Source organism: Eretmochelys imbricata, chromosome 2, assembly GCF_965152235.1.
Source record: "Eretmochelys imbricata isolate rEreImb1 chromosome 2, rEreImb1.hap1, whole genome shotgun sequence".
Lineage (NCBI taxonomy): Eukaryota > Metazoa > Chordata > Testudines > Cheloniidae > Eretmochelys > Eretmochelys imbricata.
The window spans coordinates 171,089,367-171,233,545 of NC_135573.1; the positions used below are offsets into that span (position 1 = coordinate 171,089,367).

The window sequence follows — 144,179 nt, forward strand, 5'->3', positions numbered from 1 at the left end:
GCACAGGAGGCATGTATGCTGGCTGTAGTCCAGTTGCGAATTCTCCCACTGTGGAATTCTCAGATGGCCACATCAGGCTGCTTTCCAGTGCCTTTGTCCCACTAGAACAATGCAAAGGGGCCAGAATGTACCACAGAATCTGATCCTGAAAGGTTCACACTGCTCTAATGAGTCCCATTCTATGTTGCCAATTCAAATTCAGACCAGTTCAATAGTGCGTGAAAGTTATTTTCTGATGAGTGTCCAGTGCCCCACTTGAAATAAATTGGGGTTCTCAATTTAGTATGTCTGGGTAGGAAGGCAACCACATCACTAAGCTCACCACTATCACTATTCGCACTTATGGACACCTTTTATTGGCAGTCTCAGAAGAGAGTCCAAGGGCTGAATAGACTTTGAATGGTCATCCATTATCTCTCACTCTTATGGTATTCCAGGTAAGGGTTGCATTGGCCAGACAGTGGAGAAGTTTCAGCCACAATAGCCATGATGTACCCATCCTTCAGAAAGTAGAGGATTTGGATCTACACGGTTGTCAGTACAGCCTTTTTAATGAGTATCACATTCACTCCTCAAATCAACACGACCACCAACAGAAACACAGAAAACTAAGAAGTCCATCCAACTGCTATATAAACATTTGTTCTGGTTCTCTGGCTCAAAATGATTCTCTTCTTCCATTTTCAGTTCTCTGCTTCTCCCAGCGGACACAGTGTGTAATTAGTTTATAACCACCTTTATTTTTTGCTTCGTAATCATCCAAGATCTTGTGTAACTTTTGGAAAAGGAAAAAGCTGCTCCTCAGCCTCTCACTTTGTCTGAGGTATAAACTCTCTTTGATGCTTCTAACAGTTTCTCATCAGCTATTGGCACAGTACTGTCATTTTTTTTTCCCACCAACCAGGACCAGATAGTTGTAAATATCCTCTCCCCTCCTTTACCTCCCAGTTGTAGTGGTATATGGTGTCATAAATATAAAGGGAAGGGTAAACCCCTTTGAAATCCCTCCTGGCCAGGGGAAAGCTCCTCTCACCTGTAAAGGGTTAAGAAGCTAAAGGTAACCTCGCTGGCACCTGACCAAAATGACCAATGAGGAGACAAGATACTTTCAAAAGCTGGGAGGAGGGAGAGAAACAAAGGGTCTGTGTCTGTCTGTAGTCGTCTTGGCCGGGGATAGACCAGGAATGGAGTCTGAGAACTTTTAGTAAGTAATCTAGCTAGGTATGTGTTAGATTATGATTTCTTTAAATGGCTGAGAAAAGAATTGTGCTGAATAGAATAACTATTTCTGTCTGTGTATCTTTTTTGTAACTTAAGGTTTTGCCTAGAGGGGTTCTCTATGTTTTTGAATCTAATTACCCTGTAAGATATCTACCATCCTGATTTTACAGGGGGGATTTCTTTATTTCTATTTACTTCTATTTTTTATTAAAAGTCTTCTTGTAAAAAACTGAATGCTTTTTCATTGTTCTCAGATCCAAGGGTTTGGGTTTGTGGTCACCTATGCAAATTGGTGAGGCTTTTTATCCAACATTTCCCAGGAAAGGGGGGGTGCAAGTGTTGGGAGCATTGTTCATTGTTCTTAAGATCCAAGGGTCTGGGTCTGTAGTCACCTAGGCAAATTGGTGAGGCTTTTTACCAAACCTTGTCCAGGAAGTGGGGTGCAGGGTTTTGGGAAGTATTTTGGGGGGAAAGACGCGTCCAAACAGCTCTTCCCCAGTAACCAGTATTAGTTTGGTGGTGGTAGCGGCCAGTCCAAGGACAACGGGTGGAATATTTTGTACCTTGGGGAAGTTTTGACCTAAGCTGGTAAAGATAAGCGTAGGAGGTTTTTCATGCAGGTCCCCACATCTGTACCCTAGAGTTCAGAGTGGGGGAGGAACCTTGACATATGGTATATTAGTACTCCCGCAGTAAGATGAGCAGAGGACACTCTTGCTTAACAAGTAATAATGCATTTAGAGTAAAATGCAGCCCTATGGAGAGGGCCAGTACCACCTATATAGTTCTTGAGCCTGGAGGATTAAAGTGTAACACTTGGCTTGTGTTAGCCATTTGCATCAGGGTAAATTTCATCCATAGGGCCATATCCTGCAAAAACTTATGCATAACTTTAGTCCCATATAAAATGTGCAGAAGGAAACATGAAATCAATAGGATTGCTCACCTAAACATTGTCATGAATGGGCATAAGTATTTTCTGGGCTGGAGCCCATAGATTGTCCTTGCCGTGCAGATCTTGCACTGTCCTCTATATAGGACATAAAGCACTTCGCATGTTTTCTGGCTCAGTAAAACAAATAAGTATAAATTATTATGAATGATTGCTAAACTGCTGGGGGAGAGCATGTCCAAGGGAAACATGTGTAGCATTTTGAAAACAATAACTTAATATCCCTTGCCACTGCCACTTCAGTTTAAGTTTTGTTTTAGTTATTTTTCTGCTGTGCTTAGATGGGAACTTTAAACATATGAATTCTTATGTTGACATCTTACTTCTCTTACTAATGGCACTTAAAAAACATAGAGAATTTTAACTGTCTAATTTGCTTTTACCATATATTCACTTTGTGTAATATTTTCATTTTATTTGGATCCTGAGGCTACAGTAGTTAGGATCAGTTTTCTTTAGAATCAGTTTCACTTTTTGCTTATTGTGCATTAGTGGTGCAGTCATATATGGGTTTTCAACCCTGCAGATACATATTTTAAACATATTTTGAGTCTTTTCCACTCATTTTAGTCTTCACTAAAGACTTGCAAAGAAAAAAGTGGGCTAATGCCCTTTTTGCTCCAATAGAATCGGTATAAAAAAGTCATGGAAGATTTTTGTCCAAAAAAGATTGTTTTGTTTCTCTGTCTTTGTTTTTTATATTAGCAATTCACTTACTGGCTACGCTTAGACTCTGTAGCAGTTGGAGAAAACTTATAAAATTAAGATATCACAAGATTCAAGGTACTGAAAGTCAAACAGTGAGATGAGGAGGTATTTATGGTGAGACTACTCAAGCCCTTTGTTTTTGTTAACATTTATTTATCTCCACTGTCTAATGAACATGTGGGGGAGTCAGGGAGGAGGGCAGGAAGAATGTCACTTAAAGATTCATGAGCTTTTCTCCTCACAACACACATCTGAATTTATAGTGTCGCTAGAACATCATTTCTCTGCCAATGCAAATTCTGTTATTGACTTCAGCCATTAAGTGCGAGTAGAGGACTTCCATCATTTCCTCTCTACATCAGAGAATGACACATTTAGCCGCAGTCATTACCATCTTTCATAAAGGTTATGTAAAGTCACTCCGAGTAGTCACTGAAAGGGCACACAATTTGAGTCAAAGTGTTCTTGCCTAGAATGACTTCAATTGATGGCAATTTTTCTTGCCAGTTCTACTGTATAAGGACAGTTAGCATATGTTGTATTCTTCCTTACATTCTTGCACCATCAATAGTGGTCTGTGGTTCTGAGAATTATTTGGTATACTAGTGAAGTTTCCAACTTTAAGGCCAGAAGGGACCACTATGATCATCTACTTTGACCTCCTGAACGTCACAGGAGTCTATTTATGATTTTAATTAGTTTTACGTGTCATCTCTGTTGGTCATTATTCAGGTAGGGCTTAGTTTATGTGCACCACGGACAAAAGCTCCTAAACTCCCTCAGAGCTCCTAAGAACTACTTCTAGGCGCTCTGAAAGTCTGAAGCTTTAACATGTGTTCTATTGAATTTATGAGTTCCAGAGGACAGATGCCTGAAGACTCCTCATCCACCAAACTAATCTATTGTTGAAAACTAGGCAGACCAGTAAATAGGAAGATTTGGAAAGTCAGGGTTCAGTAAATAAACTTGGGTTATTTGCAGAAATCAGTGTCTATTTTTTTTGCAAGATATTATGTGATAGTAATATTTCATAATTAAAAACCCAGCCAGAATCTCTGTTCTTTTCATGCTACATCTTCTAGTTTGTATATCTCTTTTGCCAACTACCTTCTAGTGTCTCTCTTTCTCCAGATGCATGTCTGTTTTGTTGTAGGTAATGTAAGGTTCTTTAAATTTTTTGGGTGGGGAAATTGTATTCATAGAAGATTTCTTAAAAAAAAAAATTTTTAAGAGACAATTCTGGGGCATAAATCTCTTGATTTGATTAACCTGTTTCTGCATATGTCTTAAGGTTACACTCTCTTCCAGGGTTACACTTTAGACATTGTTCTCTCTCTTGATATCATGATAGCCAATGTTCCCCAGGCTGCTGCATATTTTTCAGACTACCTGTACTTTAAACTTAAGTTGCCTCTACTCCTTGATTGGCTTTGGATCAGGGCTCATGTTCTGTTAACATGTCTTTGCCTATTATTGGTCATGCACTTAGTGTCTGATTCCACACCCATTGAAGTCAATGGCAAAGCTCTCATTGACTTCAATGATGAAGGAACAGGCCCTTACTTGGTATAGCTACAGACAAGAAAAAGTAACCAAAATTTGGGGTTTCTAAGCCCTTGTCTACACTAGGACTTTAGGTTGAATTTAGCAGCGTTAAATCGATGTAAACCTGCACCCGTCCACACGATGAAGCCCTTTATTTCGACTTAAAGGGCTCTTAAAATCGATTTCCTTACTCCACCCCTGACAAGTGGATTAGCGCTTAAATCAGCCTTGCTGGCTCGAATTTGGGGTACTGTGGACACAATTTGACGGTATTGGCCTCCGGGAGCTATCCCAGAGTGCTCCATTGTGACCGCTCTGGACAGCACTCTCAACTCAGATGCAGGTAGACAGGAAAAGAACCGCGAACTTTTGAATCTCATTTCCTGCTTGGCCAGCGTGGCAAGCTGCAGGTGACCATGCAGAGCTCATCAGCAGAGGTGACCATGATGGAGTCCCACAATTGCAAAAGAGCTCCAGCATGGACCAAACGGGAGGTACGGGATCTGATCGCTGTTTGGGGAGAGGAATCCGTGCTATCAGAACTCCGTTCCAGTTTTCGAAATGCCAAAACCTTTGTCAAAATCTCCCAGGGCATGAAGGACAGAGGCCATAACAGGGATACGAAGCAGTGCCGCATGAAACTTAAGGAGCTGAGGCAAGCCTACCAGAAAACCAGAGAGGCGAATGGCCGCTGGGTCAGAGCCCCAAACATGCCACTTCTATGATGAGCTGCATGCCATTTTAGGGGGTTCAGCCACCACTACCCCAGCCGTGTTGTTTGACTCCTTCAATGGAGATGGAGGCAACACGGAAGCAGGTTTTGGGGACGAAGAAGTTGATGATGAGGAGGAGGAGGTTGTAGATAGCTCACAGCAAGCAAGCGGAGAAACCGGTTTTCCCGACAGCCAGGAACTGTTTCTCACCCTGGACCTGGAGCCAGTACCCCCTGAACCTACCCAAGGCTGCTTCCTGGACCTGGCAGGCGGAGAAGGGACCTCCGGTGACCGTACCTTTTGAAATACTATACATGGTTTAAAAGCAACCATGTGAAAGGATTACTTTGCCCTGGCATTCGCGGCTCTCCTGGATGTACTCCCAAAGCCTTTGCAAAAGGTTTCTGGGGAGGGCAGCCTTATTGCGTCCTTCATGGTAGGACACTTTACCACTCCAGGCCAGTAACACGTACTCGGGAATCATTGTACAACAAAGCATTTCAGTGTATGTTTGCTGGCGTTCAAACAACATCCATTCTTTATCTCTCTGTGTCATCCTCAGGAGAGTGAGATATAATTCATGGTCACCTGGTTGAAATAGAGTGCTTTTCTTCAGGGGACACTCAGAGGAGCCCGTTCCTGCTGAGCTGTTTGCCTGTAGCTAAACAGAAATGTTCCCCGCTGTTAGCCACGGGGAGGGAGGAGTGTTGAGGGGGTAGCCACGTGGTGGGGGGAAGCAAAATGCGACCTTCTAATGAAAGCACATGTGCTATGTATGTAATGTTAACAGCAAGGTTTACCCTGAAAGAGTGTAGCCGCTGTTTTATAAAATGTGTCTTTTTAAATATCGCTGTCCCTTTTTTTTTCTCCACCAGCTGCATGTGTTTCAATGATCACAGGATCTTCTCCTTCGCAGAGACTAGTGAAGATTAGAAAGAAAAAAAAACGCACTAGAGATGAAATGTTCTCTGAGCTCATGCTGTCCTCCCACACTGACAGAACACAGACGAATGCGTGGAGGCAAATAATGTCAGAGTGCAGGAAAGCACAAAATGACCGAGAGGAGAGGTGGCAGGCTGAAGAGAGTAAGTGGAGGGCTGAAGACAGGGCTGAAGCTCAAATGTGGCGGCAGCATGATGAGAGGAGGCAGGATTCAATGCTGAGGCTGCTGGAGGACCAAACCAGTATGCTCCAGTGTATGGTTGAGCTGCAGCAAAGGCAGCTGGAGCACAGACTGCCACTACAGCCCCTGTGTAACCAACCGCCCTCCTTCCCAAGTTCCATAGCCTCCACACCCAGATGCCCAAGAACGCGGTGGGGGGGGCCATTGGCCAACCAGCCACTCCGCCACAGAGGATTGCCCAAAAAAAAGAAGGCTGGCATTCAATAAATTTTAAAGTTGTAAACTTTTAAAGTGCTGTGTGGCATTTTCCTTCCCTCCTCCACCACCCCTCCTGGGCTACCTTGGTAGTCATCCCCCTATTTGTGTGATGAATGAATAAAGAATGCATGAATGTGAAGCAACAATGACTTTATTGCCTCTGCAAGTGGTGATCGAAGGGAGGAGGGGAGGGTGGTTAGCTTACAGGGAAGTAGAGTGAACCAAGGGGTGCGGGGTTTCATCAAGGAGAAACAAACAGAACTTTCACACCGTAGCCTGGCCAGTCATGAAACTGGTTTTCAAAGCTTCTCTGATGCGTACCACGCCCTCCTGTGCTCTTCTAACTGCCCTAGTGTCTGGCTGCGAGTAACCAGCAGCCAGGCGATTTGCCTCAACCTCCCACCCCGCCATAAATATCTCCCCCTTACTCTCACAGATATTGTGGAGCACACAGCATGCAGTAATAACAGTGGGAATATTGGTTTCGCTGAGGTCTAAGCGAGTCAGTAAACTGCGCCAGCGCGCCTTTAAACATCCAAATGCACATTCTACCACCATTCTGCACTTGCTCAGCCTGTAGTTGAACAGCTCCTGACTACTGTCCAGGCTGCCTGTGTACGGCTTCATGAGCCATGGCATTAAGGGGTAGGCTGGGTCGCCAAGGATACATATAGGCATTTCAACATCCCCAACAGTTATTTTCTGGTCTGGGAATAAAGTCCCTTCCTGCAACTTTTGAAACAGACCAGAGTTCCTGAAGATGCGAGCGTCATGTATGTTTCCCGGCCATCCCACGTTGATGTTGGTGAAACGTCCCTTGTGATCCACCAGAGCTTGCAGCACTATTGAAAAGTACCCCTTGCGGTTTATGTACTCGGCGGCTTGGTGCTCCGGTGCCAAGATAGGGATATGGGTTCCGTCTATGGCCCCACCACAGTTAGGGAATCCCATTGCAGCAAAGCCATCGACTATGACCTGCACATTTCCCAGGGTCACTACCCTTGATATCAGCAGATCTTTGATTGCGTGGGCTACTTGCATCACAGCAGCCCCAACAGTAGATTTGCCCACTCCAAATTGATTCCCAACTGACCGGTAGCTGTCTGGCGTTGCAAGCTTCCAAAGGGCTATCGCCACTCACTTCTCAACTGTGAGGGCTGCTCTCATCTTGGTATTCATGTGCTTCAGGGCAGGGGAAAGCAAGTCACAAAGTTCCATGAAAGTGCCCTTACGCATGCGAAAGTTTCGCAGCCACTGGGAATCGTCCCAGACCCGCAACACTATGCAGTCCCACCAGTCTGTGCTTGTTTCCCGAGCCCAGAATCGGCATTCCACAGCATGAACCTGTCCCATTAGCACCATGATGCATGCATTGGCAGGGCTCATGCTTTGAGAGAAATCTGTGTCCATGTCCTGATCACTCACATGACCGCACTGAAGTCGCCTCCTCGCTCGGTATCGCTTTGCCAGGTTCCGGTGCTGCATATACTGCTGGATAATGCGTGTGGTGTTTAATGTGCTCCTAATTGCCAAAGTGAGCTGAGCGGCCTCCATGCTTGCCTTGGTATGGCGTCCGTACAGAAAAAAGGCGCAGAACAATTGTCTGCCATTGCTCTGACGGAGGGAGGGAGGGAACGGGGGCCTGACGATATGTACCCAGAACCACCCGCGACAATGTTTTAGCCCCATTAGGCATTGGGATCTCAACCCAGAATTCCAATGGGCCGTGGAAACTGTGGGATAGCTACCCACAGTGCAACGCTCCGGAAGTCAACTCTAGCCTCGGTACTGTGGAAGCACTCCGCCGAGTTAATGCACTTAGAGCATTTTCTGTGGGGGGACACACACTCGAATATATAAAACCGATTTCTAAAAAACCGACTTCTATAAATTCAACCTTATTCCGTAGTGTAGACATACCCTAAGAAATGTTGTTAGCATTTTTGAAGTATAACACTGATAAGGTCACAGATCAGTTTAATGTTGCTTTCTTACCTTTTATACTTACTCTTTGTGTGATGCAGTCCTATATTCTAACACAATTAAAGACACTAGAATAATTTCTGCTACAAAATGCTTTCTGACTTATTGTTATTAGTATTCATATTTGTTATTTGTTTATCATAGTACCTGGGATCCCTAGTCACAGACCAGGGCCCTGTTGTGGTAAGTGCTGTGCAAACATGTAACCCAAAGATGGTCCCTACCCCAAAGCAATTACAGTCTAAGACAAGTGACAACTGGTGGGTTCAAATAGATAGATGAGAGCACCAGGAGACAATGAGGCAGTAATATTTAGCATGATAGGCAGTGATCTCAGTGCATCAGCTGCCTAACCATTGTCAAGTTTTCTGTAGACATTCTAGATAGTGTCACTTTAGGATTGGGCCAAAGTAGGGATGATTACTGCTAGACTTCTGCCTCCCAGAGAATGCAGTTGTCATATTGACCTCCAGGCAGACTGCATATATGAGTATTGCTGAATATGGAATATTTGGAGAGTTAAGGAGAGGGTGTCATGCTTTTTCTTAGAAAAAATGAGATTACTATAATAAATTTTACTGTAAAATTTTAGAAAGTCTACAGGCAACCATAGCAACACAGTGGGTGAAAGTGAGCACCATCAGATGTAGTGAGGTATGTGATCAGTGTTAGTAATATTGTAGATGCTTTCTTGTTGGAATGTAGCTATTTTGGTTTTATGGTATATTGAGGACTGTGCTGGATTTGCAAGCCAGCACTTTACATGTGGGGAATATTCTTTATCCTATTTGAAGGCTAGGAGGCTCTGTAGAGAAGCATGTGATCTGGGAGCAGCAGTGATTTAGCAAAAGCCGGCCTAGAACAAAGTGGACTCAGCTGTGTCTCTCTGCCTTATGGAGCAGCCTGCTTTGCCTCTCTCTGTTTGGTCACTGTGTGTTATTGTTCCATATTCTAAGAATAAAAAGTGTTCTGTTGCCACCTTCCTGAAAGGGCATTTTATGTTTTTTATCTAATTTCCATGTTTGCATGCCATGAACATGAGTTTTATTTGATATTTTTCCTTGGTTCCAAATCCCCCCAGATGCAGTAAAGTAAATATTGTGCAGTGATTTTATTATACAAATAGGGAGTCAGATGAGCCCATCAAACTAATTTTTACCTGTGATCTAACCCGGGGCGGGCAAACTTTTTGTCCCGAGGGCCACATCTGCGTTGCGAAACTGTATGGAGGTAGGGAAGGCTGTGCCTCCCCAAGCAGTCTAGTCCCTGGCCCCTATCAGCCCCCTCCCACTTCCCACCCCGACTGGCCCCCTCAGAATCCTTGACCCATGCATCCCCCCCACCTTGTCCCCAACCGCCCCCTCCTGGGACCCCCGCCCCAACTGCCCCCCGGGACCCAACCCCATATCCAACCCCCCCTGCTCCCTGTCCCCTGACTGCCTCCCAGGATCCCCTGTCCCTTATCCAACACCCCACCCTGCCCCCTTACGATGCTGCTCAGAGCAGCAGGAGCTCGCAGGCCCACCATGCAGCTGGAGCCAGCCACCCATCTCAAAGGCAAAGACAGAAGTAGTAGAATCCCTTTGTTAAATGTTTGCTCTTCAAGCTCATGGGGACACTTAATTGGAGAAAATGATGTGGCTGGTGACTTCCCGAACATTTCCTATAATTGAAATACTGCACCTTTTCTTCTTCAACAGCACACTGGCTCTGCAAAATCAGGCCCTGCAAAGTACAAAATACTGTTTGTTGTATCATATGAAAACTTGTTTGTTTCAGTCCTGAAGGAAACTGCCAGAATAGATGCCTTCATGTGCTAGAATTTACAAGTGCCATTGCCAGCCTCACAATAGGTATTTGAATCTACAGTGTTCTCAGATCTCTTTTCCTATACATAAAATCCTTTGTTCACACAAAGGAGAATAAATTGATCACCCATTGTAGGTTATTATAACCTTTAATACACTGTGACACTTTGGAAGTTCGCCCAGACCAGTAAGGGGTTCTGTCACTGACTACCCTGTAACCTTGGGTACCTTTAGGCTGTTCAGTTCCCTGACACCAGAAGCATGTCCACAGCAAAAAAAGTCCAGCAAAGCTGTCATCAGCCCAATTACTCTGTACAAGATGACCCAGGCAATCCTTTCAAGTCCCGAGTCTCCCCAAAACCATCTCCCCTGCAGCGTCCAGTCCCTCTTACTAGACCCTCACAGAGGTAACACCAAGTTCACTGTCTCCGAAGGGCCAGCCACTACACACAACAGCTTGTTATCTCAGCTGTGATTATGCTCTCCACCATAATACAAAATGGGTTGTAGTAAAAGTAAGAAAGAGGGAGAGAGTTGATTTTCAGGACCAGCGTGTTACCAGTTTGTACATGATACTGCTCCCAACACCTGTTAGATACAAATTATTACAGCGTGTTGGGGCAAAGAGTGTGTCAGGCCTGATGTGGTATGTTGGGCCCTCTGCCAGTTGGCACTGAGGGCTCCCAGGGTCACATACATATGGTAGAATATATATTTGTGAGAAAGCAAAGAGTATGAGGGAATGAGGGAGCTGCCCTTCAGCAGTCTTGAAGCCTGGAGTAGGCTTCCTAGGTGAGCCAACCAGGACACCTGGCACAGGGAAGCGGTACGTACCGTAAGCAGCTGATGCTTGATATAAAGAACACGGAGCAATTCTGAGAGAAGAGGCTGACTCTGGGAAATCTACAAGGGAGCCATCTCTGGGCAGGACAGCTGTAAACTGAACCCCAGAGTGGGTCAACTCCTAGGAACCGATAGAAAGACTCTGTGACGGAACCTTTTGGTCACCCAGGGTATGAGGTAAGAGCTGCGCCTTGGAACAGATTTTTGGGAAGCTATAAATGACTGGGTGGGTATTTTTACATTTGTATGGGACACTACCCGCCTGAATCGGCTGGGTGTTGAGACAAACTTTCATTAAAAGGTTTGGTCTCTTATTAAAGAAAAATGCTTTCACCAGATCCTCCTGGGATGGGGATGGGGGAAGGAGACAGGCCACCCCTCCCACAGTATTATTCCACATCTTCCTCTTTTACAAGGGAATTTTATGAAGTGTGCTAGATTGACAACCCTAGAGACTAAAGATTCTCTGTCTTTACATAACAGGTAAAGCTGGGCCACTGACTTCTTTGCCATGTCCCATCAATCTTCAATCCTGACCTGAAAGGATCACCTCTAAGCTTAGGAGGGTAATTTGTCTTAAATGCCTCCTCCGTCCTTGACCTGCCTACTGAAACTGCCAACAAGGATGCCAGTTATTTTGTGGTGTGCAGTCATGCACAAGGAAATGGGGCAAGACCACCAAGTCAGTTCACATGAGCCACTGAATGACCATCAGATAGTTAGGACTTTCGTTATTGACATAGGCCGGAATTGAATCAGTAGCCAAGAGTGAACAGCTTCATATCTCGTTACCATCTAATTCTTCCACTCACACCCGTTATTGTCCTTTCATATGTGACTCTGAGCATCTCCTGTAAAAACATTTTTGACAGCACCCAATTTGTGCTAAGTGCTTTATATAATAAATACATGGTCACTACCCCAAAGAGTTAAACTAAACTGAGATGTGACACAACACGAGTGATGACTCGTTAGAGGGAGATGGGGGTATGGAAAGAAAAGGGATAAGGTTATAAGATGAGATACTTATTTAGTAGACAACAATTTAGCCTATCCTAAATATGCTCTTGAAATCTAATTAGATGACTAGTTTACATGGAAAAAATGCCACAGAATTATGAAACGTGACTATCAACAACATTTTTGTGGGATCAAAACAAGAAATAAATCAAATTGTCGGCTGGGATTGCCAAATTAGCATCAAAGATTTATGATTAGAAATTGAGCTGGTCAGAAAACACTTCCATCACATGAAAATTGAGATTTTTTGTAAAGTCTCAAATTTTTCAAAAAACAATTCTTAAAAATAAAATAATGGGTCAATCAAAATGTTTCACCTCAAACCAAAAATCAAAAAACTTTTCATCCTGAAAGTGTTGAAAGGGAATGTTTCAACATTTGAAAACTATCCAGTTCTTTGTTTTGTTTTGTTTTGTTTTGTTTTCAAAAGATGAAATTTCATTGAAATAGGACTTCCTGCAAAAATTTAGGTGTTGTTGACATTGCATTTTCCAAAGGCAAAATCTTTCAAAGAAAAATTTCCAACCAGGTCTAATTAAAAGCTGTTGCTAGGCAAAGCAGAACCTTCCATGTTACACTCATCAATCAAGGGAGAGCCAGGACAGAGAATTTATTTTTAAAATTTGCATTCCAGTCTTTGTTTACTGCCATCTCATTATTTTGAACTAATGGCTACTGACTGGCATTACTGTTGATGGGAACTGTGTGACTATTCCCCAGCTGATTTTAGAAATCTCAAAGAATTATGCTACTTAAGGCCATACATTTCCATCATACTGAAACAAAGCTAGCCAGGATTCTTAGTCTTATATGTAACCTCCTGCCTAGGAGGTTTCTTTATTTTGGTACAAATTTCAAGCCTCGCTGTGTAAAAATAGGCTCCTAAATTTAGCGTTAGTCACCTAAATAAAGATGGCCTTATGTTTTAGAAGTGCTGAACCACCAAAAGCTCCACTGAAATCAATGGAGAGGGAGGTGGCTTGCACTTCTTAATAAAAATAGCCTGATTTTCTGGTGCTTAAATATGGATTTAGGTGCCTAGTTTTAGGCACCCAAGTCTGAAAGTTTTCACCTCTGATTCCTGGAATATATACATGAACTCATCTATCTGGAAATCTAGGCATGTTGGGCTCTAGTTTAAAACTAACCATATTCCTTTTCACTCCTCAATTATAGCCAGCATATGAAAGAAGGATTAGGTGAAAGAAAGGGGAGAAGAGCGGAGAAAAGGGAAAGAAGGTATCACTATGAATGATATTCTTTCCCTCTCCACTGCTCTGCAAAAAGCACTAGTGGAGTTCTAAAGGGACAAATGGAGTTTGGGGGAACCTATATTTTGGAGGCCAAAGATTATGGGACAGAGAGCTGTTTAGAGAGCAGGCAGATGAAGTGCGGGAGAGCAGTGCTTCCATAATATTGGGGAGTGACATTTAGTCAGATCAGCAGAGTGAGGGTAATAGCCACACCGGATGAGGAAGGTTAAGAAAGTCTTGTGCTGAAATCCAGCATCTAGAGTCCTGCTTTCCCCTCTCAAGGGAACATAGCACCCTATAGCACCCACTGGATTCACAGGTATTTCAGCTGAATGGGTGGGGAGGGAACACAGGTTATATTTACTGCAGGGGTTGCTCTTTGCTTCTTTACACAACATACTTCACACAAAAGGAACCACATGGGCACAGTGGGTACTAAACAGGCATGGTTGTCAACTACATAGGACATGCAAGCCCTAGCTACATATACATTGCCGCTCTGGCGAGGTGATGGTGGCTTCTCAAACATAGGAGGTGGAGGGCCACTAAAGGACTCCAACCATTTAAAAGGATAATACCCTATTCCATTACTCTAGACCAGTGTTTCCCAAACTTGGGACGCCGCTTGTGCAGGAAAAGCCCCTGGCGGGCCGGGCCGGTTTGTTTACCTGCCACATCCGAAGGTTCGGCCGATCGCGGCTCCCACTGGCCGCGGTTTGCTGCTGCAGACCAATGGGGGCTGCGGGAAGCAGTGCGGGCCAGAGGACGTACCAGCCGCCGTTTCCCGCAGCTCCCATTGGCCTGGAGCGGCGAACCGCAGCCAGTGGGAGCCGCGATCAGCTGAACCTGCAGATGCGGCAGGTAAACAAACCGGCCCAGCCCACCAGGGGCTTTCCCTGAACAAGCAGCGTCCCACGTTTGGGAAACACTGCCCTAGACCATCAAAAGTCTACATTCTTCAACATGAGATTCTATAGCACAGCATTTGAGCTAGAATACAAAATAACTATCTCAGATACCATCGTTCTGCAATGGTTGGTAAATTGAGTTTGTAACGGTGACTGACACACATGGTAATTTCCTGCAATACGCTGGACAAACATTACTGGATTAATTTAATTCCATAAGGAATTACTTACAGTATTAAAAGTCCATTTTTTTAAAAATGAAAATGTTTATATATTATGGGATCGTATGTAATGTCACTGGGGGGAGACAAAACTAATGTAAACCCTAGGAAGTGTACCCTCTCCGGTTATGAAAGAACTCAGCCTGTTGAAGCTTTGCCTTTTGGGTGCTGATCATCTGTTACATGAGGACAGCATCAGAGGCCCAAACAGCATAAAGGAGTGACTCAGATGCATGGACATGGTTGTTCTGAGCACAGGCAGTTAAGAACTTGAAACCACAGAAGAACCCCTTGGTGGGGTTTGCAACACCTGCCAGAGCCCTTGTTGGAGTTGAGGTGATCGCTGGCATGCTTATTAGCATGCATGTAGGTTCTTCTATTTTAATGTTTTCTCTCTAATGCTTTCACATTAAGAATAAATGTGCTTGTTTAGAAAATGTGTGGTAATTTATAGCAATAGGCAGTTATACTGTTCACAGCCTCTTCGGAAAAGGCAAAGCAGGCCTGCTTAGCCAGTCTGACTTGCTGGAGAAATCAGTATAGGCAGTGAACCGTGGAGCCTGGAAAAACCCCAGTCAGGCAGGAGAAAGAGTTGTGCATCTCGAACCAAGAGAGGTGACTGCTAAGGAACCTGTAGTCCAGAGTGGGTGCTCTGCTCAACTAAAAAGGGGGAAATACAGGTGTAGTTGCCATGAACTGGGACAGTTCCCAGTGTTAATGAGATTTCTACTGAGGTAATGAAGCTTTCTTCAGTGAACACCTGGCTTAAATATACACTTTACTATAGAGCTCAGTGCACATATTTATCATTTCTGGCTTCTGAGAGGCCAGGGAGGTTTAGGATCTAGAAGTGGGTTATTTTATTTCCTTGCTAGGAGAGATGAGTGGGCAATACACAGGACACATTTATCCTAGGCTACGTTTAATTACAATTTATACAGATTGTTCCAGTTATGAATCTCAACAGGGATATTAGCCTGGGTAGCCAAAGCACAACACAGCTGCTCATAGCACCAGAGCTCCAGAAAATGGTTATGTATCAACATCCAGCAACCTGTTTCTTTAACTACTCTGGGAAATGGGGGACAAATTCTAGTCTGTTACACTGGTGTAAATCTGGAGTTTTTACATATTTACACTGGAGTAAGAGCAAAATTTAGACTTATGTGTTTACCCCACTGTCACATGGAGGCTAAAATTTTCAAACCTGGGGGGCTAATATTTAGACACCTAAATCTTTAGGTACATTTAGACACAGAAGTTTTAGATACAGAATCTTACTGTGGTGGAGTCAGTTTATTTCAATAATGCTCTTCTTGTGGTGCTGAGTAACAACAGATACGACATTTAATAACAATCCCTAATGGCTTTATAACTGTGGGATTAACCAGATATTTTTACATAGTTTTTTCCTCTCTGGATAAATTGGTCTAGTCTGAGCTGAGATACTACTTTAAAAAGCTTAAGTCACCAGTAAACTTTGGCTTCTTCTGATTATGGGTTGGACTGTGTCTTGGTCTACATGGTTGCACAGGTACATAATAATGCTGTCAAGTCCTCCTTATGTATTTGTATTGTGGGAGACCCTAAAGGCTAGTCATTACAACTTCTCTCCGGTAAGGTGCAACATGGAAGAAATTGTTTCCCTGCACTGCTCTTCAGTCAGGGCAGCAACATGCTACCCCATCCACAGGGATTGTAGGAAAACCATGGGCTAGTTATACGATTCCTTGGGGGGAAGCTAAATACTGGAACATATAGTTATCGTTGGGGGTAGAGAGGAAATTAAACAGAGAAGCCCATACCAGTGAGTTACTCATTTAATTAAAAGCAGGGTTTGATGAATCTCAAATTCCTTTTCAATTCATACATAAATCTGGCAGTTTGGTAGAATGATCAACAATGTAATTGGGGAATATTTTACAACTAGTTCTGGTGTCCATGGCTGTAAACTTCCAATTAACTGGTCTCATGTGATGCTGTTAGTTACTAACCCAAAGAATCAGCCGTTAGATAGTCCAGACTACCCCCAGATCCTTAAAACATCCCCATTTCCAGGTAAACAAGATGGGTGAGGTAATATCTTTTATTGGATCACCTTCCGCTGGTGAGAGAGACAAGCTTTCGAGCTTACCCAGAGCTCTTCTTCAGGTCTGTGTAAGCGCAAAAGCTCGTCACTCTCGCCAACAGAAATTGGTCCAATAAAAGTTATTACCTCACCCACCTTGTCCCAGGATATGAGAGAGACCAACGCAGCTATAACAACACTGCATACAGATTTCCAGGTGTCAGTTGCCAGCAAATAGACATTCAGTAGGATAGAATTGTAACAGAGTACATATTCATCTGTACTTTTAGTGCTTAGTGCCTTTTTCTGTTTCAATGAAGGCAAGCATGACAGGCTACTGTTTTGCAGAAGTGAGGAGCAAATATAAAAAGATTTGATGGTTCCATGTAGTTTAGATGTGCCTCTAAATGGCTACATGATTATATTACTGTAGCTTTCTCCACATTAGCCAAACATTGTTGAGAAGATAGTCAGCTGGGGTAAATCAGTGTCGCTCCATTGACTTTTATCAACAAAGGTTAGCACAAAGTCTTCCTATGGGGATGAGTAACTCATAGGAGAAATCTTTCCTACCTCATACCTCTAGGTGTGCGTTCCTTCACCTCTAACCAGCTTGTTTACACCATAAGCAGGTAGCACTGTCTCTGACACACAATTTGGATAGCATCTCTTTTGCTAAGAAGCTTATCTGCTGCATTTGCTTTACTTATCCACACCACCTTCCACTCTCTAGAGCCACATGTATATTTAAAGCAAAAATAGCCAGCCTTATTTCAGACAAGTGTACCCCATCCAGCTGGAGCAAAGCCAGGTATATCCATTGCCTTATTACAATGGCAGTTAGAAAAGATAATCAAATCAGTTATGTTTTTTGTCTTTATACCTTCTATCATTAGAAGTTGTGTCAGGAGATAGAATGTTTGCCTAGCAGATCTCTCATGGTATTTTGTTCTGTGGATCACAAAATCAGCTATCACTGAAAAATGGTATTTTAATCCAGGATGCAGCCCCTACTAACCTTCCAGGGAAAGCATTCCTTTAATCAATGACTTCCCTACCAAGATTCAAATTGGCTGGTAGAAATGATCACTGAGTTGGCTTCAGGTGTCTCATCAGTCATGAGTCTCAAATACTGGTGTTTTATGCAAAGCTGTTTAAAATAGCTGCAATGCTCTGATTAAGTCCTATATTGGCCAAACTTTGCTGGTTGACCTTTTTCTTTAAAAACAAACAAAAACTAGATGTAGAGTAAACTAGGCAGACAAAAGATTAGGATCCATCCTGGGCTGATGTGAGACTTTCATGAAAATTCATCAGAAATATTCTCCCAAAAGTTAGTGTCTCTTCCAGGAGGAAAAAAAAAAATCTCTGGGGAATTCCTCCAGGAAAAAAACCCCTAACAAAGGGAAATGATTCTGGTGGGTGCTTCTTTCTACAAAACTGCTGAAAAATACAGTATCTCTTGGGGAAAGCAGTTTCAGGTCTCTTAATTAAAGGTACTGCTAACCCTGCACTAAGTACCCTGATTTTGTATCTGTAACCCTCACTCCTGACCCTGTTATTTATTAGTTGTCCCCTGTAATTATTTGAATCCCAGGTCCAGTAGCTCCTCCACTTAGGTTAGGAGAGGGGCCTTCACACACAAGGCTGCTTGTACCAGCCCACCTACCAAATTGCAGTAGGTGCACAGCTCAAGTGAGGCCTTTATATTTGTAAGATGAGATCAAACAGCCCACAGGTGATTTTAAGCCTTCCTATTACACTGCCCCAATCAGGCCCAACAAAACCTATATAAGTGGCCCCAGCTGTTATCTCAGTTCATACAGCTCAGAGGTTGTGGTTCTGAAACAGTATCTTCCATCTCCAAGCTCTGCTTGAAAAATGATCAGCCGGTAGCCAGCAACAATGACGTCTCAAGCATCAACTAGAAAACAATGAACCAAATCCTGCCGTGGGCTGCCCAGCTGGTTGAATCAATAGATCCATACGCTGGTTCACTGGCAAAAGTGCATGTGCTCTGTTTCATCTGGTATAATTCAGAGAGAATAAGCAGAAGCCAAAAACCACCATCCATGTTTCAACAGTTCAAAGAGCTTTTTGGTGTTTTTAGCTCTCTTCTTCTTTGCCCTTCTGCTACACCTCTCTTTAGTTCCCCTCTTTATTGTTGAAATGTGTCTCTGTGCAGAGGGCCAGCATAAAATCTATACATCACTTCAGTCCCACTTGCCCTTCTGCGCCGGGGATCGACCTCACCCAAGGGTGAATGCTTAGTGTAGTAAAAAAATCTGTGCTCACTTGAGTTAAATCATCTAGTCACTTAAGCATTGCAACACTCCACATGAAGGTACCTAGAAAAATCGTAACAACAATACTGCGATCCACAAAGCCTGAGTTAGGCATGTAGGCTCTCAGTATGATGAATGGGGAGAGACAGGCATCTTACAATAAGAACATAAGAACAGCCATACTGGGTCAGATCAAAGGTCCATCTAGCCCAGTATCCTGTCTTCTGATAGTGGCCAATGCCAGGCACCCCAAAGGGAATTAACAGAATAGGTAATCATTAAGTGATCCATCCCCTATCACCCATTCCCAGCTTCTGGCAAGCAGTGGCTAGGGACACCATCCCTGCCCAACCTGGCTAATAGCAATTGATGGACCTATCCTCCATGAATTTATCTAGTTCTCTTTGAACCCTGTTATAGTCTTGGCCTTCACAACATCCTCTGGCAAGGAGTTCCACAAGTTGACTGTACATTGTGTGAAAAAATTCTTCCTTTTGTTTGTTTTAAACCTGATGCTTATTAATTTCATTTGGTGATCTCTAATTCTTGTTTTATGAGAAGGAGTAAATAACACTTCCTTAATTACATTCTCCACACCAGTCACGATTTTATAGACCTCTATTATATTCCCCCCCTTATTCGTCTCTTTTCCAAGCTGAAAAGTCCCAGTTTTATTAATCTCTCCTCATATGGCAGCCATTCCATACCCCTTTTTGTTGCCCTTTTCTGAACTTTTTCCAAGTCCAATATATCTTTTTTGAGATGGGCCAACCACATCTGCATGCAGTATTCAAGATGTGGACATACTAGAGATTTACATAGTGGCAATATGATATTTTCTGTCTCATTATCTATCCCTTTCTTAATGATTCCCAAAATTCCGTTCGTTTTTTTGACTGCTACTGCACACTGAATGGATATTTTCAGAGAACTAGCCACAATGACTCCAAGATCTCTTTCCTGAGTGGTAACAGCTACTTTAGACCCCATCATTTTATATGTTGTGACAGGATCAAGCCAGATGGCTATAGGAGAGTAATTTATTTTTTTGAAGCAAAAAAGGTTTTGTTTTTTTTTGCAGAACACACTTACAAAACAAAACAACAGCATATGCAATGTGTAACACAGCAACCAATCACAATTGTTTTCTCATTAGCTTCAGGGGAGGGAAGTGTTCAAGCTTGCCTGGGCCCAGAGCGGGGGGCTTCCTCGACTCTCGTGGTCTTCCACCCTTCCGAGTTACCTGGTGGCCCAGAGTGAGGGGGCTTCATCAACTCTCAAGGTCTGCCACCCCCTCGAGTTACCTGGCGCCATGCCCAAGTGTCACCAACAATTCCCTCCTCTGAAAGTACCCAACAAAAGGGGCAGGCTGTGGGATGGACAACCCGGGGGGGGTGGGGCACGTGCACCCATGTGTGAAAGGACCCCTCTCAGGTGGTGGTGTCCACAGCAGCAATGGCTGGGGCCCCTTACTCTCTCCCCCAATCAAAGGGTCAAAACAAAGCAAGCCGGACGGGGACACCGAGCAGAGAGCCTCAGACAGCACCCACCGCTCCTCAAAAGCATCAAGGGAGTCGGTGGACGCCATCCAGAAGAACTCCGCCCGGATACGTGAACGGACCAAGTATCGGAAAACGGCCCCACGGTCACAGGAAACTCCATCGGCCAACCTCCTCTCTCCGGTTTTATAGATGGCCGTTTTAGCCAGGGCCATGAGGAGGTTAACTAGGAGGCCACGGATAGGGAGTGCATAAATGAAAAGGTGAGGGGAAAAATGCGACCAAAAACATAATAAAAGATTTGTGAGGAGCTGGAACAGGGGCTGCAGCCTGGCGCACTCCAAATATACGTGCGCCAGGGTTTCCCTCACACAGCAAAATAGACAAGTATCTGGGATGGGGTTGAATTGCGCCAAGTACGTGCCCGTGCTCATAGCTCCGTGAAGGAGCCACCAATTGATGTCCCCGACGGGCCTCGGAACCAAGGTGGAATACAGGCTGGCCCACCGGGGCTGCTCACCCTCCAAAGGTGGCAGAAGATCTCGCCACTTTGTGTCGGGGCAGGACACTAGGGTGAGGGCATGAAGAGTGTGGAGCACGAGCGTGTATAGATGTTTCCTTGGCGTGGTTTGGAAGCATACTGGCTGCAGTTCATGCAGCCGGCTCGCCGTAAAGGGGTGAGGAGGTCGATTGGGTCTACGGGGCAGGAGTCCAATTAAAAGGTTCGGCGGGCCTGGGATAGAGGGTGGGCGGGGCGTGCCCTCGAGCAGGACCCGGTCAAGGTAAGCTCTAGCAGCAGGCGGCAAAGCGGTCTTCACGTCCTGAAGTACGCGCCGGAGGGTACGAGGTCTGGAGACTGAGCGAGCATCAGGGGATCCAGCCAGTCTCCCCGGTCGTAGTCCAGGAGGTCTCCGACTCTCGTGACTTCTGCCAGGATCAAGCTCTGGCACACCGAGCGGGACTCCGCCACCTGCACACAGAGCTGGGGGTTGTGTAGCAGGGGCTCCGCGAGGAGATCTGTCCCCTTGGTGGCCACCATGGACCTGGTCATTAAAAACAGTTTCCAAGTCCGGAGGAGGTCCTGGTAGAAGACCGGCAGCCCCGAGAGGTCTCGCGGAAGACCTCCTGGACGGAGATAAAAGAGCAGCCGGTCATATCGGAGCCCTCGGATGCGGCACAGGATGGCATGCGCCAGTATGCTCCACGCCGAACTGCCTGCACAATAAAGGAGCCTCTGTAGGGCCTGGAGGCGGAAGACGCGGACCTGAGTATGCAGACACTTCAGGCCCTGTCCTCCTTCCCTCAGGGGTAGATGAAGAACCCCTACAGGGCCCAGTGCATTCCTGACCAAAAGAACTCCAGAATTGATGTCCGGAGGTTAGTCAGGAAACCCAGGGCTGGGACCAGGGTGTTGAGCCGGTACCAGAGCATGGACAGGACTAGTTGATTAAGCACCAGCGCTCTCCCTCGGAGGGAGAGACATCGGAGTAGTCCCGTCCATTTCTGGAGCCGCTCTATCACCCCGCCCTCTAAGTTTTCCCAGTTCTCTGGCGGAGAGGGATGCATGGCAGAAAGGTAAACGCCAAGGTAGAGCAGCGGACCCACGCTCCGCCAGATGGTCTGAAGTGCGGGTGGGAGGGAGCTCGCCTGCTGCCAGTTTCCTACCACCAAGCCAGAGCTCTTGACCCAGTTGACCTGGGTGGAGGAGGCTGCCAAATAGATGGCCTGGCAAGCCTCCACCTGCGCCAAGTCGCCTGGGTCCTGGACCACGAGGAGCACGTCATCGGCGTATGCTGACAGGACCAGCCGCAGCTCCGGCTCCCGCAGCACCAACCCTGTCAACCTCCTGCAGAGGAGACAGAGGAAGGGCTCGATCTCCAGAGCGTACAGCTGGCCCGAGAGGGGGCACCCCTGCCGTACTCCTTGCCCGAAGTTGACCGGTTCAGTCAGGGTCCAGTTGAGCTTAACCAGGCACTCTGCGGAAGTGTACAGCACCCGGAGAAAACCCAAAAACTGGGGTCCGAAGCCAAACGCCCACAGAGTGCTCAAGAGGTACCCGTGGTCCACCCTATCGAAAGCCTTCTCCTGATCTAGGGACAGGAGGGCGAACAACAGACCATCTCTACGCCTGAGTTCCAAAAGGTCCCAAACCAAAAATAGGTTATCAAAGATACTGCGGTCCGGGATGGTGTAGGTCTGGTCTGGGTGGATCACGTCCACCAGCACAGACCCTAGCCGCAGCAAGATTGCTTTCGCTACAATTTTGTAGTCCGTGCTGAGGAGCAAGACTGGAGGCCATTTTCGTAAATCGTGGAGGTCCCCCTTCTTCGGCAGTGCTCACACGAAGGAGGGAGGACCCCACTCTGCAGAGACTCAACCCAGACGGTGACTAGGTCTGGGCTGAGGACGTCCCAATACACGCGGTAGAACTCCTCGGTCAGCCCGTCCATGCCTGGAGACTTATTAGTGGGCATACGACGGAGGGCTTCCGAGAACTCGGCCAGAGTGAGAGGCAACTCTAGCTGGTCTCGGTCGCTCGCGCTGACAATAGGGAGCTCCTCCCAGAGCACTCGGCAAGCGCCAGGGTCGGTCGGATCCGGGGAGAAAAGACTTGTGTAGAAGGCTCGGGCCCTCCCGCACATCTCCACCAGTTCCGTGAGGGGGGGTGCCGTCTTCTGCCAGGAGGCAGATGACATGTTTCTTGGCCCCCCTTGTTTTCTCCCAGGCATAGAAGAAGCGGGAGACGTGATCCATCTCCCGAAGGAGGTGGATGCAGGATCGAACAAAGGCGCCCCGAGCCCGATGGTCCTCGGGGCTCGGAGCTCCTCCTGCTTCTCCCGGCACACTCCGCAGAGGAGCGGGTCCTCTGGGCTGGCGGCCAGACGCCTCTCCAGCTCTAAGACCTCCCGTTCCAACTGCTCTATTGCCGCATTTCTCCGTCGGCTGGTGCCCCGGGTGCAGTCGCGGCAGAAAAGCCTGGCACGCACCTTCCCCAGGTCCCACCATTGCCGCGCCAAGGGAAAGGCACACCGCTGCCCTCGCCAGGCCAGCCAGAATTCCCGGAAGGACGTCACAAAGCCCTCATCCTCCAACAGGCTGTTGTTAAAATGCCAGTAGGCCGGCTCCAGCCCCCAGCCCCGGCCCCGGCCTCTCCGCACAGAGGAAGGCTGTCACAGTGGCTAGATGATGGTAAGAAAATGGGGCCAACTGAATGCTGGAGGAGTGGGCTCATGAGAGATGGAAGCGTGATAAATAAATGCGGTCCAACCGGAGTGGTTCGACCGATGGGCTTCCACCCGGACAAAGGTGAACGTGGAAGTGTCATCCGGGTGGTGGTCGTGCCAGATGTCCACTAGTGAATGATGTTCGACTATCTCCCAGAGAGTGTCCACGGCAGCTGGGCTCTGCTCGGTCCCCGAGCGGTCCTGTTCCTCGAGGGTGGTATTAAAGTCCCCTCCCAGGACCAGGCACTCGTGAGAATCTAAGGTGCCGAGGAAGGTGGATGCCCGCTGGTAGAATTGTAGCCGCTCCGGGCCCGATGTCGGGGCATAGATGTTAACGAGGTTAACCACGAGCCCCTCCATACGGACCCGGAGATGCAGCAGGTGACCCGGCACGGCCTCGGTGACCCCTAGCACCTCGGGCCGTAGGTCGGGGGAGAACAGGGTCGCCACTCCAGCCTGTCGAACCGTGGCATGGCTAAAGTAGACCCTGTCTCCCCACTCCAGCCGTCAACTGTCTTTGGCGGTCGGGTCCGTATGGGTTTCCTGCAGGAAAACCACAGAGTACCCTCCCTCCCGAAGGAAGGAGAGCACCCGGGACCTGCAGAGAGCCATCCTACAACCCCGGGTGTTCAACGTTGTGATGGTGAGAGGTGTCATGGGGAGGGTCGGGGGGGTCCTCACTGGCAGGGACGCTCGCACCTCCCAGCGGGCCGCACAGCAGTCCATGACCCATCCCATAGGTGAGTAATTGGTCATGGAAGACGCGGACCCGCCAGTAGGCCTCGGTATCCTGCTTCCCCGTCCCTTTACCTTCCCCCATGAGGGCCCTTGTGGCCCGGAGGATTTGAGAAAAGTCCCCCCATCGCTGGAGAGCAAGCTGTACCTTGTTGCGGGAGCCAAGGACATCCTCTAAAAATTTCCGCAGCTCTCCTCGCAGCTCATGGTGGGGGTGGGGTTACGGTTTCCCGGTTGTTCCCCGGCGGGGCCCTTAGTGCAGCCCTGTGGTCCACTAAAATGGACAAGCAGGGTGCGGACCCCCGACGGGGTGCCTGATGGGTTGGAGCTTCTAGGCCTGCCTCAAGCTCTGGGGCGATAGGAGGTGGTGGAGGGAAAATAGCAGCTCCTAGTGGGTTGGGGCAGGAGAACACAAAGGCCACTCCCTGGAGGTCATCAGTCGGGAAAGGAAAGGAGACAGCCCCGGGGGTGGCAATGACATTGCAGGAGGTAAATTGGATAGGGGCAGGGGCAGGGGCAAAGGTGAGGTTCTGGGTTTCGGGAGGCAAGCAGCTGGATGGTGGCACATCCCTATCAGGCTCAAGGGATAAGGGGGTGGGGAGGAAGCTCTCAATGACACTGGGCGCACGCTCTTGGTGGATTTAGCGGCCACAGCATCAGGAGGTGGATTATCTTCTGTAGGGCCCCCGCCCGGGAAGGAAGTCGATTGCTCTGCACCAACGGGGGGTGCCCCGGCGACTCGTGTCCCGGCTGCATGGTGCCGGCTGTCACCTGAGCAGGCTCGGTGGTCGTCAGCGGGGTGCCATCAGCATCCGGGTCGGTGGAGGAGTCCAGGGACTCCTCGGAGGTGGGAGTGGAAGCAGCAGTTAAGGGGAGGGAGCATGGGGAAAAGAGGGGTGGAGTGAGGTCGCCCAGATCGAGATTTGCTGGCAAAAGGTCATCCCCCCGGGCGACCGGGGTCAGATCTAAGGCCTCAATCTCCTCGAACATGGAGGAGAGGACACTTTCCGCCGCCCTGGGGTTCTCCCCACTGGCACCCGCCACGACGGTTGCCTCGGAGTTCCCGGGGGCTTCGGGTAGCGTCAGGACAGAAGGGGCTTCCTCGAGGGTCTCGAGGGGAGGGTCTCCCATGGAGGGGAGACACTAGCCTCCGGTGCTGCCACATCTTTCCCGGCTGACACCGGTGGATGGGACACACTTGTGGGCAAAGCGGAAGGTTCAGCATTGGTGCCCTCCTTCCTGGTCTTCCGGGAGGCCTCAGCCTCGGGTAGATGAGATTGAGCTCGAGCCTTCCACTTGCCTCGCTTCCCCTGGACTAGGGCCCAGCCCTCCATGGCATCATCTGGGGGCTGGTTAGCAGGGGTCGTGTCAGGGGGTAAAGGCGATGGCTCAGGGACTTGGTGGGGGGAACGGTGGGGCAGCATAAGGAAGGGAGGATTCTCCCTGGGGCAGGCTCTCTCCCATGCATGGTGGTATCTCTGCCACACCCTCCTCCATAGGCCCCACTAGATTGTCAGCAGCGAGGGCGGGGCTCTCCCGCTCATCTGGGCATTGTAGAGGAGGTGCCCCTTGGGCCTGAGTGGGAGTAGCGGTGGTCCGAAGAGGCGGGGGGCAGGTTTGGGTACCGGGCGGTCAGGGGCGTCAGCAATGATGGGGCTGATGTCCTGCCAGGTCTCGGGGATTCCAGGTGCCCCTCAGTGCAGAGGTAGCACCAGGCTTCCCCCGTGGAAAAGTACACCCGGTAATGGGTCCCCTGGTGGGGGACTAGGAAGGACCCTTCGAGCACCACTCCGTCACGTGCCGCCGACGGCAGTAAAAGTTGCACTTGCCGGCAGAAGAAAAAAATGTGACGGAGGGTGGAGTCCTTGCAGCCCAACGGGAGAGGGCTGATAACAGAAACAGGTTTCCCCAGGGTGGAAAGGGCGGGTAGCAGGGCAGCACTGGGGAGAAAAGGAGGGACAGAGGTCAGGACCAGGCAGACACCCAGGTCCTCTAGCGGCTCTAGGGGGACAAACACCCCCCCACCCCACCCCCACAGCCAGGCCCCCTCCACTGCTTCCTGGGCGGCAGCCTCCGATGCTAAGAAAACGACCTTCCCGTACACTTTGGAGGCCGCCACAATGGCCGAGGGCCCCACCACCCTCGCCAACGCCCGCACGTAGGTCTTCACGTGGGGCGAGGCGGGCACCAGGAGGCATCGGACACCATGCTTCCTTGTCATGGTGGGAAAGTGGCCCCAGCCGCTATTGATGGTGGCAGAGGCGGTGGGCAGGAGAGATGACAAGGCGGCAGGTGAGGGGGGGCTGCCTCCACCCGGGGATACATCCTGGGGGCTGAGGGAGAGACTCCACAGAGCTGATGGAGGGGGCAGCAGGGGAGGATGCCGTGGTCAATGGCGGGGCAGCAGCACTGAGGGTGGCCCCTGCCATGGAGAGCCTGGTGGTTTTAGCGGGGCCCTTCTTCTTCTTGCCCTGGCCTTTCCCGCCAGCTGCGGGGGCTTCCCTAGAGTCTGGGAAGGTGATGGGCATGGCAGCGGCGGAGATCACCCCGGTGCCCTCCATTGCCGATGCCCCAGCGGGGGCGGTGGCAGGTGATTAACAGGAGTTGGGGTCAGGTAGAAAGGGACAAGCTGTGGGGTGGACAATTCCGGGGTGGGGGCACATGAACCACCATACACTTGTCCAGAGAGTCCTGTTTGGTTGGCTGGTGCTTCTGGCCCACGCGGTGAAATCAGGGCGAGAAGCTGAGTCCAGAGGCAGATGTTAGACAGCCGGCAAAGATGGTGGAGTTGGGGGGAGGTAAAGATCATAGTGTGGGGGTTGGGAGGACACAGATGGATCGGGGGGCAGCTCCGTGCCACACCCCCTGTGTCCCTACAAACACAGTTAAGACACAGTCAAGGCCTCCCCCCACACGAGAGCACAGTTCGAAAGTTACTCAGTCTTAGGCCCCCTCCACGGCGATTTGTAGATTTCCCCAGGTGGTGTTCCTCTGGTGGACAGCTTTTTCTCTGTCTGTTCCAGGCTTTCTTTTTTGCATTCCAGAAATGCTGGAGCAAGTGATGAGTCCTCTTGACCGGAGACGGGTCCGCAGACAAACAGCAAGCAGCTGGGTCTGGGGGCTGGGTCCTCCCACTCCCACCCTCTGGGGAAGCGGGCCGGCAGGCCCCCCCTCTCTCTGTGGGGGGTTTCAGCTGGAGCGGCAGCAGCATCCGAGGGCGGGCAAGGGTGGGGGGGCTAACAGCCAGCTGGCAACCGGCCAGCACTCTAGCAACAGCAGAGAAAGAAAAACAAAACAACAAAAAGAAAAGAAAAGGGGGAGAGCGTCCAGCCCGGTAGCGGGGGGAGCCAAAAGCAGGGGCAAAAAGCAAGGAAAGCCCAAAGGGCAGCAGCAGGAGAGCAGGCTAAGTAGGTCCCTTTTCCCTGGGTAAGGTAACAGGGAAGGTTTTTTTTTTTTTTTTTTTTTTTTTTTTGAAACAGAAAGAAAGTTTATTGGTAACGCTTACAGAATTACCAAAAAAAACAAAACAACTATGCAACAAAACAACGCAATCAGAAGGTATAACACAGCAGCTTTCAGGAGGGAGAAGTGTTCAGGCTAGCCTGGGCCCAGAGCGGGGGGGCTTCCTCGACACTCGTGGTCTTCCACCCTCCTGAGTTACCTGGTGGCCTAGAGCGGGGGGGCTTCCTCGACACTCGTGGTCTTCCACCCCCTCGAGTTACCCAGTGCCGCGCCCAGTGTTACCGATCCTCCCTCTCCTGAGAGTGCCCGGTAAGATGGGCACGGCTGCGGGGTGGGCGGTTTAGGGGTGGGGGGGGTAGACACCCACGTATTATAGGACCCCTCCTAGATGACAGAAAGGATGGTATCCACAGCAGCAACGGCTGGGGCTGGCGTCTCTCGCTCTTCCCCTCAATCAAAGGGTCAGACGGAGGGAACCGGACGGGGTCACCGAGCAGAGAACCCCAGACAGCGCCCACCGCTCCTCGAAGGCGTCAAGGGAGTCGGTGGACGCTGCCCAGAGGAACTCCGCCCGGATACGTGAATGTACTGAGGATCGGAAAACGGCCCCACAATCGCAGGACGTTTCATGGGCCAACCTCCTCTCTCTGGTTTTATAAATGGCTGTTTTAGCCAAAGCTAGGAGGAGGTTGACCAGAAGATCCCGCGACTTTGTGGGGCCACGGATGGGAAGTGTATAGATAAAAAGGTGAGGGGAGAAATGAAGCCAAAAGCGTAACAGAAGATTTGTGAGGAGCCGGAAAAGGGGCTGCAATCTGGCACACTCTAAATACACGTGCGCCAGGGTTTCCCTCACATTACAAAAAGGACAAGTATCCGGAATTGGGGTAAACCGTGTCAAAAACACGCCCGTGCTCACAGCTCCGTGAAGGAGCCGCCAACTGATGTCCCCGACGGGCCTTGGGACCAAGGTGGAATACAGGCTGGCCCACCGAGGTTGCTCACCCTCCAAAGGTGGCAGGAGATCCCGCCACTTTGTATCGGGGCGGGACACCAGGGTGTGGGCGTGAAGGGTGTGAAGTGTAAGTGTATATAAGTATTTCCGTGGTGCAATGTGAAAGCTAACCGGCTGCAGTTCGTGCAGCCGGCTTGCAGTGAAAGGGTGAGGGGTTTGCTGGGATCTACGGGGTAGGGGCCCGATGGAAAGGTCCGGCGGGCCTGGGGTAAGGGATGGGCGGGGTGCGCCCTCGCACAAGGCTCGGCTAACGTAAGCCCGAGCAGCGGGGGTCAAGGCGGCCTTCACCTCCTGAAGTACGCGCCGGGGGGTACGGAGGCTGGAGAGCCCCATGCGCCGAGCGAGCGTCAGGGGATCCAACCAGTCTCTCCGGTCATAGTCCAGGAGGTCTCCGACCCTCGTGACTTCCGCCAGGACCAACCTCTGGCGCACCGAGCGGGACTCCGCCACCTGCACACAGAGCTGGGGGTTGTGTAGCAGGGGCTCCATGAGGAGATCTGCTCCCACGGTGGCCGCCATGGACCTGGTCGTTAGAAACAGTTTCCAGGTCCGGAGGAGGTCCTGGTAGAAGACCGGCAGCCCGGAGAGGTCTCGCGGAAAACCCCTCGGAGAAAGGTAAAAGAGCTGCCGGTCGTAGCGAAGCCCTTGAAAACGGCGCAGGAAGGCATGCGCCAGTATGCTCCACGCCGAACTACTTGCACTATAAAAGAGCCTCTGCAGGGCCTGGAGGCGGAAAACGCGGACCTGAGTGTACAGACACTTCAGGCCCTGCCCTCCTTCCTTCAGGGGTAGATGAAGAACTCCAACAGGGGCCCAGTGCATTCCTGACCAGAAGAACTCTAGAATTAATCTCCGGAGGTGGGTCAGGAAACCCGGGGCCGGGGCCAGGGTGTTGAGCCGGTACCAGAGCGTGGACAGGACTAGTTGATTAAGCACCAGCGCTCTCCCTCGGAGGGAGAGACATCGGAGTAGTCCCGTCCATTTCTGGAGCCGCTCTATCACCCCGCCCTCTAAGTTTTCCCAGTTCTCTGGCGGAGAGGGATGCATGGCAGAAAGGTAAACGCCAAGGTAGAGCAGCGGACCCACGCTCCGCCAGATGGTCTGAAGTGCGGGTGGGAGGGAGCTCGCCTGCTGCCAGTTTCCTACCACCAAGCCAGAGCTCTTGACCCAGTTGACCTGGGTGGAGGAGGCTGCCAAATAGATGGCCTGGCAAGCCTCCACCTGCGCCAAGTCGCCTGGGTCCTGGACCACGAGGAGCACGTCATCGGCGTATGCTGACAGGACCAGCCGCAGCTCCGGCTCCCGCAGCACCAACCCTGTCAACCTCCTGCAGAGGAGACAGAGGAAGGGCTCGATCTCCAGAGCGTACAGCTGGCCCGAGAGGGGGCACCCCTGCCGTACTCCTTGCCCGAAGTTGACCGGTTCAGTCAGGGTCCAGTTGAGCTTAACCAGGCACTCTGCGGAAGTGTACAGCACCCGGAGAAAACCCAAAAACTGGGGTCCGAAGCCAAACGCCCACAGAGTGCTCAAGAGGTACCCGTGGTCCACCCTATCGAAAGCCTTCTCCTGATCTAGGGACAGGAGGGCGAACAACAGACCATCTCTACGCCTGAGTTCCAAAAGGTCCCAAACCAAAAATAGGTTATCAAAGATACTGCAGTCCGGGATGGTGTAGGTCTGGTCTGGGTGGATCACGTCCACCAGCACAGACCCTAGCCGCAGCAAGATTGCTTTCGCTACAATTTTGTAGTCCGTGCTGAGGAGCAAGACTGGAGGCCATTTTCGTAAATCGTGGAGGTCCCCCTTCTTCGGCAGTGCTCACACGAAGGAGGGAGGACCCCACTCTGCAGAGACTCAACCCAGACGGTGACTAGGTCTGGGCTGAGGACGTCCCAATACACGCGGTAGAACTCCTCGGTCAGCCCGTCCATGCCTGGAGACTTATTAGTGGGCATACGACGGAGGGCTTCCGAGAACTCGGCCAGAGTGAGAGGCAACTCTAGCTGGTCTCGGTCGCTCGCGCTGACAATAGGGAGCTCCTCCCAGAGCACTCGGCAAGCGCCAGGGTCGGTCGGATCCGGGGAGAAAAGACTTGTGTAGAAGGCTCGGGCCCTCCCGCACATCTCCACCAGTTCCGTGAGGGGGGGTGCCGTCTTCTGCCAGGAGGCAGATGACATGTTTCTTGGCCCCCCTTGTTTTCTCCCAGGCATAGAAGAAGCGGGAGACGTGATCCATCTCCCGAAGGAGGTGGATGCAGGATCGAACAAAGGCGCCCCGAGCCCGATGGTCCTCGGGGCTCGGAGCTCCTCCTGCTTCTCCCGGCACACTCCGCAGAGGAGCGGGTCCTCTGGGCTGGCGGCCAGACGCCTCTCCAGCTCTAAGACCTCCCGTTCCAACTGCTCTATTGCCGCATTTCTCCGTCGGCTGGTGCCCCGGGTGCAGTCGCGGCAGAAAAGCCTGGCACGCACCTTCCCCAGGTCCCACCATTGCCGCGCCAAGGGAAAGGCACACCGCTGCCCTCGCCAGGCCAGCCAGAATTCCCGGAAGGACGTCACAAAGCCCTCATCCTCCAACAGGCTGTTGTTAAAATGCCAGTAGGCCGGCTCCAGCCCCCAGCCCCGGCCCCGGCCTCTCCGCACAGAGGAAGGCTGTCACAGTGGCTAGATGATGGTAAGAAAATGGGGCCAACTGAATGCTGGAGGAGTGGGCTCATGAGAGATGGAAGCGTGATAAATAAATGCGGTCCAACCGGAGTGGTTCGACCGATGGGCTTCCACCCAGACAAAGGTGAACGTGGAAGTGTCATCCGGGTGGTGGTCGTGCCAGATGTCCACTAGTGAATGATGTTCGACTATCTCCCAGAGAGTGTCCACGGCAGCTGGGCTCTGCTCGGTCCCCGAGCGGTCCTGTTCCTCGAGGGTGGTATTAAAGTCCCCTCCCAGGACCAGGCACTCGTGAGAATCTAAGGTGCCGAGGAAGGTGGATGCCCGCTGGTAGAATTGTAGCCGCTCCGGGCCCGATGTCGGGGCATAGATGTTAACGAGGTTAACCACGAGCCCCTCCATACGGACCCGGAGATGCAGCAGGTGACCCGGCACGGCCTCGGTGACCCCTAGCACCTCGGGCCGTAGGTCGGGGGAGAACAGGGTCGCCACTCCAGCCTGTCGAACCGTGGCATGGCTAAAGTAGACCCTGTCTCCCCACTCCAGCCGTCAACTGTCTTTGGCGGTCGGGTCCGTATGGGTTTCCTGCAGGAAAACCACAGAGTACCCTCCCTCCCGAAGGAAGGAGAGCACCCGGGACCTGCAGAGAGCCATCCTACAACCCCGGGTGTTCAACGTTGTGATGGTGAGAGGTGTCATGGGGAGGGTCGGGGGGGTCCTCACTGGCAGGGACGCTCGCACCTCCCAGCGGGCCGCACAGCAGTCCATGACCCATCCCATAGGTGAGTAATTGGTCATGGAAGACGCGGACCCGCCAGTAGGCCTCGGTATCCTGCTTCCCCGTCCCTTTACCTTCCCCCATGAGGGCCCTTGTGGCCCGGAGGATTTGAGAAAAGTCCCCCCATCGCTGGAGAGCAAGCTGTACCTTGTTGCGGGAGCCAAGGACATCCTCTAAAAATTTCCGCAGCTCTCCTCGCAGCTCATGGTGGGGGTGGGGTTACGGTTTCCCGGTTGTTCCCCGGCGGGGCCCTTAGTGCAGCCCTGTGGTCCACTAAAATGGACAAGCAGGGTGCGGACCCCCGACGGGGTGCCTGATGGGTTGGAGCTTCTAGGCCTGCCTCAAGCTCTGGGGCGATAGGAGGTGGTGGAGGGAAAATAGCAGCTCCTAGTGGGTTGGGGCAGGAGAACACAAAGGCCACTCCCTGGAGGTCATCAGTCGGGAAAGGAAAGGAGACAGCCCCGGGGGTGGCAATGACATTGCAGGAGGTAAATTGGATAGGGGCAGGGGCAGGGGCAAAGGTGAGGTTCTGGGTTTCGGGAGGCAAGCAGCTGGATGGTGGCACATCCCTATCAGGCTCAAGGGATAAGGGGGTGGGGAGGAAGCTCTCAATGACACTGGGCGCACGCTCTTGGTGGATTTAGCGGCCACAGCATCAGGAGGTGGATTATCTTCTGTAGGGCCCCCGCCCGGGAAGGAAGTCGATTGCTCTGCACCAACGGGGGGTGCCCCGGCGACTCGTGTCCCGGCTGCATGGTGCCGGCTGTCACCTGAGCAGGCTCGGTGGTCGTCAGCGGGGTGCCATCAGCATCCAGGTCGGTGGAGGAGTCCAGGGACTCCTCGGAGGTGGGAGTGGAAGCAGCAGTTAAGGGGAGGGAGCATGGGGAAAAGAGGGGTGGAGTGAGGTCGCCCAGATCGAGATTTGCTGGCAAAAGGTCATCCCCCCCGGGCGACCGGGGTCAGATCTAAGGCCTCAATCTCCTCGAACATGGAGGAGAGGACACTTTCCGCCGCCCTGGGGTTCTCCCCACTGGCACCCGCCACGACGGTTGCCTCGGAGTTCCCGGGGGCTTCGGGTAGCGTCAGGACAGAAGGGGCTTCCTCGAGGGTCTCGAGGGGAGGGTCTCCCATGGAGGGGAGACACTAGCCTCCGGTGCTGCCACATCTTTCCCGGCTGACACCGGTGGATGGGACACACTTGTGGGCAAAGCGGAAGGTTCAGCATTGGTGCCCTCCTTCCTGGTCTTCCGGGAGGCCTCAGCCTCGGGTAGATGAGATTGAGCTCGAGCCTTCCACTTGCCTCGCTTCCCCTGGACTAGGGCCCAGCCCTCCATGGCATCATCTGGGGGCTGGTTAGCAGGGGTCGTGTCAGGGGGTAAAGGCGATGGCTCAGGGACTTGGTGGGGGGAACGGTGGGGCAGCATAAGGAAGGGAGGATTCTCCCTGGGGCAGGCTCTCTCCCATGCATGGTGGTATCTCTGCCACACCCTCCTCCATAGGCTCCACTAGATTGTCAGCAGCGAGGGCGGGGCTCTCCCGCTCATCTGGGCATTGTAGAGGAGGTGCCCCTTGGGCCTGAGTGGGAGTAGCGGTGGTCCGAAGAGGCGGGGGGCAGGTTTGGGTACCGGGCGGTCAGGGGCGTCAGCAATGATGGGGCTGATGTCCTGCCAGGTCTCGGGGATTCCAGGTGCCCCTCAGTGCAGAGGTAGCACCAGGCTTCCCCCGTGGAAAAGTACACCCGGTAATGGGTCCCCTGGTGGGGGACTAGGAAGGACCCTTCGAGCACCACTCCATCACGTGCCGCCGACGGCAGTAAAAGTTGCACTTGCCGGCAGAAGAAAAAAATGTGACGGAGGGTGGAGTCCTTGCAGCCCAACGGGAGAGGGCTGATAACAGAAACAGGTTTCCCCAGGGTGGAAAGGGCGGGTAGCAGGGCAGCACTGGGGAGAAAAGGAGGGACAGAGGTCAGGACCAGGCAGACACCCAGGTCCTCTAGCGGCTCTAGGGGGACAAACACCCCCCCACCCCACCCCCACAGCCAGGCCCCCTCCACTGCTTCCTGGGCGGCAGCCTCCGATGCTAAGAAAACGACCTTCCCGTACACTTTGGAGGCCGCCACAATGGCCGAGGGCCCCACCACCCTCGCCAACGCCCGCACGTAGGTCTTCACGTGGGGCGAGGCGGGCACCAGGAGGCATCGGACACCATGCTTCCTTGTCATGGTGGGAAAGGGGCCCCAGCCGCTATTGATGGTGGCAGAGGCGGTGGGCAGGAGAGATGACAAGGCGGCAGGTGAGGGGGGGCTGCCTCCACCCGGGGATACATCCTGGGGGCTGAGGGAGAGACTCCACAGAGCTGATGGAGGGGGCAGCAGGGGAGGATGCCGTGGTCAATGGCGGGGCAGCAGCACTGAGGGTGGCCCCTGCCATGGAGAGCCTGGTGGTTTTAGCGGGGCCCTTCTTCTTCTTGCCCTGGCCTTTCCCGCCAGCTGCGGGGGCTTCCCTAGAGTCTGGGAAGGTGATGGGCATGGCAGCGGCGGAGATCACCCCGGTGCCCTCCATTGCCGATGCCCCAGCGGGGGCGGTGGCAGGTGATTAACAGGAGTTGGGGTCAGGTAGAAAGGGACAAGCTGTGGGGTGGACAATTCCGGGGGGGGGCACATGAACCACCATACACTTGTCCAGAGAGTCCTGTTTGGTTGGCTGGTGCTTCTGGCCCACGCGGTGAAATCAGGGCGAGAAGCTGAGTCCAGAGGCAGATGTTAGACAGCCGGCAAAGATGGTGGAGTTGGGGGGAGGTAAAGATCATAGTGTGGGGGTTGGGAGGACACAGATGGATCGGGGGGCAGCTCCGTGCCACACCCCCTGTGTCCCTACAAACACAGTTAAGACACAGTCAAGGCCTCCCCCCACACGAGAGCACAGTTCGAAAGTTACTCAGTCTTAGGCCCCCTCCACGGCGATTTGTAGATTTCCCCAGGTGGTGTTCCTCTGGTGGACAGCTTTTTCTCTGTCTGTTCCAGGCTTTCTTTTTTGCATTCCAGAAATGCTGGAGCAAGTGATGAGTCCTCTTGACCGGAGACGGGTCCGCAGACAAACAGCAAGCAGCTGGGTCTGGGGGCTGGGTCCTCCCACTCCCACCCTCTGGGGAAGCGGGCCGGCAGGCCCCCCCTCTCTCTGTGGGGGGTTTCAGCTGGAGCGGCAGCAGCATCCGAGGGCGGGCAAGGGTGGGGGGGCTAACAGCCAGCTGGCAACCGGCCAGCACTCTAGCAACAGCAGAGAAAGAAAAACAAAACAACAAAAAGAAAAGAAAAGGGGGAGAGCGTCTAGCCCGGTAGGGGGGGGAGCCAAAAGCAGGGGCAAAAAGCAAGGAAAGCCCAAAGGGCAGCAGCAGGAGAGCAGGCTAAGTAGGTCCCTTTTCCCTGGGTAAGGTAACAGGGAAGGTTCCAGAACAATCAGGAACCTTCTGGAGACAATTAAGACAGATAGGCTGATTGGCTGCAGGTGTTCTAATCAAGAAGCTGCTAAAATCAATTAAGGCAGGCTAATTAGGGTACCTGGGTTTAAAGAGGAGCTCACTTCAGTTTGTGGTGCGTGTGAGGAGCCGAGAGTGAGAACGCGGACTGTTGGAGGACTGAGGTGTACAAGCATTATCAGACACCAGGAGGAAGGTCCTATGGTGAGGATAAAGAAGGTGTTGGGAGGAGGCCATGGGGAAGTAGCCCAGGGAGTTGTAGCTGTCGCACAGCTGTTCCAGGAGGCACTCTAGACAGCTGCATTCCACAGGGCCCTGGGCTGGAACCCGGAGCAGAGGGCGGGCCCGGGTTCCCCCCAAATCCTCCCAACTCCTGGTTAGACACAGGAGGAGTCAACCTAGACTGAAAAATGGCCAAGCTGAGGGCTGCCGTGAAGCAATAAGGAGAGCAAATCCGCCAATAAGCGCAAGACCCACCAATGTAGAGCAGGAACTTTGTCACAATGTATAGCTGGGATTATGTTTTCCCATGTGCATTACTTTGCATTTATCAACATTGAATTTCATCTACCATTCTGTTGCCCAGTTACCCAGTTTTGCAAGATCCTCTTGTAGCTCTTCACAGTCTGCCTGGGACTTAACTATCTTTAGTAATTTTGTATCATCTGCAAATTTTGCCACCTCATAATTTACCCCTTTTTCCAGATCATTTATGAATATGTTGAATAGGAATGGTCCCAGTACACACCCCTGGAGAATATCACTATTTGATCCAGCCAGCATGCTGTGTGGGGAACCACCTAAGCTAGCCAATAGGAGATGCTGATGAGAGAGGTTTGTGCTAATCCCTGCCCCCTCACTGAGATAGGTGCCTCCCTGCAGATGTAAGGGCCTCTTTTTCAAAGTGATCCACAACCAGGAACCCATCTCCTGAAGTCAACTAGTTTAGGTGCCTAAAGTGGTTCGTGCAGGAATGATTTTGGCATCTGCCCTGTTCCACACAAGATGGCTGGAGGAGCAGGGGGTGTTCCCCCCATTTATCTCTTTCCGCACACAACAGTCAGAGGAGGTGTCCACCTTTGTGATTTTTAGCCCAGTGGTTAGAACGTTCATCTGGGATGCGGGAGACCCAGGTTCAATCACCTCCTGTCTGCCAGAGTGGAGAGGGGATTTGAACAAGCATCTCCCTCAAGCATTCTCTAAACACTGAGCTATAGGACATGCTGATGGGGGGGGGCTATTAAGTATTTATCCAAAGCGGAGCAGTTATTGGGCCAAAGAGGGAGAGAGTGACTGATTCTGTAGCCTGGTGATTAGGGCACCCACATGGGAGGTGGGAGACCCTAGGTCCTGCCCCCTGCTCTAATCTCTCTCATTTATCCACAGTGGATCAGCTTCAACAGGAGAGACCCTACCCACTCACCTAACTGTACTATATGTCAGTGGTTGGAGCTCTCAAATGAAAGGTGTGGGAAATCCTTGCTCAAATCCTCTCCCCCCATCCCTGGCAGAGATGCGGGAATTGAACGTGGGTCTCCCACATGCCAGGTTAGTGGTTTAACTACTGGGCTAAAAGTTATAAAGTGGGCTCCTGCCTTCTGGCCAGATTTTGAGTGCGACCCCATCTCCCAACAGGAGCTCCTGCACACACACCCCCACGTTCCCACCTGCACCCCTTGCACCAAATGGGAGCTGCCCAGGTATGCACTCCAAACCCAAACCTTTTGCCCCAACCCTGAGCCCCCTCCCTCATTCTAGCTCCTGGCCAGACCCTGCACCCCAACCGCCAGCCTGCTCCTTCACCCCCAGCCCTGTGCTCAGTGCACTCCCACCCTCAGCTCAGTGCAAAGAGAGAGGAAGCGAACGGGCCAGAACCAAGGAGAAGGTAGGTACCCACTCTATGCGGACAGGTCCGGGACCCCAGACCCGCAGCGGGCTGAGCGGGTCCAGCAGCCGGGACCCTGGCTGACAGGAGCCGGCAGATGGAACCCCTGAGCAGCAGCGGGCTGAGCCGCTCAGCCCACTGCCGGTCTGGGGTCCCGGCCGCCGGCCCCGCACAGCCCGCTGCCGGTCTGGGGTTCTGGCTGCCGGCCCCTTGCCAGCCGGTGTCCTGGCCGCAGGCCCCGCTCAGCCCGCTGTCGGCCTAGGTGAACGGAACCCCAGACCAGCAGCGCGCTGAGCGGGCCGGTGGCGTAAGATCAGCATTTTAATTTAATTTTAAATGAAGCTTCTGAAACATTTTGAAAACCTTGTTTATTTTACAATATGACAATAGTTTAGTTATATAATATATAGACTTTTATAGGGAGAGAACTCTTCTACAAAACATTAAAATGTATTACCAGCACGTGGAACCTTAAACTAAAGTGAATAAATGAAGACGCGGCACACCACTTCTGAAAGGTTGCCAACCCCTGCAGTAGAGCGTGATAAAACTGTATTGCTGCAAATATAAAAGGTTACTGCCAATTAATTACACTACTCTGTGTTGTGCTCAGCTATTCTTGTTAAACAACTGATGCAATAGAAAAGATGCCACCAAATGGACTCAATTCTAAAAGCTCTCCCTGCATTCAGCTGCCGTTGATTTTTTTTTAAAATTTATGTCAATCTGGCACCTATTGTACCCATGACCCTGATTGCTGCAGTATGTGAGCACCTGACAGTCTTTAATTATTTATCCTCACTTTACCCCTGTGAGGTAGGGAAATGCTATTATGGCCGTTTTGCAGAGAACTAGGATACCTACCATCTATTAAAATCATGAGGGTTGGTACCAAGCTACTTTTGAAAATCCCACTAAGGGCTAGATGCACAAAAGGATTTAGGGGCCTAATTGCCACTTTTAGAGGCCTACATCCCAGAATCAGACCCTGCCAGGATTCACAAAACCCCCCATTCAACAGCCACAGAACCCTGCAGGTGCCTAAGCTTACTCAGCACCTACATGTTTGCAGTTCCCTAAGCATCTGTGTCTGCCTCCTCGTACCAGGGTACTACTTGTCTTTTCAAAACTGCTTAGCAAGGACGCTATTCCTCCTCTGGTATTAGCGCTGTCTTCTGATTTTTCTTCTCGGTGTGTTCCCCTGTGTGAACTCTACTCCAATTCTAAACAGGATTTTTGGACTGTGAGTTTGTTTGGGTTTTGTAGTCTGTCCATTTTCCTCTGAGATTCTGTTGCAATATAAAATTAATTTGCAACTATCAAAAATAGCCTTGGACCCAGAAAAGGGTTGCTTGGCACAGGACCCAGGAAGCTCTAAACAGAAGTGGAAGAGAGATTTTTTCTTTTTTTATGACTTGCCCCAAATCACTTGTAGAGTCAGGGTGAGAACTCAGGCATCCTGACTGTTTCCTTCACTAACCATGGCCCACATTCTCCCTCCCCAGCTTAATGTAAGAGAAGTCAAAAGATTTACGTATCTCAGTTGCTTCTTATTAATATAATGGAGTTGCTAGAGGCTGGACAGCTTGCTCTCTGCTTCTCTGGGGGCTAGAAGTGCTTCAGCAGGCTCTTGGCAGTCTTGCCTTGGATGGACTGACTGCCAATGGCATTTCCCACTTGTTTCTTTAGATGCTCTCACTTCTTGTCAACAATAGTGGAAGGTCCTAATCTGTTTGCAAGAGATCTTGAGCAGGATTATATCAGGTTTCACATCCAGGGCAAACTGATATTTCTGTGTCTGCAAAATTGTCTTTTTTGAGCATTATTAGCTGTGAAGCAAAAATCCGTCTTTTTTTTTTTGATACTCTTTTCCTACCTCTCTGATAGGATGGTACCAATTCTGTTTCATTTCAAATGATATAATCTAGGGCATAATTTTCAAAAATGCCTAAGGGACTTGGTCACTTTTTTGAAAGTTTTAGCCCTAAACTATGGGGAAAATGTGAAACAAAACAAATGAAGATAATCAAATGGAATCTGGAAACCAGTTCATTTAAAGATAATTTTTGGTTTAAAAGCATAATAGTTCTCCTCTGGGGAGGCGTAATCCAAACACAACATACTTTCACCATCATGTAGTTTCCAAGGCCAGTCTAGGTTATGCACAATGACAATAACATACCAGGCTCCTTAATAGCTGTTTCTTATCTTTATGTTAAATATAATAAATGTTTAACGCATATCACTTTTCTTCTTCAAACATTTTACAAATATTAACTTCTTAGCATCAAAGAAGAGAATGAATCAGCATCTATTACAATATACATAGGAAATATCTGACCTAACCAGTCATTCCTACCAATATAAGTAATCCAATAGGAATGCAAACATATCTGCATTATGTTAAAATATTGGGAAAGAATTTGAAAACCAAGATATATAGCTATAGATACTGTAACTTTCCACATATATGCAATTTTCATATAGGGAGCACTTCTGTGTTGAGACCCAGCAACACTTTGTTCACATGGACCCGCATCCCAACCATTAGATCAAAATCTTAAAGAAGACTATCTAACTAATACATGTGGAAGACACAGCTAGCTGTACTTTATTTAAGTGTGTGAGGTATGAAAATGTATATTCATGAGCAAAAGATCTTGAACACTTGTAAAAATGAAATATTTGGCTGGGAGGACACTTCATGTGACAGACAAGAAAAGTTTACCATAGGATCTAAAGTTATTTTATTTGGAGCCTTCTGTATCTAAATATTTCATTACAGAGGAATATTATGAATATAGACTTGTTGAATGGAATCCATTTCCATTTCTCTGCCCTCTGTCAATTCCAAGCATCATTCAAACTGCCTTGCTGTTAACAACATAAGCTTCCACATTCTGTAAGTGATGAAAAATGAAGTATTCAAACACTGAAAGGCACCTCAATTAACATAGCTTCTTATCTATTTTTATTTACAAGACATCACTTGCACAAAAGATTCAGAGTGAAGTGAAAATAAGGAGCACATAGTGAATACACTCATCAACGTAAGAATAATAATTAAAAAAATAAAATGATGGGTCTGGCATATGACAGTTCCTTCACCAGCCCTTGGTAAATTCACGGTCAACCCATTTCCTCTCATTTTCCACCTCTGGGGAAAAGCCTGCATCCTTCCTGGAGTGTGTTCTCAAGTCAGCAAGCTCTAAGAAGTCATCTTTAAGGACATTTTAAAAACTACTTAACCTAGCACAGTCTCTTCTCCATAAGGATAATCCACTGGCCATATGAATTGTTTCTTACCAAGACAATACTTCCAGTCCTGGATAGTGTGTGGTTTTTATTCACCACCAAGAGTGTCCCTCAGCAACATCCATGTTAAGTTCCTTTGGTGACGAACTTCCATTCGAGTCACAAGGTTCACAAATGAAAACCTAAAGTGTCCAGCAAAAAAAATTTCAAAAGATCCCCATTGTCAATATTACAAATTAATCACTCGTTGTGTATATACACACACACATACTGGAAAACTAAGCTTATTCACAAGCTTTAACTTTGGGTAAGAAACTTTACCTCTGCTGAAGTTAGCAGATTCACTTGCCATCATAAGTCTCCCATTATCCAGAATTAAATGTGAATTCCATTACACATTAGCTGTGATTATCAGTTTTGAGGGGTTGGAAAGTGTCTTTGCATAAGCAACATTGAAAACCTGCAGTACAGAAGCACTGACTTTCGGTAGAGGCAGAACACTTTTCTGAATACAGGATAGTTTCCTCCCGTAGTACCTGACAGGTTAGAACACTGCAGATCTGATATTTCTGATTCTTCTTTTCTTTATGCAAAAAAAAGAGAGAGAGAGAGAGAGAGAGAGAGAGAGGCATGGGATGAGAAAAGCCAGGAGGCATGTCTTACACTAGAATGTCACTTCTCTTACTGCACCAAACTACTAGAGATGTCATGGCAACCATCAGCAATACTGGGATTAAGATCAGAGTTATGAGAATTTCATCCGGTGGATCTTCCCAGGGGACTTTTTCTGATGTACAGTTTGAAAAGAACTGTTTATGAATTCCAATGATGAAGCCCTGTGCGAGTCGGTTTGGCCAAAAGCATCTCGCGGCGCTGGCTTCCCGTTCTGTGCAGAGGCTGAAGTTGTCGTAATACCTAGAGAGAGAAGAAAATCGAAATAAGTCTGAATAAAAAATTATTTTGTTTCTCTTCAAAAAAAATTAGTCTGCTGTAATTTGGGGGTTTTTTTAGATATTTCAGATGGGCTGTAAATAGATCTTCTCCCTGGTTTTCTCACCAGATTAAAAAACCTTTTGGAATTCCAGGTTTTTTTGTTCTAAAACATGGTTTATCAAATAGTAATTTTGGACAACATATTGGCATTTGCAATAAAGTGTTTTTGACATTGCCTTTGTATAGGATCTTTGTCTGCCAATCTGTTCAACCTCATGGTGTTTTTCATTTGATTTATATGGGTTTTAGTAGAATTGACAACGGTTATCACGTCTAATGTATATGGTTGTACCTACAGTGTAGATATTTCTGCTGAAGGAAATAAATTGAATCTCTGGGTGTTCAGCACCTTGGAAAAGCAAGCAGTGTGAGACTTGCCAGAGATGACACAGTGAGTCAGATGCAGTAGCCACGTTGTTCCCAGGATATCAGAGAGACCACATGCACCTTGCCACAATGAGTCAGAGGCAGAGTTGAGAATACTCTATTCCTAACTCCTAGTCCTCTGGTCAGGCTTCTAAAACAGGCTGAATAAAATCCTGGCTCCACTGGAGCCAATGGCAAAGCTCCCAGTGATTTTAATGTGGCCTGTAGTTCATCCTCTCATTCTAACTGATGTAAAATTAGAATGCAGTTCCCTTGGCAGAGGCATCAACAATACCCATAAAAATCTAATGTGGCAACTGCAACAAACTGTGAGTGAATTATAAATAATTCGTGCATCGTCTGTTGTTGGGCAGGAGGCTGAGGCCAAGTGCAGTCCCAGCATGAGATCATGAACCGCTGAATAATAATTTCAGTCCTGCTGTGCATGGATGCAATAATCAGAAAATGGGCAAATAACAATTAAATAAAGCATTCTTTTTTTTTTAATCTTAACCTGTCCCGCATCAGAGTTAGACTCTAATGCCTGTCTACACCCTTAAGAGAGATCTGCTACACCCAGTAGCACAGAGCACTTAATTTCAGCACTGTAAAGCATACAAAAAGATACACATAATGTTCAATAGTAACCAAAGTTTGTATTTATGAGTCCAGGCTATGCTAAGAGCAAGGAAACACTAAATTGAATATTTGGAAAGATTGTTGTGATGGGATCGTGAGCCAACGTGATTTGAAAAGGGGTAGCGTGGCCAGAGGTAAGAGGAAATTAAGAAGTTGAATTGTGTCTGGACAGCATATAGAGAGGGGAAGGAAGGAATTATTGTCTGTTGTACTTTGCAATGTTCCCTTCAATGATGTGTGACTTAGTAGAACTATTTCAAAGGGAATGAGAGACTACCTGATGCCTTCAGGGACAGCATGCTGCACTATTGTCGGTGAGCCCCTGCCTCCACCCAGTACATGAGTACAGTAATTGCCTTTGAATGACACATTTCCTGCAATAGGAAAATAACGCCCCTGGGAACTGATGGTGACTCAGTCCCGGGTTGTGCAGTAGTGGAGGTGAACCACTCAGCATTGGGGTCAAGGATTGTACTCCATTGTATAAGGATTGACATTGCCATGTAGGGGCAGAACACTACATGGATAAGGTCTATGGCTACCTTCTTAACGTCATGTGCATAGGAGCAAACAGCAGCTTTGTAAAAAGGCACAAGGCAAAGTCCCTACCCCTTCCCCTTCCTACTGGGGCTGGCACAGTTTCTAAATCACTGCCTGTAGCTTCCTATGCAAACACCAGGTCATTTAAGGGCCAGTGTAAGACCACACCCAGATGCCATGGCACATCACCACTAGCATGAGAGTGTAGGCAGTGGTTCTCAAACTGTGGGTTGGGACACCAAAGTGGGTCACAACCCCATTTTAATGGGGTTGACAGGGCCAGAATTAGACTCGTTGCGGACCGGGGCTAGTCGAAGCCTGAGGGCTTGAGTCTGGGGCAGCAGGGCTCTGCCCCCCGCCCCTTCCCCCCCCACACACACACACACAAAGCAGCAGGGCTCGACCAGGATCATGTAGTAATTTTTGTTGTCGGAAGGGGGTCATGGTGCAATGAAGTTTGAGAACCGCTGAGTAGAGTATACAACCATTTTAAGAAGAAAAAAGGAAGCTTTTGTGATGGTTGAGAGCAGCAGGGAACTAACAGTAAAGAAGTTAAAAATAAAAGACAAATAATATCCTCTAATTATTTTAATAGTAACCTTCTTCAAACATTCCAGTAGCTTCCATCCTTTATGTCCTAGACTAAATTAGAATCTAAAGAGGATTAGCTGTATATGGAAGAGACAATCCCAAAGGACTAGAAGAATACAACAACTCAGTTGCTTCCCCTGTCTGACTACGCTTCAGTGCACCTTCTGAACAATAGAATCCCTAATGGAAAATTGTAGATAATTGAATAGGGATGAAACCAATAGGATTCTATAGAAATTTAGTATACTACAGAAATGAAATAGATATCCACGGATAGTAAGGATGCTTCTAGAGAAATTACTCCAAAATCCTGGAGATCATAATAATAATTTTGTATAGTGCTTATATCTAAAAGCACTTAAAAGAGGACAGGATCATTATCCCCATTTTACAAATGAGGAAGTTGAGGCACCGTGAGGTTAAGTGACTTGCCTGAGGCCACCCAGCAGGCCAGTAACAGAGCCAGGAATAGAAGCATGGTCTCAGGTCCTTAAAAGTACTGAGGTGATGCTCCACTCAGTGCCCCACCGCCTAGTGGAATCATCAGCCCTGAGTTAGGCCCAGGCTGTACAGACAATGCATGGGGAGAGTTAGGCACATAAGGAAGGCAGCCTTTGAAGCCAGCAAGCTGAGCTGTGAGCCACCGCAGATAGCAGGGACTGAAAGAGCAAGGAGAGGAATGGGGTGAAGAGAGGGGCTTGGGTGCCAAAGCGTATGTCCACACAGCATTTTGGAGCTCTAAGAATTGTGGTGTAGATCAAGCTCTGCAGACTGGGGACAGTGATTGGCCCTGGAGCCCGAGCTCCAGCCTGAGCTGCAACTCCAAAGTGCTGTCTACCCAGCAGTTTTTAGAGCACTAGCGTGAGCCCCGCTAACCCAAGCCCGTCACTCTGGGCTGGACGCAGCGTAGACATACCCTAAGGGGCCAGCCTAGTGTGCCAGGCTGATGAACCAGAGATAGGTGCTTCTCTCTGCTTGGGATCTTCAGCCACAAACCCTCTCATGGAGCTGGGTGCCTAAGCCAGGTCAGCTGCTTAGTTAGCCTATGTCCAAGCAGCCAAAACCATGTCTCTTGCTCTCTGACTCTGGCCCTATGTTTCCCTGTGCTCCCATGTGTATTCTGTGCAGGAGCTGTGCTCCTCATGCCCCACATATTGATGACCTGCATTCCTCCCTCCTGCCATGAAGTCTGACAGGTATCAGGCTTAGGCAGTTGTAGAGCCCACCTATGGGATCAGGTCCCGTTAGCAGGACTATTGTTCCCCCGCCTAGTCTGAGACTCCACTTTGGGGCTTCCAGGGCTTTGGCTTGAGAAAAGGCTCTGAATTGCTTGTTAGCAGCAAGGCAATCACAGCACTTAGGTGGCTTTACAAATGCCAACAAGGTTAAATTTAGGCACCTTGGGGACTTAGGCACCTATGGAATTAGGCAGCAGCTGAGAGATGGTTTTAAAAATGTCAATGGCAACTTAACGGAGGATTTAGGTTCTTAATAAGGTAGAAAGGTGGCTAAATACCTAGAAGGACCGGGGCCCCAAGCCGTATCCATTGGGCTATGCACTGCTTCCTAATAGACAATGGTACTTAATAATAATGGAGGTGTGCAGGAATGGGTATGTATAGTGAATATAAATTATTCTATAAATCTAAGTACTATATTCCTACCATCAAATTCTACAGGATGGCTTACAAATTCTATAGAAAAGTTATCATTCTTTTATAAGTTCTGTAGGACTTTTTCCACTAGTGTTGGCTGATTTCAGCAAAAATTGACCCACTGCTTTTGTATTTGAAGTCTAATACAGTCCAAAGAAATTGAACTAAACAGCTGCTAAGTTCTCCCAAATAGTAAGATAAAAATAATTAGGTTTGGTATAGTGTGTTCAAAAGACTGAATCCCTAAAAGCCAATCCACACCCACACACGTTATCGTAAGCAGAATTCTGCAGAACATTTACTTAACACCTCATGCCTTAAAATACTAATGTTTTACCTACATTATAACTGCTTTTGCAACACATAGTTGTGAGACTGAAGATAACGAAAAATCTGAACTACCTGAGAACTGTGTCTGTGAGTAATGCTCCATTAACCTAAATACTTGTGTATGCTTTCATGAGAAACTGCATATTTTGTCACATTTGAAATTATTACCAATATATGCTAGCAAACAGCTTTTCACAGCAACAAAAATCGCCAAATTCCTCCTTGGAATAAATTGCAAGTTCTCAAACAGTTGCCATATTCGCAAAACAATTATATTGTTTTCAGAGCACAAATAGCTTTTCTTTTTCTGCACTTGAGGCTTTTCGGAAAACAAAGAATAACACAGATCACAACTGCAATATGGTTAATTTTTTGAAAGACGTGAAAACATGAATTTTCAGTGATTTTTTTTGCCTGTGGTGAAATTTTAATGAATATTCATACATGCAGTCTCAGATTACTGTTTAATTTATATTCACTGGTGCAGAAATGTTCATTTGTCCTGATAAGTGTTCTCTGGAACCTCCATGCGAAGGAATAGAAGATGAGGATGTGTCATGTACAGTATTATGTGTCAAGCCACATCAGACAAATCCACAAATTTGTTTGTTGGAACTACTGAACAAACTAGCAGAGAAATCCAATAATATTCTAGCACACATGCAGCATGCATGCAGTTAGCTAACTCTGTGGAGTCTTCCCATATTTGTGACTATGTTTGACTATACACCTATGAACCTCAGACACTTTGCAAGAAGCGTAAGAAAGTGCTCTGCCTTACCTGAGTAACGTATTTTAAGAAAACTTTCACCATAACGTCACAATCTACCTTATATACAATTAGCTTCATCGTTATGTTATGCCCTAAGCTCCCTGAGAGTTCTTTAAATCAAGGCTCTGAAATTGGATAGCAAGGTACATAAACCATGAGCTTATTGATCATATTTCCACTCTGAGTATTCACACATTACAGAATGAATAAACTCCCAAAGTCCTGTCCCAGCATTCTCTGGGTTTACTCTAAGTCTTGGAATGGATTTTCTAGAGACAGTCTCTTCTTTTGTTGTTCTGAAGCCTCTCATGTAGCACTCTTAAATTAACAGAGAAATGAAATCCCTTCTTTGTATTCCTCAGAGTGGACAAGCTTCCTCATTCAGCTAACCTTCAGTTTATATATAAGTAGTACTAGTCTTGTAGAACTTTGGAGTCCTAGTCATGGGCAGGGCCAGCTCTAGGTTTTTTGCCACCCCAAGCAAAAAAATTGCCACCCAAAGCTCCGAGAGCGCAACTGCCCAAGCAAAAAAAAAGGGTGACCAGAATGCCGCCCCTGGAATTGTGCCACCCCAAGCATGTGCTTATTTTGCTGGTGCCTAGAGCCGGTCCTGGTCATGGGCCACACTAAGCATTACATCCCGAGGGCAATAGGATGAGCTATAATCACCCCAACCATGGCTACCTGCACCTCTAAAAACAGCTGCTTGAAATTCTAGTTACAGCACTGACATCTGTGTACCAATTTTCTTAATTAATCCAAACCCTTCATGCCTCTCAACTAACAGTATATGTTAATCAAATACATGAGTCTCCATCCAGAAAACACAGCTCCAACCTAGAAATGTCATCCTCACATAGTCACATAACTAAAAGTGGGTTTCAAATCAGGTAATCAGGTGACATAGTACAGATTTATCCCTGTTGCAACTCTATCTGCTTCAGTGGAATTACATCAGGAATGAATTTGGCCAACCGTGTGCCTTTTCATTTAACATGAATTCAAACTAGAAATGAATTCAAATTAGAAACACAACTATATAACAAATATCTAGCACAATGTTTTCAACTTGCCTTCAAGAAAAAACTTGTGGTTGTCAGAAGAAAAAAGTTCGCATGTTTCAAGCCATTTACCCAATAATAGGAATTGCTAAACCAGTCTGAAAAAAATAACAGCTTCCCTTCAAAACAATATTCAGATAAAAGTCTTAATTTTTATTCTTTCATTTTTGCACATCCCTGCCAGAACTAGAACCAGAAGTGCTGAAATAATAATAATTATAAATATCGTACCATGAGAAAGGCTGGTCTTATGTTATTTCCACTGTAGTGGAAGCAGGAAATACCAAAAAAACTCACAAGAAAGCTTCTTCTTGTGTGATTCCTAGCCAAATGTTGCAGAATTAAAGGGTGTGAATAGTTTAGATAAACTTTAAATTAAGGATCCAACCTTTCAGTTCATTATCTCCTTAGGTTTCCCCATCACGACACAAGGAAAGTTTAATTTTCTGTTTTACAATTCCACAGCTATATTGGACAAAGCAGACACTGTAAAGATGTGGAACGTTTCTCTACTTCTTTCATATGAACATTTAACCAAGTGAACTTCTGACTGCATCTCACCCTCCTTCACTTAAATACCATCAAAGATAAAGTGATTCCCTTTGGCCAAAAGGAGCAACCTCATACACAAATCCAGATCACCTGCTGCAGGAACTTGGGCAAGTCACTTCCCTGCCTGTGCCTCAGTTTCCCCATCTGTAAAACAAGGATAATAATACTGACCTCCTTTTAAAAGCACTTTGAGCACTAACATTAAAAAGTGCTATATAAGAAGTGAGGTATTATTATTAGACTGTACTTCCCTAATTGAATCATATCTTCCGTTATGTATCATGGACACAGAATTCAGCCAGAAGAAAATAAAACTCCACAAAGCACAGGGAAGGAAATTAACATGAAAGTGAAAAACAGGCAGGTTAATGAGACAATCATACAGTATAGTTGACTGTTACTATATTAAATTACGGATGACATTATGACAGATTTACACACTCGGATCTGAAAACCAAAAATACACTTGGTCTCCTTTCGAGATATTTACACCTGAACAGACTGCTAGAGAATGAAAAGTGGTTGACTAAACCTAACTGAGAATCTTAATATACAAAATTTAGTACCAAACTGTTGTCAGATACCTAAAGATATAGGGGAATATGTAAATATAAAGAGCAGCTCTTCATTTATGCAACATCTCTGATACCAAGTGCCCAATGTCTATTGAACAACAGAAGCGCCTGTATTCAGCAAAGGGTAGAATCATGAAAAAAAATGTTTGATACGAGTTAAGTATCATGATATAAAAGATAATTTAGCAGTAGAGAGATTGTATTAAAACATCAGCATTTACTAGCCACTGGATTTTGCATTCAAACCTGCCTGAGCTGTATCCTGGTGATTATCACTATTAAACACCACCTGTCAAGTAGGGATCACATGTTTAGATTTGGACTAGGTCAGAGGAGATTCAGAATATTTACTAGGGCCAGTGGTATGTCATGTGGTTGTGGGAGGTCACTGATTCCATGATTTATCAGGTTTTTGACCCAAAAAACCCTCCAAAAAACACATTGCAGGATCTAATTCTCACCTCCTTACACAGTGGTGAAAATCAGGAGTAAATAAACTAGAAGTAAAAGGTATTGCATCAGTGTAAACAGATGCAGGCCCCAATCCTGCAAACACTTAAGTATGTGCATAGTTATGCACAAACGGTCCCATGAGAGTTATCACCACCATCAGATGGTAATGAATGATTGGGGCTAGCAGTGTGACTTGGTAAATGATATGAAAAGAAGTGAGTAGGTCATGAAAAAGGGGAAATTACAGGTTGTATTATTTGAATCAAAACGTTCCTTTTTGCCTAATAAAAAATGTTTAAAAACCATTTAATAACCTTTCAACATTGTAGACCATTTAAAGCCCATCACAATGGCATGTCTTGTTTTGATAGATCATGCTGTACATACTTATATCACAGCATTTGATCAGTCTTTGGGCATCGCTGACATCAGTGGGATTCCTGAGGTCAATAAAGTTACACACCTCCTTCAGTGTTTTCATGTGGCAGGGCCCCAATCCTGCCAGGAAGATCAGAATCTGGCCCACAGAAGATTATTTGGCTTAAGAGCCATGTCTACAGAGCTGCTGCCTTTGCAGTTGAGGCAGAGAAGCGGTATGTATTGGACGAGCCGCCACCACTCTATCCCCAGCCGAATTGCCAAGGCTGAGTTACTTTGGGTACAAAATTGAATTCCGTGATGCCCGGAGATTGATAATACCTTGCAAATAACAATGTTTATTAAAAGAGTGTGCCAGTTTTAAGTGGTTTAAAGTTTTAGAGGCTATTAAAGTGACTGAACAGTTTATCGAAAGAAAGGCTATTTTGATTTAAATGAGACTGCTCATAAATTCACCTTCTTTTATATAAATTCATTACAATTGCCTTTTTCTCCCCTGAAGAACTCTCCCTCTCTTTTTCCTATCACTTACGCTGACAGACCACTAGCCCCAGTCATTACCATCAGATATATGGCTATTCACTGACCTGTGTGAAATGAGTTGGTTGTCTCGGGTAAGGTCCTATAGTAGTAGACACAGGGGTGCTGGAACAATTTTTATAGTATGGATGCTGAGAGCCATTCAACGAAACTGTAAACCCTGTATATAATGGAATTCACTTCAAGCTAGGGACACTTCAAGCTAGGCAGCACCCCCAGCAGTCCTCATTCCAGCACCTATGGGCACATGTCTACATCACAATTGTAACTAATTAGCACTCTGGTTGGTAGTTGTAGTAGAGAACACCAGAGGTGGAATGGAAGACTGACCTGTCCTTTCCACACAAAATATGGTTCCTGTAGGTGAGGCGCACTGCTCAGGCAGCTTGGGAGTTTACACTACAGGTATGTTTTCATTACAGCCACGACAGTGCCGCAGTTGTGCCGCTGAACCATAGACACTTCATGCATTGACAGAAGGTTTTTTCCCATTGCTGGAGCTAGTCACCTCTCTGAGAGGCTAGGCGAATGGAAGAATTTTTCCGGCCTAGCTGCATCTACAATGGGGGCTACATCAACCTAACTAGGGCACTGGGGTAAGAAATTTTTCACAGCTCGGTCAATTGAATTAAGTGTAGACCAAGGCTACCTCTGCATGTGCTACACTATAGATATACTCTTGGCCATCTGTCATTTTGGGGCCAGATTATGGCCGGACCCTTTGTGGGTGTGTAAACCCCGTCTGCACCCTTGAATTCCCCTGAATACAGGTCTGTTCCTGGCTAGCACCCTGACTGGCACTTGCCTTCCAAATTAGGGCAGGGATGAACTGGATGGCTACTGAGGAGTAAGCAAGCTGCATCAACCTAAGGAGTGATACAGGAGCAATAGTGGCCAGGACTTTCCAGTAACTTATGCCCAGGCCACCTCTCTGTGGCACTGCAGTTCCATACCACCCACCACTCAGTCCCATACTTTCATGGCACAGTGTAGCCCTTGGTGACGTAACATTATTTCTTTCCAATAAAATGTACAAAGAAAAGAACGTACAAAAATACTTGTGATGGCCTGGAATGCTAAGCATAGCTAGTCAGTCCCATCCCCTTGCCTTCCAAATCAAGGGCTTGCTTTGTTTCTTGGAGCCAAGTCAGGGGTTATAACATTGCAGTGCTACAGGTGCACTCCTCTTCCTTTCTTTATGACGAGACTGGCTGTGACGAAGTGGGGATTTTCCCTTGTTATGTTGTATGTGAGCCTATGTGAGTCTTACCGTTTGACATGAATGCTGTGTGTGCCTCCGTTTCCCTGTGTATTGCACCAATGTCTAGGTAGTGGAAATAAGCATGTGTGACCTTTGTGGGGGTTGCTCCAGCTGTCTGCATGGATGCTATAGCCACCCCTTCATAACCTGAGACCCATGAGGGGGATGCGACCAGGTGACTCTTGGCCTGGGAAGTGAGACAAAGGCCAGAGGAGGAGCAACAGGCAGGGCAGGGCCCAGGCAGCTGAAAGCAAGTCAGGCTCAGCTGGCTTGGGGTTCAGGGGCTCCCCTCCCCCGAAGATGGACTTGGCTGAAAGACACTGATTTCTGTGGTAACAAATTCTGTCCTACATTATGTTCCTGTAGACTAATAAATCTTCTGTTTTACCAGCTGGCTGAGAGTCACATCTGACTGCGGAGTTGGGAGGCAGAGTCCTCTGGCTTCCCCAGGAGCCCTGCCCAGGCGGTCTCGCTGCGGGAAGCACACAGTGTGGAAGGGGATGCTGAATGCTCTGAGGTCAGACCCAGGAAGGTCGAAGCTGTGTAAGCTTCTTGCCTTGGAAACAGTATGCTCAGAGAGAGGAGACTCCCCCAGAGACTTGACTGGCTTTGTAGGGAGTATTTCCAGAGCATCGCACGATGACTCCATGACACTGCCTCAAAAGCTTCAGAGGCAATATCTTGATCTAGTTTGAAGCTATTATTTTCTAAATTATTATGCAAACTATTTCTTTATCACAAGATACAAAGCTTTCTCATGAATTCTGCAGGGGCAAAAATAATCCAAAGCAAGGGAGTGGGTTGAGCTACTTCATAAAAAAGAATCTGGGATTAGTTTTTAGGAGAAAAAATGCATCAAGAGAGATATATATAAAAATATACTGTTTAAAGGCACACACTAGTCAATGAAAGAATTTGGAAAGCTTTATACCCTTCTCCCTAATTATGCTATAACCTGATGGGGAAAACGAAGACTTTTTTAAAAAACTATAAATTGAGATTCTGTGGCCTTGGGAAGCCAGATGATGGGGGTTTTTTCTAGTTTATTTAAATTAAAAATACTTCCTGATATTTGAAAACATTAATTTTAGGATACACAGAGGTTCACTGAACACACTATTTGTATTAGAAATGTCCATGATAAGACAAATATCTCCCTAATTTATTATATATATTACCCATGATATGACAGGCTTCTAAACTACACCTATTTCAAAATTAAAATATTGGCAATGCTATCTTTCAACAAACAAGGAGACATATATATCCTGTCTTGGAAAGTTCTAGAACAAGTAGTTGTGTCCAGTTCACCTCTATATATCCTAAAATTAATATTTTCAAAGATCAGGAAGTATTTTTAATTTAAATAAGCAGAGAAAAATCGTCTGGCTTCCCAGGGCAATTGAATCTTAATTTATAGAGGAAAAACTACTTTCATTGACTAGTGGGTGCCTTGAATCAGTATATTTTTACATATTTCTTTATAGTTACTTTATGTAACAGTGCTCCTGGTCAAGTTATCTGTGGGGACCAGAGCCATGACACCTGGATCTAAAATCAGCATCTTGAACTGCTTGAGCTAAAGGCCCAGAACCATGAGTTTAGAGACATCTGCAGATTCATAAATCTGTATACGTGGTCTTGCCACAAGAGGGAAATAAGAGCCACACTGTGTCAACATGGGTTACTCGTGTGGCTGATTAAACATTAACACTATAGATGTCTTTCACTGCTAAAACAGGGTAAATAAAAATTTCCCTGCAACAAGACATTTCAGCTTCCACATGCCCTATGCCAACATAAGGAAAAGACAGGGTTTGTCTGATGTTAGTTTTAAGTCATGACTTCTCGGGAATCAATGCTTTAAATACAGCAGAATTAAATCGTAATTTGCTTGTAGACCACCTGTGTTCACTTTCAAACCACAGCTTTTTGAAAGTTCAGCTGAAACACCATTTTTGATGACAGAGCAGCCACTAGTCAACCCTTAGTTGAGATTGCAATTAAATTTCTGTTTCAAGCCTATTTAAAGTTCTGAGGCATACTAACGCTGTTTGTTTGTTTTTAACCAAGATCATTTGTAATCATATATACTCTGGCACACAGCAGCCACCCCGCTATTTGAATTTAGAAAGAACTTAACATGTAAGACTGAAAATAGGTTTGAGGACTGCATTTGGTACTATTTAACAAAGTCTGTTCTGGTCCTTTACAGGCCACTATTACGGTAATACTAACATTTAACAGAGCACAGAAAATATGGCACTGAGAGGAGAGATGTTACTCAGCTGAATGTTGAAAGAAAGCAGAGTCATTTAAAACAGACTAAAGTTTGAGAATAGAAAAAGAGTTCAAATTCCTGAACCTTGACCAGAAAATTTCATAGAAAATGTGAGGACGGCTGAGAAGGGAAGGAGAGAGGCAGAGGGAAGGACGAGGATTAATAAGAACTAAATTAAATTAAAAATACGTTAGCCAATCAGAATGGCAGCGATTCTGTTCCTTTTTCTTGGAGCTCCCCTGCAGATGGATTGCTTGGGGGTTGTTTGTTGGGGTTGTTTGTTTAAATTGTGTACCACACAATGCTTGCATAAGCTGCATGATTGGCAACCCTAAATAATGGAGTCCCCCATTTATGTACAGAACAGCATGGGCAGTGGCCCTAGAAACTTGCCCCCCACACTGCCCACTTCTATTCCCCAACTCTAACCCTGATGTAACACTTCTAGGGATAGGGATGGTTCAAATTCCATGGCTTATTCAATTTATCCTCTCTGCTGAGGCTGCTATTGTGGCAGGGCCTCTGTGATTGTCTATTGGGAACTGAATGCAAACACCAAACTACTCTTGTACAGGCCATTTCTGTCTGTTCTAGTCACCCCTTGCCTACCCACCAAAATCTAAACCTTCCTGAATGTAGATCATTCACTCAGAGAACCAGAAGCACACTCATCTGTATTCGCCTAAGACACAGACACTTATTTTTGGACCATCTTTTATAACAAAATATATCTTACACACATACAATATCTCTCAGCCTGAAGAATCCCAAAGCCCTATGTACATATTATATATATGCACACATGCACATACATTAAGGCTTGAGCTACACTTAAACATTAAATTGACATAAATACTTTGGTGAGGGGGTATGAAAAAACACATCCTTGACCCGTATGGACACAGCTATGTCAATGGAAGAATGCTTCCATCAATGTAGCTACCATTGAGATTGCGTTTACACTATGGGGTTATGTGGGTATAGCTTCGCCAATGTAGCTAAGCCTGTGTAGTCTCCATAGTGTAGGCATACTCATAAGCCTCACAAATGTGATGGGAACATCCATGTAGTAAAGTACAAATGTGATAAACTACTGACTCTGTGACTGCGTGATACATTTATCATATACCATCTCACCAGCTCTCTGCCTATTAATTTATTTCCCTGGACAAAATTGGGATATGTAGACTCCACCACAGACTCCCTGTGTGATGTGGGTTCCCCCACAGACTTAATAGGCAAATCACTTAACGTCAGATGCTTAAATGTATTTTAGGGACTGAATATGTAGATAAGCAGATGCAAAAGCACCTAGGTGCCTAACTACCGCTGAAATTTATGAGAGACACCTACGTGCTTCAGAAAATCCCATTAGGCGCCTATCTGCATCTTTAGTCACCTAAATACCTTAGAAAATCTGGCCCCAAATCTCTTTGTGCCACAGTTCCCCTTCTGTAAAATGGGGATAATACTTCCCTACCCCTACCAAAGGGGTATAGTGAACATAAACCCATTAAAGGCTGTGTGGTACTCAAATACTGCAGTGTTGGGGGTTATATAAGTACCCAAGGCAAATAGTTGAATTTTACTTGACTGTACCTGGAAAAACTCTTTTATACTATGCTCGTCATTCATAGATTCCAAGGCCAGAAGGGACCATTGTGATTTTCTCATCTGACCTCCTTTATAGCACAGGTCATAGAATTTCCCAAAAATAATTCATAAAGCATATTCTTTAGTAAAACATTCACTTTTGATTTAAAAATTGCCACTGATGGAGACTCCACCATGACCCTTGTAAATTGTTCCAATGGTTAATTACTCACTCTTGAGGGCGTATGCCTTACTTCCAGTCTGAATTTGTCTAGCATCAACTTCCAGCCATTGGATTGTTATTCCTTTCTCTGCTAGACTGAAGAGCCCAATACTAAATATTTGTTCCCCGTGTAGGTACCTTGAGACTGCAGTCAAGTCATCGCTTAACCTTCTCTTTGTTAAACTAAATAGATAGATTTAAGGAGCTCAATCAGTATAAGGCACGTTTTCTAATCCTTTAATTGTTCTTGTGGTGGCTGTTCTCTGAACCCGCTCCAATTTATCACTGTGGGATCTGATTGCTTTACCAATGTTGTAAGTAAGCATACAACAAAGGATCTCTCTTCTCACAACTCCCCCTGCTGTGCTGCACAAGCTACAGGTAACAGGTTAAGCATGAAAACATGTAAGGCTGTCAAGTACAGAAAACAAAGAAAGCCCTATCTCCTACAACTTTTGCTATAAAAGGCATGAATTCAGATTAGTTTCTGCATTGCTTCACCAAAAATCTGTATTTAACAACCCACACATCTAAGCATCCTTGCAGTGTGGGACAGACCAGACATTACCAAAGGAAGAAGAAATAAATAAAAACTGCAGTGGGGACTCAATAGCTTTTGAAGACTCCCAGTTTCAAATGTCGTCTTAGTTAAAACAAAATCATTGCTTCCTAAACAGAGACTGGGGACATATATTATGTAAAGGCACGCGAATGGTATTTGAGATCATCACCTTTATACGCACCATTTCAATAGTTAATATTATTACTGATGTTTGGATGTTAGTAAAATAAAACATAAATAATAAAATACTAATAATATCTAGCTCTTATAGAGCACTTACTATCCATAGATCTCAAAGCAACAGGTCAGTATCATTACTCCTTTTTACAGATGGAAAAACTGAGGCAGAGAGAGGTGAAGCAATTTGCCCAAGGTCAACCAGCAGACTAGAATCCATGTTTCTTGAGTCCCAGTCTAGTGCTTTATCCACTAGGCAACACTAAGGCTAAGTAAGGGGGTGGCTTTTAAAAAAAGAGCCTAAGGGAATTAGGTGTCGAACTCCCACAAGAAATCCCAGCCTAGTTAAATATGTCAGGCTGCTTCTGCTATTGGGTCACCTCTTAAATAAGACAATAAAATGAGAATGAAAAAAATTCACCTTTATCCCAATTCTATGGCCCATTCAGAACTCTGAACGAAACAGAACATTCTTCTTCATGTGGAAGCAGATATGCACGTTGTAGTAAGGTCTCCAAAGCAGAGCACAGAGACCTCACTGACAGATACAGCTGAGCACTTTCAAAAGTATCCTTACTTAGGGTTAAATTCTACCATTGCTCTGGAGCTGGATGGGGATGTGGGAGCAGAGTGGTGGTTTTCAATGTGAGGCTTATTGAGCCATTCTGCCTATGCAGGGTCAAACAGCTCAGGCAGAAAGGAGAAGAGGCCTGGAAGCAGTACACTCAGCAGCTCTCCTTACAGTCTCTTCAAAAAGCAGAACTGTGCACTCCCCCAGTACCTGCTGCCAGAAAGCAGAATGTTTTCAGGGAACTGGGAGTTCCGAACAACCAAGCCCTATATCTTCCAGGGGAGTCAGCTGGCCATGGAACTGCTATATCTAGGTTTGGTTCTGTTTCTGCATGGATGAGCTGGAGGGCAAAGTGAAAGACTCCCTGCAAACCTGTCATCTTCCTGCCACATCTGCCGTACATACCGGGGGGAAATGTTGCCCATGGTGAGTCCATGGCAAATTAGAGAGCCTCATCTAAACTTTTCATCCAGAGGCATCAGTGAATAATCCAGGCCATAAAAGAAGTAGTAACAGATTGAAATATATCTATCCAGGTTCTTAAACACAAAAAAAAAGACAAATCATTCCCCAGGACTAGGTAGCTAAGTGATGCCCCATGTATTAAAACAGAATTAGTCACCATTAAGTATGCGGGAGTCAACCCTGGCAATGTGATCAGATGCAACAAGATGGTCAACTGAGACTCGAATCTGCACATTTGAGCAAAAGAAAACATGAACCCATTTGAACCATCGTTTGTAATGTGCTAAATTAAATCAGAATATCATGTATCGTTGTCTCATGATGCCAGTCCAGCTAAGCCAGGCTCTGGATGTCCATCCAAAGAGCATGAGTGGCAAGAGAGGACAAGCCACAAAGAGAAGCCATCCCTAGAACACAGGAAGGAAAAATAAGCTGCCCACTTCTGAGGCTGGGGCTCTCTCCTGCTACCACCTGAACCCAGACCCAGAATGAAGGCTGTACTCAGCTAGCATATTTATTATTTATGCGTTAACCCCATCAGGGTGCTTGGCATGATTCAAAACACAGAGGCAGACAGGACCCTAGTCCTAAAGAGCTTATAAACACCATCGTATTAGGTTCACACTCCACCAAACATTGTAGCTAAACCTTGAATCTGCACCTATTCAGATTCATTCTTAATTACAGCAACAGCTGAGCTCTCTCATTATGTAAGACAAATTATCTTTCAACATGAGCGGTTAAGATTTTAAAAGAGAAAGCATCTGTAAGCCCTTATCAATTGTGTGTTACATAAAAGCTGAAATCATGACTTTTCAGTATTGCCTGCTGTTTGAGATAGAGGAGGCTGTTCTGTATTTGTCTTGTGTTAAGATGAAAAGGGGGATTGGTGGATTCTGTCCAAAGAGAGTTTGTTCAAATTCATTTAGGTTTGAGAAGGTTCACACACTCAGTTGAACTAACTCAGAAACTTGAAACAAAGCTCAAATGAAACCACCAAAGATTGCCTTGTTCCTAGTCCTACCCCATGCAAATTTATCAAGTTTGATGTGTTTTTCACCCCAAACCAGAAGTCAACCTAGGCTCACACAAAACCCAGCCCAAACTCAATGAATAGGTTGAAAAACTGGAGTGAATTTTGTGTTTCATTGCAAGTTTTGCACAACTCCAGCTGGAAGACTGGTGACCTCCCAAAACTCCCCACAGCATCATGGGTTAAACATCATGTACCTATCCTATACAGTGAAAGTTGTAAATAATTATATGAAAAATAGTATCCAAGACTCTCTGCTGAAATGACTCTCTAATTTCTATGGTACCTGTTTTTTTCCATGGTCAAAAAAAATGGGAAAAGCCTACAAAAATAAATGTATATTCAATAATCCTTGGGCATTTTGATGATTTGAAATCATGATTTCTAGATCCATCAAAAAGAAGGCAGTAAAGGCAACCAGATAAAGCGAATTTAACAATTAGTGATCCTGCCACAACTATTTAGAACTCAGTTTTCACATCTAGTCTCTTTCTCCCCTCCCCCGCAGCGTCTTGTAAAAAATTTTTTATTTTGAGGTCTGGAAAAATGTATGGTCTGCAATAAAGAAATGAGCTGGGAAAGAAATAATTCAAATGAACAATACACCAGACCTCTGAATTCAGTCACACCTGAGGAAGTGTTCGTGATTCCTGTATATGTGGGGTCATTAATGTTTTTATTTAGATGGAGGCCGGTCAGTGTGCATCACCTCTTCAGAAAAATGGGAGGAAACTTTCAATTTATGCTCAGGAAACACACTCCCAGGCACACACAAAAGGAAGCTGGGGCTTGAAAACCATTACTGACGAAAGATATCTATTCTAGGGTTACTGTTATCGTGGTGAGTGGAAAGTCTAGCTTCTCACATCACATTCCTGTGACCATGGAGTGGTGTCATGAGACATTCTCTCCTTCTTTACATATGAAAGGATGAAGCCTGATGTACCAAAAAGGAATGACTCTCCTTAATAAATTGAGGGTAGGTCTTTTAGTTAATACCTAACTTGCTTGTGAGATGATACGTTCTTCCATGTTTGAAAGGAACCACATTTATCCAACTATTCACATTTTGCTGATGTGTTCGAGCATGCGATATATAACGTTTCAAATAGGTATCACTACGTTGCACTAGTCTTCCACTTCCTTTTTCTTTGTGCAGAAGCAAGTTTTGACTGTTGGGAAGACATGTTGTGCTGTGTTAGTTTTAGGTTATGCAAGATTTGTGTGGATGCAGCTTCAGTGGAGAAAGGGAGTTATGTGAGCAGCAAGAGAGGTTGCTCTCTGCCTTGGGTTCTGATTAGAGTCTATTCTTTAGGCATTGCTGTTGGGCTGAAATTCCTGGAAGAAGGGATAGCCCTGCATGCTGTTTGACCATCTCATTTCAGGACTGGTATACGTATTAATAAAGCAAATCACACTATCAGGGTGATTTGATTACAGTGTATAAATACCTTCACAGGGAATAAATACTAAGTACTGAAGGGCTTTTTAATCTAGTGGAGAAAGATATAACAAGAACCAATCGCTAGAAATTAAAACCAGAGAAATTTAAATTGAGAATGAGGCACACATTTTTAACAGTGGGGGTGGTGAACTGCTGGAACAAACTACCAAGGGAGGTGGTGGATCCTCCATCTCTTGATGTCCTCAGATCAAGGCTGGATAGCTTTGTGAAAGATATGTAATGAATATATATCAGGAGTCCACATTTATGGCCCACTGAACAGTTTTAAACTTAGTCTCTTTAATTTGATAGATACCTTTTTCAGACTGAGACGTCTGCTCCTACTGCAGTTTGAATCAGTAACACAACTACATGAGCTAGAGGAAAGTTTCCACTTGGCTGCACTACTACGATCCTAGAGGTCACTAGAAGTCACCACAACTTATTGGTAAAATATTTATGTCATTCATTCATTCCATTTTCATTCTTCTGAAGACTGAGTAAGCAGGACTGCCGCAATACCAGGACGGCTGATGCAGTGCTTTGTCAGTCTCATCCTCTTCCAAATGTATTCAAAGCAACACTACTGAAACCCTGAGGAATGCCTTAGCAGCATTTGCCCAGTATTAATATGTTGCATTGTTACAAGGACATTTGTTGTCTCATTGCTTCTTGCATACCAGCACAGCTGAAAGTAAATGAAAATTAACAACAGGAGGAAAAGGGGTCTGACATATTTGTTGACGACATCTCCTGATCAGCAGGGTCAGATATAACAAAACTGAGGGAACCTGAACAATGTGCATGAAGGCTAAATGTCGAGTTCTTATTGTTCCAATATATATGTTTTCCTTCCTGGCTAATTTGTGAATGTGCTAACTGCACAGAATGCTATCTCTAAAAGGAAAACATTCTACATAAAGATTGCAATGCAGCTGCTGACTTTGACTTCTCAGACACCCTACCCAAATATGAACTAACTCATACACTTGTCATATTTTTCCCTGTTTGCCTTGCTTTGTCCTTCTGGGCTAAATGCAAAAACAGATGGCTATGTTGCAGAAGTAACATTTCCAGTTACACATACGTAAGCAGGTATTTATATACACAAGCCTGTTTTGCAAATTGCACCCAACTATATTTTACAGGTATTATACCAATTACCTGTTATCTGTGCATATGTATTTTACACTTGCAGTCCAGTGCCCTTTTTTCCAATGTGGCTTTTTATATTTAAGAATAGTGTTAGGCAGCCATTTAGACACAGTCACTGAAGGATTATGAAGAAGTAGAGTTTTGGGGGCTGTAAAGGAGTGACAGAATCAGGTCAGCAAGGGACCTGATCATCTCAGACAATGTAAAGACGTCTTGTGGTATTACCTCTCAGAAAACAAAATTTTAATTGCTCATGATAATACAAAATAAGTGTTAAAAACAGCTACCATCTGTTGTCAAAGGACACTATAACTTAAGATGTGTGTTTGTTCACTACAAAAGCCAGGGCCATCCCTAGACCAAATGGCGCCCCAGGTGACGAGCATATTCAGTGCCGCCCCATCCATTTGTTAAACTTTTGAATACCTGCCCTACTACCCAAACCCGGTGCCCCAGGCAGTTGCCTGTGCCTAAATCCGGCTCTGGCAAAGGCCCTGACCCTGCGAGCACTCATGGGTTATAATTTATGCATGTGAGTAGTGTTATTGAAGTCAGTACTTAAGGTTAAGCATGCACTTAGGTATCCAAAGAATTCTGGCCTAAATTCCATTGTAAGTTTATTAGATGATGGCTAGTGTTTTCATACAAGAGTGTATCATGCTAATCAATATTGTCTCATTGTTTCCTTATATTCTTCCATCTGTCTCTACCTGTTGTCTCGTGTTTTATACTTTGATTGTACGCTCTTTGAGGCAGGGACCATCTTTTTTGTTCTGTGTTTGTACAGTACCTACCACATGACCTGTCCATGAGTCTTGGCTCCTCATAACTATGATAATACAAATAAATAATAACAATCTACATTTAACTTGCATGGAGTACTTGATGCGAGCTATCCCAAAACACTTTACGGAACTCAATACCAAACAGCAAAAACTGAAGTACAAATTAAGGAATGAATGTGCTCTATGGTGAATATGTTAAAAAAATAAGGGTTGAATTCTGCCTTGATTTGCTGTGTCACATCAAGATTATCAGCACATTTTGCAAAAAGGATACAGCAAGAGAGCATATCACTGAGCTGATAGCATGGAGGACACCAAGGAGTGAACTTGGGGTGCTTGCTGGTCAGTGGAGAATGAAAATACCACCTGAAGATGAGGTAAGGATTCTCAGAGAGAGGAATGTTGTCATGGAGCATAACTCATGTCACTTACATCCACATCCACAACCAGGAATGGATGACTAGGACAATCGCAGGGGTCCCTGAAGGTGTTGGATAGACAGTATAAGTACACAGTGTCAGGGTGTCTTAGAAAAGGGACAGTGTAATGTCAATATTTTCCCCTCGTGTCAGTGAAATGAATAACTGCCAGAGCTCAGGTTTGAAGCATCTGAGCATAGTCTCTGCTACTATGCTAAACTGGTGCTTAATGCCAAAGATAATTTATAAAGATTATTGGAAATAAACTGTTTTGTAAGTAAACTGATCAACAAAGGATCTTGTTTGTGAGAAAAAGAAAAATTTCTCAGGGACAATTATCGCTAAGAAACAATGTTCTAGTTCCTCTTTGGTGTCTCTGGGAAGGGCAGATGTTATCACTAACAAAATCTTTGATAAACAGTGAACAGAATTAATTTGCAGCCTGGCAGCAAGGGAATCTGCTATGATCCAATTAACACTTTTTAAATCTATCATGTGCTACAATTTTGTTATACCTGCTTTAAGGAAACAGAAGATCAGACTCCTGGAATTAGAGCTGTCAACAGCTCGAACAGAATTATCGGAAAGAGGTCCTACAAGTAGCCCTAGTAACTGCAGAAGCCTGTTCTGTCTCCTAACCTTCAAAAGTCGCCAAGCACTGAATACACTTTCATGTAGAACAGATAATGCATCATCACCAAATCTGTCAAGGTTTAACATAAAAAGCCCTGGATCAAAACCTAACACCAGTCCTCTCCCCACCTGCCAGAGAAAAGTGAATGCCAACCATCCATAGTAAAAGTGTTTTCCAATTAAATTAGCCTCTGCAGAGACAGCAGCTAGAAAGCACCGACTCTGCTTACAAGATCTATTAGCCCTTGAACGCTTTCTACTGTGGGCAGGGATAAAACACTTTGCTTCAAACAATGATTAATATCCCTGAAGAAGTTTAAAAGACAAAACAGGCCTGTTGGGGATGCAAGAGGTCTGATCAAGGTGCACTTCTGAGCTAATAAATTTTCTCAGTCTATTTCCTAGGGCTTTGGGGAAAGTTTTTTACAATCAGAGCAGCCATAGGGGTTTCCTGTTTGTCAGCTCTCTGATACCTTCTTTGGGGTGTGGGGTGGGAGCAACAAATGAGCTATCCCTCTTGGCGACAAGGGAGAGAGGCAACTGTCTCTCCTTGTTGCTTTTCATGCAGACCAGCATTAAATGACATCCCAGAGAAGACCAAAAATGCCTTATAAAGCTCTGCAGAAAAGCCACCAGTGCCAGGAGAGGCTCTGGTAGTCAGCTCACAAAGGGCTGCTGTCAGTTTCTGAAGAGCTCAATCCTCTTCAAGTCCTTCTGCTTGCAAAGCTGAGATCCTCAAGATACTGCTAGATTCAGACTGATGTGTGCCTCTGCAGAGTTCAAGTCCAAGTGCTCTGAGTGCTAACATCTGGATCCTCACAGGTTCACTTAACCCTGATTCCAAAGGTGCAACTGTCACATGGCTAGTTATCTTCTACTCTGCATGTTTCTTTTCTGGCCCCAAGAAATATTGAGCGGATGCTTCAACCTCCTTAATACTGACCTTTAACAAGAGCACCTTGGGTCTTGCAATCCAACTCCATGAAGATCCATTTCTTATACTTCCGGCACTCATCAAGTGCCTTTTCTGTCTCTATTATTTAATTCTCTCTAGCTCAGGGCTGTCAGATCTTTTGGCTTGTCTACATGAATCCAGACTCCACCCTATGAGTGTGTGATTTGTAGAGTTGCCCTACTGTGGTTCACTCTAACTTCCGCATGTAGACCCTGCTAGTGTGCACGGATACAGTCCTGTTTCAAACAAGACCATGTCAATGTGCATTAAGGAACATTTAGTGCGTGCCAGCATGGTCCACATGCAAGAGTTAGAGTGCAGCACACTGGTGTGCTCTACAGATCTCACCCCCGTAGTCCAGATTCTAGTGCAGCAATCCTGCAAAACCTCACATACAGGTGTAGAATCACTTAGTTGTGTTTCAGGTGCACTAGAGAGATATAAGTCTGGCAGACGCTTGAATGGATCCACATGAGGGAAAATGGCAGTGAAGAACACTCACCTGGCAGCTGGAAAGCAGATACCAACCTAGCAAGTCAGAGAAAAGGAAACTTTAAATAAGTCAAAGGATGAATGTCTATTGTGGCTGACAGACAGACAGACAGACAGACAGACAGAAAGCAAGCAGTGATACCCTGGCTTCTACCCTTCCCTTCCTTCAGTTTTTCATTCAGCTTGTGACAAGTGCCTACCGTGTCTTTATCCAAGAAGAGAAAGTTAGATCAAGAGTGTGCTGGGTTTCAAGAGAAATGGAGAATTTCGTATTTCTGTGTGGACGTGAATGGAAAGCCCACAGGTAGCTGTGGTAAAAGAATGCCACATTCAAAGACAAGATGAATCAAGCCGTGGTGAGAAATGCAATAAGTACACAGGAAAATTACACAAAGATAAATGCACTGAATTTAGCATAATCATTTAAATCAATCAGTGCTTATTAATACTCATCATACAAGTGATGTTGCAGTTACAGTGAGCTGTTTGACTGTCCATGAAATAGCTGTGTCATCATAACTAGTATCTGAAGGAGAATTTTTGAGAAACTGTATGCTAAAAGCTGCAAAAATCGTGTATCCAGATAAGTGGCAAGTTTTTGCAAACATCAGCCTCTCAAGAAACACAATTACTGAAAGAATCAATGATTTAGCTGAGAATTTGAACAGTCAACTCCAGGAAAAAGCAAAGTCCCTCGCTGCTTTTTTCAGCTGTTATTGATGAAAGCCCAGATGTAAGTAACATGTCTCAGCTAGCGGCATTCATTCATGGAGTTGATGAGAACATATGCATAGCAAAAGTGCTAGTAGAATTGGTGCAGATGAAAGACACAACAGCAAATACAACAGCAACTGACCTCTTCAACAACTTGGTGGAAGCTCTGAACAAATTGGATGTAGATTGGAAAGGGCTGTGAGCCTGGCCACCCTCAATGGAGGGCAAAAAAGCTGGAATTGTGATAAAATTGAAGGCCAAATTGCAAACTACCAACCATAAACCTGCAGTTTGGCAGTTTTCACTGCATTTTACATTGAGAAGCTTCTCTTTAAAAATGACTCATGTTAAAACTGTGAATTTTATTTGAGCTAGGGGTCTCTACTACCACCAGTTCAGTCAGCTGTCGGGAAAAAGTGACATTCATCAAGAACCGCTGTATCACACTGAAGTTCGGTGGCTAAGCCAGGGAGTTGCGTTGAAGCACTTTTTTGAATTGTGTGGTGAGATCCAACATTTCATGGATCAGAAAGAGAAATCTGTCACTTCAGTACCAGACAATGGCTTCAAGAATTTGCTTTTATGGAAGATAATACAGAGCAGTTGAACTCGCTCAACACAAGGATGCAGGTGTGCAACCAAGCTGTAACAGAATATATGACAACATCTGAAATTAAGTTTCAGCTGTGGGAGAAGCAACTTTCCCAGCATAACTTGGCACATGTTCCCATCTTGAAATCACTGTATAACACTGTTGGACTCAGTTTGATGATATCATATAAAGGGACATGGGAAAAACTGATGAACTGAGAAAGCAATTTTAAGAACAATTCTCTGACTTCAGGAACCTGAGTTTACAATTTTCAGCATACCATTTTCTGTCAGTCTGCGTGATGTACCAGAGAAGCTCCAAATGGAATTTATTGAACTGCAGTGTGACATTCTGGGGCAAATTTTTTAGTATTGGTGTTCCCGAGTTTTATCGATACCTAGGATAATGTTATCCCAAACTGAAGTCCTTTGCATCAAGAATTCCTTCCATGTTTGGGAACACCTACACATGTGAACAAGTTTTCTCCATCATTAATATCAACAAATATAAACTATGTTCTCAACTAAGTGACACACACCTGGACTCGATACTCAGGGTAGCCTCAGCCTAGTCACTTGCTCAAATGTTGATGCATTGGTTCTAGCTAAGAGATGCCAAGTATCAGGGAGCAGCAGAAGCAGCCACTAAAATCTAAAATAAATGTAAGTAATTACCAGCCTGGTTTATCTTTATCTATTTCTATTTTAATAACTTTTGCTAAATGTGTCCCATGCCAAGGGTCAGGATATCAATTTAGGCCCACCATATGAAATGAGTTTGACACCCCTCCTTAACTCTTCCATGCTTGGGTGTGGGCTCAGTGATACCTGTTGTATTTACTGCTAACAAATATATATTAAAGTGAACCTTATCCACCACCACCACCACAGAGAAGTACGTGGATTTGGTCCCTTCTCCACAAAAAGAGTTAAAACTGTCCAATAAACTATATATAAAGTTTAATATTTAATATGCCAGTACAGACAATGTTTATGCATGGAGGACAAAATAAAACACAGTAGCCAGACTATGATCAGGGAACCCATCAGGGACAGTGCAATATATTTATGGGATTTTTTTTAAGACATAATGCCCATCCAGCCTTGCTAAAGGAAAACAACTAGTACCACTATCCACCACCAAGCATATTGTCTCATCAGAGGGTTAAAACTCCTCTACACCTCAACTGACTTGCCAAGCAGAAGACAGCTGGTTAAAACATAATAGGTAAAGTTCTTAATGATTTCTGTCAGTCCCGTCATCAGCTGCACAATTAAAAATATCCCTGCTATCAAACCATCGTATGCCAGGTAGTTTGCTGAAAGAGCTTTCAGGCCTTCAATGTTATATTCTCTCTCCTTGCCCACAGGAGCATAAACATCAAGCAAAATGAAGTGACCAAAAATCAGCATGAATAATTAATTACCTGCCTCTAAAAAAGTCCCCTTGGGAGCTTCCCCCACCTGGTTGAAGCCTCTGGAGAAGCCCAGTTATCAACCTTGGGTGGACCCAGCTCAGGTCCCTATCTCTTAGCCCTTGTTGTGGGCTGCGCCCCTTCTGAGCCTTCTTATATTTCTTTACCATGGGGATCAAAAGGGAAGCAAATGTTCCAATGTGGCTAAGAATAAACTCTTCCCAGGGCCAAGTCAAGAGAAAAAGGCCAGCAATACCCACTTTTACTTTGGGGAAGCTTATGTAGCAGTTTTACAGGAGTCCATGTGGCTGGGTAGCTGAATCAGGCTCTCTCTGTCAGCTTACCCTGGGAGTTTGCTGGAGCTCTCCAGCATGGGAGTTCTCCCTGCTGCTTCAGGATCCACTTCCACAGCTTCCAGCTTTTGCTGTCCTTCCCCCCGGCTTGTTGACTGCATGTTCCTCCTTTTTAAAAGCCTCCTTCTTACCATGCATGATTTGCAGGGGTGGAGAGGTGGCGTAACCTCCTCCCTCAGAGCCTTTCTAGCCCCTTCCCCAGCAATGTGGAATTTATATACTTCTTTCGACCCAAATAAACCAGGCTTCACATTTCTGAAAATGTGGGCCCATGACTAAGAAAAGCTTCTGTCCCTCCAGTCAATCATCAGAAAGATTTGATTCAGGTCACCAATATGTGTTTCTCATGGAAAAGAAATGAATGTGCTTCTAAAATACAGCCATGTGTTTTCTTCGGTCTCTGCACCCGTTCACGTTTGAGGATTCACACGTAAGCGTACTCACACATCCTGGAACAAAATTACCGCCTGTTTTTGTGAAAATGGGCCATTTTTGCACGCCAGTTGTTATCTTCCATTTCTGTTGAGACTGTTGGCTATCTTTCTTGAAAAGATTCATTTTCAGCTGTAATACTAAAAAAACAACAATCCCCCTAAAAAAAAATCTAAATTCAACTGGCTTTAATCTAATCCTATAACATCTGTGGGAAAGCTGCAAGGGGGATGGGGATTTGTACTCCACCCTTAATGACTGCTCTGACTGAGTCTGTCATTTCTCAGATGTTTTCCATATCACCTCTGCAACTCTACACGTTGTCTTTCTATCCAGATAATATTGGCAGAACTGACAGTCAAGCAGAGAGAGTTTGGCTTAGATCCAGATCAGTACTGCATAGCTGGAACTCCAACCCTAAAGGCACCTGTGAACTGAGTCATTGATCTGACCCAGAGGCAACAACACAGAGGGAGGAAAAGAAGGGGTGGGAGCCAGTGATTAATAAATGCATCTCTGCACTCATTTTAGTTATCATCCACAAATATACATTTTCAGATCCCATTTTTTAAAAAAAGACATTAAAGTGTCATCTGCTGGGGACATGGCTATCATTAGACTTCACTTAGTCCAGAGTATCACATGCACTTTAAGAAATGATGCTGTAAATTTTTGTCACTGAAAACAATGGAGAAACTGAGTGAAGATATCCATCTGTGGAACATAAATTACGGGTCAGCCAGGTGTATGCTTTGAGAAATATCTCCACTGGAGCTGGTGAACAGAGAGAAAAAAATCATCCACAAACAGTTCCAGAGCTTCTAAATAAAACTGGCCAACAATGTCTTTTTTATTTTCTTTTTGTGAGTATTCTAGGAGGTAGGTTTTGTTTGATTGTACGTAGCAAGTGAATTTCAGGTGTGTAGCCAGAATTCATTTAATCACAAAATTTAATTAATTTTGGGGAGACAGAGGTTGTTATTTATATGAATTTGGTCATACAATCAGGGAATAGAAATAATGCAATTTGAGAATCAGGTGACCAAACATACAACTTGAATATTATATCACAACTGAAATTTGTTCATACCAAATCCTTACATTTTTGAATAACAAACAAATTCCTAAAAATTGCAGCCTGCTCAGGGACAATTCATAAACAGGAAAAAGTGCAATATCTGCTTGCAAAAATTCAGGATTAGAGGAACAGGATTGTTACAGAAAAGAGGTTTAAAGGATATTATGAAAATCAGATGGGAGAACAGCTGAATATGGAAAAAAGTGCTTAGTTTTTCAAATGTATGTTAGATTTTCAAAGGTGTTTTGAAGCTGTGGGCCATATACTTTGCATGATATGGATATCCCCCCCTCCTTCCCCTTCCCCCCGACCCTCCCGCCCACTGTTATGAGAGTGCTCTACACAGGAGATTTGTATATGTATACAGTAGAACCTCAGAGTTACGAACTGACAGGTCAACCACACACCTCATTTGAAACCGGAAGTATGCAAACAGGCAGCAGAGACCAAAAAAAAGCAAATACTGTACAGTACAGTACTGTGTTAAATGTAAACTACTAAAAAAAATAAAGGGAAAGTTTAAAGAAAGATTTGACAAAATAAGGAAACTGGGTCTGTGCTTGTTTCATTTAAATTAAGATGGTTAAAAGCAGCATTTTTCTTCTATATAGTAAAGTTTCAAACCAGTATTAAGTCAATGTTCAGCTGTAAACTTTTAAAAGAACAACCATACATGAGGAGGAAAGGAGTCCAGGAGAGCTGGCTGTATTTTAAAGAATCCTTATTGAGGTTACAGGGACAAACCATCCTGATGTGCAGAAAGAATAGTAAATATGGCAGGCAACCAGCTTGGCTTAACAGTGGAATCCTTGCTGATCTTAAATACAAAAAAGAAGCTTACAAGAAGTAGAAGATTGGACAAATGACCAGGGAAGAGTATAAAAATATTGCTCAGGCATGCAGTGAAATCAGGAAGGCCAAATCACACCTGGAGTTGCAGCTAGCAAGAGATGTCAAGAGTAACAAGAAGGGTTTCTTCAGGTATGTCAGCAACAAGAAGAAAGTCAAGGAAAGTGTGGGCCCCTTACTGAATGAGGGAGGCAACCTAGTGACAGAGGATGTGGAAAAAGCTAATGTACTCAATGCTTTTTTTGCCTCTGTCTTCACGAACAAGGTCAGCTCCCAGACTACTGCATTGGGCAGCACAGCATGGGGAGGAGGTGACCAGCCCTCTGTGGAGAAAGAAGTGGTTCAGGACTATTTAGAAAAGCTGGACGAGCACAAGTCCATGGGGCTGGATGCACTGTATCCGAGAGCGCTAAAGGAGTTGGCGGATGTGGTTGCAGAGCCATTGGCCATTATCTTTGAAAACTCATGGTGATCGGGGGAGGTCCTGGACAACTAGAAAAAGGCTAATGTAGTGCCCATCTTTTAAAAAGGGAAGAAGGAGGATCCGGGAAATGACAGGCCAGTCAGTCTCACCTCAGTCCCTGGAAAAATTATGGAGCAGGTCCTCAAGGAATCAATTCTGAAGCACTTAGAGGAGAGGAAAGTGATCAGGAACAGTCAGCATGAATTCACCAATGGCAAGTCATGCCTGACTAAGCTAATTGCCTTCTATGATGAGATAACTGGCTCTGTGGATGAGGGGAAAGCAGTGGATGTGTTATTGCTTGACTTTAGCAAAGCTTTTGACACGGTCTCCCACAGTATTCTTGCCAGCAAGTTAAAGAAGTATGGGCTGGATGAATGGACTATAAGGTGGATAGAAAGCTGGCTTGATCGTCGGGCTCAACGGGTAGTGATCAGTGGCTCCATGTCTAGTTGGCAGCCGGTATTAAGTGGAGTGCCCCAAGTGTTGGTCCTGAGGTCGGTTTTGTTCAATATCTTCATAAATGATCTGGAGGATGGCGTGGATTGCACCCTCAGCAAGTTTGCAGATGACTGGAAGGAGAGGTAGATACGCTGGAGGGTAGGGATAGGATACAGAGGGCCCTAGACAAGTTAGAGGATTGGGCCAAAAGAAATCTGATGAGACTCAACAAGGACAAGTGCAGAGTCTTGCACTTAGGACGGAAGAATCCCATGCACCGCTACAGACTAGGGACCGAATGGCTAGGCAGCAGTTCTGCAGAAAAGGACCTAGGGTTACAGTGGACGAGAAGCTGGATATGAGTCAACAGTGTGCCCTTGTTGCCAAGAAGGCCAATGGCATTTTGGGATGTATAATTAGGGACATTGTCAGCAGATCAAGGGACGTGATCGTTCCCCTCTATTCAACATTGGTGAGGCCTCATCTGGAGTACTGTGTCCAGTTTTGGGCCCCACACTACAAGAAGGATGTGAAAAAATTGGAAAGCGTCCAGCTGAGGAAAACAAAAATGATTAGGGGACTGGAACACATGACTTATGAGGAGAAGCTGAGGGAACTGGGATTGTTTAGTCTGCGGAAGAGAAGAATGAGGGGGGATTTCAACTGAGCTGCTTTCAACTACCTGAAAGGGGGTTCCAAAAAGGATGGATCTAGACTGTTCTCAGTGGTAGCAGATGACAGAATAAGGAGTAATGGTCTCAAGTTGCAGTGGAGATTTATGTTGGATATTAGGAAAAACTTTTTCACTAGGAGGGTGGTGAAGCACTGGAATGCGTTACCTAGGGTAGTGGAATCTCCTTCCTTTGAAGTTTTTAAGGTCAGTCTTGACAAAGTTCTGGCTGGGATGATTTAGTTGGGGATTGGTCCTGCTTTGAGCAGGGGGTTGGACTAGATGACCTCCTGCGGTCCCTTCCAACCCAGATATTCTGTGATTCTATGATTCTATAATGTTTTGTTCTGATTTACAAACATTTCAGTTACTAACAACCTCCATTACCATGGTGTTCATAACTCTGAGGTTCTACTGTATGTAAATAAAGTTGTTGTAGTCGTTTTGGTCTCAGGATATCAGAGAGACAAGGCAGATGAGGTAATATCGTTTATTGGCCAACTTCTGTTGGCGAAACAGACACGCTTTTGAAATACACAGAGCTCTGCTTCACGTCTGACCTGATGTTGGTCCAGCAAAAGATATGACCTCACCCGCTTAGTCTCTCTATATGTAAATAGTTGATTGGGGTAGTATTAAGAATTATTAACTATCTCCCCACTTTCCTCATCACCTCTTCTCCCCCTTCCAATTCATTCCAGACCCAAGAATATGCATCACCCATTTTCCCCACTCAGTGAAGTAGAGATGCATGCCCTTATCTCCTGCACTGATACCCTGCTGTGCTGAGTGGCTGCTCTGTTCTGATCTGACACCTCTGGAGCTCAGTACAGAGGAGCTGAAGCAGGCAGAGGAGCCAGTAGTTATTATTTATTCTTATTTGTATTACCATACTGCCTAGGAACTCAAGTCATAAACCTGGACCCCATTGTGCTATGTACAGCACAAACACAGAACAAAACAGTCCCTGCCCAGAAGAGCTGACAATCTGAATAGACGAGACAGACACCAGGTGGGAGAATGGGCAGAACTCACAAGCAAAGTGAACAATGTGATGGCAGCAAACAGCATGTTAGCCCCATTAGCTATAGCTACAGATGATATATAAGTGGGTTTAGTTAGCAGAGGATTAGCTAAAGGGAAAGAGGAGGGGACATTGAAGAGAATGGGGGGTGATGGTAATAGGGAAGGAGAGATGAGGGTAAGGGGAGAGACATGGAGGTGAAGAGATTGAGGAAGAGGGGGAGGGTTGAAGCAAACAGCCAATCAGTACAGGACCCATTCTGGGTCCAAGAGGATTCTATGGAGAGGGGTGTTGAGCCCCATTCTTTCCCAAGCAGCAGTCCCTGCTTTGGCTACTTCTGCCCAAACTGGTTGTAGTCTCCTACCCATTCTGCATGCTCATTTGTGATAGGCATGAAGGTTACTTAAGAGGCCAATAATGTCTTTGGTAATTTTTAATCACTGATCAGTCCAGTTTTTTTTTTTTTTTGCTTTTGATCCTTATCTAATTCCTATTCAGATGATGTAAAAACCAAAGTTACCTCAATTCCACCATGAATATGTACATCTAAACCTTCCTGAAAGTAGATCATTCACTCAGAGTACCAGAAGCACACTCATCTGTATTCGCCTAAGACACAGACACTTATTTTTGGACCATCTTTTATAACAAAATATATCTTACACACATACAATAACTCTCAGCCTGAAGAATCCCAAAGCCCTATGTACATATTATATATATGCACACATGCACATACATTAAGGCTTGAGCTACACTTAAACATTAAATTGACATAAATACTTTGGTGAGGGGGTATGAAAAAACACATCCTTGATCCGTATAGACACAGCTATGTCAATGGAAGAATGCTTCCATCATTGTAGCTACCATCGAGATTGCGTTTACACTATGGGGTTATGTGGGTATAGCTTCGCCAATGTAGCTAAGCCTGTGTAGTCTCCATAGTGTAGGCATACTCATAAGCCTCACAAATGTGATGGGAACATCCATGTGGTAAAGTACAAATGTGATAAACTACTGACTCTGTGACTGCGTGATACATTTATCATATACCATCTCACCAGCTCTCTGTCTATTAATTTATTTCCCCGGACAAAAATCAGGATCAATGACTAACTCAATGTCCCACCGGCTCTGTGATCTTCTTAATCCCACAACACCATCCTTCCCCTTTCAAAATCCACCCTTTCGAATGTTATAAAATGATGCTTTCTTTAAATAGTATAGAGTGCTCCTCTTTGCAGTCTGTCCACAGCCAATGAAATGTATGCAGTAGAAAAACATTGATAGGTGTACATCTAGAAAAACAAGCCACAGATTCTTGAACATGGAAACAAGTATGTTTTTAATTCTCAAGCTATTCATTTAGAGAGACAAGGTGGCTGAGGTCATATCTTTTATTGGACCAACTTCTAAAATATATTGCCTCACCCCCGCCTTCCTTGACTCTCTAGTATCCTGGGACCAATTACAACTACACTTCATAAAAGCTATTCATTTAGCGTTTGGAGCCCTCCTCTTCACTTCCACTTTCAACTCTTACCCTAAAAACAGTCTGTAATTTTACAAAACTGGTTTCAGTTTTTGGATGTCAGTTTATTTCTAAAAGTAACTATTTAATTTCTTTTATAAATTGTCCACAACCTCTTCTATGCAGCCAACAATATATATTTTTACACAATATATTAGAGAAATCAAGCAATCTCTTAAGAATTGTGAGCAGTGGCTGCATCACAGTGCATTTCATGGTGAGGAATTCACTTTCTCACAGAACTATACACTGTGTTGCAATGATAACTAGGAGTTTTGTCAATTAACCACATAAAATCATTTTAAAGTTATCATTATACAGTAAACTTTTATAATTTAAACAAGGCACTGAACGTTGAACAAATAAGTACTAACAACTCCTACTTTGTTGCGCTGCCAACAGTTAGCACCTCATATAGCCTGAAATAAAACTCAGTTCTCTATGCCTTTGCACAGCTAATTTGGGTTATAATATATTTGTTGCTGATTGATTTACAGCACAATAATGCAGGAACTACGTCTTCCAGACAGAACAAAACTAGATCAAAAGTTTGTCTCAAGTATTCATTTCATAACAAAAATTTATTTTCTTAAATATTTTTACTGGTTTTAAAATATGCCAGGTACGCGAGCTAGTTTGCATAACAGCTACAAGTCTACACAAACTGTAATGTGAAATGTTACCAGTTAAAAGATTTTCAAACAAGAAAATCACGTTGCCCTTATAACATAGTCTTTAATACTTTGTTCCTTAATGATCCTTTTCTTTGATTGACTCGCCATAACAAAATCAGCCTTGCCTTTCGCATAAACCACTTAAGTCTCATGAATCATTGGACTGTCAGCTGGTATGCCTTTCCAATAATTTATTCAAAAAGTGCTTCTCTGAATCAGTGGTTAGAGCTGGTTAAATTATTTGTTGCAAATTATTTTATTCATTGGATTGGGTTCTTCTCCTTGTGAACTGTCTGCAAAAAGATCACATGCTTTCTGTTCCCCAATGGGATGGCCAAGCTTTGTAAAAAAGAGGAGTGCCTGAAGATACCACTGGTGTACTGATTCTGCCACAAGCAGGCAGGAGTCCAGTTTACAGATACCAGCCTCTGATGCCTACTTGCTTGCCTCCAACAGCTGTCTTGGCTAAAATCAGGTAAACAGAAAGAGTGGCCTTGTCCTGCCTTGACTTCACTACCATGGAGGGAGGTCTCATACCCAACATGATCTCTTTTTTTTCACTGACTATCTTTCAGTGATATATGGTTCAAGTGTCGTATTTCAATTTCTTTTCTGTAATCACTTGTTCATAATGAAGGAATGCAACAAATTCCAAGATTAGCTGAAAAGAGAATTGAACAGTTGAAAATTCATATTAAAGAGAGATGAGCTTTTGGTGAGCTGTGATGGAGAGCTCAGCGTTCAGACTGGAGATTTTTCTTGTAGTCAGCAGCAGAGTGGAGGCATCTGGGGACCCAACTCTACCCTTCTGCTCATACTGAGGGTGAGGAGGACAGGGGTAAATCTGTTCTAATGATTTGAAGAAATCTCGGCAGGTAGAATCTCAGTGAACTTTCTTCCTGCTCCCTCCTGTTAATTCTTCTGTGAGAGGGATGATACCCCCACAAAGTTTGGTGAAGCCAAGCTGAGCAGGATCAAGAAAATGACTGTTGGCAAAATGCAATCATCATCACATTGCAATGCCAGACCTGAAGTCTCCTGTGCTCTGATGAGAGCCACACTTACCCCGAAGGGGAAGAGGGTGTTCCAATCACATTTCCTTCTCCCTATTCCTTGGGGATGGTTTCCCTGAGTGCAGGCTCTCGTGGGCTGAGGCTACAGCATGTCTGCCAAATCTGAGCTCCTGGAAGTCCGACACTAGAATGGCTGGACCACAAGAACTTGTATTTCTGCTCCGACTGTTCACGTAGCCCATATAATGATCTCAAAGATGTTTTGTAAAGAGGAATCTCCAGGTTTCTCTGTGTGTGAAGCTGAGAAGCATGCAAATTAGAGAAAGATGAAAAACTGTAGTAAGGTTTAGCTAGTTTATGCTGAGGCTAGGTTTACAACATGCTGCTGAACTGAGCAACAGGCTCAGAGTTTATATACAAACTGCTCTTCAGGTTTCATGAAGCTTCTGAAATGAATATGTCAGAACAATGACAGTACCATTATAAAATAAGTGGTTCAATAAGTGTGTTGCTGTCTTCTACATCTTGTCAAGTTACAGCAGTGGACTGGACTTAGGAATGCATTGACATATAAATTTACTGATTTGACAATATTAGTAAAAGGTTTTAGGACTTTTACATGCTTACACGATTCACCATATGGAAATATAAAATATGGATTCCCTTTTCATGACAGATACTCGTACAGAAGATTACAACGTATCCAACTTTTTTCAGATCTAGCCTTCTGTGACAGAGAGGCAGCCACTGGTGCCAACTGACAAATGGTTCACTGTTCTTTACAAGCAACTCCTGTCTCAGACCTGACAAACTCACTACAGCTGATACAAAACTTTCATGGTTTTTATCCATAAAGAGCAGCATGTGATGTCTCTACTGAAAACATATAACTTATCGATACTCCTAATCATTGCAAGATGTATGTAGGAGTATTATTTAAGGAATAATGTAACTAAATTGAAAATTAGGCCTTATGGTCTTCAAGTAGAAGTTAGTCATCAGAGAATCATATGTCTCGGTGATGGCCCATTCAAGCGGAATGGAGTTGTCATCCCCTCCTTGGTTAGCTGGTGATGTAAATGCAAGGTTTAGTTGTCTACCCTTGCCCCAATCCAGAACAGTCAATGGAAAACCATCAAAGTCAACTGCAAACAATCAAAACCACTTGGAGGTTAAAAAGGAATGTTATAACAGATAGGGGATTGCCCTGCCTGTGAATAAAGACAAAAACTGATTCATTATATCAGAAGGTAGAAACAGACATTCTGCATCTATTCACTAAGGCGACACCTTACTGAGTGGGGGTGTTTCGTGAAAGATTGGATCCTGGTTCCTGAGAAGCCAGCTAGCTCTGCAACAGACTGAAATTTGGGGGGGTGGGAGGAGGCAGAGAAGGCAAGGAAGCTCTTTATTGGTTGGAAAGGTAACTATTAACTTAACTGTAAGTGTAGAGCCTACTTCATGATTTATGATTTTGTTTTATATGGGAACCATTTGTTTCCATCACTCTCTCTTGTTTCTAGTGGAACCTCTATTCTCTCTTAAATAAATGTTCTTATGGTTTATTATAAGTGCTTACAAGTGCTGTGCATTATATGAAAGCAGTGATTTAAGGTAAAACTGGGGTGCACTGTTTCTTAGGTGTACAGGATCTGGGATTTCTGGGATTTGCCAATGTCAGGGGCTGGATATCACAGACAAATACTCAAGGGATCTCAGGAATTGGGGTACATCTCTTGTTAACTGCAAGGCAAAGGTAGGGCTGGCCCAACTGGAGGAGAGGTCTTGAGCAGCTGATAGGCAGGTGGTGGTAGGGAGCTAACGCTCAGCGACCACAAGCAATACTCCCTCTCAATGAAGGGGGGCGGGGAACCAAATGACTCACAGTCCTGTGTACCCCAAGAACCATGACACCTTCTAAAATTTAAATAAAACCAAATATTCTTTGGGACCCTATAATGGGTGGAGAATTATGCAGAGTAACAGAAAGGATAACTAACCAGAGTCCCATGGTCACCTCCAGATGTTGCATCACAATTTGAAAACATCATATCAACATAAAGCATCACGAATACATGGCATTGCTACACCCCCAAAAGGAACTCGGGAATCTAGCTACCTGCATAATTCATTTGCAAGCTGTGGAACAGACCTGTCAAAATCAGTATTCTTGCATGGAAACCAGGTCAGTTTGCAATTCCAGTTTACGAAAAATTCTCCTGCCTACCCAGATTCCTATATCCACTTAGACTATTGAAACCATTTGTCCAATATTGCAGTCATGGTTCAATTGTATTACAGCACATTTTCCTTTTGCCTATGCAGACAGAAATAAATCATAACCATGTTAAGGAACCATATTTCAGCCTCGGTCTCTACCAGGATGAAAGCAAAAATGTGCTTTATTTCCTGTCTACATAGGCAAGAAGGAATCCTCACACGGGAGAAATAAAGAAGTTAGTTTGACAATTAGAAATAAAGAAATTAGTTTGACATTGTTGGGCCAGCAGTTAGAGGCGAAAAAATATTCTTACTTGTAAACACTGTTCCCTCTAAGCTGTGCGCGTGGGCACGCACACACAGCTCTTAAACCCCGTGCACACGGCGAAACACCACGCACACTCCAGCTTTGGTGGCAGCTCTTTTATTCTTTTTTTTTTTTTTTTGCTCGGCGGCGGCACAGAAGAAATTTTTTGCGCCCACGGCCTGTTAAAAATTAGAGGGAACATTGCTTGTAAGCTAAGCACATTTTATGTGGAAATAGTTGAGAAAAATAAAAATGGAACTCCACAATGTAATTTTCATATAGTCCCTTTTCAGAGTACAGCTGCACTTTAAAAATGACTCCACATTTATTTCTTAGTTAGAATGGCCTGTTCCATACAGTGCCGGGGGCTTATGTATTCACAGATTGAACTTTGGGTCATTTCAAAGCACAGAATTAAGATCTGGTGAGGGCTCCTTTATTTTTAATTTTTAAATTACAGATTGCAAAGACGGTCTTGCAGAATGCCTTTTGTGATAAAGAATTGGGTGTTGTCAGCAGCCAGCATGGTGTGAGCATGACTGCTCCAATACTAAGCTCACTTTTATAATAAAATAATGATGATGATTAATCAATTATTATTGTTGCCTAACTGATTTATAAACTGCTTTTCTTCACTTTGGAAAACAAATGCATGTGTTGCAAAAGGAAAGTAATAGGTACTTGGTGGTAATTAGTACCACTCTGCTTTTGTAATTGCTGTCATGGCCTCCAGGATTTTCAGGAGGATTTTTGAATATAAAATGTCCATGAGTATTGACACTTGTAAAGAGAAGGAGGGAAGAAGTGAGGACACAGGGTGAGGGATCAACATTTAAACTTCAGCTTGAGAAAGCAGCGTGTAAGCTACATGGGTGGTCAGGAGGGAGGAGGTGATCAGTCCTGATACTGACACAAAGATCAGTTGGTGGATTCACAGAGTTAGAACTGTAATTCCCTAATTCAGCATCAGTCTTGGCACTTACAAGGTTAACCCTGTTGGTCTCACAACACCCCTGGAACTAGTGCTGTCTATCTGTGTCCTCCCAAGGATGTTACTAAAGAAGCATTTATTTCTGGTGCAACCACTTCTGCCTTCTTGCTCCTTGCATCCTGCTTGTGTGCGCTCAACATGACACAGACCACCAGAAGAGTACCAGCCTACTAAAATGAGGGGAGATGCCAGCACCACGGCAGTCCCTAAATTGTTAATACCCGAGCATCAAACATTTCACTGTAAATGTACATGACATATATGGAGCTACAATAATATGCAACCTTTCTGAACATCCACCTAATGGACACTAACATGGTTAAGAATACTACTGCAGTGCGCTTCAGTCACATTGCCATGGTTCCTGATTTGCAACATTTTTACCAGAACTTTATCTAAGATTTAGCATACCGATAACAGATGTATGTGTATTGCTATACCTATAGATATTCGCAGTGGTTCTAGGCATAAGCAGACTAAGCAATTGCCCTATTAATTATTAGTATGTGTTGGGGGAACCCAAAAAATATTCCTGCTTAGGGCCCCCAATAGGCTAGCATCAGCACTGTTCAAACATACGCACTAGGTAATGAGTGTGAGTCCCTTTGCTCTATACTACTGTAGGTATAAAAGCAGTGTGCAAGTCACTCAGTAACAAATGTTTTACATTGTACCAAGAGCCCTACAAAAAAAAATTTGAAGCCTTCATTAAGCACATGATCCTATAACATGCCTGATGTTGTTTTGTTATTGTCTTCCATAGGAGCAAATCTGATACAAAACCAGCCGCAGCTTATGTAGTAACATTCCAAAATTGAATTTGCAGGTTGTTAGAATAAAGCCAACATTTTTTGCCTGTTAAATATGTAATTAAGGGGAATAACTCGCTACACATGAAACTGTGTCACACCTTGGCCAAAGAATGAAGCTGGTGGTCATATCTGAAATTTGTACTCTTTGCCACCCTTTCACAGATGTAGTAAAACCAACAGCTGGATGCACTCACAGGCCAGCATCTAGGTCAGACTTCCTGAAGTAGTCAATGGAGGAGATAAAAAGGCATAGCCAAAAGCCAATGTCTTGAGCTGAAGAGCTCTCTGCCATGCTCACTCAGCCAACAAGGCCAATTAGCCAACAGCTTCACTAAAAGGACCATGGATATATAATTTTCTGAAAGCAAAAATAAGAGCTTATCTTAGGTCACAATGTAGTTCTGCATGCTTAGTTTTTCCGTTAATTTTATGTTATCTTTTTCCTTTACTTCATAGTCAACCATGTTCCTCTGAAAATTAGTCATTTTTTAATAAACTGAACCAATTATAAGCCAGATGCTAAATTCTTACTTAGTTTTGACACCAGCAAAACTCCACTTGACTTTAAAATTGAGCAAAAACTTCAGGTTTTGTCCAAATGATTAGATCAAATCTGGCTTTAGCTATGCATGTTAATAACTTTAGTTATTCATGTGCATATCTGAAGTTAAAGTTAAGCTAAAATTAATAAAACTCGTATTTTGGATTCAGAACTCTTTTTTTATGTGGCACTTCATGATGGTCCCTATTATCATTTTAATGACTATTTCCATATTTGACATGTGTTCACTTGTCAGGGTTGGAAAATATGGGTCATTAATTGGTTTTATTTAGCCCTTTAACTTAGACAGTAAGTTAGGGGCAGAGATATTCTCTAAGATGTGTTTGAACAGCAGCTACCACTTATAGGACCACAATTGGACTACAATATTCTCACACTACTGTCATACAAATAATAATTCAACTATTCTGATTCTTTGGTGGCTGCTGTTTTTTCCAACTCTTGATCCCTTTCAACTGCTGAATGCAAGCTTAACTATGCATGGCATTTACATTTAGTGGCCTTATTAATCTTTTTTCCCCTCTCAAAGGCATATTAGGTAGCATTGGAGTTGCATTTTGTCCCACAACATACCTGATACTTTCAGCAGCTTAAATCATCTTATGTATTTAAATTCTCCAGCTCCAATTATAACACTGACTAAATAATTTAATTACATTTTCCCACTTCTATCTGATCTTCACTGGCTTCTGACTTGACAACCCATTAACTCTGAAGTTCCAATAATTGCCTGTAAGCATTTGAATAGTTTATTCAAAGAATGGGGCAATCCAGTAGAGTTCAGGGTTATGCAAACCTTTCAAACACATTTTAGATTTACAGACTTACTGAGAAAAGGAGTACTTGTGGCACCTTAGAGACTAACCAATTTATTTGAGCATGAGCTTTCGTGAGCTACAGCTCACTTCATTGGATGCATCACGATGCTCACGAAGGCTCATGCTCAAATAAATTGGTTAGTCTCTAAGGTGCCACAAGTACTCCTTTTCTTTTAGCGAATACAGACTAACACGACTGTTACTCTGAAACCAGACTTACTGAGGGCTCCCTTGTTGTGTAAGGTCAATCAGTTCAGGGAATTCAATAAAAATGGACCACATAGTTTTTCTAGTGAAAGGGAATCTCTGCTATGTATCAGTGATAGGGCTGCCAATTAATCACTAGTTGACTCACAAGATTAACTCAGAAAAATTAATTGTGATTAAAAAAATTAATTGTGATTAGGCGCACTGTTAAACAATAGAATATCAATTGAAATGTATTAAATATTTTGGATGTTTTTCTACATTTTCAAATATATTGATTTCTATTACAACACAGAATACAAAGTGCATGGTGCTCACTTTATATTATTATTTTTATTACAAATATTTGCACTGTAAAAATGATAAACAAAAGAAATAGTATTTTTAAATTCACCTCATACAAGTACTGGAGTGCAATCTCTTTATCATGAAAGTGTAATTTACAAATGTAGATTTTTTTTTGTTACATAACTGTACTAAAAAACAAAACAATCTAAAACTTTAGAGCCTACAGGTCTATTCTGTCTTACTTCTTGTTCAGCCAATCACTAAGACAAACAAGTTTGTTTACATTTACAGTAGATACTGCAGCCTGCTTCTTGTTTACAATGTCACCTGAAAGTGAGAACAGGCATTTGCATGGCACATTTGTAGTTGGCATTGCAAGGTATTTATGTGCCAAATATGCTAAGTATGTCTCCTGTTCTGTTTTACCTGCAATCTGCCATATATTTCTTGTTATAGCAGTCTCGGTTGATGACCCAGCATATGTTCGTTTTAAGAACACTTTCACAGCAGATTTGACAAAACACAAACAAGATACCAACGTGAAATTTCTAAAAATAGCCACAGCACTCGACCCAAGGTTTAAGAATCTGAAGTGCCTTCAAAAATCTGAGAGGGACAAGGTGTGGAGCATACTTTCAGAAATCTTAAAAGAGCAACACTCAGATATGGAAACTACAGACCCCGAACCCCAAAAAAGAAAATCAACCTTCTGCTGGTGGCATTTGACTCATATGATGAACATGCATCGGTCAGCTTTGCTTTGGATCGTTATCAAGCAGAACCCATCATCAACATGGACACATGTCCTCTGGAATGGTGGTTGAAGCATAAAGGGACATATGAATCTTTACCACATGTGGCATGTAAATATCTTGCGACGCCGGCTATAAGAGTGCCATGCAAACGCCTGTTCTCACTTTCAGGTGACATTGTAAACAAGAAGTGGGCAGCATTATCTCCTGCAAATGTAAACAAATTTGTTTGACTGAGCAATTGGCTGAAGTAGGACTGAGTGGACTTGTAGGCTCTAAAGTTTAACATTGTTTTATTTCTGAATGCAGGGGTTTTTTGTACATAATTTTACATTTGTAAGTTCAACTTTCATGATAAAGAGATTGCACTACAGTGCTTGTATTAGGTGAATTGAAAAATACTATTTCTTTTGTTTTTTACTGTGAAATTATTTGTAATAAAAAATAAACATAAAGTGAGCACTCTGCACTTTGTATTCTGTATTGTAATTGAAATCAATATATTTGAAAATGTAGAAAACATCCAAAAATATATTATTAACAGTGTGATTAATCACTTGACAGCCCTAATCAGTGACAGAAGAACCATCTCTATCCCACCAGAAACTAAGCAGACAAAGTGGGTTATGCCATACAGAGTATATATTTAATTCAGTCTTTTTCTTCTCTGCTCCTTTTTTTCCCGCAGAGAAACTCTCTGTATTTGTATTTCACTATAGCTGCTCTCTGCTCAAGATTCACCCCATAGTTTTCCCCTCTTCCCCAGGCTGTTTAAATAACACTGATCCCATGTGTCCCAGGGAGAGTATTCTATTCTGTTTCCCACAGACTTCTGAAAACAGCATTTTTTTGGACCACACTGTTTGGAGCTTTTACTTTCCCCTGCCGGATCCTCTGCTTTGTGAATTTTTCTAGATCAGTGCAGGATAAGGGCAGATTTCCTCCACTGTTTTCAAATTTAATTTACTTATCTTTGCTTTTATTTAGCCTAACTTGTTTCTCCATGTGTAATTTATTTTGATGTAAAGTGCTCTGGGGAGTTTAAACTGAGACTACATAGAAAATAAGGTGATTTACTGGAGTAAGCACAAAACCTTGGACCAAATCATAGTGAAAAATAACCCCATTAGCTTTACAATTACTGTGATGTGAATCAGTCTTACACATACACTTGTAGGAATATTGTCTTCATAACAATACCAGGCTAAAGGCAATATCCTGCCCATTTTGCAGGTAGCAAGGGCCCTAAATGCAGTTTAATTCTGTAGAGAGATGAAGATTCTACATCATCTGTCCCAGTGAAGAGCCAGAGGCATGATAATGTAGAAGTGAGCGCATGGACTGATGATACTACAGTCTCCGTTACCATTCACTCCTTATCTCCCCAGCTTAAATTTTCATGGGACATGAGATTGCAGCAGCCCAATACACTGCAGTCTTAAAAAGTGCCAGAGGCCACACCATAAGTGGGATCTGGCAGAAAAGGAGGAATGACAAGGGTGGACAAGGAACGTGCTAATTAAGTGTCTCCCTCAGTGGCTCCAAATGGAAGAATTCTTATCCAAACCAAGTGTGAAGTAAAGCTGCCCCAACCTGACAGATACTACAGAGGATGGGGTAGCGGTAACATAACCTACCCTTGGTCACGGAGAAAAACTCTGGAGCATAGGGAGTTTAGTAAGATGTAATTTATAACTTTCTGTGGCCAGCTGTTCTGGATCAGACACCAGATTTGTAGGACATTATTTGGAACCAATTTCAAAGGATGAATTTTGATTTCACACCAAAGAAAAATGTTTTCTAAAATGGAGAAACCATTTCTTTTCAATATACATACTCCTTCACCAGATTGCTGGTGTAATACACACAAAGACTCACTCATTAATTGGTGTGTATAATTGGTGGACCCAGGAGTGATGGGTTGGGGGAACTCCTGTTGGTCCCTCCTTCCTCCTCAGGGGCAGGGAGGAGCAAGTGGCTTGGCTCTAACTTTTTAAACTCTGAGCCAGTTCTCTCTTTCCCCCTCCCTCACCTGCTCCTGCTGCTATTAAATTTTTGGGATTAGGGCAGACAAGCTGATTGGCTCACACCTGCAGAGTGAGGAAGGAGAGGTAGTTTCTGCCCTCTGCAATTTGGCTTTTGTTTCTGCTCCACCCTCTCCCACCTGTACTGGGCATACTGGATCTCTTAAGAAGCCATAGTGCTAGGCTGATTGCCACATTTTAACTGGGTTCTGGATGGGTTTTGCTATATGGCAAATTGACAAATGACTGTCATCTTCCATCTAGCACCAGAGGTCTGGTCTAGGGATTTACAGTACATTTATCACAATTTTGATGGGTTCCAGTGCAGCTGGTGGACTAAGAAATGGTTTGATGTGAGGTCCAAGTAACCCAATGCGCTGCTTGGGCACAGGGCCTGCATGGTGAGGTGGGTATGCCTCTATGTCTTGCATAGTGTGGGGCTCATCTCATTTCTCTGGTGTCATGAGGACAATGGGTTGGGACTCTAGCTTCTTGCAGGGTCCCCAAGCAGGTCTAGGGGTGTAGAGGGAACATTGTTTCATACCCATTAAACTACCACCCAGGGCCAGTGGCACCCAATTAAATTCTGCCCTGAAATGGCCCTGGCAGGTAGTTTGGGGATAATTGGCTAATATTTTAATAAAGTTGCAGCCTCTGCATTTCACCATACTCTGGCATGGTGTCTTTCTGCTTCCCTGTCTGCAACAAATATAATTTTACCCTCAGCCTTCAGATCTATTGTAATTGCCTGGCTGACATAACCCAAAATGATATTTCCTTTGGGTAACTGGTATGTGCTCTTATGCTTGCAAGATGACTTTTGCAATAGCAGCCCAGGCTAGAAATAACTGATAGAGAATTATACCTTGCACTGAAATATATAATACATGATTAAATCAAGAGACAAAAGATCACAACCAAATCCTACATTCCTATATTTCAGTCCAATAGCAATAAAAAGTTAGCAGAGCTGATATCTTCCCTGAAGAACTGGTTATTGGACTGAAACATTGGGAATTACACCTCAATACTATTTTCTGTCTCTTGAATTATTATTACCAATTACTGCATTTAGTGACTGCTACTAGAAAGCAAGCTCCCATTCTATCTGATACAATGAGAACCTGGCCTTGGACTGCACTCTTCAAATGGCAAACCCCAAGCACATATGGGAATTCAATTATATAATTTTATCAGCATGATAAGACATATAAAAATGTTACCCAAGTATATTAAGAGAAAGAGAAAGAAAAGCTGCTGACTGGACATCTTACAGTATTCATATGATCTGTGATCAGTATGTATGGAAATCCTTAATAGGCAGAGGAGAGTAGAAAAACATCTTCTGAAATGAACATACATCACAACATGAGCTAAGTAGTATGGTAGGAAATACCTTTATTGTTCACTGACCACAAAAACCCAGAGGTGTTTTTGTGGTCAGTGGACAATAAAGGTATTTCCCACCATAGCTTCCCTATGAACTGCAGTGAGCACCACAATGGTTTTGATCTTATAGACACCTTTGATAAGTGATTCTTCCAGCAATTATATCAATGCAGCACTAGAGAAGCTACTTAGCTCATGCTGTGATGTATGTTCATTTCAGAAGATTTTCTTCTGAAGTGTTGACACTGCATGGCATTATTGGATGCACCCCTGAGAAAGAAGGTACTATAAACTACATTAAGATTACCTATAAAAAATACCCGATAGCAAGCTTTTCCATTTTAGGCTCTCACAGTCTGCAGTGGTGATATCCGACTAATGACAGATGTCACTAAAATATTTTCCATGTTGATAGGGTCTACATCAGTCTCAAAAATTCCACCTTAGCATGAGTACTTCTGGGAATGACAGCAGTAGAGAATATCACAGCCACCTGTGCTGAGGTAAGACAGGCTTGGAAAATACCAGCTTATTCATAAACTTCCAAACATCTTTGTGCTTAGAGGTATGCAGTCCAGGATGAACCAGTCGCTAAGGCTGACAGTAATACAGCAAGATTTGATTATATCAGCTGCTAAATATAGACTTCTAATTTAGCAAAGCCTTTTATAAATTCCTTTTTTATGGCTATTGTTGAAACTGTTACAAATGGCATGCCATGTACACAAATGCATCTTTGCTCCTATCATAGCTGCCAGCCAACAAGACATGCATACATAAAGCATTTTCTTCTTTTATAAACTTTATTTGTATTATTTTATATAAAATATAAACACAATGAAACAAAACATAGTTATCGATGCACAAGATGGAAATACCACATAAATAACAAAATTCAGTGTTCACTATTTGTAAAACCTGGAAAAAAACAAAAAGCAAAAACCAACCAAACAAGCAAAACTCTGAACCTGTAGAGGTCCATCAATTGTTGAAGTGACTAAATAGATAAATAAGTGAGAACACAACTTATGAGTGTTGGGGACTAATATCTACTAAACTGCAAAAGCATGCAATAGTTTCATGTGTGACCAGACGTCTTCATATTTTTTCCAACTATTTCTATTACACAGAGTCATTGTTTCCACTAACGCAGTAGTAGAGAGCTCACTAAGCCAGTCTGTGTATGAGGGAGGAATTGCAGGTTTCCATTTTCTCAAAATAACTCTTTTGGCCACTAAAATAGTTACAGCAATCCATTTCTTAACTGGTAATACCAACTCATCCAGCACCCATAACATATATAAGGCTGGAGAAGAAAAAAAATAGCAACACAACGTTGTTGAGAGAATATGGTGTTCCAGAACACATGCATTTTTGACAGGTATAGAGGATGCATGAATGGTTGGCATGGGGCTGTTTGCATTTCCAGCATTCACTATGTGTTCCCAACCTAGCCTTCAACAAATATTCTGGAGTCCAGTAATACCTACTTATTACCTTGTTCTGGAAGAATCGCAAGGATAAGGAATTTGAAGTATATTTCATATTAAGCAGGATATCGCCCCAGGTTTCTGTTGTGATAGTAAGGCGAAGTCCTCTTTCCCATTTTTCTTTCAGACTGAGATTGGGAGGGTAATGTGAAGCATTAAGCCACCTATAAGTAATTCCTACAAAATTACTTTTGTTTCCATGTTTCTTAACATGCTCTTCTGGAGGTGAGAGAGTAGAAACAGAATAATTGTCCACTATTTTTGCATGAATCCTTGAGCATAGCTGCTGAAAGAAGGAACTGTGAGATTGCGGTAGCTGATATTTGTTGCACATAAAATTGTATTGTATCTTTATTTTTTGTTAATCCCTTTTCTATCCAAACTGTCTTAAGTGTGGAGTTTGCCATGATCCTGAGGTAGGGGTTATCCCCTAGTGGTACAAGAAGAGAATTAGTAAGATTGGCTGCTGTAATCATCTTAACACATTGCAGGATGTCACATGTAGATGCAAAGATTGGATTTTTCCTTAAGGTTGTGGGTATATAAAAGAAGAGAGGGAACCAATTGGCATAACTACGTTTTTTCAATCTCAAACCAGGCTGGTGTGTATACAGAGCTACTGGAGAGGAACCACCTTGCAATAGGAAGCATTTGGAATGCGAGATAATATAGATGCAAATCTGGCAATCCCATGATTTTTAAGGGTATTGTGTGACAAGAGAGGCTGTTTTTTATCCCATATAAATGGCATGATAAGCCTATTTATTTGACCAAAGAGCAAGAGAGAAACCTTGAAAGGCAACAGGCTAATGATATGAGTCACAACTGGGCAGATATTCATTCTGGCTATTTCTAGTTTCCCCAGTAAGGACAGAAGGAGGAGATGGGATTGATTCTTCAATCGTACAAAAATGGCATCAGCTACTAAACTGATTTTGTATTCTTTCCTGTTTAGAGTCTCACCTTCAATGGCTTCATGCCAACATATGTACATTGCCAGTGGTTCAAGAGGAACCTTAAAAAGGAGGGGCAGGAGGGGACATCCCTGGTGTGTCCCTCTTTCTAGTTGAAATGTGGGAGAAATAATTCCATTAGTTGATACTGAAGCGAGGGGAGAGTTGTATAATACACTGACCCAGTTCAGGAATATTGGTCCAAAGCCAAATTTTTTAGGGCAGCCATTAGGAACATTCAACCCTATCAAAGGCTTTCTGTGCATCTAGAGATAAGGCTGTGGAAGGAACATCTGACATCTGAGCTTGCGGATCAAGTGAGCGATTTTTCTCATATTATTAGCAGCCAATTTTCCTTTAATGAAACAAAACTGATCTGTGTGTATAATTGATGGAATCATGGTGTTCAGTTGTCTCGCTAAAATTTTTGCATTTATTTTGCAATCCGTGTTCAAAGAGATATGGGGCAGAAGTTGCTACGGTAGCAGCCATCTTTGTTCTTTAATATTAAAGTAATTAAATCAGTTCTCATCTTACAAGACATTGTTCCTTTTTAGAGCATTTCAGTGAAGACCTTTGAAAGAATAGAAGATAGCTGATTACAAAATGTGTTGCAGAAATGTGCTGGAAAGCCATCCATCTCAGGGGCCTAGTTGGAATTCATATTTTTATATCCTGTTTGATCTCTTGTGTTGTGACAGCTTTGTCCATAAACAACACTTGTTCTGAAGTGAAGGTATTAAAAAGTAGGCCTTCAATGAAATGATCAAATTTATCAGAGTCACACTGATTGTCTAATTTATATAAAGTTTGATATAAATGCTTAAATTGATTATTTAAATTGATATTTGTTGGTTCAAGGATGGTACTCCCATCTTCTTTCACTAAGGAAGAAATATTGTTGTTGGCTAATTCAATCTTAAGTCTTCTGCAAGTAGTTTACCTGCGTTATCTCCCCATGCATAATATCTTTGTTTGACCCCCATTGAGTGCAAATTCAACATGGCTGGAAAAGCATTCATTATATTTATATTTGGCGTTGATTACAGAACATAGGTTTTCATTATTTGGTTCAGTCTTAGGCTTTCTCTGCAACTGATCTATTTCATTGTCCTAAGAGTCTAATAACTTGAGTCTGTCTCTTTTTTTGGGAGGTATACTTTATGCATTCACCCCTTACACTAGCTTTCAGAGTTTCCCAAAGGAGGGTATCTGAGGTAACTGGGTGCTTATTTTCTTGTACGAAATTAGAGGTGACCGAATGAACTATGGAACAAAACTTTGCATCATTTTGTAACAGCTTTCACCAAGAACACTTTAATGATATGTAACCAGCACTGTACAATTGGAGCATGATCTGAAATTAATATATTATCAATAGCTGCTTCTAGGCATGCTGGAATCAGTTCTGCAGACACAAGAAAAAAGTCAATTCTGGATTAAGATGAATGTACTGCAGAGAAATATGTATAGGCATGCTCCTTGGGGTGTCTCAGTCTCCAGATACTTTTTAAATCAAGTTTATTCATTAATAGTGATGATTGGCCTATTGTGCTTTGAGAGGTGGGTCTCATGTAATTGGATAGTCCAGATGTCTTTCTAGTGTAGTATTCCAGTTGCCTCCCATTATTACAGAAATGTCTTTTTTGTTAGAAAGAATGTCTGTAGTGTCTTTGAAAAATTTAGTATTACCTCCACTTGGATTGTTAATGCTTCCTCAAATTAACTTTTTTAAGATGAAACCGTCTTCAAGAAGAACATAGCTTCCTTCAGCTTCAGACCAAAACTGTATACATTGAAAAGTTATGATTTTATGAATTGAGATGGATATGCCTCTGCTCTTAGAATGTAATGATAAATGATACTCAACACCTACCCACCTCTTCTTGATTCTGTGGGTATCTATTTCTCCTAGATCAGTTTCCTGCAATAAAGCTACTAGATAATTTTTTTAATTGAGGTATCTCAGGATTTTAATTCTTTTGGAAGGTTAAGTCCCTTCACATTCCAGGAGCATACTCTTAGGGTATGTCTACACTACGACATTAGGTCGAATTTATAGAAGTCGATTTTTAGGAAGCGACTTTATACAGTCGATTGTGTGTGTCCCCACTAAGCACATTAAGTTGGTAGAGTGAGTCCACAGTACCGTGGCTAGCATCGACATCCGGAGCGTTGCACTGTGGGTACCTATCCCACAGTTCCTGCAGTCCCCGCTGCCCATTGGAATTCTGGGTTGAGCTCCCAATGCCTGATGGGACAAAAACATTCTCACGGGTAGTTTTGGGTACATATCATCAGTCGCCCCTCCCTCTGTGAAAGCAACAGCAGACAATCGTTTTGCGCCCTTTTTTCATGCAGACGCCATACTGCTGTCAGCTAACTGCTGACAGCTAACTGTCGTCATCCACCATTTCCACTGCAACTCTCCTCTCCTGCTGTCCTGCAGACACCATACCACGGCAAACATGGAGCCCGCTCAGCTCACCGCTGCTGTTGTGAGCATTGTAAACACCTCACGCATTATCCTGTAGTATGTGCAGAACCTGCAAAAGCAGGCGAGGAGGCGACAACAGCGCAATCATGATAGTAATGAGGACATGGACACAGACTTCTCTCAAAGCACGGGCCCTGGCAATTTGGACATCATGGTGCTAATGGGGTAGGTTCATGCTGTGGAATGCCGATTCTGGGTCCGGGAAACAAGCACAGACTGGTGGAACCGCATAGTGTTGCAGGTCTGGGACAATTCCCAGTGGCTGCGAAACTTTTGCATGCGTAAGAGCACTTTCATAGAACTTTGACTTGCTTTCCCCTGCCCTGAAGTGCAAGAATACCAAGATGAGAAGAGTCTTCACAGTTGAGGAGCGACTGGCAATAGCTCTCTGAAAGCTTGCAATGCCAGACAGCTGCCAGTCAGTCGGGAATCAATTTAGAGTGGGTAAATCTACTGTGGGGGCTGCTGTGATCCAAGTAGCCAACACAATCACTGAGCTGCTGCTATCAAGGGTAGCGACTCTGGGAAATGTGCAGGTCATAGTGGATGGCTTTGCTGCAATGGGGTTCCCTAGCTGCGGTGGGGTGATAGACGGAACACATGTCCCTATCTTGGGACCAGATCACCTTGGCAGTCAGTACATAAACCACAAGGGGTACTTTTCAATGGTGCTGCAAACACTAGTGGATCACAAGGGACATTTCATCAACATCAATGTGGGATGGCCAGGAAAGGTGCATGACGCTCGCATCTTCAGGAGATTTGGTCTGTTTGAACAGCTGCAGGAGGGAACTTACTTCCCAGATCAGAAAATTACCATTGGGGATGTTGAAATATCTATAGTTACCCTTGGGGACCCAGCCTATCCCTTAATGCCCTGGTTCATGAAGCCATACACAGGCACCCTGGACAGTAGTAAGGAGCAGTTTAACTGTAGGCTGAGCAAGTGCAGAATGGTGATAGAATGTGCATTTGGATGTTTTAAAGTGCACTGGTGCAGTTTACTGACTCGGTTAGACCTCAGCAAAACCAATATTCCCATTGTTATTACTGCTTGCTGTGTGCTCCACAATATCTGTGAGAGTAAGGGGGAGACGTTTATGGCGGGGAGGGAGGTTGAGGCAAATCGCCTGGCTGCTGGTTACCCAGGGTGGTTAGAAGAGCACAGAAGGGCATGCTCCGCATCAGAGAAGCTTTGAAAACCAGTTACATGACTGGCCAGGCTACGGTGTGAAAGTTCTGTTTGTTTCTCCTTGATGAAAACCTGCCCCCTTGGTTGATTCTACTTCCCTGTAAGCCAACTGACCTCCCACCTTCGATCACTGCTTTCAGAGGCAATAAAGTCATTATTGTTTCAAAATCATTCATTCTTTATTAATTCATCACACAAATAGGGGGGAAACTCGCAAGGTAGCCCAGGAGGGGTGGGTGTGGAGGGAAGCATTGGGTGGGATGGTGGATGAGGGGAGGAGGGAAGGACAAGGCCACACTACATTTCAAAACTTATTGAATGCCAGCCTTCTGTTGCTTGGGCAATCCTCTGGGGTGGAGTGGCTGGGTGGCTGTAGCCTCCCAATCCTGCATTCTTGGGTGTCTGGGTGAGGAGGATATGGAACTTGGGGAGGAGGGCTGGCAGTTATACAGGGGCTGCATCAGCAGTCTGTGCTCCTCCTGCCTTTTCTGCAGCTACACCAGACACCTGAGCATGTCAGTTTGCTCCCCCATTAGGCTCAGCATTGCATCCTGCCTCCCCTCAGTGTGCTCCTCCCTCCTCTCATTGCATTCATTTAATGCTTTCCTGGACTCTGCCACTGTTTGCCTCCATGCATTCTGCTGAGCTCTTTCAGTGCGGGAGGACTGCATGAGCTCTGAGAACATGTCATTGTGAGTGCCCTTTTTTTGCCTTCTAATCTGCGCTAGCCTCTGGGACGAAGATGATGGGGGGGGCGTAGAAACGTTTGCAGCTGCGGGAGGAAAAAAGGGAGAGTAGTATTTTAAAAGATACATTTTAGAGAACAAAGGGAAGACTATTTCACACTGAATCAAGCGATTCACGTTACATAGCACATGTGCTTCCCCCACCACCACCGCCTGGTTAGTATCAGGGAAGATCCCCCTCAGCCAAACGCGAACAGCTCAGCATGAACGGGCCTCCCCGCACCGCATGGCAAAGACTTTTAGAGTACCTTCAGGAGAGCTTCATGGAGATGTCCCTGGAGGATTTCCGCTCCATCCCCAGACACATTAACAGTCTTTTCCAGTAGCTATACTGGCCGCAAATGCCTCCCAAGTCTTCAGGGCAAATTAATCATTTAACACACTTGCTTTTAAACCCTGTATTATATTTACAAAGGTACACTCACCAAAGGTGCCTTCTCCAGCTTCATGGTCTGGGAGCCCGCCTTGGGAGGGTTGGGAGGGTATTGGTTCCAGAGTGATGAAAGTTCCTGGCTGTCAGGAAGAAGGGATTCTCCACTTGCCTGCTGTGCACTATCCTTAACCTCCTCCTCATCATCATCTTCCTCATCCACAAAATCCTCATCCCTGTTGCGTGAGACTCCCCGCTTGCAGGTGTCCACAGACAGGGATGGGGTAGTGGTAGGACCCCCCCCTAGAATTGCATTCAGCTCATCAAAGAAGCAGCATGTCTGGGGCTCCGACCCAGAGCGACCGTTTGCATCCTTTGTATTTTGGTAGGTTTGCCTCAGCTCCTTAACTTTCACGCGGCACTGCTGTGTGTCCCTGTTGTAGCCTCTGTCTATCATGCCCTTGGAGATTTTGGCAAATATATTGGCATTTCGTCTTTTGGAACAGAGTTCTGCCTGCATGGATTCTTCTCCCCATACAGCAATCAGATCCAGTACCTCCCGTTCAGTCCATGCTGGAGCTCTTTTGTGATTCTGGGACTCCATGGTCACCTGTGCTGATCAGCTCGCCACGCTGGCCAAACAGGAAATGAAATTCAGAAGTTCCCAGCGCTTTTCCTGTCTACCTGGCCAGTGCATCTGAGTTGAGAATGCTGTCCAGAGCGGTCACAATGGAGCACTCTGGGATAGCTCCCAGAGGCCAATCGCGTCAAATTGCATCCACACTACCCCAAATTCGACCCAGCGAGGTAGAATTTAGCACTAACCCCCTCGCTGTGGAGGAGTACAGAAATCGATTTTAAGAGCCCTTTAAGTCAACAAAACAGGCTTGATCGTGTGGACGGGTGCAGAGTTAAATTGACCTAACGCCGCTAAATTCGACCCTAAACTCGTAGTGTAGACCAGGGCTTTGATAATTCATGGCAAAGTTTTAAAAGTTATATTAAGATATATAACCTTATACTAAAGATACATATTTCCCTGTTGATGCTGTAAAACCACATCTCTAGAATATGGTCTATATTTATATATATATATAGGTACTGGTTAGTTTTTCATGAATTTATGCCTTCAATTGAGACTCTAAGAGTGTCAGCTATATAAAAATATCTATAGTTAAATATCGAGTGTCTTCCAAAGTATATTTATAACAGAAAACAAAAATAATTAACAGACTTAAAACAAGCCCAGGTGGACATGCTCAGATCCCTGATGGCTTCAGTTCCATCTTGCCCTCCCCCCACCTATATTATCTAATGTAGTCTAAATGTCTCTAAATACAAATATATTTTAAGTCAAATATTACCCTGTTAATACCAATGGGTATTCTAGAATATGTAGAATACATTCCTACCACCAGAAAAATTTATGTGTACATACACAGATGTATATGCATATACATATTTACAGACTCATCACATGTACATTTACAATTGATTTTGTACATCAAATATAAATTAGTACAAAATCTAAATAGGAAAAATACAATATAAATATCATATTCATAATATGTCAAATGCCCTCCACAAATTGAATATCTAGTTCTATTTTAGGTTAGGAGCATTGAGTGTTCTAAGGGACTTGTGGTCACCATAACACAATCCATCAGTGAAGAGATTTTTTCTAGCAGTGCAAGTTGTGATGATTAGTACGGCTAATACTTCAATCAGTAGATGGTGCTACAAACCCCAGCTTTGTGTTAAACTGTTACTCTATGTATTGCAATGCTATACAGTTGTTGTTATTGCTCAGTTTCAAAGGAGATCAACAGAAGAGTTCAGACTAGCTGGTTATCTGCTAGGAGTTAAAAGGTTATATAAGTGACAGTTACCATATCTACAAGGATACATAGGAAAACAAACTGATTATTAAACTTGTCAAGGTGTGTTTTTTATGATAAAACCATTCTGCTATTTTTGGTCAAATCTATCTCAGTCTTCGAAGCATCTGTCAATCAAGTTGTATATTTAAAGCCAGTTGACAATAATATTTTTCTTTCTTTCTAAGACAAAGTCAGATTGGAGGTTAAAAGTAAAGCTTACTGTAAGTGAAGCAGCCAAATATTAGAGGTTAACAGAAGACTTACGATCATAATTAAGATAAAGCAAATTAAAGCCACTCTAATCTGCTTTGAGACATTTTGGACAAACAGGTTTCAGAGTAACAGCCGTGTTAGTCTGTATTCGCAAAAAGAAAAGGAGTACTTGTGGCACCTTAGAGACTAACCAATTTATTTGAGCATGAGCTTTCGTGAGCTACAGCTCACTTCATCGGATGCATACCGTGGAAACTGCAGCAGACTTTATATATACACAGAGAATATGAAACAATACCTCCTCCCACCCCACTGTCCTGCTGGTAATAGCTTATCTAAAGTGATCATCAGGTTGGGCCATTTCCAGCACAAATCCAGGTTTTCTCACCCTCCACCCCCCCACACAAATTCACTCTCCTGCTGGTGATAGCCCATCCAAAGTGACAACTCTTTACACAATGTGCATGATAATCAAGTTGGGCCATTTCCTGCACAAATCCAGGTTCTCTCACCCCCTCACCCCCCTCCCAAAAACCACACACACAAACTCACTATCCTGCTGGTAATAGCTCATCCAAAGTGACCATTCTCCCTACAATGTGCATGATAATCAAGGTGGGCCATTTCCAGCACAAATCCAGGTTTTCTCACATCCCCCCACCCCCATACACACACAAACTCACTCTCCTGCTGGTAATAGCTCATCCAAACTGACCACTCTCCAAGTTTAAATCCAAGTTAAACCAGAACATCTGGGCGGGGGGGGGGGGGTAGGAAGAAACAAGAGGAAATAGGCTACCTTGCATAATGACTTAGCCACTCCCAGTCTCTATTTAAGCCTAAATTAATAGTATCCAATTTGCAAATGAATTCCAATTCAGCAGTTTCTCGCTGGAGTCTGGATTTGAAGTTTTTTTGTTTTAAGATAGCGACCTTCATGTCTGTGATTGCGTGACCAGAGAGACTGAAGTGTTCTCCGACTGGTTTATGAATGTTATAATTCTTGACATCTGATTTGTGTCCATTTATTCTTTTACGTAGAGACTGTCCAGTTTGACCAATGTACATGGCAGAGGGGCATTGCTGGCACATGATGGCATATATCACATTGGTGGATGTGCAGGTGAACGAGCCTCTGATAGTGTGGCTGATGTTATTAGGCCCTGTGATGGTGTCCCCTGAATAGATATGTGGGCACAGTTGGCAACGGGCTTTGTTGCAAGGATAAGTTCCTGGGTTAGTGGTTCTGTTGTGTGGTATGTGGTTGTTGGTGAGTATTTGCTTCAGGTTGCGGGGCTGTCTGTAGGCAAGGACTGGCCTGTCTCCCAAGATTTGTGAGAGTGTTGGGTCATCCTTTAGGATAGGTTGTAGATCCTTAATAATGCGTTGGAGGGGTTTTAGTTGGGGGCTGAAGGTGACGGCTAGTGGCGTTCTGTTATTTTCTTTGTTAGGCCTGTCCTGTAGTAGGTAACTTCTGGGAACTCTTCTGGCTCTATCAATCTGTTTCTTTACTTCTACAGGTGGGTATTGTAGTTGTAAGAAAGCTTGACAGAGATCTTGTAGGTGTTTGTCTCTGTCTGAGGGGTTGGAGCAAATGCGGTTGTATCGCAGAGCTTGGCTGTAGACGATGGATCGTGTGGTGTGGTCAGGGTGAAAGCTGGAGGCATGCAGGTAGGAATAGCGGTCAGTAGGTTTCCGGTATAGGGTGGTGTTTATGTGACCATTGTTTATTAGCACTGTAGTGTCCAGGAAGTGGATCTCTTGTGTGGACTGGACCAGGCTGAGGTTGGTGGTGGGATGGAAATTGTTGAAATCATGGTGGAATTTCTAAAGGGCTTCTTTTCCATGGGTCCAGATGAAGACATCTTCATCATCTGGACCATGGAAAAGAAGCCCTTGAGGAATTCCACCATGATTTCAACAATTTCCATCCCACCACCAACCTCAGCCTGGTCCAGTCCACACAAGAGATCCACTTCCCGGACACTACAGTGCTAATAAACAATGGTCACATAAACACCACCCTATACCGGAAACCTACTGACCGCTATTCCTACCTGCATGCCTCCAGCTTTCACCCTGACCACACCACACGATCCATCGTCTACAGCCAAGCTCTGCGATACAACCGCATTTGCTCCAACCCCTCAGACAGAGACAAACACCTACAAGATCTCTGTCAAGCTTTCTTACAACTACAATACCCACCTGCAGAAGTAAAGAAACAGATTGATAGAGCCAGAAGAGTTCCCAGAAGTTACCTACTACAGGACAGGCCTAACAAAGAAAATAACAGAACGCCACTAGCCGTCACCTTCAGCCCCCAACTAAAACCCCTCCAACGCATTATTAAGGATCTACAACCTATCCTAAAAGATGACCCAACACTCTCACAAATCTTGGGAGACAGGCCAGTCCTTGCCTACAGACAGCCCCGCAACCTGAAGCAAATACTCACCAACAACCACATACCACACAACAGAACCACTAACCCAGGAACTTATCCTTGCAACAAAGCCCGTTGCCAACTGTGCCCACATATCTATTCAGGGGACACCATCACAGGGCCTAATAACATCAGCCACACTATCAGAGGCTTGTTCACCTGCACATCCACCAATGTGATATATGTCATCATGTGCCAGCAATGCCCCTCTGCCATGTACATTGGGCAAACTGGACAGTCTCTACGTAAAAGAATAAATGGACACAAATCAGATGTCAAGAATTATAACATTCATAAACCAGTCGGAGAACACTTCAATCTCTCTGGTCACGCAATCACAGACATGAAGGTCGCTATCTTAAAACAAAAAAACTTCAAATCCAGACTCCAGCGAGAAACTGCTGAATTGGAATTCATTTGCAAATTGGATACTATTAATTTAGGCTTAAATAGAGACTGGGAGTGGCTAAGTCATTATGCAAGGTAGCCTATTTCCTCTTGTTTTTTCCTACCCCCCCCCCCCCGCCCAGATATTCTGGTTTAACTTGGATTTAAACTTGGAGAGTGGTCAGTTTGGATGAGCTATTACCAGCCGGAGAGTGAGTTTGTGTGTGTATGGGGGTGGGGGGGATGTGAGAAAACCTGGATTTGTGCTGGAAATGGCCCACCTTGATTATCATGCACATTGTAGGGAGAATGGTCACTTTGGATGAGCTATTACCAGCAGGATAGTGAGTTTGTGTGTGTGGTTTTTGGGAGGGGGGTGAGGGGGTGAGAGAACCTGGATTTGTGCAGGAAATGGCCCAACTTGATTATCATGCACATTGTGTAAAGAGTTGTCACTTTGGATGGGCTATCACCAGCAGGAGAGTGAATTTGTGTGGGGGGGTGGAGGGTGAGAAAACCTGGATTTGTGCTGGAAATGGCCCAACCTGATGATCACTTTAGATAAGCTATTACCAGCAGGACAGTGGGGTGGGAGGAGGTATTGTTTCATATTCTCTGTGTATATATAAAGTCTGCTGCAGTTTCCACGGTATGCATCCGATGAAGTGAGCTGTAGCTCACGAAAGCTCATGCTCAAATAAATTGGTTAGTCTCTAAGGTGCCACAAGTACTCCTTTTCTTTTTGGACAAACAGTAAATGTAATAATTGCTATGTCACCTTGTCACAACACTGTGCATAACTATGTACCATGAAGACACAAAATTACTTCACAAGCCAACAAAGGTGGGCCAAAATCAGAACCCCAGATACAAACACCCTCAAACTTTTGATAGGGATCCAAATTTTGCAAGCTCAGGGCCATTCTTAGCAGCAAAGGTTTGTTGTTATGGAATGTGCAATACAGCAATTGCTCTACCCTTTTCAACATGCCTACAAAAAAAGAGTCTCCTCTGACATTCGATTTACATTAGTTTCATGCCATTGATTGCTGTGCCATGACTCATTTTTACCATTAGAGAGGAGATCTGAAATCAGGCTTCACTATATATTGCAGGCTTAGCAGCAAAACATTTGAGCTAAAAGAGACCATCACCAAAAATGACATTTCTTCACAAGTTTATCCTATGTATCTTCACTCCAAATAAAAAATTGACTATCATAACTTTCTCATTATCCAAGGCTTTTCTGTCTGATGAGCTAGAGAGGGGACAACATTTAATTTATAGCTCATGGTGTTTTTTTCATACCCTATGAAGTGAGGTCAAAGGATCGTGTAATTCCTCTGACTACAGGTTAAATTGCTAAAGCTGACACTGAATTTGCTTTAAGGAGAGCATGCAGTCTTCACCAGAAATTGCCAATAAATATTTTATCCATCCAATACGTTTTTAAAGAGTTTTTCCCCTTTGTCTTTCTGTTGCTCATATTTGAAATTCTTTCTTAGAAAGTTTTTTTACAGTATAATTCCTCCCTGCATATTGTATCATTTTACATTGGAAAAGATTGATACTTTTCTCCCACTGTGTTGTATATTCACCTAAAATGAATATAGCTGTTCAGCAAGGGTGGTTTGTCAGACAAAATTAATCTTTGTACACAAACATAATTGATCTGATATTGGAAAGATATATGATGTGATAGGAGAAGAGGTTTTCTATGGCAATTAAACACCCACTGCCTACTGAAAGTTAATGAGAATTGGAAGCCTGAGCCTCCCAGGTGCCTTCTAAAATCTCTCTCAGAAATATTTTAACAGCTCTAGCAAAGTCAGCAAAGGATGCCTGTTGATCCTGCATAAACAGTGCCAGATTCTGATCCCTTTACTCATGTTGAATAGTGTTTAGTTCTGCAAGTAGTCCCATTAATTTAAGATATTAGTCAATATGAGGTTATCAGAATCTGATTCAAAGTAGTTTATTTTCCCCAGCGGATCATAACATAGTTATAATGCAGATCATACCCTTGGGGGGAGGGGCAGAATGACAGTGTCTCTTTAAAGATGAAAAAATGACCTGTCTGAGTTAAAATGTTAAATTATTGCTCCACAGCTTATTTTAAATTCCTTTTTACAAAAATATGTCAGGATCTTGATTCCAACACTATGTTTTTTGCATACGTACATTTCTCCCATGGGGGTGTCAATGAGATTGCTACCCATGTACAGAGAGGAAAATGTTAGAGAAGGAAATAGATCCGTCAAGTGCATGAATTCACCCTTAATTTGTTGCTTTTTGTAGTATGCCAGTATACCCTTATGATAAAATGGGTATTACTGCAAAGTGCTAAACATCTCTGCAATATCTCAGTTCAGAAGAGACCTTAATTAGAAATTGTGCAATTAAGATATAAATCAAAACAGATACTTCCTTGCAAAAGTGCATTAGCTATATTAATGGCAATGCTTAACCTCCAGAACTTGAAGTTTTATGCTCAAAGTTCAAAACACACTAATCCATAACAATGATACCCATACTGTGATAGCGGCAAACTAAGCTAACTTCCCATTATAGTGATGGGAACAAGAAAAGACCAAGATCTCCAGTGTGTCAGACTGCCCAGTATCATATCTTTTCAACACTTGTCCATATGACAGAATCTGAATCTCAAGGACATACCCAAGGTTACACCATAAAGGTACATTCTCCTGAACTTGCCTTGGAAGGAGACAAGGATTCCTCTGTGTATTTATGATACTTTTCTTCCTGCCTATTTAATGGGGGAAGGACAACTAAATTAAAATCACAGTTTCTTCTATTGCCTTACAAGCAACTTATTGCCCTCTGCCTCTCCACTGAAAAGACTTGCTATTTCACAGCTTCCACAGGTTTGGCTTCCTCAGGCAAAAGAGCACTTAAAGAGTTTCACATCCTCAACATTTTTCAGAATAAATGCCAACTCAGTGGAATGCTTATTCCTTTATTTTTCTCTTCCTTTTTCCTATTTTTAAATCTTTCAGATGAGCAGAAAATATAGTGCAGCCATCCAACTGTGCAGTTGTCACAGAATGAAAGCTTATTTTTAGCCCGGGCACACAGCATTTAGTTTTATACTCATAGTATAAAAAGCTGAGAGTTGGAAGGGGGTGGAGAGAGCGTAGGGAAGTCAAACAACAAGTCATCAGAACTCACCAGGCTCTCAGCTCCTCCATGCAAGCATGTCTACTGCCTAGTCCTAGAGAAGAAAGCTATACAGATCCATCATTTTCAAGTGTCAACATAGTTTAGGGATAATTGGACATCCAGTTGGCAATGCTGGTCACACTGCTAACATGTATCAAATGCAGCCCTCCAAATACAACACGTATGGGCCTCTGGGGTTAGAGAAACAAGTTTCTTCATTAAGTGAGAAACCCAGCCCTCGCCTCCATCACTACCAAGGTCCCACAATAGCAAAACCAGTGAGAGATTCTGCTGCACTGAGGGGAAAGGAGGAGACAGCTCTGGACTAAGTGAATGGTACAGGTGGTGTGCATCCCCCTTGCATACCATATAGCCCAGTTTAGAGTGACGCCCTACTTCGCCCTAGGAGAATGTGTGGGTAGGACATACATAGAGAGGAGGAGTGGCGCCAGAAGCTCTGCTGCTTTGTTGATTCCTCTTGCTGCTGAAAAGGGATCACATAGGGCTGTGCAGGCTACTCCAGGTACTAGATGGGAGTAGGCTCCATGGAGCCCTTTTGCAGTCATTCCACAGCTGGAGCAAGTCGATTCCTCCTCCTGCTCCATCCACTTCCCATACATGTCCCCAGTGCCCAGTCCAACTATATGGATTTGGTCTTAGGACAGGAGAGCAACTACATTAGAAAAAACTGGTTGGAGCCAGCAGTGGAATGCATTAATTTTACACGCTTCTGGGACATAAACAAAAGCATAAGAAGTTGAGTGGGAGAGGCATGTTCCCTCTTACCCCTCCTGCCCCCCTTCCCCCAGTGATTTCACCCATGCCCTAAGAGTTGAAGGAATGTATGTATTTTAAAAAGTGATCTTTAGAATGACCCTGTGCGTGCAAAGGCAAGGACTAACAGAAGATGGTATCTAGGTGATTAATATGCTGCCAGCAGGGCCGGCTCCAGGCACCAGCTTTCCAAGCAGGTGCTTAGGGCGGCACTGGGAATGGGGCGGCAATCCATGTCCCGCGGCGGCGATTCAGCGGCAACTGCTTGGGGCGGCAAAATTGGTAGAGCCGCCCCTGGCTGCCAGATCACGTGACATTTTAACTCGCTTTGAGGTTTCAGTGTGGGTCAGGATACAAATACCCGGGAAGCCCCAAAGTGTCACTTGGCAAGCTGCTGCAGTAGGGCACAGAAGAAAAGCTGCATTTCATCAGATAGCTTATCTACTGGTAACCAGAGAGGCAGGGGAAAGAACCATGCTGGTCTCTCCAAGCCCCACAGATGACTTGTCATAGGGCGGGGGAGTGAATCAAAGACCATTTGAGAAAAGAATATGCTGCCATAAGTGGCCAGAAAGCCAGAGTATGGGGAAATTTAAACTGGTCTCAGACCTGGGGGAAAATGTTCATTCCTGTTTAATTCTTACTTTGCTGGAACTAGTTCACCTGAATCTGATTTTCAGAGGTGCTGAACCCCGACATCTCCCATCCATTTCAACTGGCTTTGTGGATAGCCGGCCCTTCTGAAAACCATAGAATCATAGAATATCAGGGTTGGAAGGGACCGCAGGAGGTCATCTAGTCCAACCCCCTGCTCAAAGCAGGACCAATCCCCTACTAAATCATCCCAGCCAGGGCTTTGTCAAGACTGACCTTAAAAACTTCTAAGGAAGGAGATTCAACCACCTCCCTAGGTAATGCATTCCAGTGTTTCACCACCCTCCTAGTGAAAAAGTTTTTCCTAATATACAGCCTAAACCTCTCCAACTGCAACTTGAGATCATCACTCCTTGTTCTGTCATCTGCTACCACTAAGAACAGTCTAGAGCCATCCTCTTTGGAACCCCCTTTCATGTAGTTGAAAGCAGCTATCAAATCCCCCCCTCACTCTTCTCTTCCGCAGACTAAACAATCCCAGTTCCCTCAGCCTCTCCTCATAAGTCATGTGTTCCAGACCCCTAATCATTTTTGTTGCCCTCCGCTGGACTCTTTCCAATTTTTCCACATCCTTCTTGTAGTGTGGGGCCCAAAACTGGACCATGTTCAACATTACACAAATACACCTCCTTCCAAAGGACATCACCCCCTGTGTCTCAGGCACAGTGACAGGTCACACTGGGTGGAGACACCAGGCATAGGAAAACAAACCCAGGACCCAACAGGGGAGAAGCCACACCCAGCAGCAGGCACCAGGAAGAAGGCTTGAGCCCCACCTTGGGGCAGAGGCTACACAAACAAATGACAGCATGAAATATTGCTGTCAATAAAGAGAATGGAGTAGCTGTATTTGAAAATACACCTTGCATTAGTAACTTAATGAGAAAACTATGGATTTAGAGAACATTTGCCTTAAATGTGTTGAACTCTGGATTCACTATAGATACAGTGAGACAGTTGACATATGTTAAATGAATATCAACAACAAACAGCCTATTGATTAACCTCTATTAATATATTTTAGAGTAGGTGCTCTTCAAGTGAGAGACTGTGCCTCATTTTACCTTTGTGTTGCTTTAAGCCATCTTCGCACACTCACAACCCTCACCACATAGCTGGTGAGGGCTACGTTTCCATACACACACACACCCCATGAACAGGGAGAAACTATAAGGTAGATTGTATATCTGTGTCCAGTCAGTCAGTTTCCTAGGCTGCTCCTGGGGCAGGGTAGCCACAGTTTAGCCCTATGCAATAAAGAATCAAGTACATGGGTTTCAGCGTTAGAAACTTTATCTGGAACATAAGTCATTTATAAATATTAAAGATGTGGTACATCTGCTTTCAGCAGGTACTAGATAATGTATCCATTAAGTGCTGAATATAAATCTCAGATAACCAGAAGGAGTGGTGTGAGGTGGATTGAAGCAGATGAGAATGGTAATGGAGCTGCCAGTTTATGTAGCCACTCTTCATACTTCTTTGTTGCTGCAATAAAAAAGAGCCAAATCCAGCAGTTTTTACTCAGGCAGAACTCCAATTAACTTCAAAGTGTCATTAATATTTTCTTTTGACTTCAGTACAAGTTTTGCCTCCATACTCCCATCAAATTTTGCAGGATTTGGCCCCAGATTTGTGAGTTTGAATCCAACAAGATAAACAAACTGGTGTCCAAATTGATTCTAGTGGGGAATCACCACATCCTTGGTAGTTATAGAGATGTTCCTGACACTTGATGAAATTGACTTTTTGAAAGGTTGACACCCTTAAGTGATAAATAATAAAGACAAAAGCATGAAACTTACGTGATAAATTCCGTTAGGTTGCACCATTTTTTAGAGTCCACTTTCTTCATCATCTCTTCAAAGGATTTTCCACATCTGGGCAACTTTTCTAACATGAGCGATTCATTGCAGACGATCACTTTTTGACGTGCACCTAGAACAAGTCAGATAGTACTTTAAATCCCAAGACACTGAAGATAGTAGGAACATGAATGTGGAATTATTTTCTGCACAACTCTTTGCACTTACAAGGTATCACCTCTTCTACTCAAGCACCTCAGAGGACTTTACAGACATTGATGAATTTAACGTCGCATACAACCACTTCGGGTTGTTATTTATTCCATTTTGTAAATGAGGAAAATGGGCACAAAGAAATTTAGGACCAAATTCAGATCTGGTGTAAGATGTTGTAGTTCCCATTGAAGTCAATGGGAATTGGGAACCACTTACACTACAACTGAATTTAGAGCATTATGAATTGCCTCAGGTCACATCAAAAGTCTGTGCTAGAACCAGGAATAGAATCCAGGTGTTCTGGCTAAAAGTCCTATGCTGTATCCAAAAAAAATCCTTCTTAGTTTATTTATAATGCAATACATATTACAGTTAAAATAGAAAATGTTTTTATATGTCAAGCCTTTAAAACTCTAGATATGTCAAACTATTTTATTAAGGAATAGATTAGAACTACAGTGACTGGCAGACAAAGACAGCAGTGACTATGCTCATATTAATTCACAAAACCCAAAGAATTAGAAACTTTTTTTACTGAGAGGAAGAATTTTGTCCATGACACTTGGATTCGTGTCTTGGAAAAGTACCATGAGAGCTGCAGTTTCCAGCTGCTGCTAGAGATGGACAGTAAAGCCACATCTGGAAATACAACAACTCTAAATAGTGCAATGCACTCCCTTCCCCACCCACTTGTGTAGAATCGTTGGAATAATTAAATACAAAAAGTAATAAATAATAACTAAGTGCAGTAACATCACTGAATGTGAGCCTAAATCCTGGTGTGGGATCTGAACTCATGTATGTCTTTCTGGGCTAGAGGTAGCCAGCTGAGCCACGTTACCATATATTGCATCATTTTTAGGAGCCCAGCATCGAGGGAACTATCCTGTTGCATTTACAATCGTATAGTATTTCTAAGCCTTATTAGTGAAGACAAAATGGAGTGATTGACCACACAGATTTGTTTTGGGTCAGAGTATAGATTAGAAAAGCATTTGGCAAGCTTTAACACATTAAACTAACTGTTTTGCTGTAGCTATAAAATAATATTTTTAATACCAGGAATGTTTGCACATCTCATCTACAAAGGACTTTAAAATAAATTGTCACCAATAAAAGACTGGGTAGAAGCAGATCTAGGGTGGAGTAGAAGACTCTTCTCTTCCTGGGACTGGCTTAGAGGGATTGGCTAGCATTAGTTGGCACTGGTGTTATAAGCACATAGCCATGCAGAAAAGGAAATAGTTAACCTGGGCTTACACTTTTGGCTAGTTCTAAAACACCTTTGGGCTGGTACTGTTAGGACTGTGATCTGTAAATAGGCTATTATGTATGAGAGCACTTCCACCCTGCAGAATCTCAGGAGTTTGAAATGCCAAGGCCTTCAGAGCATTAGACAAGTCTCTGACTGAAGAGAGGGGTTTACTAGCTGTCAAGGTCCCAGGAGGCCTAGAAGGCAGTTTGGCTGGGGCTACCCAGTAAGAGCCAAGACCAACAGTTCTGCAGGGGCATGGAATCAGACAGAGAGAGCCCTATGCGACTGGCAAGTGGACGCAGGTAGGACTTGTGTAACAGGACCCAGTTTATTTGTATGAAAGAAGCCCAAGGAAAGGGCTGGCCAGTTGTTGGAGGAAAGTCAGAAGTCACAGTCCTGAGAAGAGACTGTGTTGTCCTACTTACACCGCAGAAAAGAGGATTTCTATTTGGATCTGATCTGTAGATCAGGAAGTAGAAGACTTTCACACTTGTGCCTTTTTCCTTCTGCAGCCAGAAAAAGGAGAACTATTATTTGGACACAGTTTACATCACAGGAAGGGGAGAAAACCTTTGCTTTCTCTTTATTATTGAGTTACATTTCAGGAATGGGCTCCTGTCAGTGCTAGGAAGAACTTGCCACCTTGCTCCAGAGAGATGCATTGTCTATGATTTCAGAGAACCTGCAGTCCTGCTTTCCTCTGTGGAAAAACTCTTTACTGATACTTAACCAGGAGCTTCTTTAAGGTTGCCACTAGTTTGAATTTTTCATCTCTCTTTCACCTACAAGTTATTTCAGTTAACATTTGCTATAACAACAGCAAATGTTAACAATCTGGGCCCGTCACTAAGGATGTTTTACCACCAAGTCCAGGTGCTTTTTCAATTAAAAAAACAACCCTGTATTATAGTCTTAGATGCTCTGTCAGATAGGAACATTACTAAATGAGAATGGCATGGGTATTGGAGTCTGCAGTTGTTGGGACTTTGATCATGGATCCATCTGTAACAGAATGCATATAGCTTAGAGTCAGGTAAACAGACTGACTTCAGCTAAGATGGGGCTGAACTTAATTACAAAAAGGAATATCTTCACTGAGAATGAAAAGTACATTTGTGTGACCACTGGTGTGTGTTACACCATACCACAGCATAGATGATTGGTGTTTCTTACAGTGACAGCTGGAGATATGGTTCTTTAGCTCAGGTTGAAACAGCTCATCTTTTTAGCTCTGGAGGTTCCTTGTTCAGTCCCAAGTGTCTCAGCCAAGATGGTAGCGTTACATTTTCTCACAGCACTGCATTGCTTTCCAAGCACTTTAAAAGAGCAAAAGCACTGTAGTTCCTATCCTACTTCTTTCACCACCTTCAGTTATCAAAGAAAGATTGCTGAGGCTAAGGGTATGTCTACACTACGAAATTAGGTCGAATTTATAGAAGTCTTTTTAGAAATCGTTTTTATATAGTCGATTGTGTGTGTCCCCACACAAAATACTCTAAGTGCATTAACTCGGCGGAGTGCTTTCACAGTACCGAGGCTAGCGTTGACTTGCGGAGCGTTGCACTGTGGGTAGCTATCCCACAGTTCCCACAGTCTCCGCCGCCCATTGGAATTCTGGGTTGAGATCCCATTGCCTAGTGGGGCAAAAAACATTGTTGCGGGTGGTTCTGTGTACATGCCATCAGGCCCCCCATCCCTCTCTCCCTCTGTGAAAGCAATGGCAGAAAATCATTTCGCGCCTTTTTTTCCTGGGTTACCTGTGCAGACGCCATACCACGGCAAGCATGGAGCCCGCTCTGCTCACCGTCACCATACGTCTCCTGGGTGCTGGCAGACGTGGTACTGCATTGCTACACAGTAGCAGCTCATTGCCTTCTGGCAGCAGATGGTGCAATAGGCCTGATAACCATTGTCATCATTTCCTAGGTGCTCTTGGCCGCCTCGGTGAGGTCGGTCAGGAGCGCCTGAGCAGACATGGGCACAGGGACATAAATAGGAGTGATTCGACCATGTCATTCTCTTTAGTCCTGCCAACAGTCCTATTGCACCATCTTCTGCCGAGCAGCCAGGAGATGAGGATGGCCAGCAGTCCTACTGCACTGTCTGCTGCTAGCCGAAGATGTAAAAGATAGATGGAGTGGATCAAAACAAGAAATAGACCAGATTTGTTTTGTATTCATTTGCTCCCCCGTCCCTCTCTCCCTCCATGAAATCAACAACCGAAAATCGTTTCCGTGAGGTCTGTCAGGAGCACTTTGAAAAGTTTAATGGAGATTCAGTCCTGCCTGGAATAGCAGGGAGAGGGATAGCTCAGTGGCTTGAGCATTGGCCTCCTAAACCCATGGTTTTGAGTTCAATCCTTGAGGGGGCCATTCTGTGTAACAGTTGTTTTTGTTTCTCCTTGATGTAAAGCCATCCCCTTTGTTGATTTTAATTCCCTGTAAACCAACCCTGTAAGCCATGTCATCAGTTGCCCCTCCCTCTGTCAGAGCAATGGCAGACAATCGTTCCGTGCCTTTTTTCCATGCAGACGCCATACCACGGCAAGCATGGAGCCCACTCAGATCACTTTGGCAATTATGAGCACATTAAACACCACGCGCATTATCATTCAGTATATGCAGCACCAGAACCTGGCAAAGCGAAACCGAGCGAGTAGGCGACGTCAGCACAGTGATGAGAGTGATGAGGACATGGACACAGACTTCTCTCAAAGCACGGGCCCTGGCAATGTGGGCATCATGGTGCTAATGGGGCAGGTTGATGCCATGGAACGCCAATTCTGGGTCTGGGATACAAGCACAGACTGGTGGGACCACATAGCGTTGCAGGTCTGGGACGATTCCCAGTGGCTGTGAAACTTTCGCATGCGTAAGGGCACTTTCATGGAACTTTGTGACTTGCTTTCCCCTGCCCTGAAGCGCATGAATACCAAGATGAGAGCAGCCCTCACAGTTGAGAAGAGAGTGGCAATAGCCCTGTGGAAGCTTGCAATGCCAGACAGCTACCAGTCAGTCGGGAAGCAATTTGGAGTGGGAAAATCTACTGTGGGGCTTGCTGTGATGCAAGTAGCCAAAGCAATCAAAGATCTGCTGATATCAAGGGTAGTGATCCTGGGAAATGTGCAGGTCATAGTGGAAGGCTTTGCTGCAATGGGATTCCCTAACTGTGGTGGGGTCATAGATGGAACCCATATCCCTCTCTTGGCACCGGAGCACCAAGCCAGCGAGTACATAAACTGCAAGGGGTACTTTTCAATAGTGCTGCAAGCACTGGTGAACCACAAGGAAAATTTCACCAACATCAACGTGGGATGGCCGGGAAACATACATGACGCTCGCATCTTCAGGAACTCTGGTCTGTTTCAAAAGCTGCAGGAAAGGACTTTCTTCCCAGACCAGAAAATAACCGTTGGGGATGTTGAAGTGCCTATAGTTATCCTTGGGGACCCAGCCTACCCCTTAATGCCATGGCTCATGAAGCCGTACACAGGCACCCTGGACAGTAGTCAAGAGCTGTTCAACTACAGGCTGAGCAAGTGCAGAATGGTGGTAGAATGTGCATTTGGACGTTTAAAGGCGTGCTGGCGCAGTTTACTGACTCGCTTAGACCTCAGCGAAACCAATATTCCCACTGTTATTACTGCTTGCTGTGTGCTCCACAATATCTGTGAGAGTAAGGGGGAGACATTTATGGTGGGGTGGGAGGTTGAGGCAAATCACCTGGCTGCTGGTTATGCGCAGCCAGACACCAGGGCAGTTAGAAGAGCACAGGAGGGCGCAGTACGCATCAGAGAAGCTTTGAAAACCAGTTTCATGACTGGCCAGGCTACGGTGTGAAAGTTCTGTTTGTTTCTCCTTGATGAAACCCCGCACCCCTTGGTTCACTCTACTTCCCTGTAAGCTAACCACCCTCCCCTCCTCCCTTCGATCACCGCTTGCAGAGGCAATAAAGTCATTGTTGCTTCATATTCATGCATTCTTTATTAATTCATCACACAAATAGAGGGATAACTGCCAAGGTAGCCTGGGAGGGCTGGAGGAGGAGGGAAGGACAAGGCCACACTGCACTTTAAAACTTAAAAAATTTAAAACTTATTGAAAGCCAGCCTTCTGTTGCTTGGGCAATACTCTGGGGTGGAGTAGCTGGGTGGCCAGATGCCACTGGGTTGCATTCGTGTGTGTTTGAGTGAGGAGGCTACAGAACTTGGGGAGGAGGGCAGTTGGTTACACAGGGGCTGTAGCAGTGGTCTGTGCTCCAGCTGCCTTTCCTGCAGCTCGAACATATGCTGGAGCATATTAGTTTGATCCTCCAGCAGCCTCAGCATTGAATCCTGCCTCCTGTCATCACGCTGCCACCACCTATCATCTTCAGCCCTCTCTTCAGCCCACCACTTACTCTCTTCAGCCTGACACCTCTCCTTGCATTCATGTTGTGCTTTCCTGCACTCTGACATTGTCTACCTCCACGCATTCGTCTGTGCTCTGTCAGTGTGGGAGGACAGCATGAGGTCAGAGAACATTTCATCGCGACTGTATTTTTTTCTGCCTTCTAATCTTCGCTAGCCTCTGGGAAGGAGAAGATCCTGTGATCCTTGAAACACATGCAGCTGGTGGAGAAAAAAAAGGGGACAGTGGTATTTTAAAAGACACATTTTATAGAACAATGGGTACACTCTTTCACGGTAAACCTTGCTGTTAACATTACATACATAGCACATGTGCTTTCGTTACAAGGTCACATTTTGCCTCTCCCCACTGCATGGCTAACCCCTCCCCCACCGCGTGGCTAACAGCAGGGAACATTTCTGTTCAGCCACAGGCAAACAGCCCAGCAGGAACGGGCACCTCTGAATGTCCCCTTAAGAAAAGCACCCTATTTCAACCAGGTGACCATGAATGATTTCACTCTCCTGAGGAAAACACAGAAAGATAAAGAACGGATGTTGTCTGAACACCAGCAAACATACGCTGCAATGCTATGTTCTGCAATGATTCCCCACTACATGCTACTGGCCTGGCATGGTAAAGTGTCCTACCATGGTGGACGGAATAAGGCTGCCCTCCCCAGAAACCTTTTGCAAAGGCTTTGGGAATACATCAAGGAGAGCTTTATGGAGATGTCCCTGGAGGATTTCCGCTCCATCCCCAGACACGTTAACAGACTTTTCCAGTAGCTGTACTGGCCATGAATGCTAGGGCAAATTAATCATTAAACACGCTTGATTTTAAACCATGTATACTATTTAAAAAGGTACACTCACCAGAGGTCTCTTCTCCACCTGGCGGGTCTGGGTGGCAGCCTTGGGTGGGTTCGGGGAGTACTGGCTCCAGGTTCAGGGTGAGAAACAGCTCCTGGCTGTCGGGAAAACCAGTTTCTCCGCTTGCTTCCTGTGAACTATTTTCAACCTCCTCATCATCATTTTCCTCATCCCCAAAACCTGCTTCCGTGTTGCCTCCCTCTCCATTGAAGGAGTCAAAGCACGCGGTTGAGGTGGTGGTGGCTGAACCCCCTAAAATGGCATGCAGCTCATCATAGAAGCGGCATGTTTGGGGCTTTGACCCAGAGTGGCCGTTTGCCTCTCTGGTTTTCTGGTAGGCTTGCCTCAGCTCCTTAAGTTTCATGTGGCACTGCTTTGGGTCCCTGTTATGTCCTCTGTCCTTCATGCCCTGGGAGATTTTGACAAAGGTTTTGGCATTTCAAAAACTAGAATGGAGTTCTGAGAGCACGGATTCCTTTCCCCATACAGTGATCAGATCCCGTACCTCCCGTTCGGTCCATGCTGGAGCTCTTTTGTGATTCTGGGACTCCATCATGGTCACCTCTGCTGATGACCTCTGCACTCACCTGCAGCTCGCCACGCTGGCCAAACAGGAAATGAGATTCAAAAGTTCGTGGGCCTTTTCCTGTCTACCTGACCAGTGCATCTGAGTTGAGAGTGCTGTCCAGAGCGGTCACAATGGAGCACTCTGGGATAGCTCCCGGAGGCCAATACTGTCTAATTGCGACACACTACCCCAAATTCGACCCGGCAAGGCTGATTTCAGCACTAATCCCCTTGTCAGGGGGAAGTAAAGAAATCGATTTTAAAAGCCCTTTAAGTGAGAAAAAAGGGCTTCATCGTGTGGACGTGGGTTAAATCAATTTAATGCTGCTAAATTCAACCTCAACTCCTAGTGTAGACCAGACCTAAGGCTTTTTCTGCATTAGAAAAATTCAAACCCATAATTTATCACTGGTAGTAGTTATTGTAGAAACTGTGAAGCTGATTTTAGGATTTTTACTCTGTCATATAATTCTGCTCTGATCAGGGTTAGACAAAATGGTGGTAACAAATGCCTGAGCCCTGTCTATACTAGTATTTCCACTTTTCCAGCCATCTGTGGAGCAGCACTGGTGGTAAATTGTGCATCAGAATTTTGCTAATGTTGATGAACACTAGCCCTGAGCAAATTCAAAAACTGATGTGACAATATGTGTCTGACAACTGGAGATCAGCAGTGATGTGTTCACTAAATCTGTGGGGTGGGAGAACGCTGCAGGCAGGTATTCTAAGTTGGGGGGGAGTCTAACTTGAAAGGCAATTCATTTTTTGATCTGATAAAACCTAAATTTGTTGATTTTCAGGACACAATACAAAATCTATCTATTTACTCAGATGCCTAAGTGGGCTGTGTGAGCAAGTTCAATTTTTCTTTTTTGTAGACTTGGATTTTTTGTTTGGGTTTGGGTTTGTTCAGAGATTTTTTTTTTTTTACATGTGTGATTTGAAGAAAAATTGAATAGATCCTGATGAGCTCATATCTTCTAAAACTAAAGGGACACAACTCATGAAAGAATCTGATCACACAGTCATTTCAGTCTGATTCCTTGACCACAGGTTTTTGATACGTAAGTTTCTTAGATAAATCAGACCCAAATTGCATTTTAAAGTTTTCCCATCACTATCTAGACTGGTTAAAGACTAGAACATGTTGACAAACCTGCAGATATATTCCAAATTAAAAGCAAACTGCTAATGGACAAAAGTGTCTAGAGTTGATTAGCTGAACCTACTTACGTTGTGGTTTTGTGTGTGCATTTTTTAAAGGGCTTTCATTAACAAAAAAGTAATATATGTTTGAGTTTTAGAACTTTAAAAAGCTCACCTGTTAATCCAAGTGTCATTAGACCATTAACTAGAAGGGGAAAAAAGAAGAGATTGATTAGAATTTCTTGGTTTTATTCCAGCATGATGAAAATTCGTGTAGTATTAGATATAATACATAAGTAATCTTGACCACAGTTAATGATTCAACAGAACATTCCAAGTCACTACATGCCCTAAGTACTGTCATAAGGGTTTATTTTTATTAGAAGTGGGAGGGGAAGATTAACATTTGCTCAACATTTATTTAAAAAGAATCCCCTTTTATCTGTCTTTTAATCTACACAAATCACACGGGCTTTTTAGGAAACTAAGTGAGTAACTTCATGCAAGTGGCTATTTTCTGCTCTCATTTCCTCCCTGTGCAACACCACAGAAGTCAGATGGATTGCACAGTGTGGGAGGTCTGAATATAGCTCAAATTGCATAGATACAAATTCTACCTTTGTTAATACATGCCCAACCTCCAGTCCATTCAATAAGAATTGTTGTGCACCTATATCTAAGAAGAATTCAGCCCTACTGTGGAATAAACTTTTCTTATGATCAAGTACAAACTTCTACTGGACAAGAATTTACTAGAATTCTGCAGAACAGGAATGCAAGTATCAGGATGCTTTGATAGCATAAGGATGTGAGCTTCCAGTATACATCCTAAGAGTTGTATCTATTTTGTAAAAGCAGTACATATTTTTCAAGTCTGGCAATGTAATGGTAAACATAGTGGATTCCCCACCAACTTTTTTAAATCTACATTTTAAAATGTGCTTTATCAATTGCAGGCAACTGTGTTATGAGATTAAGTAAACATTTTCTGGGGTGGATAAAACTACCCACTCCCAAGCAACCAAAGTTTTGTTGTACAACCACAAGTTCACCCCTACAATTCCTGATTTCCTCTGGAAGTCTTACATTACACTTCTTTATAAATTTCTATCAAAGATCTCCAAGTATTTAGCAGCCATGAGTGAGGTATTCCTCACATTACCATTGCAAGGTAAGTCAGAACTTAGCTAACCATAAGAAAGAATAGGTAAAGGAGGTAAGAATTTATCCACATTTTACACGTGGGATAACCCGAGCATAGAGAGGTTAAGTGACTTTCCCGGTGTCATACAGAAGGACTGTGGCAAAGCCAGCAATGGAACATAGCTCCTGGCTCTCAGTCTCATGTTTTAAACACAAGACCATCAGTCAAATGAAAAGGAACTTTAATAGCATTTTTGACCTCACAAAAACAAAGTAATATGGGAAGTCTCACAGATAGATTGTTTTTGTGCCTATTCTCAACCAAAAAAGAGTCTAGAAACGTTCATGTAAAACCCCAAACCTCTTGAGGTTCACTCTTGATTGACTTAGAAACATCATGTATGCCCTCATGACAAAGATTTAACCAGGAGACCAAAATAGAAGACACGATTGACGATTTTCTTGTGATTCAACATCATGCCATTCTTTTAGGAAGGGCTGAGTCCAGTATTCCACCTTAAAAAATCCTACTAATTAATTGACTGTTAAATTAATTTAGATAATACATATAACTAAAGAAAAGTGTAGTTAAAGTGTTGAAAGATCCTGTAGTATTTCACTAGTAAATGATCATGAAGATACATTCATAAACATTCTTAATTGAACCAATCGTTGAAAAAAAGAGGTTAAGATTGAACACACCAACTGGCTGCTGGTTTAATCACAGATGCCACTAAGTTTTATTTTCTACATATGCAGACAGAAGCTACAGTGGTTACCAGTAAGCAGGACAGAAGTTGGAGGCTAAGGGGTCAATTAGTTTGGAATTGGAGATGGAGCTAAAGCAACAGGACAGAGGGAGTGGGAAGTGGCAGCATAACCATCTCTACTGATGGTCATAGCATCTCTTTGCATCAGGAGTCAGTATTGGCACTGATCTGCAGCTCCAGTGCCCCCTTTAGCGACTTCCTCTGTGCTGCATAGGCTCATCCTTTGTCTGTGCTCTGTGGCCCAGTCCTCTAGCCAAGACGATTTTCCAGTCTCATTCCCTCCTGAGATATCAAAAGTCCAACATCACAAGCTCAAATCAGCCATCAACAGAAAGGGCCTTCTGCCCCTCGCCAGGGCTATGTTAAGATCCCCTCACTTCTTTCACAGTCCTCCCTCAGGACTTTCCTTACAAGAGCTTCTCTTGCTCCCTGAAGAAGAATCCTGACTCCTCTATAATCTCCCCCTCTACTGAGCTCCCTTAGATTCCTTATAAAGCCAGGTATCTAATGGATTATCACCTAGTTCCACCTCCTCTGGCCAGGAGGCAATCCATCAATCACCCCACAGTTGCATAGCACACATCTAATTGAGGATTTTTTCCCCTGCTCTAGCAAATGATGCGAGAAATCTGATCACAGGCAGGTTTGGAGATGCTGAGGTGTTGTAAAAGAAAAACGACAGGGGAGACAGGAGAAAGTAATAAGCAATAAGAAAACAAGTGTTCTTTTATTACCACACATTTAAAAATCATATGCATCAAGGCTTTGTTTTCACTGCCAAAAAAAAAGGTGTGTTTTTACTGTGGGATGAGTGATGTGCATCCTACTGTAAAATCCTAGTGGAGACAAAGCACTGAAGTTTTTACAATGATGAGGTGAGGTCAACAATAGATCCCACCTCCCCATCCCATGGATGACCTTGCCTATTTACCTCAAAGTAAAACTACTAGAATGCCTTATCTTTACTAGGATTTTACAGCAGGGCAGTTAATGCACATTGGTTATCCCATGGTAAAAACACATCTTTCTGGCAGGGAAGGCATACCCCCAGAATGAGATCCTATTCTCAGAGCTGCACCATGGACTTTTATTGCACACACTGCATTCTGATCTTGTACACAGAATTCCTACTGATGTCGACATGAGTTTTACACTGGGATCTAGGGCAATATAGAAATTAACAGGGTGGATGCACAAGAGGAGAATTTTTGCCCTATAATCATGAAAGTGAGGCTATAATTGCTGGGTCCTGGTGACATTGACAAATTGCTCATGGTTCATTCTTACAATTTATGCTATTACTAGAACTCCTTCATGGCAGTATGGTTTTATTATGTACTGGCTTTTTTCCCCCCACAGTATTATTTGTATAGTACCTCAATTGCCATATAAATTTAAATAGCATTTGGACACTCTAATGTCAATCTCTACTAAAGGTGCCCCAAAACACTTTTCAATAATGACCTTCATACCTTTTGAAAGTTCATAAGAGAGAATGTTATTCTGATATTTCCCTCTTGCCTAAATATTTCTTCAGGAAGCTGCAATTTCTGTCAAGACTCAATGATTTTAGAGAATTACATATTTCCCAAAGGATGTGTGACGTGCCTCTTGTTTTATCTGGATTGTGTATGCAGTTCTTTCCTCAATAATGGAAGCATTGTAATACCCTGTATAATGTGTCCTGTGGTGTATCTACATTAGTCTTCAAAATTTGTCTTTGCCACTCCAAAAAATCATTCTCTTCAATCCCATTTCTCATTAACTGAAGGACAGAAGCAATTTTATTTCCCTATTCTTCTGTTATCACAGAAGTTTTAATATATTGCCATAAGAAGTTATGTTTATTGCACTTTAATTCCCAAAAAATTCCAAAGCATTTGACAAGCACTCATACAAACATATTTTACACACAAGTGAACTTTAGAAACCAGTGAGATCCCTTTATTCACTACTGAAATGCAGCTACAGCTGGACTGAAACCTACCAGTGTAATATTGCACAACTAAACTAGTATAAGACTAAAGGTGAATATTTTACTCAGTTGAAACTAAAGATGGACGTCAGGTAGACAGAATATAATTACCCAAATTGGTATTTGGATGGGATAGGGAGATTAATATCTCTACTCTTACAAAAAGTGACTATGGATGTTTAATGAAGACCTTTGTTTTCTTTTTCTTTTTAAAGACAGCAATCCACCCCCAATGATTTCCCCTTAAGAGCATGCTGGGGTGCTGGATCAATGTTGCATTAGAGGTGAAAATGACACCTACTAAATCACCATCGGCCATTCCCAAAGAATCCATAGCTTCCCTGGTGCTGTCCTATCCAAGTACTGGCCTGGAACCATGTAGTTTGTAAAAACAAGCAGGATTACAGTTTCAAGTGACATGGTTACAGGCCAAGAGCTATTTTTGATTTGTAAGACATAAGCTATGATACAGTGTTACAAAATTCTGTACCCCTCTACAAAATACGTAATATACCATTACCCACATATTATCTTAATGCTAAATGCTAAGAAGACTGGCCTTACAGAAACAAGTAGGTATGCAGCATGCTGTATATTTAAATTTTTGTCATTAAACATTAAATTTATCTCTTGAGCATTTAGTGTTCAATATATAAAATTTAGTTATCTATCCTCTTACTTAAAAGTACATAGATTCAGTTCTTAGATTTCAAGGCCAGCAGGGACCGTTGTGATCATCTAGTCTGACCTCCTGTATAACACAGGCCACGGGACTCTACCCCAAAATGATTCTTAGAACGTACCTGTGATAAATGAAAAGGGGAGGTAGCTCCCTCTTATGGACAGCCAGTTAGCTATAAAATCCCTCTTAGTAGCTGTTCTCTACTTGCTTTACCTGTAAAGGGTTAAAAAGTCTCCCTGAGATGCATAGGTAAAAGGAAGGGAGTTGGCACCTGACCAAAAGGGCCAATGCTCAGTGGTTTGAGCATTGGCCTGCTAAATACAGGGTTGTGAGTTCAATTCTTGAGGGGGCCATTTAGGGATCTGGGGCAAAAATTGGGGATCGGTCCTGCTTTGAGCAGGGGGTTGGACTAGTTGATCTCCTGAGGTCCGTTCCAACCCTGAGATTCTATGATTAGGAAGACACTATTAGGTATATTTTTTTTATGGCTTGTGGACTCCCCTGTGCTAACCCCAAATGCTTTTGTTTTGCTTGTAACCTTTAAGCTGGACCTCAAGAAGGTTATTCTTGATACTTAATACCTGTAAGTGTTTTTTTTTTTTTAAATCTAGCAATAGCCTGAGTTTCCAAATGTATTTTCTTTCTTTTTGTTTTTAATAAAATTTACCTTTTTTAAGAACAGGATTGGATTTTGTGTCCTAAGAGGTTTGTGCACATGTTGTTTAATTAGCTGGTGGCAACAGCTGATTTCCTTTGTTTTTCTTTCTCAGCTCTTCCCTGGAGGGCAGGTGAAAGGGCTTGAGGGTACCTACCCCACAGGAAGGAATTCCCAAGTGCGCCTTCCTGAGTTCTCAAAGGGGTTTTGTACTTGGGTGGTGGCAACATCTACCCATCCAAGGTCAGAGAAAGCTGTAACCTTGGGAGTTTAATATAAGCCTGGAGTGGCCAGTATTAATTTTTAGAATCCTTGCAGGCCCCCACCTTCTGCACTCAAAGTGCCAGGGTGGGGAATATGCCTTAACAGTATCCTTTAGAGAAACATCCAATCAGGATTTTAAAATGGTCAGTGATGGAGAATCCAGCACAACTCCTGGTAAATTGTTCCACTAATTAATTACTCCGACCTTTAAAAATTTACACCTCATTTCATGAATTTTTCTAGCTTCAATTTCCAGCCATTGGACCAGCTTATACCTTTCTCTGTTAGACTGAAGAGCCCATATTAAATATTTGTTCCCCATATAGCTACTTATAGACTGTAATCAAGTCATCCCTTAACCTTCTCTCTGTTAAGCTAAATAGATTGAGCTCCTTGAGTCCATCACTATAAGGCAGGGGTGGGCAAACTATGGCCCACGGGCCAACCCGACAGCCATTTTAATCTGGTCCTCAAGCTCCCACTAGGGAACCAGGTCTGGGGCTTGCCTCTCTCCAGCTGGGGAGCAGGGTCGGAAGCTGCTCCACCCGGCTCCTGGAAGCAGTGGCATGAGCCCCCTCCGGTGCTCCATCCGGGGAGCAGGGTCGGGGGTCACCCCCTCAGCTCCCATTGGCCGGGAACTGCAGCCAGTGAAAGCTGCAGGGGCATTGCCTGCGGACGGGGCAGCGTGCAGAACCACTTGGCCATGCCTCGGCGTAGGAGCTGAAGAAGGGACATGCTGCTACTTCTACGAGCCGCTTGAGGTAAGCGCTGCCCGGAGCCTACACCCCTGAGCCTCCCCTCCTGCCCTCCAAACCCCTCAATCCCAGCCCGGAGCACCCTCCTGCACCCCAAACCTCTCATCCCCAACCCCACCCCAGAGCCCGTATCCCCAGCCAGAGCCCTCACCCCCATCCCACATTCCACCCCCCACCCCACACCCTGAATGCCTCATTTCTGGCCCCACCCCAGAGCCCACACCCCCCAATCAGAGCCCTCACCCCCTCCCACACTGCAACCCCAATTTTGTGAGCATTCATGGCCCACCATACAATTTATATTCCCAGATGTTGCCCTCGGGCCAAAAAGTTTGCCCACCCCTGCTATAAGGCATGCTTTCTAATCTTTTAATCAATCTCATGGCTTTTCTGTGAGCCCTCTCCAATTTATCAACATCCTTCTTGAATTGTGGATCCCAGAGCTAGACACAGTATTCCAGCAGCAGTCACACCACTGCCAAATACAGAGGTAAAATAACCTCTCTACTCAGCTTGAGAATCCCCTGTTTATGCATCCAGGGATCACATTAGTCCTTTGGGGTCACAGCATCACACTAGGAGCTCATGTTCAGCTGATTATCCACCAGGACCCCCAAATCTTTTTCAGAGCCACTGCTTCCCAGGAGAGCACCACCCAACCTGTAAATATGGCCTACATTCTTTGTTCCCAGATGTATACATTTACATTTAGTCATATTTAAAAGCATATTGTTTGCTTGGGTCCAGCTTACCAAGCAATCCAGTGACCTGTCCTCTTCATTATTTACCACTCCGCTAATTTTTGTGTCTGCAAACTTTATCAGTGATGATTTTCTTTTCTTCCAGGTCATTGATAAATATATTAAATAATATAAAGTTCTAGAAACACACGCATTAGATATGATTCTGCATTTACAGTTACATGATGAGACCCATCAGTTAGCCAGCTTTTAATCCATTTAATGTGTGCCATATTAATTTTATAGAGACGAGTGGTCGAGGTAATATCTTGTATTGAACCAACTTCTGTTGATGAAATAGACAAGCTTTTGAGCTACACAACACTCTTCTTCAGGTCTGGGAAAGGTACTCAGAGTGTCACAACTAAATACAAGGTGGAACAGATTGTTTAGCATAAGTAGTCAATGCATATTCTCAGAGACCATTCAAGGTGAAGTGGCCTATTAACACCTTTCCAATCATAGGACATGAAAAGAGGAGTTAGTGGGTTACAGATTATTGTAATAAGCCATCAATCCACTGTCTTTATTAAGACCATGATTTTTAGTGTCTAGTAAAGTTATAAATTTAAGTTCCTAGGCTTGTCTTTTGAAGGTGTTGTGCAGGTTTCCTTTGAGGACAAGGACTGAGAGGTCAGATGTGAAGTGACAGTTTTGTGAAAAGTGTTTGCCCACAAAAAAATTAAAGGTGTTGTGAAGGTTTCCTTTGAGGACAAGGACTGAGAGGTCAGATATGAAGTGACGGTTTTGTGAAAAGTGTTTGCTATAAAAAAATTAAAAACAATAAATAACAAATGGAAGAAAGGAGAAGTTAATAGTAGAAAATATAAACCAGAGGCTGTAGAAAATTGATAAGGGAAGCAAAGGGACACAAGGAGAACTCTAAGGCCAGCAGAGTTAAGGATAATAAGACCAAGTTTTTAAAGTATATTAAGCAGATAAAGAATCCTAGTAATGGTATTGCTCCACTACCAATTGGAAATGGTAGAATTATCAATCATCATCAGCTATCCCTCAATGCAAGGATGATGTCTGACAGGGGGAAAGTCACTGATGAGACTTAAGATGGCTGAAGAGTCTAATTCATGCTCTACAGCTTTTTCCACATATGTGACTATCTATAATAATGCAGAAAAGGCAGAAGTGTTCAATAAATATTTTTGTTCTGTACTGGGGAAAATATAGATGATGTAGTCATATAATATAACACTCTTTTTATTCCACTAGTATCTCCAGAAGATATTAAACACCGAGTACTAAACTTAGAATTTTTTAAATCAACAGGTCTGAATAACTTGCACCCAAGAGTTTTAAAGGACCTGGCTGAGGACCCACTGGAACATTGATGTTGATTTTTAATAAGTGTTGGAACACTGGTAAAGTTCCAGGAGACTGGAAGAAAGCTAATTTTGAGCCAATAGGTAAAAGGGATAAATGGGATGATCCAGGTAATTATAAGTCTGTTAGTCTGACATTGATCCTGAGAAAGATAATGGTGCAGCTGACACAGGACTAAATTAATAAAGAATTGAAGGGGGGTAATATAATTAATGGCAAGCAACATGGGTTCATGGAAAATAGATCCTGTCAAACTAACTTGATAGCTTTTTATGTTGGATTACAAGTTTGGTTGGTAAAGATAATAGTGCTGATGTAATATTCTTAGACTTCTGTAAGATGTTTGAATTGAGTACTGGTCAACATTTTGATTAAAAAATTAGAACAATACAAAAATTTTCAGAAGGGATTTTTGAATACAGCAGATCCTCAGCTGATGTAAATTGTCATGGTCCAATTGGCTTCAATTGAGTTATGATAATTTTCACCAGCTGAAGATTTGCCCTGGTGCATCTTGGCTTAATTTAAAAATGAATCAAATATGATGGGAAAATACAAACACCCAGATATTGAACAAAATTCACCCTGCAGCCCTCTGTGCTAGGGGCTGTGTCCAGAGAGAATCATCCCAGGAGGAGAGACAGCAGTGTTTATACCTTTGCCCTCAGTGAGAGTTCTGCCAAGGAAAACAAAGCTTTATATCGCGACTGGACTCCACAGACACCCCACAGGCAGTGGCTACCCAGTGGATGCCTGAATTAATGCATTTCCTGGGAGCCCCGGGAACATCTTCTCCCCAGGCACCACAGCCCACTTTCTGAGCTGCACTGGATGTCTTAAGGCCAGCCCTCCCTCCAGTACGCCTGGGTTTCAGGCACTTTGCACCACTGCAAATGCCCTTTCAGACCTATTTCACACCACCCCAGGCTGTGGCCTGGGTTACACCAGCAGCTGAACATAGCCAGTGATTTTACAATGCTTTTCTGAGCCTAATTTTCATTTACCAACAAAATTAAGATGTTAAGCTGTAAACGGAGATGATGCACCTGATAAGACTGAATCGTAATTTAGCAAAAGCCTGAGAAATGGATTAGACCTACAACCATAAACCTGCAAGATGTTAGAGAGAAAACTGGAACAGGCTCATGGAAGTGAAAACTGATGATACCTGATGTTTCCAACATGAGCTCCCATCCAGACAGCCTAGACACAGCTCACTAAAGAGACAGCCCGTTAGGGCTACTCATGAGCACTGTCATTACAAATGGGTGTCACTGAGGAGCCAGTGAAAAGTAATTGGCCCTCAGATTAAAGAACATCTGAGGAAGAGGAATAAGCAGTGGGAGGTATAGGGGGTGGGGGAATTGACAGTAAAACAATCTAGCTTCAGGCACTCTCTAAAATGCTTCCCATTTATTTTAAGGAAACTGTGGCTTAGTGTTGAGCAGAGTGTCTCAGCTGATCCTAGAGTAAAGCCCTTCTTCCCCTTCCCAGAGGAGTTCAAAAGTTGTACATTGTGATCTAGTTTTTCGAAACATGTCATTACACAGCAACAGCTAGACTGGTCTTCAAAGCATCTGCTTGAATCTCAGCTGTACTAGAAGATTTGCTTGGAACAGCTAGAGGAAAAAAATCTTTCCCAGGCTACGAACAACTGTGTCCTCATGTACTCACTCACAGCTGAGAATTTCAACAGTTTGCTCATGTCCAGGTGCCTGGTTCTAGTCAGGTCAGTAGTAACCAATATTCAATCACTGCTCAGCTGTTTGATAGCCTATGTGGGATGAGTGCTGTTCCTACTACACATGTGTTCGCAATCACATCACAGAAACATTAGCAACTGGCATCATCTGCACCATCAGCAGAGAACAGACCATGAAGGCTAAGTTCCCATCTGTAGATCTCTCCAGGTTAGGAGTGGGGCAGCATTGCCAAGCTGGTCCTGCTGCCACCTATGTTGTACCTGTTCTGCGCCCACACCGAGAACTTCAGCTTTCACAGCTGTCATTGTCATAGAATTCATTTAATTTTTTACTTTAAGTAGATTAATTTGAAAATCCAGTTCTTGCTCACCTTAGAGGATAAAGTGCTTTTTAAAATAACTTTTTTGTAACACAGATCAAGCTCAGCATGAGACAGCTCAATACAACAGCCATGATGTTCAAAAGTCACTCATGATTAAGGGTGTCCAAATTAAGAATTCTTTAAAGGGCCCTTATTTTCAGAAAAAGCTGAGCATACACCCTCTGAAAATCAGTCCCAAACTGTCTGAAGTGGGTCACCCAAAAACCCAGGCACGCAAAAATCACTAGTCACTCTGGAAAATGTTGATCAGGGAGATTGTGACTCTAGCTTAGTAGGGAGAGAAAATGGATGACCTCACAAGAGTCAACATGCAACCTGAAGGGGCTGAAGCAATGAGAAACCAATCATAGTTCACTAAAAATGAATTAAACTCAACCTTCCTGCAATCAGAACTCTCACCTAAAAGTCCAGGCAATATGGGAAAGCCCACATGCAGGTAGCTTGCTGGAGCTTAAATAGAAACCACCACCTTCTCAAGTCTTCATAAGAATTCAGAATTTCGTTTACTGGAAAATCCCAGTGTTTGTACTAAAACCGTTTGGTCTGGGAATTCATGTTTACAGTGTAACAATATCAAAGAGCATTGCCCACAATGTCTAACTAAGTGCTCTTACTTCTGCCTAAACTTTAAATTGTTTTGCATGAAATGTGAACCAGTTTTCCTGAAAAACTTGGGAATCTGGCCCAAATTGGAAGGTTCATAATAAAACCCAAAGCCCAGCTAGTTTCACCTGGCTTCAGTTTCTGTTACAAAAACTTTGCACTACAGTAATTCCTAGTAGCAGGGCTAGAATTTCACTAATGCCTGAGCTTACTTCCCTTGGATGTGTTCTTACATTATATTCCAATACAATCATCGATGACTGTAGATGGTACAGGCATACAGTCAGTGTAACACTCAGAAGTAATATTCAGCATGAGTATGGGGGGGTGGGGGGAGTTAAGTATGGTGTTAAGTGTCCATTTTGTACATGACTGGTTGGAATGCCAGGGCTGTATTTCCATCACTCTTTCTCTGCTAAAAGGTTGGCCGCACATAGCACTGGTGAGCAGAGCAGGTTCTAGCATGGGTTTTGGGCGTTAGGCAAACAGGTCAGCAGTGGGTCACACAAGCCATGTTACAGGATTCTTACAAAAGTTACAATCAAATGTTTCTGTTTGAAATGTCACCCTGGTCTGACACCAGCACCAACTTCCTCACAGGCCTTTGGAGAGTGGACAACTCTGTGGAAGAGTGAACGGTGTCTTAGAATTAGAGCTGGGAATCAAAGAGTCAAAGATTTGACTGAAGATTGAATTTTCCATCACAGAAGCAACTAAAAATGACACTCATGGTTCAGTTGATCGTTATGATTAGCAGCACCTAAAAGGAGCACCATAGAGGAGTATGGCACTTTACAAAAAGTTATGAGGTCACAGGGTCTGATGGTAGCTTCAACTTTGGACCCAATACATCACTAGCCTGCAAATTATTTACAAGAGTGTGAAGTCCCCACCCTGAAGAACTCTGAGGCCTCAGTCCGGGAAGTTGTTCTGAGGAGGCAGAAACCATTGCATGCATGGTGCAACTTTGGAAGTCTCGGGGGGTCTACTGTGTGGATATCATTGAAGGATTTGAGTCTAAATTAAGATGAAAGCAACAGAGGTAAGGGGGAGGGAGGCAAAGGTAGCCAGTGGGCCGTTTACCTGTCTATATGCCTGACATTTGTGCATACATTGGGTATTTGCACCGAAAAATAGGTGGGTACAAATGAATGTGTGCCACTGCATCCACCTCAGCTTTGAAAAACGGAGCCTGTACTAAGTCCCTGTGTGCTAAATAAGATAAGAAAATATATCTGGTGCATGGGTGTGGAGTAGGAGAGGCGGTTATAAGGCAGCCTACCCTCAAAGAGAAAATTAATATAAAATGTCCTTATTTTTGACATGTATGAAGGTTACAGTACTGGGAGGAAAAATGACATTATGAGAACAAAAAGGTTGCCTCCCACCTCCAATAATTTTAATAACCCAAATTATAAGTGCCTGTGCATGGTTCAGAAAGTCAGCTTTTGTTCTCATTGGTACTAATTGTCCATTATATGTTTGTCCTTTATAAAGAGGAGCAGACTACTGAGAAATAGAAAAGAGAGAGAGAGAACAATCATAATGTACTGTGAAAGCAGCAAAGGAAATGAGGCAAATGAAGCTCAGAAATCTGGGCAATGGAAGGAACACAACACAAAGGAAGGAAGTCGGAAACAAACAGAAGCTGTAATAAATATAGCGCATGAAAGAAATATCACAGGCACAATTTAAAATAGTTTCGTGGCGGGGAGGGGAAATCCTACATCAGAGAGTGAACAGGGACAAAAGGGAAAAGGTTAAATAAATCTATAAGGGCAGGTGTAGTGAACTTGTGCTCTAGAGGAGGTCCCCTCACCCCTGCTGTATACTGCTCCTACTACAAGGCCACATCCAAGCTAGACAGCAGCTTCGGTTCTGGGGGGTTACTCCCAGCACAGGTTCAGAGGCTACTCAGAGGAGCACTCACTTCTCATTACCTCTCAGCCGTATGTAAGCAGACTCTCCTTAGGGTCAGCACTTTAAAGAAGGATCACATATTTCTCACAGTGAGTGGTTTGTGCTCACTAAAAGTGGGAGTTTGGAGGGAACTCGGCTATAACCCCAATCTGCTTTGTATTTTTTTAATAATAGTAGTAATAAATAATAATAATACCTATCTTCTGTGTAGCTCTTTCATTGGTAGAATTCAAAATGTTTTACAAAGAAGGTCAGCATCATTTATCCCCATTTTACAGACAGGGAAACTGAGGCACAGAGAGGGGAAGTGAGGTAGTGTTAATTGTTTGTAGGCCACATGCAAAGAATGCAGCCAGAGATGGTGTTACCAGTTTACTATTTTGGCTAAGCCAAAATCTGGAAAGAAAGAAAGAAAGAAAGAAAGAAAGAAAGAAAGAAAGGAAGAAAGGAAGAAAGAAAGGAAGAAAGGAAGAAAGAAAGAAACCTACGAAGAATTTAGTGGAGATCCAGGTTTAAATGAAAAAACATTTTGCTTTGACCCTTGCCCTACTATCTGGCTCTTTTATTTACTTCCCCCAATCAATTTTTGTTCCTGTAGAGGTGGTATGAAAAACAATTACTAAGTGATGTATTTTAATATTTGGAACTAACAGTGCGATGCAGTGCTATATTATGTCAGAGTCTGAAATATCATTGTCCCGTTTTTGAATTGGTAAGGGAATTTAGGCAAGTTAACAACCCTGGGCACTGGCATTCTCCTTCCACATAGCCGGTAAAGCAGAAGATGGAGTAATTCAAACTTCTCTTATTCATCCATCAGTGCATCTCAACAAGGAATACTACTACTGTTACTAGTTGCTCAAGTCTCCCTGTCAGTTCAGAACTTCCCAATCCTTTCTGAGACTCCCAAGAAGCATGCCAATTATTCTGAAATCTTACTTCAACTGTGCCAGAAACACTGTCCTCCCACTTATTTGTAAAGCACTTAACTTGCTTCTGGCAATATATAAATACTTGACAATTTCTGAATAACCACTATGTATTCCCAAAAGTCTCTGAGATAGATTTTCTGCTTTTTAACTTGTACCCAGTAAGTAAAACAGTTTCATCTACCCTGCAATAAAAGACCTTTGACACAGACACAGCAGCCCAGATCAGCTGACTCGGGGTCGCAGGGCTTTGTCTGCAGGGCTAAAAATTACAGTACAAATGTTCAGGCTCAGGCTGGATCCCAGGTTCTGAAACCTCACAAGGGAAGTGGGTTTCAAAGCCCAGGCTCCAGTCTGAGCCTGAATGTCAACACTGCAATTTTTAGCCCTGCAGCCCAAGCCCCAGACTCTGATATTCAGTGCCGCAGGTTTTTTACTACAGTGTAGACATCCCCACTGTTAGACCACTGCATGGATACCAAATTAATATCCTTGGATGCGGATACCCACAGATATAAAGCAGATATCCAAGGAGCTGCAGGACTTCACCAGGAATGGCAGCAGTGAAAGCTGCCACATGTCCGGCTGCCACTCGCAGGAGCCAGCACCCCACACACGCAGGCAGGTCCTCTGGTGTGGCTGTACTGCTCCCAACCCCGCCCAATGGGGTGGGCGCCAGGCGCAGCCAGTCCCAGGTTTACAATGGCTCCAGTGGCTCCATGGAGCCGGGCCCATGCTCAGAAGGGGCCCTGGCCTGCTCCGCTTGCACTGTGCCCCGAGACCCCTCTGGGTCCTCCCGCCTACCACTTGCTCCTCTTGGCCTGTCCGCCAGCTGCCTCCTCGGCCCCACCTCCCCCGCTCCTCTCTGCCCCCTACCGAACCCCAGCGCACTTCTGGCTCCAGGCAGTCTCTGCTTCTCACCACCTGTAGGGCCCCACCTGTCTCCCCGGAGCTGAGCTGCTTGGACTGGTGCAGAAGCCTGGCCAGTCTCAGTCAGAGTGTGGCGGGGGGAAGGGGACAGTGCAGGGAGCTTGGCTGGGTCCCTCCAAGGGAAGTGCGTCTTGAGGGAGCCCGGCCAGGGCAGGCCCTTGCCTGGCTGATCACACCACTCCCGAGGGACCAGAGCGATTCCCCGCCCCAGGACCAGGTTGCACTGCCACTCAGCCTGGCAAACACAGTTACCTCCCAGCAGGGCAAGTGAGTGCGGCTGGGAGGGAGGGCATGGGGGAGTGGGTTTCTTGCAGTGGGGGTGCTGGGCTATGAGGGGGCAGGGAAGATGTGTATGTTGGGGCATTAGGGAGTGGGGGTTGTGTGGGGGGTGCTGGGAAGTTGTGGTGTGGCTGTGGGCAGGGGGTTGCTAGGCAGGGGTGGGTATTGTGCACGGAGCTATGCATTTGTGGGAGGGGGCTGGGGGGGTGCTGAGCATAGTGGGGCGGCGGGGGCTCTGGCCATAGGGAGTCGGGAGGATATGGGGTTGGGGGGCTGTGTGGCGCGGCATGGGCCTGCCCCCTGAGGGGAAGGGGCATGCTGGCAGCACAGGGACGGGTGGGCCACTATGTGTCTGGCAACTGCCGGTTTGTAAATAGTGCCCTTGCACTGGGCTGGGCAGAGCAGGGCTGCCCCTGCCATGCCATGCCATGCCACGCCACATTGCCCCTGACTGGCCCCTCGCTCTGGGGACTGACCTCCATGTGCCATGCTCCATTCCCTCCATGGGGGCCCACAAATAAGTTTGGCGCCGGGCCCACAAAAGATTAATCCAACCCTGGGCTCAGCAACAGCTGTCCCTGGTCATGCTAGTCCAGGAGCGTGCAAGCCACTGAGCCTGGTGCCCACCCCATTGGGCAGGGCTGGGGGCAGTACAGCAATGCTGGAGGAGTTGCTTGTGTGGGGTGCTGGCTTCTGCGAGCAGTGACCAGATGTGCAGCTGCTTTCACTGTTGCCATTCCTGGTAAAGCCCTGCAGCTCCTCGGCTATCCGCTTTATAGCCGCGGATATCCGCATCTGCGAATATAAATTTGGTATCCATGCAGGGCTCTACCCACTGTTACTGTTCCAAGCAGAGACTTTCAAAGGTGACTAGTAAGTTATAGGCACAACATTACTATTTTATCATGGGAGCTGTGCATCTAAATCCCCTACTCAGCAACAAAAACTTAACCAGAGATGTTAAATTATGATTCCATCATAACTTTTCTGTCTTATTCAAATTCTGTAAGAATTAATTCATCTAAAAGAAATATAAAGTGACAGTCTTCACAACAACTAATCTGTAGCTGGCAGAGAAACTAATTATTTAATATCAGTATCATTTGCATGAAGTAAACTCACTTCACGTTCTTAAATGGATGACACAAACAATTATACAGATTAGTTCTCAAGTAGATTTTTACCCTCCTGGGAACCATAGCTCAGATCCTTCCCAGAGGAGCACTGTTCCATAAAGAAAAAAAATCCCTTTGTTTCAAAAGTATAACTGAGCTCGTAGAATCAGGAACTGCTTTTGGCTGACTCCCAGCACCACATGCAGGGAGTCTATGGTGCTCTCTCCAAGAGGTCTGCATCAATCCAAGTCTAGCAGTGCAGAACTGCAGAGAATTAAGCTAGTCAAAAGATGATCCAGTGTAAACCTGTTAAAAGGCAAACAGAAAAGCCTTACAAACACAGAGAGGAGGGATAGCTCAGTGGTTTGAGCACTGGCCTGCTAAAGCCTGGGTTGTGATTTCAATCCTTGAGGGGGCCATTCAGGGATCTGGGGCAAAAATTGGGGATTGATCCTGCTTTGAGCAGGGGTTGGACTAGATGACCTTCTGAGGTCCCTTCCAACCCTGATATTCTATGATTCACTCCTAAATTGCTAATTGTTGAATTCACATCTGCATGCAGGCCCTTTGTGTGATACACAAGAATCACCCATTAAGGGTACAAAATAGTATGGAGAGCCTTAAACAAGCTCTTTGCACTGGGATGAATTTTTCCTTAGCAGAAAATATGTGTATGCACTTTAAAAATACAGATAATTATAATTTCAAATAAAATGCGGGGGGGGGGGGTTATTTCCTCCTTTGCTTACCACACAAGACCACAGACCAATGATCCATGTTTCTCCTACAACATAATGGGCCTGATCCTATGCCCGCTGATGTTACCTTGGCATACCCTGCAGCTGTCTGCAAAGCGCTGTAATCTGCAAGTGGTTGTGTTGTGGGAGAAACCTTAAATCTTAAACTTGGCTCATCATAAGCTGTTCAATTCAACTTTAAGGCCATATAGGTGTTTCTCTCTATGTTCATGTGTTGCCTTGAACAACAGAATCCTGGTCCTGATTGGGATCTTTAAGTGCCACTGAACTACAAACACTAATTCTTGAATGCATATGCACCTTATGGAAAAGTTCTATAGAATTTAATTAAGATGAGGACATTCCTATAGGCTTTTTGGACCATCCCATGCAAAATTCTATTTCAGCTACAGAATTTTAAAGGACAGTTTAAAAAACTCTAGAAAGAGATTATTTTCTATTACATTATATGGGTTTTTAGTGTAGCTTCTATAGAACTCTGATGGTTTCATCCCTAGTATATTCTGCACAATTTTTCAAGAGTATTCCTGGATGTTTACTTTTTAGAACATAACATAAGAACGGCTTGCTGGGTCAGACCAAAGATCCATCTAGCCTAGTATCTTGACTTTCGACAGTGGCCAATGCCAGGTGCCCCAGAGGGAATGAACAAAACAGGTAATCACCAATCATCAAGTGATCTTTAAGTGCCACTGAACTACAAACACTAATTCTTGAGTGCATATGCATCCTGTCGCTCATTCCCAGCTTCTGGCAACAGAGGCTAGGGACACCTTTCCTGTCCATCCAGTTTTACACCAAAACTGTTCTTTAAGAGATTCATTTCTTTAAGAGACCTTTATTTTTAGGATGGCTCTGCTAATTTATAAAATATAGTTTGACAAAAACATCAAAAAGTCACTGGATAGTTACATTTTCTGGCAATCTTAACAACCTTCCTTTACCAGTTAAATTTTCTGTTTTGTTTTTGTGACTGGAGCACTAAAAGTTGATTATTTTAAGTGCTACTCCTTTAACCATTTCAGTGCTGCCTAAGATGGAGATGCATTTTGCCATATGTGCTCCCATATCTACATAGTAAATCTTTTCACGGGCCTTTATAGAACACCAATCTGTGTAATATCCAGGTGCTAAAGTCCTCAGTGAGCTGTTAACAGCACGTGCATTACAGGTTGCCATGTCCTGCTATGGTAGATGCCAGCAGCAAAAGGGTTAAGTGGGCATGATTGTTATACTCGGCCCATACCAATAAAGGGGCAAAAGCCAAGGGTCTGAAAAGACACCATAATGTTTTGGATATTTTATTTTCCAAGCATTTGAACTTATACATCATCACATCCTTGTGAAGTATTTTTTTTGTTGTTCCCATTTTACAAGCAGGGAAACGAAAGCAGAGTATGTTCAGTGATTTACACAAGACCACAGAGGGAAGTCAGTATGAGGTTTGGGATAAAGCATTTCTAACACCCAGTTCTGCGCCAGGACCACTAGATCACAGCTCCCTCTGTCTCAAAGAAACAGTTTCTGTCCAAATGAAGTGTGTTATAGCAACGAACATCTCTATCCAAAAGGTGTATGTTAGGTGTGGCTGTGCAACATTATGGTTAAGGTGCATGCAAAAAAAAAAAAAAAAAAGGTAACAGCTGAGGTGGAGTACAAAGAATGTCAGCTATCTAAATTATTCCTATGGAGCTTATGCCTTCAGTCCACAGATTGCAATGGAAGATGACCATGGGACTCTAGGATAATATATGACTCTTAGCCTACCAATCTACAATGCACCACAGGAAGCAAATATTTTTAGCACGTGTGATGCTATGTAGTCTTTAGCCAAAGAAGCATGAAAAAACTAAAGCAAAGGTGATGTGGCATAAAGTGTACTTATAATACGGAAATATAAAGGTCAGCCCAATACTGGCTTAATTCAACATCTATTCACCTGTAAATGGCAAGTACAGTATGAGTCCCTCAAGGCAAATAAGGACTTTAATCACAGGAACTGCATGGGAGAGCCAAATGAGCTTATATTTTTTTAAGCCTTGGGAAGGGGAAGTGACCCACGTAAGTTTCACACATGAGGGTCACAGCACACTCCCTCCTGAGGAAGTGTTTATAGCACGGGATACTTAAAGATGTTTAAAACTTCTTTTTCCCTTGAGAAGCAGAACCTTTAAATCAAGATAGTGATATCACAGGAGATCAGGGAAATGTTGTTTTTCCCTTGCAACAAGATTACCACCCTGATTACCTTGCCCACCCACAGTTTATTTGTGCTCTTCTTGCAGCCTGTTCATGCAGCTAACCAGTAACCGGTTAAATGTCCTAATGTTGATGTGATTTCATCGAAGTCAATTTCCCAGTAAAGTCCATATGTACCATAAGAGAATAATTGTGCCTGAGGTTCTTGAAACTGCCCAAGCGTTCTGTCCTGAATTCCAGGTTGTCAGGTCACATATGAGCACATAAGACGTTTTATGACAGAACAGTACTTTCACCATGGCAGTTACAAAGTAGCAACCAGATCCCAGGCCTTGGCACATATTGTTATTTATATAGCATCATAGGGTAGGTATGCATTGCACTCCATAAATAAATAAAGTAATAGGTCCCTGCCCCAAGGGAAGAGCTCTGTGTAAGCTCAAAAGCTTGTCTCTCTCACCAACAGAAGCTAGTGCAATAAAAGCTATTATCTCACTCACCTTGTCTCTCCAACATACTAAAGTGGCATTGGGGGCAGGTGTTTTTGCAACAATTCTCATTTGCACAAAAGAGAACCCAAGTATATGAAATGACTTGAGCCCAAATGACAGAGCCCAATTCCGTTACACTGGTGTCACTCATTAACTTTAGTGGAATTTACACGTGTCCAACTGAGGGCAGAACTGGGGCTAATGGAATTGAGTTTCCCCACGAAGGGAAAGTTGTGATGGTTCTTTTTAGAGGAGGCAAAGGTTCACAGCTCTATATTTTCTTTGATCTTACTGTTTCACAAAATACCACCAGTTCATTTTAAAAATTTCAATGGTGAAGACAACACTACAGAACAAAGAGACATTAGATGGAGGGTTAATCTTGTCACTTTTTTTCTCTACCCCCCTCCTTATCTTCATGCATAAGAACTACACTGCAGATTTATTACAGATATGACTGAAAATAATAAAACCAAGGCCGTTCACAGTTAAGTGTTCCATAAACATCTTCTAGCCCTTAAGTTATACCGACAGGAACAAGATGACTTAGTCTGTGTTTCACCTTTAAACTGTGGCTTTCTTTGCTTTTGTCAATTTACCTTTCTGCTATATTTTATCTCAACATGTTATTAAGAAAAAAATCAGAAGGAAGGTAACATGTACAACACCACCCAGCCCAAGCGCAAAAAGACGTTCTATTTGAAGATGATCTGCAGCCACACTGTAAACTGTGGGAAACAAGGGCTGTGTTAGGGGGGAAGCCAATAAACATGCATGGGAAACAAAAAAAGAAAACACTATATGGGAAAACAAGAAACACAGTTCTTCCCCTGGATCCCTGGAAGTAATCCAAACTCAGTGAAAGCGTACAAGAGTCCCCAGTGCCTTATATTCCAGCTCCTAAAGATCAGGCTGGAAAACAGAAGTGAGTCTGCTCTCAAGGACAGGCTTTGAGATGGCTTCTCCTTTGAGCTCAAAGGTAGTGATCCCTTGATCCAAAGCAATATCATCAAGCACCATAATTACTGCACAGCAACTTCATTTTAGACAATATCCAAACCATCTTCAAACATTTTTCCTCAAATCTCATAGGGCACTAGTGTAGATTAAATAGTTAAAATGTCTACGAAATCTTAGATTTTAAAAGAAGCTTTGTGTCTGGTTGTACTAGAACAATATACGTTTGTATAGAAGTCAGAAATCAAAAGCAAAAATATGTTTTGTTTTTCAAAAAAGCATCAGAACTAATTGTATACCTAGGTTATTCCCACCTAGGCTTAGAACTTCTATTTTACAGCTGGGCCACGGATAACAGGGTTGGAACTGATTGCTTAGTTTAAGGTAGCCAAACTCCCTGCATTTTTGCAGGAGACTTTTCATAATTCTTTATCGACAGCACAAATAGCATGCACTTTACTCTAGCCTTGACTGCTTTGAAAAAGGATTAATCCGTAAGCTCTCTGATCACTTGGTTGAATGCAAAGAAGTTTCAGCTTGGCAAATACGATTTAAAACGGAAGTGTTGACACACTCTGAGCCAGGTGTTTATCATCTCTCTTCACAATGCAAGATATGTTTGGTACAAATGCTATAATTAAGGCTGCAGATCAGTATCTGTAATCTCTGTGCTTTCACTTGCCCCAAAGTGTTCTTCTTGGACTGACATTTTCTATGCTTGATCTCAGACAAAAGGCAATTTTTTTGGTGAAAGTTTGAAGGAAGCCCTTTTAGCCATTGTTGAGTTATATGAAGCTGGAGAATAAGAAGCAGGGGAACTTCTCCATCCTTCCCCAAAAATGAATCAACCATTTTTCCTATACAGAACTGAAAATGGCTGAACTTTGAAAGCATATGGAGTCTCAGATTTTAAGGCCAGAAAGAACCATTATGATGGTTTAGTCTGACCTCCTAGATAACACAGGCCATAGAACAGGTGCAGGCAAACTTTTTGACCTAACGGCCGCATCAGGTTTCTGAAATTGTATGGAGGGACGGTTAGGGGAGGCTGTGCCTCCCCAAACAGCCAGGCATGGTCCGGTCCCCGCCCCCTATCTGACCCGCCCACCGCGCTTCTCATCCCCCGATGGCTACCCTGGGACTCCTGCCCCATCCAACCCCCCCATTCCCTGACGGCCCCCCAGGGACCCCAGCCCCATCTATTCCCCCCCGCTCTCTGTCCCCTGACCACCCCCAGACCCTCCGCCCCATCCAACCCCCTCTCCCCTTCCTGACTGCCTCCTTCAGGGACTTCTGCTCCCATTCAACCCCCCTGTTCCCCACCCTCTGACCACCACAACCCCTATGCACACCCCCGGCCCCTGACCACCCCCCAAACTCCCCTGCCCTCTATCCAACCCCCCCACACACACACACCTGCTCCCTGCCTCCTTACCGCACTGCCTGGAGCACCGGTGGCTGGCGGCGCGTTTGCACCAGGACAGGCAGCCGCGCTGCTCAGCACAGAGCACCGGGTCAGGCCGCGGCTCTGCAGCTGCACCGCCCCTGAAGCTTGCTGCTCCGCCACCCAGAGCATTGAGCCGGCGGACCAGTGAGCTGAGGCTGCGGGGGAGAGGGGGAACAGCAGGGGAGAGCCTGGGGGCGAACCTCCCGGGCCAGGAGCTCAGGGGCTGGACAGGACAGACGCGCGGGCCACATGTGGCCCGCGGGCTGTAGTTTGCCCACCTCTGCCATAGAACTTCACCCAGTGATTCCTGCATCAAGGCCATTACAGCAGTCTGAGCTAGAGCAGAACTTTTAGGAAAACATCCAGTCTTGACTTAAAAACTGCAAGTGGTGGAATAACCACCCCATCCCCAGGGAAGTGTCCATTCTGGAGCATGCCCCCGAGTTTTAAAGGTATTTAGGTGTTGCTCTGCTCTGCATTGCATTGCCTAATTGACTTGGAGCCTAAGTCTTTTTTTCAAAGGCATCTTAAACACTTAGGAGCATAAATCTAATTGACTTTCAATGAGACTTAAGGACTCCTCAGTACTTAAGTCACTTTTGAAAGTGAGACCTAGGGCCCAACTTTAAAGGTATTTAGGCACCTAACTCCCATTTATTTCAATAGGACCTAGACACCTAAATAGCTTTGAAACTCTGGGCACTAGTTTCCTAAGTCAGTTATGCACTGAAGGACAGAGTGGAGCCACACCTACAAATCTGGGCCTATGTCTACAAACAAGTTTTTAAAACAAATTGGTTTGGTGATAAAGTACAAAGCGGTTGGGTGGAAAAACAATCCCACATCTAAGCTTGCTCAGTAGGCAACAGCTAAGATCTTAAGCAGAAGACCCAAACTCTTTTACAACATCCCAGTCCTGCGTCAGAGCCATAAGGGCACTGCGCAACGGGAATTGGGCACCTGATGCCCTTAGACCACTTTGGAAATCCCAGCCTTGAAAAGGTAATGTTATTGATTAAGCACAGGAATGTTCTTCCACTCTTAAAATCAAATGCAAACAACAAAAAACTACATTCATATGACATTCAAATCACTGAACTAAAATAAAGAAAGCCAGGAAATTCAAATGTTTTAAGGGGCCTGATTCTCCTCTCACATCACTTACATGTGGGTATAACTGCATTGGCTTTGATAGAACTATTTCTGATTTACTCTGACATGGGTGAAGGAGAATCAGGCCCAAGGTTCCTCCAGCAATATTCACTCTGCCCCATTGCTCATTAGTGTGTATTCTGTGGCAGCAGTTTTCACACTGTGGGAACATGTAGCATTGGTGAGATGCACGCCAGTCAGATGGGATGCAGGTTGATTTATCAGAATAAAAAAACCTTCTAGGTCTGCTGATCAAAATGAAGTTGGAATGCCAGGTGGGTTTGAATATTCAGTGTGGTACACTACTTCTTAAGTTTAACAATAATAATACCTAACTCTTATCCCACACTTTCCATCAGTAGATCTCAAAGCTCTTCACAGTCTTTAATGTCTTTATCCTCGCACTACCCTGTGAGGTAGATAAAGTACTATTGTTCCCATTTTACAGATGGGAAACTGAGACACAGAGAGACTAAGACCCAGATCCTGAAAAATGTTCAGACTCCTAACTCCCATTGCAATCAGTCAAAGTTAGGAGCCTAAATACCTTTGTGGATCTGGACCTAAGTGACTTGCCCAAGGTCACACAAAGTCTATGGCATAAATGGGAGTTTGAGCATTCCTGTTTTATGGTATATATTTAACAACACTATATTAGGCTGCTCATTTAACAGTAAAACAGGAATAGGTGAGGTTACGCATGTGCCATGTGACAGAGTTAATGTTGCTGTAAGAATTTTAACTTCTATTTCCCAGTTTGTTTTTTATAACTGTGCAAGCCTAATACTGTATTAATATTAAGGATGCAGTTATATGAATGTGCACATTTATGCTATTAAATCCAGTAATCTAATAATACAATATAGGGAACATCTGGCCACATCTCTCCTGTGACATGAAGAGCTCTGTTAGCAGCAAAAGTGGAGTGGTTCTACTGCTCAGGGAGTGGGGCAGGGGCCCACGCTGGGGTTGCTCTCCCTGTGTGCTAACCAGACCCCTGCTCCACAGAAGCTCCCTGTGCACTGCCAAGCAGCAGAGATTTGGTGATAGGGCTGAGAGACGACCAGAACAAAAGGCCATCCCCCTGCCCCAGCGCAGGGCAGGCAGATGCTGCAAATACTACTTCAGCCCTCACAATGTAGGACTGGCCGTGAAGCAGCAAACTCCTGCTGCTGCACTGCCCGCTCAGGGGAATTTCTTCCTCCCAGCCTTCAGAAAACTCCCTAGTGCACAACTCTGCCACTCAGCAAAAGACAGAATTGGGGCTGTGTATGTGCATGCATGTCAACAACTTCTCTGTTCTTGCTCTCTTGTGCCCAGTCCCATAAAGACTTAGCCAAAGACTTTAAAGGCTGAAGGATCAGGGACTTTGTCCATGGTCCTTTTGGTGCCTTGCTTGCCCTTAGACCATGCCAGGAGAATTTCTGGAGGGCTTGTCTGCATGGATGCTGGAACTAGGGCTGCTGCCACACCCTGTGGCTTGAAGTAGTAACAACAATCCATGGTTTCCTCCTTCAGCACTCCCCCTATAAAAACTGTTCCAGCATCACTGCTCGTCAACTAATCCAGCAGTTCTCAATATGCTCAGACCAGCAACTTGGCAATTAATCCCCTTTTCCCAGTCACCGCTTCTCCAGAACTGAAAACAGGTGGGCAACACACTGAGAACATGATACCCTTTACTTTAAGATAAAGTAGAGAAAATACAGAAAATAAAAGGATAGATCCTTAAACATGTAGCCTTCAACAGACAAGAGGATGCAAAAAAATGTCACAGAGAATTTGGCAAACATAGCTCTGAATTCCCATCAGAAATGAAGGCCATTACTAAGGGACACCAATGAAATCAGATCAAGCTGTTCTCAAGACAGAGGCTGTCTTCCTCTCTGGCCGTTGAACCATTTGTAACAGCTCTCACACATTTGAAATTCACTTCAGGGAAGAACAAACTTCTCCCTGGTACTTTCTGGATTAGTTTCAGGGAAGACATTAAGTCAAGATATTATCTTAGAGCAGTCCTGTAAAGTTTTAGGAAACCTTTTGTTGGCTCACATTAACTTTTCCTATTGACTCATAGAAATGTAGAGCTGGAAGGGACCTCAAGAGGTCATCTAGTCCAGCCCCCTGTGCTGAGGCAGGACCAAGTATATTTAGACCATCCATGAGAGGCGTTTGTCCAACTTGCTCTTAACAACCTCCAGTGATGGGGATTCCACAGCTTCCCTTAGAAGCCTATTCCAGAGCTTAACTACCCTTGTAGTTAGAAAGTTTTTCCTAATATCTAACCTCAATCTCCCTTGCTGCACATTAAGCCAATTACTTCTTGTCCTACATTCAGTGGACATAGAGAACAACTGATCACCATTCTCTTTGTAACAGCACTTAACATATTTGAAAATTGTTATCAGCTTTCCCTGAGGGTATATCTGCAATTAAAATCCCGCAGTTGACCCATGCCAGCTGACTTGGGCTCAGGAGGCTCAGGCTGAGGGGCATTTTAACTGCAGTGTAGATTTGTAGGCTTGGGCTACAGTCAGGCTCTAGGACACTGTGAGGTGGGAGGATCCCAGATCTCAGGCTGCAGGCCAAGCCTGGAAATCTACACTGCAGTGAAACAGTCCCACAACCTGAGCCAGCTGGCATAGGCCAGCCATGGGTGTCTAATTGCAGTGTAGACAAACCTTCAGTCTTCTTTTCTCAAGACTAAGCATGCCCAGATTTTTCAACCTTTCCTCATAGATCAGGTTTTCTGAAACTTTTATCATTTTTGTTGCTCTCCTCTGGACTCTCTCCAATTTGTCCACATCCTTCCTAAATTGTGGTGCTCGAACTGGACACAGTACTCCAGCTGAGGCTTCACCAGTGCTGAGTGGAGAGGGACAATTACCTCCTGTGTCTTACAAACAACATTCCTGTTAATACACCCCAGAATGATATAAGCCTTTCACAACTGCATCACACTGTTGACTCATACTCAGTGTGTGGTTCACTGTAACCCCAGAGCCTTTCCAACAGTACTACCAACTACCCAGTTATCCCCCATTTTGTAGCTGTGCATTTGATTTTTCCTTCCAAAGTGTGGTACTTTGCACTTGTCTTTATTGAATTGCATCTTGTTGATTTCAGATCAATTCTCCAACTTGTCAAGGTCATTTTGAATTCTAATCCTGTCCTCCAAAGTGCTTGCAACTCCTCCCAGCTTGGTGTCGTCTGCAAATTTTATAAGCATACACTCCATTCCATTATCCAAGTCATTAATGAAAATATTGAAGATCACCAGACCCCGGACAGACCCCTACAGGACCCCACTAGACTCATCCCTCAGTCTGACAGTGATCCATTGATAACTACACTTTGAATATGGCTTTTCAACCAGATTTGCAATCACCTTTTATTAATTTCATCTAGACCACATTTTCCTAGTTTGTTTATGAGAATGTGAGGAGTATGTCAAAAGTCATGCTAAAATCAAGATCTCTCCCTCATTCCCACCTCTTTTCTGGGGCTAGTTATATAGCTTTCTTAAGGCTGGCCTACATATAAATTTGCGCCAAAATAACAATCTTTTTATTTCAGTGCCAGTCTGTATGGACACTCTTATTTCAAAATTAAATTGTATTTTGGAATAAGTATCCTATTTCAATTTTGTTTTTTATTGAAATAGGACTCTTATTTTTAAATCAGAAAGTGTCCACACACAGACTTCCACCAAAAGTGTGAATTAAGACTTGTGTCATTATTACAGTGGAAATGTGCATGTGGACAAGCACTATGGGGGAAGGTAGTCTGCTACGAGAGAGAGAGATGTGAGAAGTAAACAAAGCCGCAGAATGATCACAAATGGTATTTAGCAAGCAAAGTTTTTCACTGACCCCTTTGCACAATTTCTTTTTTTTTCCTTTCTTATTTTTGGTGAAAGTAGGTGGAATTTGATTTACTTGCAATTAGGGCAACCAGTGAATAAACTGTGTAATCAGCACTGAGGTGGTGGAAAGAAACAGCATCTCAAACAAATAACAATTTGACGGTACAAGAAAGAAATATGGCTTAAAAAGCAGAACCACCACAGCTAGTGCACTTTTTACTGAGGACATGCCATCCTACACCAGGAACTCATCCACAATAATATCCTTATAAAATTGTGTGTGTGTGTGTGTATACACAACGTATATATATATATATTTTTAAATCACACACTATGAGACCGTTTCATTCCCATGTAAAAAAAAAAAAGAGTAAGAGCCAAGTACTGGTCTCACTTAAACTGGTGTAAATCAGGAGTAACTCCACTGAATTCACTGGAATTGCATCAGTGTAATGGGATCAGAATCAGTCTGCCAATTTGTGTGTGTCCCTCTATTTCCTATCTTTAATCTGGAATGTATCTCTAATCTTGTAGGTGTCATTCTTCTTGACTTCTGGGACCAGCATGGTTTTGCTCCAATATTTGATGCTCTCTGCTGCCACCCACAGCACATCCATGTACATTCTCTCATGAACACAGTACATTTTTTCCAGAAACCTTAACTGTACCGAGTCTGAGTTGGTACACTGGGGTCTGGGTAGACCTCAGAAATCTTCAGGTTACGGGGGGAGGGGAAGAGGGGGAGAAAGGACGATGGAAACAGTGAAGTATGGTGGAGCTGTGCCAGGATCTAACAGCAACTTGGAAGCAAAGGCTGCATCAGCATTTGTCTGCTTTGCTTTAAAAGTGATGGCAATAGCGTCCGTTAATTATATTTCCTGTTGATTGCTGTTTGAAAACATGCAGGATGCCTAACAAACAAGAGCAGCGTTTTGGCAGAGTAGTGTATTGCTAAGCTGGTCTGGTCTGTTTCAAAATGAGATGTTCTCATTCTAAGAGTACACACAGACTCATACTTATGTCTAACTGACTGACACCTGATCTATTGTATTCAATGTCATTCCCACGCTGATTTACACTTCCTTCATCCCAACTCTTTCAGCCACAAAACAGTGGACCAGATTCATCAGTAAGATGATATGGAACTTTTTTTCAAATTTAATTAATTTTTTTAAAAATCATTCATCTGTTTCTTTTTCTTACTAGAATCCAATCTTACATGGAGTTGAACTTGAGGGGACTCTGTATTTACAAAAGGCACGCAAGTACCTTGCAGGATTGGGTCCTTCTTATAAATCTCTAGTGATAATCAGCAGTGTGGATTTGTAGTCCAGAGCATGAGATACAAGAGTGGGAGCGGGGAGCCATATTCAGTTTTCAGATCTGACACTGATTTGCTGGGCAACTCTGGCAAAATACTTAGCTTCTCTGTGCTACAGTTCCCCAGCTGTAAAATATAGTGGTAATGATACTTTACAACTTTGTAGAATGTTTAGAGATCTGGGCATTAAAGTGCTAAAGATCATGATAGTTATCACGTTTCTACTTTAACATGTTTTGCTGAGACAGATGCCTGTACAATTTAAAAAAATATGAAGTTTCACTTTAAATGATAACTTCTTACACTTATATAGCACCTTTCATCCTTACCTATAGACACAGCACTACTAATAAGCAACCATCTTTACAGGATGGAGGGGGAAATGTTTGGAAAAGGATGCCAGAACAATTACTCTTGTAAAATATGCTACTGGACTGTTAAATCACTGTTCACTCAAAACCCTGCTCCACCACTGACTCCATGTGTGACATTGGGCAAGTCACTTAGCTTCTCTGTTCCCCATCTGTAAAAAAAAAATGGAGATAATAGCATTTCCCTGCCTCACAGGGATGTTGTGATGAAAATACATTAAAAGACTGTGAGGCACTCATATACTAAGGTAATGGGTGCCATGTAAATTAAATAAGATAAATAGATGTGCAGAACAGGCTCTCAAAATATACACTTTGAGTAATTCAACAGGAGCATTGACTGATCAACCATAACAACATTTCACTGAAAGAGAAAGGGCATAAGGGTCAGTCAGTGTTTAAAGGTTTCAGAGTAACAGCCGTGTTAGTCTGTATTCGCAAAAAGAAAAGGAGTACTTGTGGCACCTTAGAGACTAACCAATTTATTTGAGCATAAGCTTTCGTGAGCTACAGCTCGTGCTGTAGCTCACGAAAGCTTATGCTCAAATAAATTGGTTAGTCTCTAAGGTGCCACAAGTACTCCTTTTCTTTCAGTGTTTAAACTGAATCATATAGAAATAAAAACAAGGAGGAACAACCATGGTTCAAAGCGTTCAATTAAAGTCAATATCCCTAGGGAATCACTGATTCTAGGAACCATGTTTGTATTACTTGCCATCAGAAGAATCAGTGCAAACTGTAGTTGGCTTACACTTACGACAATTATTGAGTAATATTTTAAATAGTCAGATTCCACATTGTGAATTTTTTAGTAATCATAAAAAGTTTGTTTTAAATCAGGGAATTAGTTTGGTTCCATTTAGATCTTTGTTGTTCATGCAAAATCCATCCCTTCACTTCTGACCAAAAGCAATCCATTGTAGACCACCATGCAAATCAGTTCTTCAGTGACATTCAGTTAGGTGAGCAACTGGCCTAGGCAAGAAACTCTAGTCTGGGACTATACCTATTAGTGTCTCTGGTGAGAACTGTGTGTAATTGTTGGAGGTACAGGAAGAGTAGTCCTCAGTCTGGGAATAAATCCTTAAGAAACATGTTTCACTTGTGAGAGTCATCGCAAAGTCTAATGCTGAAAGTTTCTCATACTCAGAAATAACTGATTCTTTTTCTGTGTTCAGCCGGGAAGAAATCAACCATTAGGTGTCAGGAAAGTTTGTATTCTGAAATGCATTTTAAATGGAAATGTACAAAGCATTTGACTGCATAAGGTAGGTTTCAAACAGTGTTGAGAGAAAAAGCCACCAAAATGAACACTTTACTTTTTTTAAAAGCAAAAAATGTTATGAGAGGGCTGTCATTTCTGAAAATTGTCAGAACCAGATGTTCCTCTTATTTAGAGGCCTTTTCATGTAAAGATCTCTAACTTCTGGTCTTGCAAGGTTTTATCCCCTATAAAGTACTTGGAATACCCTTTTAAATACTCTGGGCCTGATTCTCCTCTCACTTACATCTGTGTAAATCAAGAGTAACTCCACTGTGATCACCTGAGTCACACTGGTGTAAATAAGATCAGAATAAGACTCGGTCAGTAACTTTGGGTTTGACTGTAAGGTTTTAAATCTTGAATTCGTAAAGACAGCTACAAGGGGAAAAAATGAAATCTCAGTGATTAACAACATAGTGTAAACTGAAGTTAAAGAATGAGAAAAATCTGAAAGGTATCTGCACAATTACAAGTAGCTGTTTGAGCAAATCCTAAATAGAATCATCCAGCCTCCGGACCATGAAAACTCCCTGCTTCCCAAAGAGAGGAGAGGGAGCCCACACTGAAGCTAGTGTGAAAAGGATGAATATAATTCAGAAGTTAATTCATTCATTCTTCCTGGAAAGTGAGCATATATAGTAATGTATTTCTTGACTCATCTCCTGGCAAAATTGGCTGACGGGATGTTGGGCTGGTGGTCAACACCTAAGTTACCAATCTTGCAGCTCTCATTCAAGGAAAATGAGCCCTGTGCCTGAGTGAGGACTTTGGGAATTGGCCAAATCTACAAGAAGCCAGCTACCATGGCAAAGATGATTATTTTACAGAAAAATGTGCTCCCTTAGTTAATATCAGTGCAAGAAGAAAGGGGGAGAAAGCCATACAGTTCCTGGGTGCACAATCAAGCTAACCCCAATTCAGTTCTCAACACTTTTCAGGATTGTGGTATCTTATTTTTACATTTATTCACTCTTGTTCGCTAGTTCTTACAGCAGCCATCTGTGGCATGGCTGAGAAGGAGGTGGTTCCGTGCCTGTCAGGGCATCACCAACACCCTGGGCGAAATGTACACATCTCTCACGCTGTAACTAATTGATAAGGCGTGTGTGGGGAAACAAGGAAAGGG

At 44.2% G+C, this 144,179-nt stretch overlaps 1 protein-coding gene across 1 annotated transcript; it reads right to left on the bottom strand.

Annotated features, from left to right (window-relative positions):
* Positions 1-40,501: 40,501 nt before the first annotated feature.
* Positions 40,502-110,594, bottom strand: RAMP3 (receptor activity modifying protein 3). Its single transcript, XM_077809217.1, is given in 4 exon segments — positions 40,502-40,544; positions 41,563-41,814; positions 104,602-104,734; positions 110,471-110,594. Coding segments are annotated over 4 exon segments (552 nt in total).
* Between the last annotated feature and the right edge of the window lie 33,585 nt (positions 110,595-144,179).